General features: G+C 36.8%; 5 protein-coding genes, 4 non-coding genes and 1 pseudogene across 9 annotated transcripts; 5 read left to right on the top strand and 5 right to left on the bottom strand.

Moving 5' to 3' along the window:
- Positions 1–27,402: 27,402 nt before the first annotated feature.
- On the bottom strand, positions 27,403–27,506 carry LOC148565780 (small nucleolar RNA R71). The gene has a single exon (XR_015884294.1). It is a non-coding gene; the product is annotated as a small nucleolar RNA R71 (small nucleolar RNA).
- Positions 27,507–45,486: 17,980 nt separating this feature from the next.
- LOC107640972 (uncharacterized) lies at positions 45,487–45,969 on the top strand. The gene has a single exon (XM_016344480.1). The coding sequence runs from the start codon at positions 45,487–45,489 to the stop codon at positions 45,967–45,969; it is 483 nt and encodes a 160-aa protein (XP_016199966.1).
- Positions 45,970–60,913: 14,944 nt separating this feature from the next.
- On the top strand, positions 60,914–61,017 carry LOC148565779 (small nucleolar RNA R71). Its single transcript, XR_015883999.1, has one exon. It is a non-coding gene; the product is annotated as a small nucleolar RNA R71 (small nucleolar RNA).
- Positions 61,018–64,360: 3,343 nt separating this feature from the next.
- Positions 64,361–64,468, top strand: LOC148565778 (small nucleolar RNA R71). Its single transcript, XR_015884375.1, has one exon. It is a non-coding gene; the product is annotated as a small nucleolar RNA R71 (small nucleolar RNA).
- Positions 64,469–71,284: 6,816 nt separating this feature from the next.
- LOC148565777 (uncharacterized) lies at positions 71,285–72,344 on the bottom strand (annotated as a pseudogene).
- A 22,167-nt stretch (positions 72,345–94,511) lies between these two features.
- Positions 94,512–95,582, top strand: LOC107643942 (uncharacterized). The gene has a single exon (XM_016347701.3). The coding sequence runs from the start codon at positions 94,782–94,784 to the stop codon at positions 95,316–95,318; it is 537 nt and encodes a 178-aa protein (XP_016203187.1). The 5' UTR covers positions 94,512–94,781; the 3' UTR covers positions 95,319–95,582.
- A 5,103-nt stretch (positions 95,583–100,685) lies between these two features.
- On the bottom strand, positions 100,686–101,951 carry LOC107640970 (uncharacterized). Its single transcript, XM_016344478.1, has 4 exons — positions 101,797–101,951; positions 101,464–101,697; positions 101,087–101,429; positions 100,686–100,985 (listed from the first exon to the last, which is right to left on the bottom strand). The coding sequence occupies exons 1-4, from the start codon at positions 101,949–101,951 to the stop codon at positions 100,686–100,688; spliced, it is 1,032 nt and encodes a 343-aa protein (XP_016199964.1).
- Positions 101,952–116,812: 14,861 nt separating this feature from the next.
- LOC107643939 (putative inactive receptor kinase At2g26730) lies at positions 116,813–120,738 on the bottom strand. The gene is made up of 2 exons (XM_016347699.3): positions 119,136–120,738; positions 116,813–117,665 (listed from the first exon to the last, which is right to left on the bottom strand). The coding sequence occupies exons 1-2, from the start codon at positions 120,466–120,468 to the stop codon at positions 117,103–117,105; spliced, it is 1,896 nt and encodes a 631-aa protein (XP_016203185.1). The 5' UTR covers positions 120,469–120,738; the 3' UTR covers positions 116,813–117,102.
- Positions 120,739–121,235: 497 nt separating this feature from the next.
- LOC107643940 (cytochrome P450 82A1-like) lies at positions 121,236–123,655 on the bottom strand. Its single transcript, XM_016347700.3, has 2 exons — positions 122,564–123,655; positions 121,236–121,974 (listed from the first exon to the last, which is right to left on the bottom strand). Exons 1-2 carry the CDS (start codon positions 123,503–123,505, stop codon positions 121,345–121,347), a joined length of 1,572 nt encoding a protein of 523 aa, XP_016203186.1. The 5' UTR covers positions 123,506–123,655; the 3' UTR covers positions 121,236–121,344.
- A 16,903-nt stretch (positions 123,656–140,558) lies between these two features.
- LOC148565776 (small nucleolar RNA R71) lies at positions 140,559–140,662 on the top strand. The gene has a single exon (XR_015884431.1). It is a non-coding gene; the product is annotated as a small nucleolar RNA R71 (small nucleolar RNA).
- The last annotated feature ends 3,517 nt before the right edge of the window (positions 140,663–144,179 follow it).

The raw sequence follows: 144,179 nt of genomic DNA, 5'->3' as shown, positions 1-144,179 counted from the left end.
TTCAAAAATTCCAGTTCTGAACTGAGTGGCATAGCTCAAATAGAAACAAGTTACTTCCAAGAACTGTTCACTTCATCCAATCCTAGGTCAGCATTGGGTGATATTCAGGTGATATTCATAAGGAGGATCTTAGAAGAAGAAATTAAAAAATTACCTTCTTGATTAACCCCTTTTAGGCCCCAAGAGATGACGGTTTCTCTGCCAAATTTTATCAATATTTTAGGGAGGTAATAAAGGAAGATCTTTGTGAAGATATAAAAAATTTCTTGTTTGGAGACAGGATGTTGGGGGCATTGAATCATACCCACATCTGTTTAATCCCTAAAGTCTAAAATACAAAGACTATGAGTTAGGTACAGCCAATAAGTTAGAATACGATCTTCTAGTTCATCGCATGCAAGGAATCCTTGATAAAATCATTAGTTACAACCAAAGTGGTTTTATCAAAGGAAGACTTATAAGCGATAACATCCATATTGCATTGAACTCATGCATTTTTTGAAAAATAAGAATTTGGTGAATACGAGATGGCTGTGAAGATAGACATGAGTAAAGCGTACGACATGATAGAATGGAGTTTCATTTGCCAAATCATAGAGAAATTTGGGTTATGTGAAAAACAGATTCAATGGATTAAGGAATGTGTTACTATTGTATCATACTCTATTACTGTGGATGGTCAATCACATGATTTCTTTAAACCGTGTAGGGGATTGAGACAAGGCAATCCCCTTTTATCCTACCTCTTTCTACTTTGCGCAGAGAAATTCTCCTATCTGCTCCACAAAGGAGAACAGAGAAATGAAGTCTCAGGGCTGAAAATAAACAATAGGTGTTCGGTGATATGCCATTTATTCTTTGCAAATGAATCCATTTTGTTTTGTAAGGTGAACCCTCAGGAATGTGATAGGCTACTGCGAATATTAGAATGCTACAGTGATCAATGGTCAAGTTGTTAATCTCTCCGAATCCTCAGTGTTCTTTAGTAGGAATACCTTGGACCATATTCGTGACTCTTTGGCACAGACATTAGAAATTCCCCACATAGGAGCCCAGAATAAGTATTTGGACCTCCTAGTAGTGGTCCACAGATCAAAGAGACAGACTTTTAACTTCATTAAGGACAAAGTGGAGAGAAAACTACAAGCGTAGAAAAGATCGTTACTGTCAGCTAGTGGTAGAGAAGTACTCATAAAGGTTGTGGCTATGACAATTTCAATTTATACACTCAAATATTTTAAGCTACCTGAAGCTCTCCTAGAAGACATCCAAAAGAAAATTATGAATTTCTGGTGGAGACAGCAAGATTCAGATAGAAGAATGCAGTGGATAAGATGGGACATCATTTGTAGAGAAAGAAACAAGAAGGATTAGGATTTAAGGATCTAAAAGCGTTTAATTTAGCTATGTTGGCTAAACAAAGCTAGAGGATTCTAACAAAATCTAATTCTCTTATCAGTAAACTCTACGAAAGTAAGTACTATAGATATTCCTCTTTTCAAAGAGTTACCTCAGGTCAAAATCTCTCTTGAGCATGGAGAAGCATTTTAGAAGGAAGGAAGATCTTAGAACAGGGACTACATTGGAAGATTGGAATGGGTTATTAGGTCAGAATTTATGAAGATTCATGAATTAGCAACTTTAGTCCTATCTTAAACTACCAAATAGCTCGCATAGATCCACAACTCATTTGGGTCAATCAACTACTTAACAATAACAGACAGTGAGACGAAAACAAAATCAGAAATAGCTTCAACCCAAACATAGCAGCATAAATTTTGCGAACTCCAATTCTACAAGAGGAAGAGGATTCAGTTACCTGGAAAGGAGAAAAGCACGATTCTACTCGGTGGCCTCGGGATATAAATTGTCCTTCCAACTCTCACACCCACCGAAAAATCAACTCCTTGCACAATGCCAAGACAAAAAGTTGTGGAACATGCCTTGGGAACTCAAGTGCCTGCCAAAGGTGAAAATATTCCTTTGGAGAGCTTTTCATGATGGGCTACCAACTCGAAGCAGACTCAATAGCCGAATCCCAGGAACCGAATCCCAGGAATTTAAGATATGTGCACTAGATGCAATGAAGCTGAAGAGACAATGAATCATTGCCTAATTGATTGCCCAAAGATTCAATTAATATGGAGGAAAACGGAATTTAGGATTTACTTGAGCTCGATAGAAGAGACCATATTGTACGAAGGAAGCTAGACTAGTAGCAACGTTACTCTAGAGAATTTAGCAAGCTAGTAATCTTCAAGCTTTTGAAGAGAAGGACTCCTCCGCGGAGCTAGTATTCGTGTCGGCAATGAAACTTGCGATGGATTATAAGAAAGGTTTATCTAATTAGTAAAGGTGAGTGATTTAGTAATTTATTAAAATTTAATGTGGGTATCCCATTTTACTTTTGTCGTATTTTTCAAAAGACTCTAATGTATTCTATTCTAAATTTTTAGAAATTAATATATTTTATCTTAGTTAAAAAAAACTTTTTGTTAGTTGATTTGAGTTTATGAAAGATATATTTTTAATTATTATGCTTGTTATTTTTTTATGAATAATTTTTTTTCTTAATTTTAGGAAAAATTTTGGTATGAATAAGGAAGATCGAAGAATTCTTTCTTTGTTGTAATTGCATCTAAAGAAATTAAATAAAGTCGTAAAATAAAGCAATAAAAAGGTTGTACGGAATGAAGAGAGATTTTTTTTTATCAATGAGATTATATGACCAAATTATTTTGGTAATTAAATTTAGTTAAATTAGTCTACTAATTCAAAGATTAATGACAAAAAATATTATTTGAAGATGAATGAAAAAAACATAAAAAAATAATTAAATTTAATTATAAAAATAATTTATTCATTTAAAATTTTTTATTGAAAAGATTTAATTTAATTTATTTTCATAGTATACACATAAATAGCTATATCCTATAAGGACTTACGTTTAAATTTTGAAATTTATTTGGTATGTAACATATTATATTAAAAATAAAGTATTATTTTGGTCTCCAACGTTTGGGGTGAATCTTATTTTGGTTTTAAACGTTTTAATCGTCTTATTTTTATCCCAAAACATTTAGGCTTGGTTTGGTAAAGCTTTTTGGAGAGGTGCTTGTGCTTTTAAAAAGCACAAGCACCTCATTTTGCGTTTGGTAAATTAAAAAGCCCAAGTGCTTGTGCTTGTAGCTTTTAAAAGTTAGGGGTGCTTTTGAAAGCACCTAACAAAGAGCTTTTCAAAGTTGGCTTGTGCTTTTTAAAATTTAAAAGTCTAATATAACCTCATATGTTAACTAATTTTTAAATTTAATGCTTGCATTTATGTCTATTATAGTATTTTTAAATTTTAAAAGCTATTTTACCAAACGCAATTGTTGTTACTTGTGTTTATTGAAAGCTATTTTTAATTTAATTTACCAAATATAAATGCTACAACTTTTATAAAGCCATCTTTTAAAAGTTAGCTTTTATAAGCTACTTTTGAAAAGTAAAAGCTTTACCAAACTAAGCCTTAAAATGACATCAATATTATCTCACCGTCAAATTTCTCACTAACAATGTGCTTTTGTTAAAGTTATGTTTGCTCAACCCCTCTTCCACCTTTATTTTCTTAGTAAACTCAAACTCCATTCTCTTACTCCATTTTTTCTCCTCCTCAATTTTCTCTTGAAGAATTAATAGCATAAAAGAGTGTAAGAGAATAAAATTTGGACTTGTTGAGAGGGTGAATATAAAAAAAGAAGTTGAACAAATATAACTTTAATAAAATATTATTAATAATACATCAATTTCATTAAGTGTTAATGAAAAATTTAATGATAGGATAACATTAATGTCATTTTAAATGTTTTAAAATAAAAATAAGACAATTAAAATATTAAAGACTAAAATAGAATTCATCCCAAATTTTGAAAACTAAGAGTTTACCCTTATATTAATTATGTTTAAGATCAAAACTTAATTATTTTACAAATGTTATAAATAAATAATTTTAGACTACATTTTATTTAAATATGTAATTTGTCCAAAAATTATAAATATTGCAAAGAGGTAGGAGACAACTGTTGCATATATACTTGCATTCATCAGCCAGAGGCTCAAAAAGTCAACTCACTGAAAAGAAAGTTGTCTTGCCAACCTGTCATGACTGTGTCACTGATTCGGCACTCCTCCAGATCCGGATATGCTTTGGTATCACCAGTGCACAATTCACAATTAAAGGGACATGGTTTTTGGTATGTATAGTTTTTTGTTTTTCCCTTTTCCTGTGAGCATCGCAATAATAGCTAATTAGCTATGTGCTGATATTTTGCCAATTCTGTGGTCTCCTGCAATAAAGGAAGTAACGAGGATGAAAGAGGAATAACAACTAAACGTTTTCAGTACTTATCCGCTGAATCTAATTATGATTTGTATTTTTAAACGTTTTTATTAACCAAAAATTTAGGGTTTTTTGTTTTACTAGAAAAGATTAATTTTGGCATATTTATATAAATTTTATTACACGATAAAAATTAAAATTTTAAATTTTAAGGTTTTAGATACTAAATAGAATAATTTTTTTTGTTAAAATCCATTTTTATTTCTTTTCAATTATATATAAAGTTAAATTACAAAATTATTTGTTTAATAACTGAAAGAAATGCATCCAGTATCTTTCGAAAACATCTTTTCTGGGTGTTTCATAAAATTATTTCAACAATAAGGTATGCATAAAAACTAAAAAGGTTAGACTATAAAAATGTAATATTTTATTATAATTTATTTTTCATGCAAAGCATATGTAATGGATTGGCTCAACGAACAGGAATCTAATATGAGAAGTACGAAACAGGATAAGGACCCAACAATAGGTGGACACCGAAACAACTGATTTGGCACCCGTCAAGTAGCCGCCTCGCCAAGGAAGACTCTTTACCTTGTTAAACGGCTCCTCCTCCAGAAACGCTAACAGATAGGATAATAGGATATGATGGTAACATTGAATTGGGCTCATAATTATCAGTTAAAATATTGAATTATTAAATTAATATTTAAAATTTTAGTTAATTTCTGCTCAACATCAGACACTATTACTAATTATGATTTTGGGGTAGTTTTACTAGAGGTAGTAAAAGGACTAGTCTATCCTATTTTCTTTATTTCGTTAAAAGTTTGTTATTTTGTGAGTTAATCTATTTTGTTCTCTCTACTGAAAGGATCTCAAATTTTTATCTCATTTTACCTAATAATGGGTTAGTGGATCAAATCTACCAATTTTTATTTTTTTTATTAAATTATTAAATATTAAAATAATATATGATTTTACAAATATTTAAATAAATTTATAATTTTAAAGGCAAAAAAATTATAATTTTTAAATTTACAAACACTAAATTTTTTATAATTTTAAATATCTAATAAATATAATTATTAACTAAATTTTTTGAAATAAAATAATAAAGAGTAAAGTATCGTTTTTGTCCCTAACGTTTTGGATAAATCCTATTTGTGTCCTTAACGTTTAAATCATCCTATTTGTATCCCTAACGTTTGTAAAAGTGATTCAATATTATTCTGCCATCAATTCATCATGAACGCTTTAATTTGGGTTTTAAAAATCTCTTCTTTAAGTTAGAATACAAATGTCTGGGATAGAATCAATGATCTACTCCGAAAAATAGCTCATCAAATATTGAAACTAATTCCTACAACATCTATTATATCTATTATCTATTATATATCTCTAATTTTAAGGCCAAAATGTGTCATATGTCACTCTCTCATTGCAATTGAAATAAAATCTTTCCCTCCAAAATCAAAGAACTCTCCTCTCTTCTCTCTTTCTTTCTCTATCTCTCTCATTTTTTCACCCACTCTATCTCTCTTATATATCATTATCAATGACTAGTTACGAATTTGACAATCAAAATATACAACATAACATTCTCTTATTGTATTTAAATTAAATTAAAATTAAAATTGAAATACCAAAATTAAAATATAGCTATATTATATATTATATTTATATATCTATTATATATTACTAATTTTAAGGTCAAAATGTGCCACATGTCACTCTCTCATTGCAATTGAAATCAAATATTTTCCTTCAAAATTAAAAAACTCTCCCCTCTTCTCTCTTCCTTTCTCTATCTCTCTCATTCCTTCATTCACTCTATCTCTCTTATATATCATTATCATTATCAATGACTAATTACGAATTTGACAATCAAAATATACAATATAACATTCTCTAATTGTATTTAAATTAAATTAAAATACTAAAATTGAAATATAGCTATATTTTATATTATATTTATATATTACTAACTAATTTAATAACTAAAATGTGTCATACGACACTCTCTTATTAAAATTTAGAGAAAATATTTTCCTCTAAAATTAGTAAACATCCTTCTTATATTTTCTTATCTACCTCTCTTTTTTTCTATTTCTCTCTATCCTTCCTACTCTATATATAATTTATAATTCATATTTTATATTAGTAATTTGACAAATCAAAATTTGTCACTAGATATTTTTATTATAATTAAAATAAAAAATTTTCTTAACTTCCAAAATTAACAAACTCCTTCTCTCATTCTTCTTCTTTATCTTTCTCTCTTTTTTCTCTCATTCTCTATTTTTTTTTTCTACTTTTATGTTCTACAAAAAATAAAATTAACAACATAATATAATTTAAATAAAAAATATTATTATATATATATATTTTATTTAAATTTAAATTTTTACTGCTTATCTTTTTAATATATGTTTTTACTTTTTGCTTTTAAATATTTATTACATATAATTTTAAAAAAAAATACTAATGTTGTGATTAAAAGTTAGAATCAAGATTCAATTATTTTAAAAAAATGAGTTAATTTTATAACTATAAATATAAATTTTTTTATATTAATATCTAATTATATTTTTATATATATAGAAAAAATATTATTTTTAAATAGCAAGTATAAAAATTAATTATTTCTATTTGTGCAACAAACTTAATACCTAATCAAATATAAAAATATACACGTTAAATTCTTTTAAATTTTAATAACGAATGTTAAAATTAAGTAAAAAAAATTAAACTCTTTCATTTGAAAATAATAACTAAAAAATTTATTATTTAATTTTGTTTAAGATTCTGGTCTTTTTAGCCAATGAGGACTTTTGTCCCTTAATACCATTTTATAAAAGTAGTTTAATATTATAAATTTTTCGTGTCATAATCTATAATACCAGGACTTACGTAATTTTAAAAGACTTATATTCCCGTAATAGTATTACGGGTAAAAATACTAGTTTATATAATTTACTTTTCTAGAAACATAATTGAATCTAAACACAAATAGTGGGTATAATATTAAAATCAAACACATTCAAGTGAGACCTAATTGAGAATGAATACATCCAAATGAGAATAATTGAAAAATATAATCTGATTTGTTAATATAATTGATAATAGAATAACATTGAATCACTTTTATAAACGTTAAGGATACAAATAGGACGATTTAAACGTTAGGGACACAAATAGGACTTACCCCAAACGTTTGGGACAAAAACAATACTTTACTCAATAATAAAACTGACATTGTCCAATTATCCAAAATATATAATTAAATTAAACATTGTCCAAATCTCTAATCAATCAAACATAATTCAAATTATAACTTAAAATAGAATAGAAAAATATTTTAAATACAAGTACAAAAATAATGTTCTAAATTTAATTATCATCTTCATCCTCTTGTAGAATGGCGGGCCCGCTGGATAAGCCCACCCTACCCGCCAAAACCCGCCAAAATTTGTGGGTTAGGCAGTACAAGTTAAACAGGTTTTTTATTATAGCGGTCTCAAATTTCTAGCTCGACCTGCCTTTTTTAGCGAATTACATAGACCGATTTAGCGGGTTTTGGCCCGACCCGTTTGCCACCCCTAGTTTTAGGTGAGTGTGAAACCTAAGATGGAGGAGATATTTTTTTGAGTGGGAATATAAACACTGTGAGAAATTATCATTATTACAAAAAAGTATGTTTAAATGTAAGTACAGAAGATAAGTTTATTTGGAGTTGCTCCGAGATGAGAAGTTTCTCAGTAAAATCGTTCATCAACTCAATGGAGTCAAAAGCGTTGGACTTTGGTGAAACACGTCATACTTTTGATAATATTTGGCAGGAACAATACTTTTAGGGTGAAGATGATGGACTAGTTTCTGATTTTAGGCCAATTTAACACAATAAAAATTCTTATCTAGATTAATGTGGTAGGTACAAATGAGGTAACCCTGTGTTTTATGTGGTTTAGATGACGATATAAATCATCTATTCATCCACTGCAATTATATGTCTCACTTGTGATATAAAGTTATAGTTGTGGGTAACATTAGATGGGCTAGGCCAAAGAAGATGATGAGAACTTTTTTTAAATCTTGGTGTGAGTAAGACGGTGTGAGAGGAAAGAAGAAAAGATAGATAAATTATTGATTTGAATAGTATGGGCGACATGAAGGATTAGAAACCAAGTTATTTTAAAAAAAAATACATCATGGAAGATGCATCGGAGTTTGTTGTGTATTAGCTAAAAGAATGGTAAATACTTAATAAAAAAAGGAAACAAGTGTAGCCAACTACTGTTCAAGAGATTGCCAGTAGTCTAAAACCTGCTGCGAACATTGAAAATAAATGTTCCTAGTAAATTTGTGTTGAATATGTTACTTCAAAACAATATATGGTAGTGAGTGGCCACTTTGTGAATGTTGAAAATAATATTGTTATGCTTTTATATGAATTTTCCAATGTAGATTTTTGTATTAATACTCTGGTGGAGTGCATCGAAACTTATGTTCAATTCTTGCTGGAGGAGTATAATGTGTCTTTAGAACATTTGATTTTCAAATCCAACGACATATGCTTGGTAAGATGCATTGGGTCAAAGGACAAGGTGACAACTATTGGAGGTTAAATTTTGAAAGGAATAAGTTAAAAAATTTCCTATATATTTTTAACAATATTAAGGTTCAATATGCTTCACACAAAGAGTTTAAATTCATAAAAAATTAGAGAAAAATGGCCAATGAAAAGAATAGAAGTAGTAGAGTCTTGTAGTGCTGATCCATATCCCTAAGATTGCGTTCGTTTTTGTGGATAGAACAGGACATGACATTTAGACAGAGACACTAAAAATTGCTCTTTATGTATTGTGTTTGAATACAATGGACAAGACACTAAAATAAAGTCTAGTATTATGTTTGGATAAACATGAACAAGACTAAAATATGATGCAAAATTACTAAAATAGACATATCTTTTCAAACTTTCATACCCACCTCTAACTATCTCTGTCTCACACTCCTTGGTTGCCGCCCTAACCCTTCCCCAGGAACGGTAGAGGAATGAATCTTGTTCCATCTGCTCGATGTTGTCTGTTTCTTGCGTCGTTGCCAACTCGTCTTCTGTTTCTGCCAACTCAGTCTCTTCTTTCTCCTCTTGGCTGTTGTTTTGAACCTTCTCTTTGTAAGTTCAATCCTGCTTGATTTTTATTAGATTTGCGCAAGATGTTTCCAAGCTCTTGATTTGATGAAAAAAAGACAAGTAAATCGAATTAGAATGAAAATTATTTGATAAAGTTGGCTATATACTATTGCTAGAAGTCTGTTTTTCCCTTAACCTTGAACGAGACTACTGCTAGAGAAAATTTCTTAATTGTGGAAGCTTCGTTTCTCTTTTTTTTCTTATTTTTCATGTTGAATTATGCTTGAATAATTTCCAATATGTAGTATCATCGAGTATATCCTCTCTTTCTTTTCAACTGTGTGCTTTTTAATAAAAGAACAAGGTTATAGGAGAACTCTCTGATTTTGCATACCTTTCTTCTCATGTAATAAATATTAAATATGGCAGTTGATTTGCAGGTATCAAGACATTTTTCTATCCTTGTGAAACATTTTCAAAGATTGTCACTGTTGCAAAAGGCAGGCCCATATGTAAGTTGGTCATAATCTATTCCAGTACTGCTAGCACTAAATGTGATGAATCTACATCCATGTGCTATTTCTTTTCAAATGGTCTTTCCTGTCTCTTTTTATACGTCACTACAAAAATATTTGGTAATTACGGTTGTTTTTAGGGTTATTACGGCGATTTGAATCGCCATTATTACTTTGAATGGCGCTCAAGAAAAACCGCCATAATTTGAAGTGCCATTTGGTTATTACGGCGGTTTTCGAAAAACCGCCACAATTACCTGGTTAAAACAGCGGTTTTTGAATTGGGTTAAAATGGCGGTTCAAACCGCCGCTATTTCTAGATAAAATGGCATTTTTTGTTGGTTAAAACGGTGGTTCAAATTGCCGTTATTTCTAGGGTAAAACGGCATTTTTTGTTGGTTAAAATGGCATTTATGAACCGCCATTTTTACTTTGGCAGAGTGACATTTTTGGTTGGTTAAAATGGCATTTGAAACTGCCGGTTTTACCGGATTAAAACAGCATTTTTAGTTGGTTAAAACAGCATTTTGAACCGCCGTTTTTACCCTGATAGAGACATTTTTATTGGTTAAAACGACGTTTAAAATCGCCGTTTTTATCATATTAAAATGACATTTCATGTTATTTAAAATGGCAATTACAAGCCGCCGTTTTTACCAGATAAAAGTGATATTTTTTTATCACATTAAACGAATAAATTTTTTATTAAAATTTCAAAATAACAAAAATATTATATAACTCATAAACAAAGTAATATATTACTCATAAACAAAGTATTAAACAAAATATATAATTTTTTAGTATTGAAAATTAAAAGTAATAACTCTTTTACATAGTATCAAACATAGCATAATTTTTTAACTATAAATATCTTAACATGTAACTCTTAATACATAAAATCTCCATCATATTTCACATTACTCTATTGCTCGCTCAAAAAGACATACTTTCTAACTATTTTGGTGATAGAATCTCACTCTCTTGATCCAATTCCTACAATAAAAATATAATTTGAAAACATAATAAAAAAATAATTATTATATTCACATAATTATATTCACAGATAAAGCAAGAAATCATGAAAATTATATATATATATATATATATATATATATATATATATATATATGTATTTGGAAATTATTATAATTATGTTGGTAAGTGAATGACCCACAAATATATATAATTTTTCTTTGCTAAGTGCTTGAACTATATCTACACTGTTACTTTTTAAATTTGTATCCACCTATTTGACAAAGAAATTAAGCATGTTATGTGAGCACAATTTATATACACCTGTTTGACAAAGAATATTTATAGTCTTTGTAAATAGATCAACTCAAAATATCTAAATTTGCTTCCTAATCTTTAGCATCACAATCATTGATTTTTTTTCCTTTTTTTTTTATCACATTTGCTTATATTATTTTTGAAAAAGCTACAATTTGCTTCTATACTTTATGTGTACAAACTATGACTAAATCTAACAACAGAAACATGTCAAATTTTCAGCAGATGCTCTATACCTCTTCCTTGAGTCTATTCTCAACATGGAAACTAGACATTTGCTACATGCTGAACTAACACACTAGCCTCTGACTTGTTCTTGTTGCTACATCCTTACTTATGGAGCATACCTTACAATTTTTGATGAGCTTGTTCTGAGCCTCGATCTTTGCTCGTGACTGTCTCCTCCTCAGTATACCATGGTATTGTTTAGCATTGATATAAATGGGGTTATCTTTAGCAAGATCAAGTGGTAGTGCGATTCTGGAGGATCTTAATCCCAGCACTTGGGGCAACATCTGGGGTTGACCCTTATAAATTTTTTTAAAAAATGCAATGAGATCATAGTAAATTATTATAATAAAAAATTCAACTGCAGCAAAATATTTCAAACTCAACAATAGCAGGCATAAAAAAATAGATAGCATGAATAAACAAGATGTTCTTGAGAGAACTTACAACAGCCTACGGTCTATAAGCAACTAATGAACCACCAAAAAATGGTTCGCTATAAGGAAAAGGAGCATGTGCCTGAAATCAGAGAAAAAATAGTTATTTAGAAGCTACAACTGAAAGCAACAAATCTATAAACCAAGAGCTTCACATACCATTGAGTGAGTACTATTGACTTGTTCGCAATTGAACACAGGATTGGGATGATTCAGTAAGAGGAATGGCTTCATTTAACCCTCCACATATGCATTAGCTGACCTGAAAAAAAGATTAAGAACTTAGAAAATGAAGTGTATATGTAATGTGTAACACGTAATAGGATTTAAATCAATCCATTCAATGCTCTAAGCACATAAAAGAGTGAAGGGACCTCAAAGAAGTTCTCTTTTCTGTCTGATCTAATGAACTTACCGATGTACAAAAGATTTCATTTTCATAATTTATAAAATATATCCTTAAATACAAATTAGCTAATATTTATAAAAATTAAAAAAAATAATTAAAAGGATGAATTAATTAAGTGGTAGAACTAACTTTTCAAGTCTGTTTCTGAACTTGATCAAATACTTCTCGTTATCTTCTTCAGCAACCTTGAAGATCTTGTCAACGATCTGTTGTCTCTCATTCATATCAAGCTTCCTCACATCAACCTCTCTGCGGAACTATATTATCCAACAAACATTTTCAACTTGTGCTTTTATCAATCATTCAAAACTAATAAGAAAACTTGTGCTTTAATTAAATTTGGAGTAAACTTCAGATTAATTTTGATTAGTTACCCTCTCAAATTGTTTGAATTTTAGTTTTCTTCATGACATGGATTCTAACAAAGAGTTGAACTTGTTTCATAGCTACAACGACAATAATGAAAAGTATGCCACCAAACAAAGAGATTGGAATTGATTAATCTCATACTGCCAGAGACAAAAGGAAAATAGAGATTAGCTACCTCACATTTAGATCCCCACACCATATCAAAGGCTTGTCTGAATTTTGTGTAACAAATTCTAGAATCCTTTTGTCCCATTTTCTTCTCCTTTGAAATGAGTTTGGTTCCTCTTTCCACCCATTATTTGGAACATATGTATTCAACAACCGAAGGGTTTCGAATTCAACCAAGATTACTCTGCCATCTGGTTCATGCTTTGAAGCTGGCAGCAAAAAAAGTTTTCCATAAGCATTAAAGAAAACTTATTGGTTAGAATATAAAATATAAAATATAAATAATACAATAGTTTCGAAAATAATTGTAAAATCTCACATTCTACAAATAATTCAGCCACATAAGATCATCAAGGAGAGATTAAACCACTAATTTAGAAGCACAACAAAAGCTGATATACAAAACCACCAATTTAGACACATTAACTATCACACACACATAAAAACAAACACATAGTTCTCAAAACTCAAAATAAGCTACAATTCCTATCTCTCAAAATCCTAACAATTATACAATTAAGATGTCATGCCTAAACCTTAATTATTAATCAAATTGAACAATCAACACAAGAACAAATAGTAATTAATTATATTATTATACTGCAAAATAAAAATAAAAAAATTAAAGAAGGGACAAGAGAAAGGACGAGAGAGATCTATAGTACTTATAGAAGAACTGAGGAAGTATGGGAGAGTTGTGCTTGTTCTACTTGTGATGGCTTGGATTTTAGAGATCTTCAATAGAGAGATGTCACCAGAGAAGACGCTATGGGAGGCATTGAGGATTTTGGCGGAGAAGGCGCAGAACTAGGACGGAAAGGAGAGGAAGCTGGAGGTGATGTCACCGGAGGAGATTACTACGGGAGAAGATGTCGTCGAAGGAGATCGTCGCCGGAGGAGATCCGAGATCCGAAAGAAGATCTGAGATCGTTGCATTGGCTAGGGACAGTGACTATGGGGAAACAACTTCGATAATGGGAAAGAAGGAGTGTGTGGCTTAGACATTCGATTTCGTTGAAGACAAAGCGGCGGTGGTAGTGATGGATTAAGGAGGACGACGAGGGAGAGATAGAAATGAGATTGAGCCAGCCGTTTAACGTATATTTAGAGTGTTTCAGTTAGGGATTAATTTTTTCATTTTATATATGCGGGATAATGGCAGTTCAAAACCGCCATAGTCACTAGAACCGCCACCAAATAGAAAGTCAGTTATGACAACAACAAAAAAGTCATAATGTTTGGATATTAGGGCGGTTCTTCAAAAACGCCATAATATAAATGCCATTTTAAACCCCCTTTTTTGTAGTGTGTTTCTTTCCAACAAGTCTAGAGTGTAAGTTTGTCAAGTTTATATCAATCTTAAAGTTATATATTTGGCTTCAATTTTAATTTTGTACCTAGTATCTTTCCCTGGTTATCAATACTTTTGTGAGAAGAAATTATGATGCAATTTGAAATCTTAATTTCATTAATTGTGATGCAAATACTTCTCACTGTATGTACTTCTACAATCCAGTTAATTTGAAATACTCAAAAGATTATTAAAATTCCACCGCTTTAACTTTTGTTGTGTTCTTTCAGCTTCTGGAGATACATGTGGTGAATTGATGGCATATTCATTGGTTTTGTCTAGCTGTTGTTATACCTGCTGTGTAAGGAAGAAGCTTCGGAAGATGTTAAATATCACCGTAATGCTTGCTAACTCTCTTCTCTTATTTGTGTTTGTATTTAGATGTTGTTAGTTTCATTGAAGATGTATAAAGTGTATTTGCTAAGGCGTGAGCAATACAATGGAATTCAGAACTTAGTATTAACTTGTGTGTATTTTTCGGTCTCTATAAAATGTTTAAGTACTAACATTTAAATTTTATTTCAGGGAGGTTTCATTGATGATTTTCTATCTCATTGGTTTATCTTGATCTATCATGTACCATATTTTTTTGTGTTTTCATTGGTTTGAGCATGAAATTATGTTGTGCCATAATGTTTTTAAAGACAATTGAGTAGAGATGAAAAAATGGACTTATTTGTTTCAGATTTTTCAAAGTATTTCCTTTGAACCAAAATATGGTTGGCCATGAAAGCATTCATTTTCTTTTTAGTATCATTGTGAGTGATCTTGTTTTGTAAATAACAGTTGTGAAATTAATGTGAACAATAACAAGGAAAAACCTCTCACTCTTTCTCTAATTTATTTTCTATTTTTCTCTTTAGAAAATAGCAGATTAGATATTTCTTTTGATTGGAATGTGGGAGAGAATACATCTTTCTGTGGTTTAATCTTTCCTTGTTTGAGAATTGAGATCAATTAAATTAGTTTGATGTCATATATATCATAAAATATGAAAATACCTTGTCATAAAATTTTATGTTTTTGTTTGTTTTATTATTCAGGAAACATGCTTGGAAACTGTGATTGAAGCCGATGACTTCGACAGGATGTGCTATACACAGAGTTCATTGAGTTCAGATATAGAAAAGTTGTGTAATGTCATTGAGTTTAGATCTTGAAAAGTTGTGTAAGATCTGTGTGTTGTATATTGTTACCTAAAATATATCATATTCTATTGCCACTACTTTTTTGTAATTTTTTACTATTTATTATAAATAAATTAGAGTTATGCATAATTGAAACACAATTGAAAATGATATACATTAATTGAAATAAATTTTGGACTAACATAATAAAAAGATCCACTAAAATAAACCAAAATTTGCATCAAGTGTGCATTAATTTATGTCAAAAATTTGCATTAATATAGAATTAGATTTATGCTCTAACATAAACTAATTTCTGATCCCAAATTTTGTCTTAACATAAAATTATATTTCTGCACTAACAAATCAATCTCTGTATCAAATTTCTGCACTATAAACTCAATGCAAAATTGAAACAAAATCCTAAATTCTGTATTAACATGAACTCAAATTCTGCATTAGAAATCTGCACTAAGATAAACTCAATGCAAAATTTAAATTAAAACCACATAACTAAATATATCACATGTCACATCCTAACACACAAATTACACATAAAACATAATACTAATTTCAGTAATTTTTTTCTTGAAAAGAGATTTATTTTTATTCTAATTATGCAATATAGCTTTGACAAATCCAGCTTTCTGATTAGGTACCAGTGACCAAAGATTTTCTCCAGTTGAGAATTTGTGGAGAACTTGAGTGCAATAGAAATATTTTCGTCATCTGTGAAGTCAATCTCACTAAGCATGTTAGCAACTTTTTTTTCTTCATGAGTGTTTATCATAGCCTAAGCAAATGCATCCAAAAGCTTTCCCTGTTGATCAAACACATATTTTAGGGTCTTAGTTAGCTCCTTCATCATGTTGGTGTCCTTCGTCGCCTTAGATGAGTGTGGATTCTTTTCTTGTTTCCTCTCAGAAGATGAAGCCACATAATTACATTGTTGGGGAAGAGATTCACTAAAATCATGATTTGAGTTAAACATAAAAAATTCTTCGACATCCATTTCTTCATCCCCATCTTTTTGTACTTTTTCTTTAGCATCATTGCCACTTACAGCATTGATGCATGAGCATCTTTCCTATATTTTCTTATTTTTTTAGACATGAATTTATTAAGTTTTATTGAGATTTTAGTGTTTGAAGCCTGTTTGGATGCTACTTTGAGGCGCGTTGTAGTTTTATTTATTTCAGGAAAAATCCGGGCTAGTTTGGCAGAGTTCATGCAAAAGAAAAAGGAAAAAAATTGAAGCTGCCAAGCTGGCGCTAAACGCCACTACTGGGTGTTTGGCACTAGGCGTCTCATACCGTGTGCAAGGCCTCTGACTGGTTGGCGCTAAACGCCCCGACCTGGCATTTAGCGCCAGATGCTTCGTAATTCGTGCAACGACCATACGCTAGTGGCGCTAAAGGCCGATCCTGGCATTTGGCGCCAGGAAGACAGTAATGCCCACGATCCCTTCTGCCTCATTGGTGCTAAACGCCGAGCCTGGCGTTTAGCACCAGCACTGCATTTTTGAACTTCAAGGAATGGGCTTCGGTAGTGTTTTAGGATTTATATTTATTTTATTTTGATATCTTTTGATTATTATTTTAGGAAGATACAATCTTCTAGGGTTATAGATATTATTTTATTTTATTAGTTTATTTTATTTCAAAATCAATTAGGTTAGATAAAAAAGGAGAAGAGATTTAGTCCTTCGGGCTCCGGCTCTTCTCTCTACCTCATTTCACAATCTACACACTTTTGGAACCCTAGTTTTTCTTTGAGCTATGAGCAACTAAACCTCCAATGTTAAGGTTAGGAGCTCTTTTTATTCTATAGATTAATACTATTATCACTCTATTTTGATCAATGTACTGATTTATATTCAAGGATTACTTTCGTTCTTCATCTTATGAATTTGAGTTTATTAGAAGATATCTCTTTTTCTACATGAATTCTTGTTGATTCTTGGAAAAGTTAACTCACTTAAATAATAGCTTGAAAGTAACTCCTCCTAAATCACTAATTGCCTGGACTTAACATGATACGTGACATATAATCATCTTATATTTGGGTAATTAGGGTTTATGTGGCTAATAAACTAGAATTGAACCTAAACCTTTAATCTTAATTAAGTGACCAAGGAATTGGCGGATAACTAGGTTAGAGGAGATTAAATCACTAAGGAATTAGGGTTTAATCAATTAAAGTTTGTAATTAATTGAATCTTGCATGATTAAAGTAGTTGGTAAGAACCATTAATCCGGAAAAATAAATATCTCTGAAACCTTAATTGTTTTCTCACATATTTTTCACACAAATTTATTAATTACGTTCTTAATTCCTAAATTGCTACGCTTTTGAACCCAAAACACTATTTTCTACTTGTCTGACTAAGTGAATCACTCAATTATTGTTTCTTGGTCCATCAATCCTCATAGGATCTACCCCCACTCACCTGAGATATTACTTGGTACGACCCGGTGCACTTGTCGGTTCAGTTGTGGTATTCAAAATCCGCACCAACCATCCACTCCACTTGCTCTTTCTTTACAAAATATTTTCTCCAAATGCAAATAAAGGGGAAAGGGCTTCCCTGGAGTATACAACCTTTGTACTTGTTTCTAGGAAAATGAATTCCAATAATGTTATAGAAGAACGGAAATAGTTGTTGAACTGAATGTAAATAATTCAGTAAATTCAAACTAGTAAACTAACATTTAAATATTCAGCTAGGATCTCTTTGTTGTCCACAACTACACATTGCTTCACATCATCCCATCAAAAACTACCATAGGCTGCCATGTCAACTGCAAATTGATACTTCTCTTTTAGCCTTTTAACCTTATTCTTGCAATGACTTAGTTGAAAGCTACCACCTAGAAATTTCTCATTCATTTTTGTAGCAAGATTCTCAAAAGATCCAGGTCTAAACTGACCCGCATAAGCTCTTCTTCCTTCAATGACAAGCTCCTCCATAAAACCGACAAATGCCTCCATCTCTTCGTCAGTCTAGACATGTCTATCCATTTGTCTCTATAATCTAGGTTAACTCAATCAAAATTCAAATAAACATTGCATATACATGATGTCATGGTTGTAATAACTTATAAAATAGAATACATTTAATAAAGTGCTACATGTAGTTCACATAATTAAAGTTTTATAATTAGGTCTTAAAACAAATATCCAACCAAACAAATTGAAAGATTCTAATAAAACACACATACAACAAATAAATTAACTAATTGATTCGGCAATTTATTCACTCGTTGTACATTTCGTTTGCTAAATTGTCTCGCCAAGCAGTCCATTCATTGCTGCCCTCTACACTTTCAATCATGTCATTATCGCCATCTTCGTTACCACCATGCTCCCCTCCAATAAGCACTTGGTTAATAGATTCTTAACTAAGTTCTTTCCACTTCATAAGCTGACTAAGCTGAGGACTGATGTTTAGACTTTCAGGCAGAGGCAGGGTGAATCTCTCTATGAAGCCTGGGAGAGGTACAAGATGATGCTCAGGAAGTGTTCTCCTAGTATGTTCTCAGACTGGATTTAGTTACAAATTTTCTATGATGGAGTTACTGAGGCCGCCAAAATGTCTCTGGAGAATTCTGCAGGTGGGTCTCTTCACTTGAAAAAGACTCCTGAGAAAGCTCTTGATTTGATTGAGATAGTTGCTAACAATCAATACCTATATTTTTTTGAGAGGACCTCTGTGAAAAAAGAAGTCATGGAATTGGATGCTTTGGATGCAATTCTTGCTCAGAACAAGGCTATGTCTCAATAGATTAATGCTATTACTCAACACTTGAGTGGAATGCAAGTCTCAGCCGTCAATACTCAAGATACATCCTTTGACACAAGTGGTGGCTTCCCTCAAGGTGAGAGTTATGATTATGGACAATTTCCCCTGAACAAATTAATTACATGGGCAATTCCTCTAGACTCTCAAAAATGATTCTTTCTCTAAGACTTACAATCTGGGGTGGAAGAATCACCCTAATTTTGGTTGGAGAAATCAACCACAGAGGTAACAAAATTTTGGCAACAATTCTTAGGGCAATTTCAATAAGAACAACTTCAACAACCATTAGTTTCAACCCTCTCAACCTCAACAACCTCCCTCTCATTCTCAGAAGTCATCTGACTTGAAATCTATTATTGTAGAACTCTTCAAGAGCACTCACAGTTTTATGTAGGAGACCAGAGCTTCACTTAGAAACTTGGAGATTCAAGTAGGTCAGTAGAGCAAGCAAGCACCCGAGAGGCCTCCTAATACTCTTCTTAGTGACACAGTGCCTAATCCAAGGGAAGAGTGCAAGGCCATACATCTGAGAAGTGGTAAAGTAGCAGGTTCAGAAGCAAAGGTTAGTGAGGAGCCAGTTGACAAAGAAGCTCCGGAGGAGGTACAGAGTAAAGAGGAGCACGCCCCCTCTAGACACCCGGACAACCCTTTTCTGGTTAATCTTGAGACACATCCGGCGTTGCTTAAAGCACCTGAGTACAAGTCCAAGATGCCATATCCTCAGAGGCTTCAGAAGGTCTTTAAAGACAAGCAGTTTTCTAGATTCTTAGAGGTTTTCAGGAAGCTTTAGATCAACATTTCTTTTGCAGAGGCCCTTGAGAAAATCCCTCTTTGTGCCAAGTTCATGAAGGAGTTGTTGACTAACAAGAGGAATTGGAAAGAGAGTGAAATAGTGGTGCTAACAAAGGAATGTAATGCAATTATTTAATAGGATCTCCCTGAGAAAATGCAAGATCCAGAAAGCTTTTTGATTCCTTGCACCATTGGAGACATCACTATTTAGAGAGCCTTATGTGATCTTGGAGCTAGCATCAATCTCATTCCACTTTCTTTGATGAGAAAGCTCCAAATTGATGAGGTAAAATCCACTCATATTTCTCTTCAACTTGCTGACCGTTCAATTTAATTTCCTCTTGGAGTTGTTGAAAATTTACAAAGTAGGACCATTTATTTTTCCTACTGATTTTGTCATATTGGATATGGAAGAGGACAAAAATGCCTCTATTATTCTGGGAAGACCCTTTTTAGCCACAGAGAGATCCCTTATTGATGTTCAAAAGGGTGAATTAACTTTGAGGGTCAATGGAGAGGAAGTTGTCCTTAATGTGCTTGAGGCTTTGTAACACCCTAGTGATTCTAAGGGCTGTATGAGAATTGATCATCTTGAGCCACTAATTCAAGAGGTATTTGAAGTCGAAGAGCTTGATGATGTTTTGGAACCCCCTTAGAGGATGATTTAATTGAGATTGATGACTCACCATCTCAAAAGGGGGAACCACACGCTATTCATACAGAAGAAGGGCTTTCGAAGCTTGAGTTGAAACCCTTGCCTCCCTCTTTGAAGTATACCTTCCTAGGCAAGCATGATTCTTATCCAGTAATTATTAGCTCCTCTCTAAGGCATAAAGAGGAAGAGGTGTTACTTGAAGTAATCAAGAGGCATAAAACGGCTCTTGGATGGACCATTCGTGACTTGAAGGGGATTAGTCCGGCTAAGTGTATGTACAAGATCTTGCTTGAAGATGATGCTAAACCGGTTGTGCAACCACAGAGGTAACTAAATCCAATCATGAAAGAGGTAGTCCAACAAGAGGTAATTAAGCTTTGGAAAGCCGAAATTATTTACCCAATTTCTGATAGTCCATGGTGAGTCCTGTGTAAGTGGTTCCCAAGAAAGGAGGGATGACAGTGATCAAGAATGAGAAGAATGAGCTTATTCCCACAAGGACCATAACAGGGTGGCGTATGTGTATTGACTACAGAAGGCTCAATAATGCAACAAGAAAGCGTCACTTTTCCTTACCTTTCATTGATCAGATGCTTGAGAGGTTAGCCGATCATGCTTTTTACTATTTTCTAGATGGAAATTTTGGATATAATCAGATTGCAGTGGACTTTCAAGATCAAGAGAAGATGGCATTCATGTGCCCCTTTGGAGTATTTGCTTACCAGAGGATGTTGTTTAGACTATGTAATGCCTCAGCAACTTTTCAGAGGTGCATGCTTTTCATATTTTATGACATGGTAATTCTTTTGATTCTTGCCACTTAAGCATGTTTCCTTGGTCTTGAAACGGTGCCAAGAAACAAACCTTATTTTAAATTGAAAAAAAATGTCATTTTATGGTCACTGAAGGCATTATTCTTGGGCACCGGATTTTAAGTAAAGGAATTGAGGTTGATAAAGCTAAGGTGGAGGTAATTGAAAAGTTACCACCACCCACTAATGCAAAGGCAATTCAGTGTTTCTTGGGACATGCAGGATTTTATAGGAGATTTATAAAGAATTTTTCTAAGATTGATAAACCTTTGAGCAACCTCTTGGTTGTAGACATTCCTTTTAATTTTGATAATGATTGTTTGCATGCCTTTGAAATTCTGAAAGCAAGGCTTGTCTCGGCTCCCATTATAGCCCCTCCTAACTGGGATTTATTGTTTGAATTGATATATGATGCCAGTGATTATGCTATAGGGGCTGTCTTGAGACAGAGACAAGACAAGCTCATGCATGTCATTTACTATGCTAGCCATGTGCTAAATGACATGCAAAAGAATTACACAACTACAAAAAGAGAATTATTGGCTGTAGTTTATGCATTTGATAAGTTTAGGTCCTATTTAATTGGTTCCAAGGTTATTGTTTATACTAACTATGCTGCTCTTAAGTGCCTTCTGATCGAGTAGGATTCTAAACCAAGATTGATCAGGTGGGTGCTCCTTCTTCAGGAGTTTTATATTGAGATTAGAGACAGGAAAGGGTCAGAGAATCAAGTAGCTGACCATCTTTCCAGGATTGAGCCTGAGGAGAGAACGCAATAACCCGTTCTTGTGACTGAGACATTTTTGGATGAGTAACTCTTTATGATTCAAAGGGCAACGTGGTTTGCAGACATTGCAAACTACAAGGCTAAGAGGTTCATCCCCAAGGAGTACACTAAACAGTAGGTTAAAAAGCTTTTAAATGATACCAAGTACTTCTTGTAGGAGGGACCTTATCTTTTTAAGAGATGCTCGGATGGTATAATTCGGAGTTGTGTCTCAGATGAAGAAACACAGTAGATTCTCTGGCATTGTCATAGTTCCAAGTACGGAGGCTACTTTGGTAGTGAAAGGATGGCTACTAAAGTCCTTCAAAGAAATTTTTATTAGCCGACTCTCTTTAGAGATGCTCGGGATTTTGTAAGGAACTGTGACAAATGCCAGAGAGTGGGGAATCTCCCCCACAACCATGAGATGCCACAGCAAGAAATTTTGGAGATTGAGTTGTTTGATGTGTGGAGTATTGACTTCATGGGGCCTTTTCTACCCTAATACTCAAACACTTAGATTTTGGTGACGGTTGATTATGTATCCAAGTGGGTGGAAACAGTGACTTTACCCACCATTGGTGCCAAAGTGGTGCTGATCTTTCTTCAGAGATATATTTTCAGCCGGTTTGGTGTCCCAAGGACACTAATTAGTGATTGAGGAATCCACTTTTGCAACAAATAGTTGGACTCACTTTTACAAAGATATAGAGTCCATCATAAGGTGGCAATCTCTTATCACCCACAGATAAGTTGACAGGTTAAGGTCTCCAACAGAGAACTCAAGAGGATTCTGGAGACGACAGTTAGTTCTTCAAGGAAGGACTGGGCTAGAAAGCTTGAAGATGCTCTCTGGGCATACCAGACGGCATTCAAGACTCCTATTGGCATGTCCCCATATCAGTTGGTCTATGGTAAAGCCTGTCACTTGCCAGTTGAGTTGCAGTACAGAGTATATTAGGCAACAAAGTTCCTGAACTTTGATGCCAAGGCTGCAGGAGAAAAGAGGCTCCTTCAACTGAATGAGCTTGATAAATTTAGAAATTTTGCTTGTGAGAATGCCAAGCTCTATAAAGAGAAGATCAAGTTGTGGCATGACAAGAAAATAGTCATAAGAACATTTGAGCTAGGCGAGAAAGTCTTACTATTCAACTCAAGGCTTAAGCTCTTACCCAGGAAGCTGAAGTCCTGGTAGTCATGACCGTTTGTGGTGACTAGAGTGTCTCAGTTTGGTCATGTAGAACTTCAGGAAAAAAACTCAGATAGAAGGTTAGTTGTCAATGGCCAGAGGCTGAAGCACTCTCTTGGAGGCGAGGTGGATCGCCAGAGGTCCGCTCATCTGCTGACTTAGCAGAAGCTGCACGTCAAAGAAGCGCTTGTTGGGAGGCAACCCAGCTATCCTAATCCTTAGTTTTGCAGTTATTTTGATGTTGGTTTTGTGGTTATCTTGATTATAGTTTTATAGTTCTTTTTATTTTAGTTTAATTATCTTATTCTAATTTTCTAAGGTTTTCCACCTCTTTATATGTGTTTTAGTCATACAAAGTGTTGAAAACAGAATCAGAAGGAATCAGAAGGGAAAATAGAACACCCTGGAGAGGAATTGATTCGGGTGCTCTGGCGCTAAACGTTAGGCTGGGCATTTACCGCCGAGAAGCACGAATTTCAAGGAGAGCTTTCTGTTTTGGTGGCGCCAAACACCTCGACTTGGTGTTTGGTGCCGAATGGCTCATGAATCGAGGAAGACCATTCAGGATGTGGCGTTAAACACCAGGCTAGGTGTTTAGCATGAGTCTCAAGGGTTTGCCAATGTCTTCGCGGTGCTAAACCCTAGAAGCAGTGTTTAGCATCAAGGGTGATGCATAATTCGAGTTTGCCACTGTCTTTATGGCGCTAAATGCCAGGAGCGGCGTTTAGCGCCAAAGGTGCTGCAACGAAAAAGTGCTTTCTACCTCCCTTGGCACTAAACACGGACCTGGGCGTTTAGCGCCAGGCCATTTAGGATAATTTTTATTTATTTCGGTTTCAAAAAAAATAAAAAAAAGAGAGGGAAAAACGCTGCGGTACTAAACGCCACGGCTAGCATTTAGTGCCAGCAGCGCCTGACAGGGCACCTCGAAAGGTTTGAATTTTGAATTAAAAGAGAACGTGGGTCCCATCCACGCCCTTACCCTCCCCAATCAGTTTTCCTTTCTGATGCCAAGGCATCTTAGGCTAGTTTCACTAGCATTTTTCTGTTAGTTTTAGTTGTTTTATGCATTTTCTTGAGCTTAAAGTAACCAAGAATGGTTAAATGAATAACAAAGCAATGAACCATCCAAACAGTATGATTTTGATGCAAATTCCATGAGTTTTTAGTTATATTACTTGAATGCTATGAATGGAAGATTTCTCATGAAATTTTGCAAGACTTTGATGCAATTGTTTGGATAATTTCAGGGAAGAAGAGGCTAGGCAAGGAAGCAACAAAATCAATAAAGGAAGCTTGAATATCACATGTGGAGTTTAAGTTCCAGTTTAAGCTTAAACTGGAACTTAAACTACCAAGCCATATAATGCTGGAAATGGCGTTTAAGTTCCAGTTTAAGCCTAAACTGGAGCTTAAACGCCAGAATCATGAAGGCTAAGAAATGCTGGAACTGGCGTTTAACCTCCAGTTTAACCTTAAACTGGAAGTTAAACGCCAGAATGAGAATCTCACCAGGAAGCATTTCCACGTTTAACCTCCAGTTTAACCTTAAACTGGAGGTTAAACGCCAGAAGTAAGAAAGGCACCAGGAGCATTTCCACGTTTAAGCTCCAGTTTAACCTTAAACTGGAGCTTAAACGTGTTCGACTATTTCTCTCCTCCAGGGTTGCTTTCTCATTTCCACGTTTAAGCTTCAGTTTAACCTTAAACTGAAGCTTAAACGTGTTCGACCAAATTACTCCTCCAGGGTTGCTTTCTTCATTTCCACGTTTAAGCTTCAGTTTAACCTCAAACTGAAGCTTAAACGTGTTCGACATTTCACACTCCTGGGTTGCTTTCTTCCATTTCCACGTTTAAGTTTCAGTTTAACCTTAAACTGAAACTTAAACTTCAACTTAAACGCCATTTTTTTGAAAGGGGTTTCTGGGCCAAATATATTGAAGTTTAAGTTAGCATTTGAGCACAAACATTAACTTAAACGTATTATGGTATGAAACCCAATTGAATATCATGGTTTATGGGATTGGGCCTGAAGGATTGATGAGTCTGGAGCTTCAATTTGTTGAGTCTTGTGTCATTACTTGTTTATCACTAATTTTGCTCAATGAATGTTACAGAATTGGATCACAGCCTCATCAGGATTATGGACCATAAACCCAAAGCAAAAGGAAATCAGGGAAAGGCCTCAAAGCCCAAGAAACACAACAGAAGCTCAATTTAGAAAGTGTATAAATAGGATAGAATTTAAGTTAGTTGGGACTTTTGGGGGAGGAGGATTTTACACACGGAGAACTTTGGATCATTTTCTTTTAGTTTTGTAATTGAATTCAGAGCTATGACTCACTAAACCCCTTTCATTGGGTTAGGGAGCTCTATTGTAATTCAATGAATCAATAATAGTTTTATCTTCTTCTTCAATCTTTTCTCTTGAATTTTGTTAGAAAGCTTCTCGATCTAATTCCATTGGGTAGTTGTCTTGGGAAAGAAACTACCCATAATTGGAATCCTTCGGAACCTTGGGAAAGGAATGGAGGATTCATGCTAGAGAAGCTTTCTCACAGTGAATTGGATTGGGGTTTGGATGGATATTGTGACATGTAATCCTACCAAATTGTGGTTCATGAAACTGTGTGGTATAATCAGTGATCGAGCATCATCTCTTCTTATGAACATTTAAACCAAGGGATTGGGAATTTGTTTGTTTTTAGAGAGAATTGGTGAGCCAAGGGATTGGGATCCAATCATATAAGATTGCCAAGCAAAATTCAATGAATGCATTGATTGAGGAAGGGATAAAAGTTGTTTTGATTCGGAGATCTCAATATCTCCTAACACCCAATGAACTTCCCATTTCTGATTTACCACTTTCTCTTTACATTCTGCAATTAAATTCATGCAATCACCCCCATCCCTTTTAATTTCAGCAATTTAGCTTCTCGCTCTTTAATTCATGCAATTTTACATTCCGCAATTCTCATCTAAATCTTGATTCCGCTCAACTAGAACATACTTCTAATCCGAATTGCTCACTCAACCAATCCTTGTGGGATTCGACCTCACTCTATTGTGAGTTTTTACTTGACGATAACCGGTGCACTTGCCGGAAGGAATTTTGCCGATCGTGCAATTTCCTAAATCGTAGCATATCAAGTTTATGCACATCAAGTTTATGGCGCCGTTGCCGGGGATTGGTTTTCGATTGACAATTCTCAAATTGGAAGTTAACTAGATTGAGCATTTTTTTTGCTTTGTTAGTTCAATTCAAGTTACTTGTTGAATTTTAATTTCTGCACTCTGTTACATGCTTTCTTTCTTTATGCCTTTAAATTCAAGCAACTAACTCACTGACTCACTAACTATTTGAATTAATTCCTCAACTGCTCTAACCATACTCTTCCATTAACCAAGAGTATTTCACTTGTTTGGTGCCTGTGCTGTGTTCTTGTATGACAGGTAGGAGAGGAGAGACATCAACTCCTCCATATACCGAACCAGAGAGGACCCTTCATAGACTTAGAAGGGAAGCAAGAGGGAAGAGAGTACTGAGAGAAGAGGAATCTGAAGGAGAATCTGAGGACAATTTTGAGGAAGCTTTAGATCTCAACATGGATAGAGAAGTTCACAACCATGAGAGGGCTGATGGAAACAATGCCATTCCTGAGAGGAGGGTTCTTGGTTCATACATAAACCCAACCTCTGGGAATTGTGGTAGCAGCATTCAGAAACCACCCATTCAGGCCAACAATTTTGAACTCAAACCACAGCTAATATCACTTGTGGAGGATCATTGTTCATTTGGTGGGAGTGCTAATGAAGATCCAAACCAACATCTCACAAAATTCCTGAGAATTTGCGACACTGTGAAGTCCAATGGAGTCCAGGAAGATACCTATAAACTGCTCTTGTTCCCATTTTCACTTAGGGACAAGGCAGCTAAGTGGCTGGAATCATTCCCAAGGGGGAGCCTAACAACCTGGGATGAGGTGGAAAGCAAGTTTCTGGCACGTTTCTACCCCCCACAAAAGGTCAATAGGCTTCGATCTGAGGTTCAGACTTTTAGACAACAAGATGGTGAAACTCTCTACGAGGCATGGGAGAGGTTCAAGGATTTGACAAGGAAATGCCCACCAGACATGTTCCATGACTGGGTGCAATTGCATATTTTCTATGATGGACTTTCTTATGAATCAAGGAAGGCTGTAGACCATTCATCAGGAGGTTCATTGAACAGGAAAAAGACTGTGGAAGAAGCCATTGAAGTGATTGAGACAGTGGCTGAGAATGAGTACTACTATGCTTCAGAGAGACACAACACTAAGGGAGTCATGGAGCTGAACCATGTTGATACAATTTTAGCCCAAAACAAGGTGTTTGCCAAGCAACTAGCAGAGCTCACCAGGAAATTAGAAACAAAGCAAGTGGCTGCAATACACACACAAGATCAAGAGGAAGTAAGCACTGAAGGAGGTGATTGGGAAAAGGCCAATTATGTAGGAAATCAACAAAGGCAACCATATGATCCACATTCCAACACTTACAACCCAGGCTGGAAAAACCACCCAAACTTTGGGTGGGGAAACCAGCAAAACCAACATAACAAGTCCACATACCAAAACTCCAACCAAAGATCATACCAAGCCACACAAAACACTTACTCCCAACCATCATATCATGGCCAAAATAATCAACCTACCCAACCTAATCCGAACCAACAATTCCAAGATCAATTAAACAGGATAGAAGGAATGCTGGCAAACATGGGTCAGGACATAAGTGAGTTGAAAAGCTTTAGGGATGATGTGAGATCTACCTTAAGGAACCATGGTGAAAAACTCAAGAGGATGGAGTCTCAAGTAGGAGAGCTATCTCAACAGGCCCCCAAGTCAACTGCAGTGTTCCCTAGTGACACAGAAAAGAATCCTAAAGGGGAACAAAAGGGAGTGAGATGGGAAGAATGCAAGGCCATCACCATATTGAAGGAAGTCTCAGAAGAAGAAGGAATCAGACCCTCAGAACAGGAGCCAGAAATCTTGAAGGAAGGTGTGGAAGAAGCTAAGCAGGAAAGTAAAACTGAGCAAGCCAAGGAACTGCAAAAAGGCATGCTGGAAACATACCAACCAAAAGCACCATTTCCTCAGAGGTTAGGAGGAGGTGAAAAAGGGAAAACCTATTCAAGGTTTTTAGAGACATTTAAGTCTCTCCATATCAATATTCCCTTTCTTGAGATTCTCCAGCAGATGCCTACACATATCAAGTATTTAAAGGAATTGCTGAGCAAGAAAAGAGTTTTGAAGGGGGGACAAACTGTAATAATGAACAAAGAATGCAGTGCCCTCATCAAGAAGGACATAGTCTCTAAGAAAACAGACCCAGGAAGTTTTCATATCCCCTGCATCATAGGGGAAACAAAAATTGACAAAGGATTCTGTGATCTAGGAGCTAGCATAAATGTGATGCCTCTGACTCTTATGAAGAGGCTACAACTGAATGAGGTGAGATCCACTGATGTAATCATACAACTGGCTGACAAAACTCAGAAGCAAGCTGAAGGGGTAGTTGAGAATGTGCTGGTGAAAGTGGGAAATTATTTCCTCCCCACAGACTTTGTCATTTTGGACATGGAGGAAAGCTACATACACCCTATCATTCTGGGAAGGCCATTTCTAGCCACTGCTAGAGCGCTCATAGATGTAGAACAAGGAGAGCTAATTTTGAGAATACATGATGAACAGCTCATTTTCAATGTTTTCAAACCTGCATCTGAGCCTGAACCAGAACCTGAAAAGCCTAAGGATGATAGTAGCCATCTGTGTTTGGAGGAAAGCAATCCAGCAGCTGAAACTCTGAAACAGTCCTTGAAAGGCAAACAAGAATTGCAAGAGTTAAAGCCACAAGAATCAATAGAAACAGATCAGAAGGATCCTCCTGGCATAAGGGTCAATGAAGAAATCCTCAAGAGAAAGGGAAGAATTGTAAAGAAATTGCCAAGAGGGTGGAGAAACAAGAAAATTCCCACTGAAGGTTTCTCTCCGGGAGATAAAGTGATATCAAGTCATTATCTGCCAATCCCACCTGGCCTCAAAACCATTCCTTCCCAGCTCCCTCAAGTGTTCACAATCAGGAAAGTTCTTTCTATGGAACATTTGGAAATCATGAAGGAATCAAATGGGGACGTTTTCATAGTGAGAGGAGAGGACATCAAGCACTACAATCCACCCTAACAAGGGGCAACCGTCAAGCTAGTGACGTTAAAGAAGTGCTTGTTGGGAGGCAACCCAACCTGAGGTAATACTCCCTTGCTGTTTCTTTTATTTGTTTCAATAAAAAGGTGAAGTAGTTTCTGTGCATTGCAAAGAATTAAGTTTGGTGTTTCACACCAAACAATGAATTCGTGGATCAATAATTCAAAGGGGAATGTGTGACTCTAAGTTTGGTGTTCCACCACACAGATCAACTGAACACAACAACCTTTGAATTATATGAAAGGAACAACCATTCTAAGCAATCACAGGAATGCTTAAAATCCTTAGCAGCAACTTCATTCCAAGGAGAATTCAAGGACTCAAAGAGCAGAGGAGTAAGTAGGAGACTAAGTTTGGTGTTCACACACCAACTTAAGACTCAGACACTTGCCCATACATAGTTGAGCTAACCACTCAAGTGCTTGAGAAGCAAGCAACTTCATCACTCTTTGCAGGAAAGGAAACAAGGATCTGAGAAAGAACATGAAGCAACAACTAGGAGAAGAAGGAGAAATCAAATTGTTTCCTGGCAACAAAGAGAAAACAAGAAATTTCACAAGGTGGTGGTGTTCCTTGACCATTCTTTAAAAGGCAAACAAAAGCATGCTTGTTCTGGTTTAAACTGTAATTGTTGAATCTTTCTGGAATGTGAAGTTTTTAGTATGAGTGTCTGTTTACTGCTTTGAATAAAGTGAATGCCTAGATGTTTGGATATAACTTCACCTTCTTAAACAAATGCTTGCCATGCTTGTTCTGTTTCCAAAAATAAAAGAAAAGTTTGAACAAAAGTAGCTTGGCTCAATTAGTGACAAATCAAGTAGAATTAAGTGGTGGTATGCATGCTTGATTGTTTAGTCAGATCACTGGAAATAGAGTGTAGAATTATCATTTTTTGTGTAGAAATTGAAAACTGTCTATGGATCTTGATGAATAAATGTCTTTGGCCATGAAAAAGAAAGAAAAAGAAGAAGAAAAAGCCACTGAAAAAGGGCAACCAAAAAGCAAAAAAATTGAGAAAATAAGCTAGGCACCAATGGTTTGAACTTCTGAGACAAATGCCTGTGGTGTTTATGTATTAAGGATATGCTTGGATGAATAGGTTCTGAGGAGTGTTTCAACACTTGGTAACTTGGGTTAACTAACCCGGGATTATCAACCAAAAGTCCATTATCAAGAGCAACCTAAATACAAAACATTTAGTCACACAAAGAGGTGCTGGGCACCAATGTCTCAAGAAGAAATGTGAACTAAAATGCCTGTAGTGGATATGTGTAGTGCACTGATAAGAAAAAGAAAATGCCAAAGGCTTGTGCAACACATGACACTAAGCAAACAAGGAGCAAAGGAGCTCTAAGAAAAAGAAAAGAAAAACAAAGAAGAGAAAAGTGCCAAGGACATAAGAATAACAAGAGGCCATAGCAGTGTTTGATGGATGCAATGAAAAAGTGATAATCTTACCTGATAAGAATGAAAAAGTGATGCTGCAACTTTCTGCATAAAACCCTTCTGATGAACTTCAAATGCTTGCTAATATAGCCAATGTAATTGCTTTCTGTTTCATACTTTCTTCTCAAATAACTCAGGACTTGCTTAGGGACAAGCAAGTATTAAGTTTGGTGTTGTGATGCCAAGGCATCTTAGGCTAGTTTCACTAGCATTTTTCTGTTAGTTTTAGTTGTTTTATGCATTTTCTTGAGCTTAAAGTAACCAAGAATGGTTAAATGAATAACAAAGCAATGAACCATCAAACAGTATGATTTTGATGCAAATTCCATGAGTTTTTAGTTATATTACTTGAATGCTATGAATGGAAGATTTCTCATGAAATTTTGCAAGACTTTGATGCAATTGTTTGGATAATTTCAGGGAAGAAGAGGCTAGGCAAGGAAGCAACAAAATCAATAAAGGAAGCTTGAATATCACATGTGGAGTTTAAGTTCCAGTTTAAGCTTAAACTGGAACTTAAACTACCAAGCCATATAATGCTGGAAATGGCGTTTAAGTTCCAGTTTAAGCCTAAACTGGAGCTTAAACGCCAGAATCATGAAGGCTAAGAAATGCTGGAACTGGCGTTTAACCTCCAGTTTAACCTTAAACTGGAAGTTAAACGCCAGAATGAGAATCTCACCAGGAAGCATTTCCACGTTTAACCTCCAGTTTAACCTTAAACTGGAGGTTAAACGCCAGAAGTAAGAAAGACACCAGGAGCATTTCCACGTTTAAGCTCCAGTTTAACCTTAAACTGGAGCTTAAACGTGTTCGACTATTTCTCTCCTCCAGGGTTGCTTTCTCATTTCCACGTTTAAGCTTCAGTTTAACCTTAAACTGAAGCTTAAACGTGTTCGACCAAATTACTCCTCCAGGGTTGCTTTCTTCATTTCCACGTTTAAGCTTCAGTTTAACCTCAAACTGAAGCTTAAACGTGTTCGACATTTCACACTCCTGGGTTGCTTTCTTCCATTTCCACGTTTAAGTTTCAGTTTAACCTTAAACTGAAACTTAAACTTCAACTTAAATGCCATTTTTTTGAAAGGGGTTTCTGGGCCAAATATATTGAAGTTTAAGTTAGCATTTGAGCACAAACATTAACTTAAACGTATTATGGTATGAAACCCAATTGAATATCATGGTTTATGGGATTGGGCCTGAAGGATTGATGAGTCTGGAGCTTCAATTTGTTGAGTCTTGTGTCATTACTTGTTTATCACTAATTTTGCTCAATGAATGTTACAGAATTGGATCACAGCCTCATCAGGATTATGGACCATAAACCCAAAGCAAAAGGAAATCAGGGAAAGGCCTCAAAGCCCAAGAAACACAACAGAAGCTCAATTTAGAAAGTGTATAAATAGGATAGAATTTAAGTTAGTTGGGACTTTTGGGGGAGGAGGATTTTACACACGGAGAACTTTGGATCATTTTCTTTTAGTTTTGTAATTGAATTCAGAGCTATGACTCACTAAACCCCTTTCATTGGGTTAGGGAGCTCTATTGTAATTCAATGAATCAATAATAGTTTTATCTTCTTCTTCAATCTTTTCTCTTGAATTTTGTTAGAAAGCTTCTCGATCTAATTCCATTGGGTAGTTGTCTTGGGAAAGAAACTACCCATAATTGGAATCCTTCGGAACCTTGGGAAAGGAATGGAGGATTCATGCTAGAGAAGCTTTCTCACAGTGAATTGGATTGGGGTTTGGATGGATATTGTGACATGTAATCCTACCAAATTGTGGTTCATGAAACTGTGTGGTATAATCAGTGATCGAGCATCATCTCTTCTTATGAACATTTAAACCAAGGGATTGGGAATTTGTTTGTTTTTAGAGAGAATTGGTGAGCCAAGGGATTGGGATCCAATCATATAAGATTGCCAAGCAAAATTCAATGAATGCATTGATTGAGGAAGGGATAAAAGTTGTTTTGATTCGGAGATCTCAATATCTCCTAACACCCAATGAACTTCCCATTTCTGATTTACCACTTTCTCTTTACATTCTGCAATTAAATTCATGCAATCACCCCCATCCCTTTTAATTTCAGCAATTTAGCTTCTCGCTCTTTAATTCATGCAATTTTACATTCCGCAATTCTCATCTAAATCTTGATTCCGCTCAACTAGAACATACTTCTAATCCGAATTGCTCACTCAACCAATCCTTGTGGGATTCGACCTCACTCTATTGTGAGTTTTTACTTGACGATAACCGGTGCACTTGCCGGAAGGAATTTTGCCGATCGTGCAATTTCCTAAATCGTAGCATATCAAGTTTATGCACATCACTTTCCCCCACTCCCCTTTTTCTTCTCCCTTTTAACTGTTCCACATATTCAAACCCCTCAATTACTCCTTGTTCAATTCCCATTAACCCACCTACTACCAACCCCTTCCCCATTCATTCCATTTCAATATTTTCACCCCCTTCCCTTAATAACCGAATCCAACCCCCCCTCAATCTATATATACTACTTTTCACCCCTCCCCTTTCATCCATCAACCAAAATTCACTACCCCCTCTTCTCTTTCTATTACCCTTCATTCTCACGTTCCTTATCAGTCCCTTTCACAAACACCCCTCCCTACATTTTCTTTATTTTCTAATCCCATTTTTTGCATTATCCTCCATTATTAATTTCTATTTTTCATTTTCTTTTTCACCTACTTTCACCATATATTTTCCTCTTCCCTATATTTTTCTTTTTCTTTGCTCGGGGATGAGTAACTTTCTAAGTTTGGTATGACTGCTACGCCTTCTTTAATTTCACTTATTATCATCTACGACACCCAAGACCAGAAAGTCTTCCTTTAGGAAGAGAAAGGAAAAGGCCCAAGTGACCAGTCCCTATGACTCACACCGGTTTAACTCCAAGGTCCATGAGAAACACTTCCATGAGATCACTGAGCGAAAGAGGGTGATTCTAGAGGTTCGATTTGATATTAAACCGGACGAGTACTCGAAGATACAGGCTGAGATTCAGAGGAGGGACTGGGACACATTGTACAACCCGGTCACTGGGGTGGGCCAACTCATGGTCCAAGAATTTTACGCGAATGCTTGGGTGACATACAAGCATGTGAAGGGCGTAAACCCCAGCCCCAAGAACTGAAGGACGATGGTGAGAGGGAGGATTCTTGAGTTTGGTCCGCAGAGGGTGCGAGAGATACTCTGCTTGCCACAGACTAGAGCATACCCTCATTCTTACACTGAGAGGGTCAACAAAGACAAGAGGCCGGAGCAGAGTTTAGCGGATATATGCCTACTGGGAGCCCAGTGGAAGCTTAATTCAGAGAGGCAGCCTAGCCAGATGGGCCGGCACGACCTGAAGCCAGTTGCTAGGGGACGGTTGGAGTTCATTCAACGCTCTATCATCCCGACGAGCAACCGTTCTGAAGTGACCTTGGACCGAGCAGTGATGATTCATTGTATTATGCTCGGTAATGAGGTGGAGGTGGAGCGGGTGATTCCACAAGAGATTTACAGTGCAGCTTCGAACGCCTCCACCAATGTCAGGCTAGTGTTCCCATATATGATATATCACCTCTGTGAGACTGCTAGGGTGCAGATTGACCATGACACCCTCATTCCCATTGAGAGGTCCATGTCCAGGAAGCCCATGGAGTATGCTCAGGAGTTATATATTCTGAGAACTTGGGTTTTATATATTCTAAATTGTCTTATTTATTTTGATGTGGTGGTATATATCTGTGGTTCTGAATGTATGAACTGAATAATGCATATTTGAGTTTGGAGTTAAGGTTGTTAATTATTGAGGTACAAGAATTTAGAGAAATATTCTGAATTCTTTGAATTTTAAACAAGATATTGATCCTTGAGGCAAAAGAAATAACAAGAAAAGAAAAAGAAAGAAAATAATAAGCAAGGCCCAAGGCTTTGAGCATCAATGGCTAGGAAGGTTAAGTATGATCAAAAGCTCAAAAGAGTTATTTTCCTAGACATATGCTTGTGTTGTGAAGTTGTCAAGTAAATCTTGAGACTGGGCACTTAGAGTCAAAGCCAAGTGCGAATAAAGAGTATGCCAAAGGGTCTGAGCACCACTGACTGGAAAAAATTAAAAGAAAAAAATTAGAGCTCAAAGAGTTTCCCAGTTAAATGCTTGTGGTGTTTCTGTGTCAAGTAAAGTTTGAGATAAAACATTTAGAATCACGGCTAGGCTCAAGGTGCAAAGCACCAAAAAAAAGATCAAAGAAAAATGTTGTGCTCAAGGATTGATCAGAGGTTAAAAGAGAAGAGAATTCATAATATTATCCGGGTTCTAGTTCCAAAAGACATTAACATTCCTAAGCTTCAAAGGGTAGTGAGATACCGAAACTATTCATGGTCACAATGTCATTAATCCCACTCAGAACAAAGACATGAGCTTAATTGGAAAACTCAATTCTTAGGCTAATCCACTTCTCAATTTTACATTGCTTTTAGTTGCTTGAGGACAAACAATAATTCAAGTTTAGTGTTGTGATACGTGAGCATCTTTCCTGTATTTTCTTATTTTTTTTAGACATGAATTTATTAAGTTTTATTGAGATTTTAATGTTTGAAACCTGTTTGGATGCTACTTTGAGGTGCATTGTGGTTTTATTTATTTCAAGAAAAATCCGGACAAGTTTGGCAGAGTTCGTGCAGAAGAAAAAAAGAGAAAAATTGAAGCTGCCAAGCTGGCGCTAAACGCCAGACGTCTCGTACTGCGTGCAAGGCCTCTGACTGGTTGGCGTTAAACGCCCTAACCTGGCATTTAGTGCCAAATGTTTCGTAATTTGTGCAACGCCATAAGCGATCAGTGTTTAACGCCAGGAAGATAATAACGCCCACGAGCCCTTCTGCTTCATCGGTACTAAACGACGAGCTTGGCATTTAGCGCCAGCACCACATTTTTGAACTTCAAGGAAAGAGCTTCGGTAGTGTTTTAAAATTTATATTTATTTTTTTTGATATCTTTTGATTATTATTATGAGAAGATACAATCTTCTAGGGTTTTAGATATTATTTTATTTTATTAGTTTATTTTATTTCAAAATTTATTAGGTTAGATATAAAAAGGGAAAAGATTTAGTCCTTTGGGCTCCAGCTCTTCTCTCTACCTCATTCCACACTCTACACACTTCTGGGACCCTAGTTTTTCTCTGAGCCATGAGCAACTAAACCTCTATTGTTAAAGTTAGGAGCTTTATTTATTCTATGGATTAATACTATTGTCACTATATTTTAATCAATGTAATGATTTATATTCAAGGATTACTTTCGTTCTTCATCTTATGAATTTGAGTTTATTGGAAGAAAGCTCTTTTTCTACATGAATTCTTGTTGATTCTTGGAAAAGTTAACTCACTTGAATAACATCTTGAAAGTAACTCCCCGTAAATCACTAATTGCCTGGACTTAACGTGATACGTGACATATAATCATCTTATATTTGGGTAATTAGGGTTTATGTGGCTAATAAACTAGAATTGGACTTAAACCTTTAATTTTAATTAAGTGACCAAGGAATTGGCGGTTGATTAGGTTAGAGGAGATTAAATTACTATGGAATTAGGGTTTAATCGATTAAAGTTTGCCATGAATTAAATCTTGCATGATCAAAGTAGTTGGTAGGAATTATTAATCCGGAAAAATAAATATCTATGAAACCTTAACTGTTTTCTCACATACTGTTCACACCAAATCCACTAATTACGTTCTTAATTCCTGAATTGTTGTTTGATGCTTTTGAACCCAAAACACTATTTTTTGGTTGTCTGACTAAGTGAATCACTCAATTATTGTTGCTTGGTCTATCAATTCTCGTGGAATCAATCCTCACTCATTTAAGGTATTACTTGGTACGACCCGATGCACTTGCCGATTTAGTTGTGGTATTCGAAATTTGCACCAAGCATCCACTCCACTTGCTCTTTCTTTACAAAATATTTTCTCCAAATACGGATAAAGGAAAAAGGGCTTTCCTGGAGTATACAACCTTTGTCCTTGTTTATAGGGAAAGGAATTACAATAATATTATAGAAGGACGGAAATAGATGTTGAACATAATATAAATAATTCAGTAAATTCAAACTAGTAAACCATCCTTCAAATATGTAGCTAGGATCTCTTTGTTGTCCACAACTACACATTGCTTCACTTTATCCCATCCAAAACTACTACAGGCTTCCATGTCAGCTGCAAATTGATACTTCTCTTTAAGCCTTTTACCTTATTCTTGCAATGAATTATTTGAATGCTACCACTTAAAAATTTTTCATTCATTTTTGTATCAAGATTCTCAAAAGATCCAGGTCTAAAATGACCCGCATAAGCTCTTCTTCCTTCAATGACAAGCTCCTCCATAAAACCGACAAATGCCTTTATCTTTTCGTCAGTCCAAACATGTCTGTCTATTTGTTCGTATAATCTAGATTAACTTAATTAAAATTCAAATAAACATCGCATATACATGATATCATCATTGTAATAACTTATAAAATAGAATACATTTAATAAAGTGCTACATGTAGTTCACATAATTAAAGTTTTATAACTAGGTCTTACAACAAATGTCCAACCAAACAAATTGAAAGATTCTAATAAAGCACACATACAAAAAATAAATTAACTAATTGATTTGGCAATTCATCCACTCGTTGTACATTTCGTTTTCTAAATTGTCTCGGCGAACGGTCTATTCATTGCTGCCCTCTACACTTTCAATCATGTCATCATCGCCTTCTTTATTACCACCATGCTCCCCTTCAATAAGCAATTGCTCCTCCTCAAGTAGTGTGTCCTCTTTAGGGTCGGATTCCATATTAAGTTGAACAAAATTTTGCAGTAGACAACAAGCAATAATTATTCTATTTTGTATCTTAATTTTATAGAAACAAGGACTCCTCAAAATTTTCCATCTCTTTTATGGTAAACCAAAACAGCGCTCAATAATGTTCTTTGTCAAAGAATGCTTCTTGTTAAAATATTCTCGAAAATTTCTAGGAGCATTTCTACCATGAGCCCATTCTTGTACGTGGTATCGAATATACCTATATGGTGCTAGAAATCCCTTGCAATTAATATAACCCACATCCACTAAATAATAATTCCCTATAAATCGAAAGAGATATATTATGAGGACTAAGGAATTTGTATGAAATGAAAATATTGAGATGTTCTTGTTACCTAAAAATTAAAAATTATATACCAATTGGTATCTTGAGGTTATTACGACGTGAAATGGCATCTCTAAGGATTTTTGAACCCGAAGCGGATCCTTTCCATCCACTAAGTTCGTACACAAAATTCATATCTTGATTGCATACGCCTAGAACATTAGTTGATATATTACCCTTTCTTATTCGGTATCTTGATTTATCTTTTTCAGGGACAGTCACATCTATATATGCTCCATCTAATCCTCCTAGAAAACCCTAAATCAAAGAAATTGAAGTGTCAAGACTAATTCTATACAAAATTATAGATTATACAAAATGACTACCTCAATTATTCATTACATTTACCTTGAATCATTTTCATCTGGGATCTATGCAGTCATCTGGAACAGGAACAACTTTTGCAAATAATAAACTTTGGATACGTATGATTGAAGATAACACCTTGTTGAAATACCTACTAATTGTTTCTCTTGACCTATAAAATCTAACTTAAAACGTGCGATTCTTTTTATGATGAGCTAGTATTATTAAAAACGTAATCACTTGCTCATGTATACTTACACGACATTCATCTCTTAATCCACCTGGACCTTTTAGTAAGTCACACAATCTTCCTATTGCATCTACGCTCATTCTTAATTCCCAAATACAATTTCTATCGCCCCTTCCTATTATGCGGTTAATACATTTCGTCTTAAGGGATTAGTATTAATTTCTCTATTTCTAATCAACAAATGTCCTCTTCTCCTATTTCTCAAATACAAAAATGCAAACATCAAAACTAATATCGTAATTACTTCAAGCTTAGTCTGAATCATAAAATAAGAAAAAAATCATCTAAATTGCTCAGAAGAGTCCAATGGTTCCATTCTTTTCTAATCAACAAATAAAAAATAACTTATATAATTAACACATACTAAAAATTATCAACAACAATAAGAACAACAACCATAAAAGCAACAACATAACTCACTAATTATTTTAACTTTTAGTTCAAACTAATAACAAGAGACAAATTCAATATAATTTTTTCATTCATTCTTTCATATGAACAAAATACATTAACATATTAAAATTTTAAAAAAAATTTATTCATTCATTCACGCTGTCATTGTAAACATTTAAGATTCTGTCCAAAAAAAGATTATAGCTCTTCTTATATAATTTTCAGATTGAAAATCATAAAAAATTAAAAACAAAAAAAATAAAGATAAAGCAGAACAAAATTCTTTTAAATAGAAAAATAAAAACAAAAATAAGAAACAATATGGGGGCAGAGTAATACCTAGTTATGTGACTGATAAAGAAAAGAGCGGGCTTTCGAAAATTATAACAAGAACAAGTAGTAACTGACGGTTGAAATATTGTTATTAGACTAACTACACAAAAAAACGAATAAAAAAAAGAAGAAAATACAAAATTAGAAAAGGGAAGAAAATAAAAAAAACCAAGAAAAGAATCAGAAAAAAAGAAGATACAGAATCTAAAAGAGAAAAGAAGATATAGAATTAGAAAAAAAAGAAGAAGAAAAAAGTCAAAAATAAAAATAAAAAAGAAGATACTACTGCGAAATAAGTGAAAGAAGAGGAAGAACAGAATGAAATAGAAGACGATAACAAAAAGAGCAAGAAGAAGATGAATAATAGAAAGAGAAAGCAAGAAGAAGAGAGTATCTGAAAGCGACGGTGCAGAAAAGCTTAGATTAAGATTTTTCATAAAATATTAAAAAGGGGTAATAGTGAAATAATAAAAAATATCTATAGATAAAAAAATTTCATTAAAAATTTTGTATCTATTTTTTTAATTTTGTGTCTATCAGTATTTTTCGTTTAGAAGTAGACACAAATAAAAAAAGTGTCTCAGAAATATTGTATGTTTAGTGTCCATATCTTTTTTATCCAAATATATTTTATATATGTATTGTTTATGTTTTTATGTCTTGTCTACAAAAACAAACACAGCCTAATATACCATAAACAGATTATATTTTTATTGTATAAAAGTTGTCTTCACATTGGCCTTCCATGAATTACGCAGAGTCATTAGATTAGAGTATTGCTGCGGTGGATACATTATGAGAAGCCACATGATCATCAAAATAGAATAGGTGTCTGGTGCACGAAATTACAATCACACTTTTGCAATTCTGCACAACTAACCAGCAAGTGCACTGGGTCGTCCAAGTAATACCTTACGTGAGTAAGGATCGATCCCACGGAGATTGTCAGCTTGAAGCAAGCTATGGTTATCTTGTAATTCTTAGTCAGGATATCAGTAATGATTCTTAGTTTTAATTGTAAAAAGTAAAAGACCATGAAATAAATACTTGTTATGCAGTAATGGAGAACAGGTTGAGGTTTTGGAGATGCTCTGTCTTCTGAATCTCTGCTTTCCTACTGTCTTCTTCTTCATGCACGCAAGGTTCCTTCCATGGCAAGCTGTATGTTGGTGGATCACCGTTGTCAATGGCTACCATCCGTCCTCTCAGTGAAAATGGTCCAAATGCGCTGTCACCGCACGGCTAATCATCTGTCGGTTCTCACTCATGTTGGAATAGGATCCATTGATCCTTTTGCGTCTGTCACTACGCCCAGCACTCGTGAGTTTGAAGCTCGTCACAATCATCCCTTCCCAGATCCTACTCAAAATACCACAGACAAAGTTTAGACTTTCCGGACCTCAGGAATGGCCGCCAATAATTCTAGCCTATACCACGAAGGTTCTAATCTTAGATTAGAAACCCAAGAGATATGCACTAAAGCTATTGCAGATAGAACGGAGGTGGTTGTCAGACACGCGTTCATAGGTGAGAATAATGATGAGTGTCACGGATCATCACATTCATCAGGTTGAAGTGCGAGTGAATATCTTAGAATAGAAACAAGCGTGATAGAATGGAAAATAGTAGTAATTGCATTAATTCATCGAGACACAGCAGAGCTCCTCACCCCCAACCATGGAGTTTAGAGACTCATGCCGTAGAGAATATAATCTGAGACGTGTAAAGTGTCATGAGGTACAAAATGAATCACTAAAAGTGGTTTTTATAATAAACTAGTGACCTAGGGTTACAGAAAATGAGTAAGCTAGGATAGTTAGTGTAGAAATCCACTTTTGGGGCTCGCTTGGTGTGTGTTTGGGCTGAGCATTGAAGCTTTCATATGTAGAGACTTTTCTTGGAGTTAAACGCCAGCTTTTGTGCCAGTTTGGGTGTTTAACTCCAGCTTTTATGCCAGTTCTGGCGTTTTGACGCCAGAATTTTTATGCTGACTTGGAACGCCAGTTTGGGCCATCAAACTTCAGGCAAAGTATGGACTAGTATATATTGCTGGAAAGCCCAGGATGTCTACTTTCCAACGCAATTAAAAGCGTACCAATTGGGCTTCTGTAGCTCCAGAAAATCCACTTCGAGTGCAGGGAGTTCAGAATCCAACAGCATCTGCAGTCCTTTTTCAGCCTCTGAATCAGATTTTGCTCGGGTCCCTCAATTTCAGCCAGAAAATACCTGAAATCACAGAAAAACACACAAACTCATAGTAAAGTCCAGAAATGTGATTTTTATTTAAAAACTAATAAAAATATAATAAAAAGTAACTAAAATATACTAAAAACATACTAAAAATAATGCCAAAAAGCGTATAAATTATCCGCTCATCAGTGTCCAAGCATGGCAAGGCTATATAGAGGTATAGTCTTATATAGTCTAATGGTGATAATATGATGTAATAAAAGATAGAGACATTTTAATAGGAGTTATTGTACTCTAGTATTTAGTGGGAGAACTTTTTTTATTATCTTTGGTGTTAGCATGGTTTTGAAAATCAAACCGGACCGACCGATTCAACCGGATTAACCAAAAACCGGTCACCTAGTCGGTCTGGGTAAGGCTATAAATCGTTTGACAAAAAATCGGTAAAAAAACCGGTTGAACCGGCAGTTAACTGTTGAACCGGCAGAACCGTCCGATTTTTTAGCGTATTTTTTATTTGAAAGTAACACCTCCCAACGGCGACGTTTTGTCTCTAAAAAAAAAAGAAAAAAAAGGCTAAACGAAGACACGAAGTACTGAACCCTAAATCGAGCAGCTACCTTCTTCTTCAGTCTTCAGTTCTTCACAAACTCATCTCTCCTCTCTTCTCTGAGAAGTGAGAACTATAGAAGCCAGTCAAGCCACCAATCAAGTAGCCACTGCAGCCCACCGCCACCGCATCCGCAGCCCCCACCGCGTCAGCCCCAACTGCGTCAGCCCCAACTGCGTCAGCCCCCACCGCGTCAGCCCCCACAACGTCAGCCCCAACTGCGTCAGCCCCCCCGAGTCAGCCCCAACTGCGTCAGCCCCCACCGCGTCAGCCCCCACCGCATCTTTGTCATCGCCGAGCTCGCCTTCTCTTTGTTCACTGGTGTCGATTCCTCTGTTGTCGCCGTTGCTCGCCTTCCTCTTTGCCGCCGGTAAGCCTCGCCTCCTCTGTTCACAGTTTCGCCTTCCTCCTCTGCTTGTTGGTTTATTGTTTGCTGGAACGAATTTATTTGTTATTTTTGATTTTCTGTTCATGATTTTCTGATTTATTTGTTTGCTGGATTCATGATTTTCATTTATTTTGATTTTTTGAGGTTATTTTGATTTATTTGTTATTTGTTGTTTCTGATTTATTTGTTATTTATTCATGATTTTTTTGCTGATGCTATTGTTTGCTGAGGACCTGAAGTTATTGTTTGCTTGTTGAAGTTGAGGAAGAGAAGGGATCAGTGTTTGAGATGCCTTTGTATTAAAATATAGCTGTGGTGGTTTTGTTGTCAACTGAGATTGGAGCATCCATAAAGATCCTTTGCAGCCATGAAGTACATGCTTGGAACAATGATGGCATGCACTAAAACATTTGTGGTTATGGAACTTGTGGTGAGTGGTTTTGTTAAATTTTGATGGATGATAGTTGATGGTGTTTTGTTAAATTTTTTGAAATAATTTTATTGATGATTGATTATGTTTTTTTAAAATATTTGAAATTATATATTTAATTTTTAATAATTTTATTTTATATTTAATTAAACCGGTTGAATTCCGGTTAAATTCCGGCCGAATTATTAAACCAGTGAACCGGTTACTCCACCGGTTTATTGACCGGTTCGGTTCTCGCAACCTTGGGTGTTAGATCTTGTAACTGGTGTGATATTTTAGTTTCTGCTATGTTTTTTAGATTTGTAACGATGTCCTATTCTTGATCATTATTTTTGATGATTTTACTAAAAGAGATTATGATCGATAATTAGACATTATTTATATCCTTTTTTCTGATTATGGATCCAGTCTGTAACTCAATAGTTAAAAAAAATTACTCTTTTTTTTAAATAAATATTTTTTTATTTTAATTTTATACTAAAATAACTATTTTTATCTTTTAATAATTTATTAATTAATTTATACTTATTATATATTATATACTATAAATATTTATTAAAAAAAATATATATTGTAGATAATAAAAATATTTTTGTTTTTTTAAGTTATAAATATTTAATAAAACTTTTATTTATATTAATAATTTTGCACAATTAAAAATACAGTTAATTTAAGAATGAGTGAAATAAAATTAATTAAAATTACACGTAAATTAAATAAATATAAAACTATTTAATTGAAAGTTTTGACTATATATTTACTAATTAACATATATATTAATAAGGAACAAAACAGCATAGTCTCATGGAAAAGCAAAGATACCTTAATTTGGGGGACTTTGGTTTAACTGTTTAAGTCATGTCCCCTTCAATTTTGGAATTTTCTAAAATGTTGGAGCACTGGTGGACTTGTCGAGCCTTCAATTCCTTTTCATGTTTCAGCTGGGTGTTGGTGCATCGTGGATCCATGCGGATCATTTAAGCAGTTTATGAATTTGCGTCAAACTAGTCGTTTTTTAAAGAGTTTGACCACCGTTGACGGTCTAAATAAGGCAAGTCCAATTCTATTTTGAAACCAAACTAGATAGATTATCGATTTATTGGTCTAAATAACGCTAATGAACTATGTTACGGACCATTATAGGTCCAGCCCAACTAGTCGCTGGGTCGGAGCACCACTCCTGACCCAATCCCAGACTACTCCTCAAGGGAAATTCAACGGGTCGGTTCCTAAAATCCGACCCGGTCGACGTCTAACTTCACCACCTGCATAGCCCGGCACACCATGCCTAGCAAATCGGTCGGGTCGGCTTCCTCAGGCAACACCCAAAGCCTCGACCCGGAGTCCAGAATGACCTGCTCCCCCCACGTGGACAGGGACAGCTCAGAGGCGTCCTGGCCAGTGGGCTAGGTCATCGTTGGGCCCGTCCAACACAGTATATAAGGGGAGAGGACAACACTCCCCCGAGGTACACATCACCTTTTTTAATCTGGCTATCATTTCGTACGGACACTGACTTGATCGTCGGAGTGTCCTTGCAGGTGGCCACCCCTACTCTCTCGTCCATCACACCACCAACTCTACCAGACTCCAGTCAGGGGACCAAGAACCCGCTCTGCGCCACTTCAGGGTTTCGCCCCCTCATCCCTTCACCATTACCCGACCCGTCGAGCACCCGAGACCATCAGGTGAGGAACATTGTCGCTGTCTATGGGGACCCTAGAACAGACATGGAGCGACTCCCCACTTCAGAAGAACTCCGTGATGGAGGCGGGGTTCGCCTGAGCAGGGCAAGTTTGACAGCCCGTGCCGGCGAACAGCCACGATTCTCCGTTCAGCCAAACCAACAAATCTACACCAAGACCCCGAAAGACATCCCTTCGGAGGAACGGGGGCCGACAGTGCCAAGATCATGCAAGAACTTAGACACAGAGTACAAAACCTTGATCGAGAGCTGGCCGCGAGGAGCCGATCCCACGGAGATATCAGCCACTCTCACGGCGACGCCAGCCGATCGCGCACCCGCACCCGCACCTGCTCCCCCTCTCGAAGACACGAGAGCCAAGAAAGAAGCCTAGCGCTATGCGACGAGGCATATACACAGGAGACTTCACAACCTACCCAAGGCAGGTCCGAAAGTCACGGGGAGTCCCAGAGAGGGAAAGCCAAGAAGCAATGTGATCCCATCATCATGGGAGCCACCCCGTTCCACCCCTCAATCCTCAAGGTCCGGCTTCCGAAGAACTTCGACAAGCCAACGGACATGAGGTAGGACAGGACCAAGGATCCCCAGGAGCACCTTACAGCCTTTGAAGTAAGAATGAACTTGGAAGGAGTAGGCGACGCGGTCAGATGCCGAGCATTCCCTGTAACGCTGGTAGGACCAGCGATCCGATGGTTCAACACCCTCCCACAAGAATCCATCACAGCTTTTATGGACATTTCCCAAATCTTCCTGGCTCAGTTCACGACACGCATAGCCAAGGCAAAGCACCTAATCAACTTGCTAGGGGTTACCCAAAAACCCGGGGAGCCGACTAGGAAATTCTTAGACAGATTCAACGATGAGTTCCTGGAGATTGACAGCCTTACGGACTCAGTCACTAGTCTGTGCCTAACGAACGGCCTGCTAAACGAGGACTTTAGGAAGCACCTCACTACCAAGCCTGTCTGGTCCATGCAAGAAATTCAAAGCGTGGCCAAGGAATACATCATTGATGAGGAAGTAAGTCAGGTTGTAGCAGCCAACAAACGGCAGCTCTCAAAACCCCCCAGCTCGGCATGCCCCCAGGTCGACAGGTAAAAAGAAGCTCCCAGGGACGGCACCCTAGGCAAGCAGTCCAAGCAACCCCCACGGGTAGGAAGGTTCACGAACTACACGCCACTTACGGCACCTATAGCAGAGATTTACCAACAAATTGCAGACAAGGGAATTCTATCCAGACCTAGACCAATGAAAGAAAGAACGGGAGGCAACAAAAGTCTTTACTGTGATTATCACAAGGGATTTGGTCACAAAATCCAAGACTGCTTCGACCTCAAAGATGCCTTAGAGCAGGCCATCAGAGAAGGAAAGCTGAGTGAATTCTTGATGCGTGACAGAAGTTAACCAATTTAGAGATTTCAATTAAGAGACAGCGTTGCACATATAGCTCTTAACCAGCTAAGATCTGCCTCACCAATTTAAAAAGGGTTGTCACAAAGTTTAGAAATAAAATACTGGGAGTATGAGTCCCAGGTCGTCTCCCAACGAGTTGCAGGCAAGAGTGCTATTTTATTAATCAGAAAATTTCCAGAAAGTTGAGTTTGATAATAAGCAATTAAAATAATTGTGAATTAAGGCAATAAAAATAAACTAAGAATAATTATTGATACTCTGAATAAAATGGCCTTGACTGGGGGAATAACTAAGTGGAACTTCTATCCTTGTTGGGATCTTCTCAAGTGTGGTGTAAAAAGGTTGTTGTTCTCACTCAATTTTCCCTTACTAAATAAGGAAAAGTATGGTGATTGAACTAACTCTTACCCTCAGGTCCTAGCCCTCTCCCTTAGGGAGGTCTAGTGTTAGTAAGTATGAAGTTAGCTAACAACGTCCAGTTTAACCAAGTACTTGAGTATTCCAACTCAAGTATCACCTCTTAATCAACCCCCATGTCAAGTAGAAATTATACTCCATTGACATGAAATTAATAATCATAAAAATATGAGAAGACATAATTAATTAAAATAAAAATAACTTCATATATTAATAAATTCAAAATGTATGTAACATACTTAATTGAATAGAGTCAATGAGTAACTAATTAAAAATAAGGGAATAAGGAAACAAACTAAAGTAATGTCTTCAACGGAGGTAATGACTTCCAGCATCCAAAAATCCAAGCAAAAACATAAAACTATCAATGTAATGCAACTCTAAAAACTCAGATCTGAAACTAAGTGTAATCCTAATCTGATGAATCTGAATGTCTGTGGATGCGTGTTGAGTCTCTGCATGTTCTATAGGTTTAGTCTGTGTTTCTGGGCCGAAAACTGGGTCAAAAAGCGGCCCGAAATCGCCCCCAACGTATTCTGTTATTTTGCAGATCGCGCAGGTCACGCGTACGCGTTGTCCACGCGTTCGCATCAGTCAGCGATTTTCCTTGTCACGCGTTCGCGTGGTTCACGCGTTCGCGTCGCTCGTGCGGACTCCAATCCACGCATTTGCGTCAGGCACGCGTCTGCATCGCTGCAAATTCTTCACTTCGCGCGTTCGCATGGGCCATGCGCTCGCGTCATTACTCGCTGGTCATCTCGTTAGTTTCTTGTATTCCTTCCATTTTTGCAAGCCTCCTCTCCAATTTCCAAGCCATTCATGCCCTATGAAGCATGAAACACTTAACACACAAATCACGGCATCGAATGGGATAAAGGAGAATTAAAATACATAATTAAAAGTCTCTAGAAAGAAAGTTTTCATCCATGGAGTGATTTTGGGAAGGAATTGTAAATACATGCTTATCATATGAATAAGTGGGTAAAGATTTGATAAAACCACACAATTAAACACAATATAAATCATGAAATAATAGTTTATCAACCTCCCCACACTTAAACATCAGCATGTCCTCATGCTTAGTTGAAGGAGATAAAGTAAATGAATAGGGAAATGTAAAACTCATGAAATGCAATGCAATATATATATATATATATATATATATATATATATATATATATATATATATATATATATATATATATATATATATATATATATATATATGTAAATGCAACTATATGCTTCTTGTCTACTTGGTTAAAAGTAAATAAGCTCTTCAAGACAATTACAAATTAGATTTCACTAACTCAATTCATATAGTAAATACAGGTAACATTGTAAGAAGACAGCTCATGAAAGCAGAGAACATAGAATTAAGCACTGAACCCTTACTAGTAGTGTATGTGCACTCTAATCACTCAGGTGTATAGGGTAATCACTCTACTCTTCTCTAGTCATGCTTTCTAAAATTTTTTCTTCACCTAACCAATCAACAATATTTAACATACCAATGCAAACATCATGAGGTCTTTTCAAGGTTGTAATGGGGCTAAGGTAAGGGTAAGGGTATATGTATATGGCTAAGTGAGCTTTATAAATTGAATCTTTAATTAACCTAAGCTTTCACCTAACATACATATACTCCATATAATTCTAATTCATGCCTAGCTACCCATAGTCTCCACTTTCACATTACATACTCATGTATCGATTTTTTTCTTTAATTTGTATCACATATGCATTGATCTTTATTAAACTTAACTTAGCATTGGGGTGATTTTGTTCCCTTATTTATTTACTTATTTATTGAGAAATTTTTTTTTAATTGGAAAAATAAACATAACTTATCAATGCACATGGACTTTTAATTTTTCTAGTCTCACATGAGTAGGTACCCAAATTCCCATTATTTTATCGTGACACATCCCCTTATTAACCCTTGTTCCCACAATTTTTCCATACTCAATGAACACACCATTCCTATCTTAAGCTAACCAAAGATTCAATTGGGATATTTAATTGTTTTTCTGCTTAAGGCTAGTAATGCGGTAAAATATAGAACAAATGGGATAAAAAGGCTCAAAGTGGCTGACAAATGTAATTTAAAGGGTAGGCATGTTTGGGATAAGTGAGCTAAACAAATAATGGCCTCAATCATACGCATGCATATAATATATTAAACATTGGACATATAGGATGAAACAAAATAAGATTACAATCATAGAGAAGTAAACACACAAGAATAAAATATTTATGGTTAAATAATGTAACCATGTAATTAAGCTCAAATCTCACAGGTTGTGTGTTCTTAGATTTTTTAAACTATGTTCCAAATACAACTTCAAACAAGTTTACACAAAGGTTTTGATATTAGTGAAATTTTTCAGAAAATAGGGTCTTAGAAAAAAAACTTATTATTTTCAATCAAGTAGAATATGCATGCAACTAATTATTACTATGCAATCTATTCTATTATAAACAAAAGAAAAATTAACTAAATATCATATTTTACTGGTGTTTAAGGAAAAGAAGTTACCTCCAGAAGTCAGGTACTGACCGACCTCCCCACACTTAGGCTTTGTACCGTCCGCGGTGCCATCTGTCAGGAACAGAGGGGGGGGCTGGTAGCAACATCTCCACCATCGGGATCGTCATGGCTCCCTGTGCTGGTAAATGACGTGGACTCCGAGGTGTCTGGGTCTTTGTAGTTTCCCAAAAGTAGCTCCTTGAGGTATGTGAATCGGTGCTTGTTACGGTGCTCTCTTAGCTTTGCTTTGTGTTCCTGCCGATCCAACCTTTCAAGTATCTGATGGAGCAGTTGGTTTGTTGTAGGTGCTTGTGGTGTTGAAGGAGGAATGTCCTCAGCCAGTTCTGTAGGCTGACTTGTAGTGGCTGCTGATGGTCTGATATATTTCCCGTTAGGGACATACTGATCATCCCGTGGAAGGAAGGCTTTGGTGTCCCCAGCTCTGTAGGAGACTCCGGCTGCTGAGACGAGATCTGAAACCAAGGCGGGAAAAGGTAGGTTTCCCGCAATTTGTACGTGTCCCATGGCATTCCGGATGTGTCTTAGTAAGTTTAGGTGCTGGTCTGTAAGGATACACCAGAGTAAAACAGCCATGTCTGCAGTGAAGGAGGACTCGTGAGTGCTCGGAAATACATAATGGGACATGATCTGTGCCCATACTCGAGCCTCTAAGGTGAGTGCTGAAGCTGATATTCCCTTAGGTCAGGAACGATGGTATCCGTAGATCCATCTGCTGCCAGGTTGTGCTATAACTCTGAGAACGGCGTCCCAGTCAAATTGGTATGTCTGGCACTTGAGTGAGGCTTCTTGGAATGCGTCCAATCCTTCTGGAGCAGGGGAAGATCTAAAGTTTGTTGAATGGCCTCTTCAGTTATGGGGACTTGCTTCTGACGGACATAGACAGACTGCATGGTTGGCATGTGAAAGTTGGAGTAGAATTCTACTACCCATGAGAGATTAACCTGCCGTGGCTGTCTCCGTAGGAATTCCTATTGTCTTCGTTCAATTCTCGGCTCAACAAATTCAGCAATGTGGGTTGGGAGGATAAGAAGGTATTCATTGTTGTAATTCCTCTCTGCCAGGATGGGGAACATCTGCTCATAGTAGCGATTAGGAAACCGCGCAGTGTCCTTTGCTGGGAAGGCTTTTTCTTTTTCATCGACCTTGATGATCCTCTTACTTCTTTTTGTTGAGGGCTTTACTGCTGTTGAAGATGGCTCTACCACTAATGTTCTTTTTGTTCCTCTCTTTGCTGGTGGTTTGGAAATAGCTTTCTCTTTTCCTTTCTTGGTGGCCATCCTGAAAAAGGAAATAGGTAAGTACATGTAAAGTTAAGCGTTCGAGCAAGGGAGCGAATATTATGAGTGGTAATCAATGCATGGTAAAAAGGGATGTCGTTACATGTGAAAAGTTCATCAAAGGTAATAGAACAAATGCATGTGATGACAATTGAATGCAAGATGTTTATTGGCATGCCGGCAAAGGCATGAGTAGCATAGATCAAGCATTCAATGTCCAAGTTAGATTACCACATCATTCAAACTAACAATCTGTTTGTATGGACAATTATATTTTAAGCAATAAAATATAAAAGGGGTTTTGTGAAAAGCAGGTATTAAAGTAGTGGAATAGAATAAATTAAAATAATGTTCAATGCCATACGGGCTTTTTCACAAACACTTGGCATGCATGATAAAAATGTTATTGAAAGTAGGAAATTTGAACATGCAAGCAACCCTTATGAAAAGTAATATATAATTGTCAAACAAATCCATGATAATCCACAAGCAAAATATGGAAAATAAAGACTGGAATAAATTTTCAACACCAATAAAAAAAAGATAAAAAGAAATAAAAATAAGGGAAAATATAGATAAGGAAGGTGAAAAGAAAAATTCAAAACATAAATAAAATTGATAAGGGAAAGTAAAAAGTAAAGAAAGAAAGAAAAGAACCTTGATGATGGGTGTGAAGAATAATGAAGGAGAAAGTAAAAAGTGAGAAGGAGTAGAGAAAGAAGAAGGGGAAAGAAAGAAATAACAAAGCAAAAGAAAAATTAGGATTTGGGGAAGAAAAGATAAGATAGTTTGGCTGATCTGAATATTCTGTGTGCTGCATGCGACGCAGACGCGTGGGTCACGCAGTCGCGTGACTTTCTGTTTCGTTCACATATAGCCAAATTTTAAGGTGCGCGATCGCGTAGTTGACAAAATCGCGTGAATGGTGATGTTTTGAAAACGACGCGGCCGCATGGGCACGCGGTCGCGTGATGTAGCTGGTGCTTCTAGCATCAGTCCAGTCCAGCTCCATCACAACATGCTGCCATACACCTATTTACATCGAATTTTTAGGGTCACGCGTTCGCGTGAGTGACACGGACGTGTGGGAATGTTTGTGCCTAAAGCACGCCTTCAGCCACGCTTTCGCGTGACTCTCTGTTTAGCTTTCTTTTCTTCATAACGCACTGGTGACGCAGACGCGTCAGCGACGCTGCCGCGTCGTGTGCGTGTTTTTTTATTTTTTATTTTTTATAAAAACTAATATGCAAAATGCACATGCAAACTGTATGCAGCTAAATGCAGGGATGATGAGAAGAGTCATTAACATCATAAAAATAAAACTAAGACTGAAACGGAACGATCATACCGAGGTGGGTTGTCTCCCACCTAGCACTTTGCTTTTATGTCCTTAAGTTGGACGCTCTTTAGGCTCATTCTGCTTCTCTTGGTGGATCTTCCAAGAGGAAGATCTCTAGTTCCTTTTGATTCTTCATCTTCTCACCATGGTAAAGCTTTAGGCGATGTCCATTAACCTTAAGAAATTTGGAGTTAATAGGATGACGCAGGTGGAAAACTCCATATGGCTCTACCTTCTCTACTCTGTATGGACCTTCCCATCTTGATCTCAATTTACCTGGGATGAGCCTCAATCTGGAGTTATATAGTAGAACTAACTCCCCTGGTCTGAATTCTTTTCTTTTAATGTGCTTGTCATGGGCAGCCTTCATTTTCTCCTTGTAACGCCTGGAGTTGTCATATGCTTCTTGGCGGAGGGTCTCTAGTTCTGCTAGCTGCAGCTTTCTTTCAGCACCAGCTTTCGTAAGATTCATGTTGCACTCCTTCATGGCCGATAAAGCCTTGTGTTCCACCTCCACGGGGAGGTGGCAAGCCTTTCCATATACCAAGCGGAAGGGGCTCATCCCAATAGGTGTCTTGTACACTGTTCTATACGCCCAGAGTGCATCTTGTAGCCTGGAACTCCAGTCCTTCCTGTGAGTTTTTACTATCTTCTCTAGAATACGTTTAACCTTTCTGTTAGAGACTTCTACTTGCCCATTGGTCTGGGGATGATAAGCTGTTGCTACTTTGTGAATTATCCCATGCTTTTTCAGTAATCATGTTAGTCTCCTATTACAAAAATGGGTGCCTTGATCGCTCACGATCGCTCGTGGTGATCCAAAGCGACAGATAATATTGTTTCTAACAAAGGAAACAACAGTGTTAGCATCATCAGTACGGGTAGAAATTGCTTCCACCCACTTAGAAACATAATCTACGGCTAGCAGTATATAAAAATAACCATTAGAATTTGGAAATGGACCCATGAAGTCAATGCCCCAAACATCAAAAATTTCACAGAAAAGCATAAGCTGTTGAGGCATCTCATCCCTCCTGGATATATTACCAAACCTTTAGCATGGGGAACAAGATTTACAAAATTTAGCAGCATCTTTAAAAAGAGTAGGCCACCAGAATCCACAGTCTAGAATTTTTCTAGCTGTTCTTTGAAGGCCAAAATGTCCTCCACTCTCAGATGAGTGGCAAGCCTCTAAATAGACTGGAATTCTGATTGAGAAACACACCGTCTAAATACCTGGTCAGCGCCACACCTCCATAAATATGGATCATCCCATATATAATATTTGGACTCGCTTTTCAGCTTGTCTCTCTGGTGCTTAGTAAAATATGGAGGAAAAGTGTGGCTAACTAGATAATTAGCTACGGGTGCATACCAAGGAACTACTTTAGATACTGCTTGTAAGTTATCAAATGGGAAATTATCATTTATAGGAGTGGAGTCACCCTTAATGTGCTCAAGGCGACTCGAGTGGCCTGCCACTAAATTCTGGTTACCACTCTTGTCCTTAATTTCTAAATCAAATTCTTATAACAGCAGTATCCAACGTATTAGCCTTGGTTTGGACTCCTTTTTCGCTAATAAATATTTTAGAGCTGCATGATCTGAGTACACTACTACCTTAGTACCAAGTAAGTAGGCTCGGAATTTATCCAGAGCAAAAACAATAGCAAGAAGCTCTTTTTCAGTAGTAGTATAATTAGACTGAGCAGCATCTAGAGTCTTAGATGCATAAGCGATTACAAAAGGGTCCTTACCTTCGCGCTGAGCCAGCGCCGCTCCTACTGCATGGTTGGAAGCATCACACATAATTTCAAACGGCTGGCTCCAGTCTGGTCCTCTCACAATTGGAGCTTGAGTTAGGGCGGTTTTCAGCTTATCAAATGCTTACATACAGCTTTCACTGAACTCGAACTCAATTTGCTTCTGCAGCAATCTGGATAAAGGTAATGCTACCTTACTGAAGTCCTTAATGAATCTCCTGTAAAAACATGCGTGGCCAAGGAACGAACGGACTTCCCTCACAGAGGAGGGGTAAGGTAAACTAGAAATAACATCCACCTTTGCTGGATCTACAGAAATGCCAGTATTAGATACAACATGTCCTAGTACAATTCCTTGTTTGACCATAAAGTGACATTTTTCAAAATTTAATACAAGGTTTGTATTAACACATCTGTCTAACACTTTAGATAAACTAACCAAGAAAAGGCTAAATGAATCACCATATATGCTAAAATCATCCATAAAAACTTCCATATAGTTCTCAATAAGATCAGAGAAAAGACTCATCATGCATCTTTGGAAAGTAGCAGGTGCATTGCATAAGCCAAAGGGCATTCTCTTATAAGCATAAGTCCCAAAAGAACATGTAAAAGTAGTCTTTTCCTGATCTTCAGGAGCTATATGAATTTGAAAGTAGCCTATATAACCATCTAAGAAACAATAATGAGATTTACCTGACAGGCGATCAAGCATTTGATCAATGAATGGCAAGGGGTAATGATCCTTGCGAGTGGCTTGGTTGAGACACCTATTGGTGCACGAAATTGTGGTCTTCAACAATGGCACCAATGGCTTAGTGCTCTCAAATGAGAGTCACACTTTGTCACAATTCCGCACAACTAACCAGCAAGTGCACTGGGTCGTCCAACTAATAAACCTTACGTGAGTAAGGGTCGATCCCACGGAGATTGTCGGCCTGAAGCAAGCTATGGTCACCTTGTAAATCTCAGTCAGGCGGATTCAAATGGTTATAGAGATTTAATCATAAAAAGATAAATAAAACATAAAATAAAGATAGAGGTACTTATGTAATTCATTGGTGAGAATTTCAGATAAGCGTATAGAGATGCTTTCGTTCCTCCTGAACCTCTGCTTTCCTGCTGTCTTCATCCAATCATTCCTACTCCCTTCCATGGCAAGCTGTATGTTGGGCATCACCGTTGTCAATGGCTACTTCCCTTCCTCTCTGTGAAAATGGTCCAATGCGCTGTCACTGCATGGCTAATCATCTGTCGGTTCTCGATCATACTGAAATAGGATTTACTATCCTTTTGCGTCTGTCACTACGCCCAGCACTCGCGAGTTTGAAGCTCGTCACAACCATCCCTTCCCAGATCCTACTCGGAATACCACAGACAAGGTTTAGACTTTTTGGATCTCAGGAATGTCCATCCATGGGTTCTAACTTATACCATGAAGACTCTAATATCTCGGACTCGGTCCCCTGTATTAGATATCTAAGAGATACTCATTCTAGCTTGTTTGCATGTAGAACGGAAGTGTTTGTCAGGCACACGTTCATAAGTGAGAATGATGATGAGCATCACATAATCATCACATTCATCATGTTCTTGTGTGCGAATGGATATCTTAGAATAGGAATAAGCTTGAATTGAATAGAAAAATAATAGTACTTTGCATTAATCTGTGAGGAACAGCAGAGCTCCACACCTTAATCTATGGTGTGTAGAAACTCTACCGTTGAAAATACATAAGTGATAAGGTCCAAGCATGGTCGAATGGCCAGCCCCATAAACATGATCAAAGGATCAAAAGATAATCCAAGGATGTAAATACAATAGTAAAAAGTCCTATTTATACTAAACTAGTTACTAGGGTTTACAGAATGAGTAATTGATGCAGAAATCCACTTCCGGGGCCCACTTGGTGTGTGCTTGGGCTGAGCATTGAGCTTTACATGTGTAGAGGCTTCTCTTGGAGTTGAATGCCAGTTTGTAACCTGTTTCTGGCGTTTAACTCCACTTTGCAACCTGTTTCTGGCGTTTAACTCCAGAATGCAGCATGGAACTGGAGTTGAATGCCAGTTTGCATCATCTAAACTCGGAAAAAGTATGGACTATTATATATTTCTAGAAAGCCCTGGATGTCTACTTTCCAACGCAATTAAGAGCGCGCCATTTAGAGTTCTGTAGCTCTAGAAAATTCACTTTGAGTGCTGGGAGGTCAGAATCCAATAGCATCTGCAGTCCTTCTTCAACCTCTGAATCTGATTTTTGCTCAAGTCCCTCAATTTCAGTCAGAAAATACCTGAAACCATAGAAAAACACACAAACTCATAGTAAAGTCCAGAAATGTGAATTTTAATTAAAAACTAATTAAAATATACTAAAAACTAATTAAATTATACTGAAAACTGTGTAAAAATAATGCCAAAAAGCGTATAAATTATCCGCTCATCACAACACCAAACTTAAATTGTTGCTTGTCCCCAAGCAACTGAAAATCAAATAGGATAAAAAGAAGAGAATATACTATAAATTTCAAAATATCAATGAAACTTAGCTCCAATCAGATGAGCGGGACTTGTAGCTTTTTGCCTCTTGAATAGTTTTGGCATCTCACTTTATCCATTGAAGTTCAGAATGATTGGCATCTATAGAAACTTAGAATTCAGATAGTGTTATTGATTCTCCTAGTTCAGTATGTTGATTCTTGAACACAGCTACTTTATGAGTCTTGACCGTGGCCCTAAGCACTTTGTTTTCCAGTATTACCACCGGATACATAAATGCCACAGACACAAAACTGGGTGAACCTTTTCAGATTGTGACTCAGCTTTGCTAAAGTCCCCAATTAGAGGTGTCTAGGGTTCTTAAGCACACTCTGTTTTTGCTTTGGACCTCGACTTTAACCGCTCAGTCTCAAGTTTTCACTTGACACCTTCACGCCACAAGCACATGGTTAGGGACAGCTTGGTTTAGCCACTTAGGCCAGGATTTTATTCCTTTATGTCCTCCTATCCACTGATGCTCAAAGCCTTGGATCCTTTTTATTACCCTTGCCTTTTGGTTTTAAGGGCTATTGGCTTTTTCTGCTTGCTTTTCCTTTTTCTTTCTTTTATATTTTTTGCCATTTTTTTTCGCTATTATTTTTTTCTGCAAGCTTTTGTATTCACTGCTTTTTCTTGCTTCAAGAATCATTTTTATGATTTTTCAGATTATCAAATAACATGTCTCTTTTTTCCTTATTCTTCAAGAGCCAACATATTTAACATTCATAAACATCAACTTCAAAAGACATATGCACTGTTCAAGCATTCATTCAGAAAACAAAAAGTATTGTCACCACATCAAAATAATTAAACTAGTTTCAAGGATGAATTCGAAACCATGTACTTCTTGTTCTTTTGTAATTAAAACATTTTTAATTCAAGAGAGGTGATGGATTCATATTCATAACTTTAAGGCATAGACACTTAGACACTAATGATCATGTAGTAAAGGCACAAACATAAATAACATATAAGGCTCAAAAACCGAAAAACAGAAAATAAATAGACAAGGAGATTAAGGAATGAGTCCACCTTAGTGAGGATGGTGTCTTCCTCTCCTTGAAGAACCAATGGTGCTCTTGAGCTTCTCTATGTCTCTTCCTTGTCTTTCTTGCTCCTCCCTCATAGCTCTTTGATCTTCTCTAATTTCATGGAGGATGATGGAGTGCTCTTGGTGCTCCACCCTTAGTTGTCCCATGTTGGAACTTAATTCTCCTAGGGAAGTGTTGATTTGCTCCCAATAATTCTGTGGAGGAAAGTGCATCCCCTGAGGCATCTCAGGGATTTCATGGTGAGGAATTTTCTCATGCTCATGTTGAGGTCCATGATCTCTTATTTGCTCTATCCTTTTCTTAGTGATGGGCTTGTCCTCTTCAATGAGGATGTCTCCCTCTATGTCAATTCCAGCCGAATTGCAGAGGTGGCAAATGAGGTGAGGAAAGGCTAACCTTGCCCAAGTGGAGGACTTGTCAGCCACCTTGTAGAGTTCTTGAGGTATAATCTCATGAACTTCCACCTCTTCTCCAATCATGATACTATGGATCATGATGGCCCGGTCTATAGTAACTTCAGACCGGTTACTAGTAGGAATGATTGAGCGTTGAATGAACTCTAGCCATCCCCTAGCCACTGGTTTGAGGTCATGCATTCTTAATTGAACCGGCTTGCCTCTTGAGTCAATTTTTTATTGAGCTCCTTCCTCACATATGTCTATGAGGACTTGGTCCAACCTTTGATCAAAGTTGACCCTTCTTGTGTAGGGGCGTGCGTTCTCTTCCATCATTGGCAAGTTAAACACCAGCCTTACATTTTTCGGACTGAAATCTAAGTATTTTCCCCGAACCATGGTGAGCCAATGCTTTGGATTCGGGTTCACACTTTGATCATGGTTCCTAGTGATATGCATTTGCATAGAACTCTTGAACCATTAGGATCCCGACTTGTTGAATGGGGTTGGTGAGAACTTCCCAACCTCTCCTTTGGATCTTAAGTTGGATCTCCGGATACTCATTCTTTTTGAGCTTGAAAGGAACCTCAGGGATCACTTTCTTCTTGGCCACAACTTCATAGAAGTGGTCTTGATGGACCTTTGAGATGAATCTCTCCATCTCCCATGACTCAGAAGTGGAAGCAATTGCCTTCTCTTTCCTCTTTCTAGAGGTTTCTCTGGTCTTAGGTGCCATAAATGGTTATGGAAAAACAAAAAACTATACTTTTACCACACCAAACTTAAAATGTTTGTTCGTCCCCGAGCAAAAGAAGAAAGAAAGTAGTAGAAGAAGAAGAAAATGGAGGAGATGGGGGAAGAAGTTGTATTCGGCCAAGGAGAAGAAGAGAGGGTTGTGTTGTGTGAAAATGAAGAAGGAGTGAGGGGTTTATATAGGAGTGAGGGGGTGTGTAGGGTTCGGCCATTAGGATTGGGTTTGGGAGGGAAATAAGTTTAAATTTTGAAGGTAGGTAGGGTTTATGGGGAAGAGAGGGTGGATGTGAGTGGTGAAGAGGTGATGGGAAAGAGTGATTAAGGTGATTGGTGAGGGGTATTTGGGGAAGAGTGTTATGAAAAAGTGTGAAGAGAGAAGAAAATGTGGGGGTTCTGTGGGGTCCATAGATCCTGAGGGGATCCTGTGGGATCCACAGATCAAGTGGGGTCAAGGACTTAACATCCCTGCTCCAATTAGGCGTGTAAAACGCCCTTGCTGTGCAATCCTGGCGTTTAACGCCAGACTGCTGCCTGTTTCTGGCGTTAAACGCCCAAATGTAGCTTGTTTCTGGCGTTTAATGCCAGGTAGATGCTTGTTTCTGGCGTTAAACGCCAGCTTGGTGCTTGTTTCTGGCGTTAAACGCCAGACAGATGCTTGTTTCTGGCGTTTAAATGCCAGACTGCTCTCCTCCAGAGTGTGCTGTTTTTAATGCTCTTTTTCATTTTGTTTTTGATTTTTCAGTAATTTTTGTGACTCCACGTGATCATCAACCTAATAAAACATGAAATAACAAAGAGAAAATAAAATAGATATGATAACATTGGGTTGCCTCCCAACAAGCGCTTCTTTAATGTCAATATCTTGACAGTGAGCTCCCATGGAGCCTCACAGATAATCAGAGCAAGGTTGGAACCTCCCAACACCAAACTTAGAGTTTGGTTGTGGCCTCCCAACACCAAACGTAGAGTTTGACTGTGGGGGCTTTGATTGACTCTGCAGTGAGAGAAGCTTTTCATGCTTCCTCTCCATGGTTACAGAAGGAGATTCTTGAGTTTTAAACACAAGGTTGTCCTCATTCATTTGAAGGATCAATTCTCCTCTGTCCACATCAATCACAGCTCTTGCTGTGGCTAGGAAGGGTCTTCCAAGGATGATGGATTCATCCTCATCCTTCCCAGTGTCTAGGATTATGAAATCAGCAAGGATGTAAAGGCCTTCAACTTTTACTAACACGTCCTCTACTAGTCCATAAGCCTGTTTTCTTGAGTTGTCTGTCATCTCTAATGAGATTCTAGCAACTTGCACCTCAAAGATCCCAAGTTTCTCTATTACAGTGAATGGCATTAAGTTTATTCCTGACCCCAGGTCACACAGAGGTTTCTCAAAGTTCATGGTGCCTATGTTACAGGGAATTAGGAATTTACCAGGATCCTGTTTCTTTTGAGGTAATTTCTGCCTATCCAATGCATTCAGTTCATTGGTGAGCAAGGGAGGTCCATCTTTCCAAGTCTCATTACCAAATAATTTGGCATTCAGCTTCATGATTGCACCAATGTACTTGGCAACTTGCTCTTCAGTAATGTCTTCATTCTCTTCAGAAGAAGAGTACTCATCAGAGCTCATGAAGGGCAGAAGAAGGTTTAATGGAATCTCTATGGTCTCTTGGTGAGCCTTAGATTTCTTTAGGTCCTCATTGAGGAACTCCTTGTTGGTCACTGGACGTCCCAGGAGGTCTTCCTCACTGGGATTCACGTCCTCTCCCTCCCTTGTAGGTTCGGCCATGATGGTTAAATCTATGGCCTTGCACTCTCTCTTTGGATTCTCCTCTGTATTACTTGGGAGAGTACTAGGAGGGATTTCAGTGACTCTTTTACTCAGCTGGCCCACTTGTGCCTCCAAATTTCTAATGGAGGACCTTGTTTCATTCATGAAACTCAAAGTGGCCTTAGATAGATCAAAGACTATATTTGCCAAGCTAGATGGATTCTGCTCAGAATTCTCTGTCTGTTGCTGAGTGGATAATGGAAAAGGTTTACTATTGTTAAACCTGTTTCTTCCACCATTATTAAAGCCTTGTTGAGGCTTTTGTTGATCTTTCCATGAGAAATTTGGATGATTTCTCCATGAGGGGTTATAGGTGTTTCCATAAGGTTCACCCATGTAATTCACCTCTGCTATTGCAGGGTTCTCAGGATCATAAGCTTCTTCTTCAGAAGATGCCTCTTCAGTATTATTGGATGCAGCTTGCATTCCATTCAGACTCTGAGAAATCATATTGACTTGCTGAGTCAATATTTTGTTTGAGCCAATATGGCATTCAGAGCATCAATTTCAAGAACTCCCTTCCTCTGAGGCGTCCCATTACTTACAGGATTCCTCTCAGAAGTGTACATAAACTGGTTGTTAGCAACCATGTCAATGAGTTCTTGAGCTTCTGCAGGCGTTTTCTTTAGGTGAATGGATCCGCCTGCAGAGTGGTCCAGTGACATCTTTGATAGCTCAGACAGACCATTATAGAATATATCCAGGATGGTCCATTCTGAAAGTATGTCAGATGGACACTTTTTGGTTAGTTGCTTATATCTCTCCCAAGCTTCATAGAGGGATTCACCTTCTTTCTGTCTGAAGGTTTGAATATCCACTCTAAGCTTACTAAGCTTTTGAGTTGGAAAGAACTTGGCTAAGAAAGCCGTGACCAGCTTATCCCAAGAGTTCAAGCTATCTTTAGGTTGAGAGTCCAACCATATTCTAGCTCTGTCTCTCACAGCAAACGGGAAAAGCATGAGCCTGTAGACCTCGGGATCAACCCCATTGGTCTTAACAGTATCACATATCTGCAAGAATTCAGTTAAGAACTGAAAATGATCTTCAGATGGAAGTCCATAAAACTTGCAATTCTGTTGCATCAGAGAAACTAATTGAGGTTTCAGCTCAAAATTGTTTGCTCCAATGGCAGGGATTGATATGCCTCTTCCATGTAAATTGGAATTTGGTGCAGTAAAGTCACCAAGTATCTTCCTTGCATTGTTGTTATTTTCGGCCATGTCTCCTTCTTTTTCAAAAATTTCTGTCAGATTTTCTCCAGAGAGTTGAGCTTTAGCTTCCCTTAGCTTCCTCTTCAGAGTCCTTTGAGGTTCAGGATCAGCTTCAACAAGAATGTTCTTATCCTTGTTCCTGCTCATATGAAAAAGAAGAGAACACAAAAGAAAATATGGATTCCTCTATGTCACAGTATAGAGATTCCTTATGCAAGTATAAGAAGAGAAGAATGTAAGAAGGAGAAGAGGAAAAATTCGAACACAGAGAGGGGGATGGGGTTCGAATTTTTGGGTGGAGGAGAAGTGTTAGTAGATGAATAAATAAATAGAAGGAGGTGAGGAAGAGAAGAATTCGAAAAAATAAAATAAAATAAAAATATTTTAAAATTAAAGTTAAAATTCGAAAATTAAAATTGAAATCAAATTAAATTGAAATTAAAACAATTAGTTAATTAAAAAGGAAATTTGAAAAAGAGGAAGGTGATTTTCAAAAATTAGAGAGAGAATTAGTTAGGTAGTTTTGAAAAAGATATGATTGAAATAGTAAACTTTCAAAATCAAACAAAAAGTCAAGTAGTTAATTGAAAAAGATTTGAAAATCAAATTTTGAAAAGATAAGAAGTTAGAAAAGATTTTGAAATTGATTTTGAAAAAGATGTGATTGAAAATTATTTTGAAAAAGATTTGAAAAAGAAGATATGATTGCAATTTATGAAAAAAGGATATGATTGAAAAGATATGATTGAAGAAGAAATTAAAAAGATTTGATTTTGAAAAAGATTTTGAAATTAGCAATCAAAAAGATATGATTGAAAATTAAAAAGGTATGATTTTGAAAATTAAAGTTGATTACTTGACTAACAAGAAACAAAAAGATATGATTTTAAAATTTAAAGATTGAACCTTTCTTAATAGGCAAGTAACAACTTGAAATTTTTGAATCTAAAAATTAAATGTTAGTGAGATTTTCGAAAATATGAAGTAAGAATAGGAAAAAGATTTTGAAAATCAAATTTTTTAAAAAAAATTCAAAAATATATAAAAATAAATGAAAAAGATTTGATTTTTGAAAAAGATTTGAAAAGATAGAATTTTGAAATTGAAATTTATGAGTAAAACAAGGAAAGATATATTTTTTATTTTTGAATTTTTAATGATGAGAGAGAAAAACACTAAATTGAAACAAAACATAAGAATTATGAATCAAAACAACTAATGCATGCAAGAACACCTTGAATGTCAAGATGAACACCAAGAACACTTTGAATGTCAAGATGAACACCAAGAACTTATTTTTGAAAATTTTTAAGAAAAGAAAAACATGCAAGACACCAAACTTAGAAATTTTCAAACTTTAGACACTAACAAATTGAAAGTGCATATGAAAAACAAGAAAAGACACAAAACAAGAAAATATGAAGATCAAACAAGAAGACTTACCAAGAACAACTAGAAGATCATGAAGAATGCAATGCATGAATTTTCGAAAAATGCAAGAAAGAGATAAACATGCAATTGACACCAAACTTATGACTTGACACTAGATTCAAGTAAGAAACATAAATTTTTTTTTTTGGTTTTTTCGAAAATTATTTTGGGAAAAATGAAAAAGAAGAAAAAAAATTTTTTCTATAATTTTTTTCAAAAATAAGAATAATAAAAACAAAAAGATTAAAATTAAAATAAATTTACCTAATCTGAGCAACAAGATGAACCGTCAGTTGTCCAAACTCGAACAATCCCCGGCAACGGTGCCAAAAACTTGGTGCACGAAATCGTGGTCTTCAACAATGGCACCAATGGCTTGGTGCTCTCAAATGCGAGTCACACTTTGTCACAATTCTGCACAACTAACCAGCAAGTGCACTGGGTCGTCCAACTAATAAACCTTACGTGAGTAAGGGTCGATCCCACGGAGATTGTCGGCCTGAAGCAAGCTATGGTCACCTTGTAAATCTCAGTCAGGCGGATTCAAATGGTTATAGAGATTTAATCATAAAAAGATAAATAAAACATAAAATAAAGATAGAGGTACTTATGTAATTCATTGGTGAGAATTTCAGATAAGCGTATAGAGATGCTTTCGTTCCTCCTGAACCTCTGCTTTCCTGCTGTCTTCATCCAATCATACGAGAGCTTGTAAAGTGGCAGTTAAGCCATTCAGACTAGAGTTCAGCTGAGCATGCATGTCTTGTTGTCCTTGTGCGAGAGAACGGATCATCTCGTCATTTGATGAGGAACTAGAATAAGCAGTCTGAGAAACTTGTTGTTGGGTTTGCTGGGGTCCTTGTGATTATCTTAGGTGAGGTGCTCTGTAAGGTTGGTTCTGATTCTGCTGTCTGTTATTGTTATTATTATTCCACCTCTGGTTTCTATTATTGTCTCTGCCTCCTCTGTTAAAGTTATCCCTCCAGCCATGGTTAGAATTATCTCTCCAGCCTTGGTTGGAGTTGTCTTGCCATCCATGGTTATTGTTGCTACCTTGGTTGTAGTTGCCACCTTGTTGATTGTATCCTTGATTCGGGTGGTCATAGAAGTTGTGAGTGGCTGCCACAGTGTTGTCTTCCTGGAGCTGTGGGCATTCATCAGTATAATGACTATAATCAGCACAGATCTCGCATATTCTTTGTGGAACCAACTGTTGGCTCTGTTGTGGTGAAGGCTGAGCTTGTTGTGCTTGTTGTTGATTCAACTGCATCTGCTTCAGTAGGTTGGTCATTTCACATATACTCTGGGTGAGAGCAGTAGTCTCTTTGCTAGTGGAAATCTCTGCAATAGCTTTGGGGTTGCACCTCTGTCTGTGATTCCTTGTGGACTCAGCTAAGTCGCTAATCAGTTGCCATGCTTCATCTGCGGTTTTGTACTCTTTCAGAGAACCATTACTGGTACCTTCCAGTGTAGTTTTATCCTGGGGGTTCATGCCTTGGGTGAAGTAGCTGATCAATACTAGTTTACCAATCATGTGATGGGGACATGCGTCCAGGAGATTGTTAAAGCGCTCCCAATATTCAAAGAGAGTCTCTGATTCACCTTGAACAATGCAAGAGATCTCTTTTCTCAGTCTATCTATGACTTCAGCTGGGAAGTATTTTTCCAAAAATTCTCTTCTGAGTGTATCCCAGTTGGTAACAGTTGCTTTAGGTTGGGAGTAGTACCACTCCCTCACTTTTCCCTCAAGAGAAAATGGGAAAGCGGTTAACAGAATAGAAGTTTCATCTGCACCATGACGCCTAATAGTAGAACAGGATGTCTGGAAATCCCTAAGGTGCTTGATAGGCTCTTGAGCAGGTAAGCCATAAAACTTGGGCATCAAGTTGATCAGTGCAGTTTTTAGTTCAAAATCTGCAGCTGCAGTTGGGTGATGCACTTGATATGGCTGCAGTGTAAAATCTGGGACTCCTGCCTCCTGGAGAGTAATCCTCCTAGGTGCTGCCATATTTTCTGCACGTAAATCAACTAGATCAGTAGTAAATGAGCTTGTCTCGCTCTCAGATGGCGGTTCAGATTCGCCCTCAGATGAGACTGGTGAATTGATAATAACCACTTCACCACCCTCGGAGGCTAACCGACGTCGAGTTCGTCTAATATGTGAAAGAGTTCTTTCAATTTCAGGATCAAATTGGACTAAACTCGGATCAGGCAATGAACGCGTGATTCAATGAGAAAGACATGTAACTCATGGTAACATAAATAAAAATAAAATATGCAAATAAAAAAATAAAATATATATACTAATTAATAATTTAGCACACTATTGCAACTCCCCGGCAACGACGCCAAAAATTGATGGGTGGCAGAAGTTAACCAATTTATAGATTTCAATTAAGAGACAGCATTGCACGTATAGCTCTTAACCAGCTAAGATCTGCCTCACCAATTTAAAAAGGGTTGTCACAAAGTTTAGAAATAAAATACTGGGAGTATGAGTCCCAGGTCGTCTCCCAACGAGTTGCAGGCACGAGTGCTATTTTATTAATCAAAAAATTCCCAGAAAGTTGAGTTTGATAATGAGCAATTAAAATAATTGTGAATTAAGGCAATAAAAATAAACTAAGAATAATTATTGATACTCTGAATAAAAAGGCCTTGACTGGGGGAATAACTAAGTGGAACTTCTATCCTTGTTGGGATCTTCTCAAGTGTGGTGTAAAAAGGTTGTTGTTCTCACTCGATTTTCCCTTACTAAATAAGGAAAGGTATAGTGATTGAACTGACTCTTACCCTCAGGTCCTAGCCCTCTCCCTTAGGGAGGTCTAGTGTTAGTAAGTATGAAGTTAGCTAACAACGTCCAGTTTAACCAAGCACTTGAGTATTCCAACTCAAGTATCACCTCTTAATCAACCCCCATGTCAAGTAGAAATTCTACTCCATTGACATGAAATTAATAATCATAAAAATATGAGAAGACATAATTAATTAAAATAAAAATAACTTCATATATTAATAAATTCAAAATGTAACATACTTAATTGAATAGAGTCAATGAGTAACTAATTAAAAATAAGGGAATAAGGAAACAAACTAAAGTAATGTCTTCAACGGAGGTAATGACTTTTAGCATCCAAAAATCCAAGCAAAAACATAAAACTATCAATGTAATGCAACTCTAAAAACTCATATATAAAACTAAGTGTAATTCTAATGTGATGAATCTGAATGTTTGTGGATGCGTGTTAAGTATCTGTATGTTCTCTAGGTTTAGTCTGTGTTTCTGGGCCGAAAACTGGGTCAAAAAGCGGCCTGAAATTGCCCCCAGCGTATTCTATTATTTTGCAGATCGCGCAGGTCACGCGTACGCGTCGTCCACGCGTTCGCGTCAGTCAGCGATTTTTCTTGTCACGCGTTCACATGGTTCACACGTTCGCGTCGCTCGTGCGGACTCCAATCGACGCGTTTGCGTCAGGCACGCGTCTGCATCGCTGCGAATTCTTCACTTCGTGCGTTTGCGTGGGCCATGCACTCGCGTCATTGCTCGCTGGTCATCTCCTTAGTTTCTTGTGTTCCTTCTATTTTTGCAAACCTCCTCTCCAATTTCCAAGCCATTCATGCCCTATGAAGCCTGAAACACTTAACACACAAATCACGGCATCGAATGGGATAAAGAAAAATTAAAATACATAATTAAAAGTCTCTATAAAGCAAGTTTTCAACCATGGAGTGATTTTGGGAAGGAATTGTAAATACATGCTTATCATATGAATAAGTGGGTAAAAATTTGATAAAACCACACAATTAAACACAATATAAATCATAAAATAATGGTAGCCGAACTGTCAAGCCAAGACAAGAACCCATTGGGGATGACAATAACCCCCAACCTTTGTGGTCAACGTCATGGTCGGGCGCGACAGCCCTCCTAATTCCAAATCGGCAGCGAAAAAGGATACTCAGGTACTCTCTATCTCGACAGAAGGTCCCGTCGCCAGCAAAAAAGCTCCCACAATATCCTTTGGCCCAGAAGATAAATGGTTTCACGACCTCCCCGAGAACCCCCCCATGGTGGTTACTGCGATGGTCGGGACAGGATTAGTCAGACAAATCCTCGTCGATATGGGAGCTGATTCTAACATCTTATTCAGAAACGTGTTCGACGCCATGGGGCTCAAGGAGCCTGACTTCAAGAATCACCAACACGGAATCATGGGATTAGGCGATAACTACATAAAATCCAACAGGACGATCTCCCTCCCAATCTGCTTGGGAACCGGTGACGCCAAAAAATCGGTTATGGCAAACTTTGTAGTCCTTAGAGACTCTACATCCTACAATATTATCCTGGGCAGAAAGACCATCAATGAATTCTCAGCTATAATATGCACCACGTTCCTGACAATAAAGTTTATAACGGACAAGGGAACAGCTGGCTCCATAAGGGGAGACCTAGAAACGGAAGTCGCCTGCGACAGCGCCAGTCTCTCCTTAAGGAAAGAATCTAAGAGGGCAGCTGGCGTGTTGTTGGCAGACCTGGACGTCAGAATGGAGGACAAGCTGAGACCAGAACCAGAGGGGAACATGAAAAAGTTTAAGATAGGGAAGTCGGCAGATCAGTTTACCTTTGTAAATTGGAACCTGCCCCATGAACTCAAGGGCCCCCTCATGGAGGTTGTAAGGGCAAACGGCGATCTCTTCACGTGGACACCATCAGACATGCCGGGGCTGGACCCCGAGGTCATGTCCCACCGACTAGCCGTGAAACCTGATGCCAAACCAGTAGCCTAGCGGCAAAGAAAGATGTCTCAAGAAAGGGCCGACGAAGTCGCCAGACAAACAGCAGGGTTACTAGAAGCAGGATTCCTCAAAGAACTCGAGTATTCAACATGGCTGTCCAATGTTGTCCTAGTCAAGAAAGCCAGCGGAAGGTGAAGAATGTGCATTGATTACTCTGATCTGAACAAAGCATGCCCAAAAGACTCTTTCCCCCTCCCCAACATAGACACCTTAGTCGACTCGGCGGCAGGATATCGTTTTCTCAGGTTCATGGATGCCTACTCGGGCTATAACCAGATCCCGATGCACCGACCTGACGAGGACAAAATGGCAATCATAACGCCAGGGGGTACTTATTGCTACAAAGTAATGCCCTTTGGGCTGAAGAACACAGGGGCCACCTACCAAAGACTAATGAGCAAGGTCTTCCATGACCGCATCTGCAAGTCAATAGAAGTATACGTTGACGACATTCTGGTGAAAACAGCAAAACCAAACAGGCTAATAGACGACCTCCAGGCTGTTTTCAAAGCACTAAAAAAATTCAAAATGAGGCTCAACCCACTCAAATGCGCATTCGCCATGGAAGCAGGGAAATTCTTAGGATTCATGATAACACAAAGAAGGGTAGAGGCCAACCCAGACAAATGCGAAGCCGTCCTCAAAATGACGAGTCCTGGGTGTGTCAAAGACGTGCAATGACTCACCGGGAAACTTACGGCTCTATCTCGGTTCCTCGGGGCCTCGGCAGAAAGGGCCATCCCGTTCTTCAACCTAATGAAGAAAGGAATCACCTTCGAGTGGACTCCGGCGTGCAAAGAAGCGCTCAACCACTTCAAAAAGATACTCTCATAACCGCCCGTACTCAGCATGCCTAGAAAAGGGGAGCCCCTGTACTTATACCTAGCTGTAACCACACAAGCAATGGCGGCAGTCCTTCTCCGAGAAGAAGACAAGACTTAACGCCCAATATACTTCATCAGCAAAGTACTTCAAGGGGCGGAGTTGAAGTACACCAAGTTGGAAAAGTTGGCCTACACCCTACTAACCTCATCCAGAAGGCTAAAGCAGTACTTCCAAGGACACGTGATCATCCTGAGAACTGACCAAGCCATTCGGCAGGTCCTCCAGAAACCCGACCTCGCGGGAAGAATGATGGCATAGGCGATATAGTTGTCCCAATATGATTTGCAATACGAACCTAAGCAGGCAATCAAAGCCCAAGCCATGACCGAATTCCTGGTAGAAGTCACAGGGGAGGCTCCTGACGTACCGAACACACGGTGGAAGCTCCATGTTGACGGAGCATCCAACCAAACGTTCGGAGGGGCTGGGATCATTCTCAAAAACTCGGTAGGAGTAGCCTATGAACAATCAATCATATTCGACTTCCCAGTCTCCAATAACCAGGCAGAGTGTGAGGCCCTGATAGGAGGGTTGATATTAGCCAAAGAGGTCGGAGCATCAAGGGTGGAAGTCAGTAGCGACTCCCAGACCATCACCTCTCAGATAAGCGGCAGCTACCAAGCCAGGGACGCACTACTGGAAAAATACCTAGAAAAGGTAAAGGAGCTATGCAAAAACTTTGAGGAAGTCACAATTCAGCATGTCCCTAGAGAAAGAAACGCCCGAGCCGACCTCTTTTCCAAACTAGCAAGGTCGGAGCATCAAGGGTGGAAGTCAGTAGCGACTCCCAGATCGTCACCTCTCATAATGGCAACTACCAAGCCAGGGACGCACTACTACAAAAATTCCTAGAAAAGGTAAAGGAGCTATGCAAAATCTTTGAGGAAGTCACAATTCAGCACGTCCGTAGAAAAAAAAACACCCGAGCCGACCTCCTTTCTAAACTAGCAAAAACCAAACCCGGGACAGAAAACAGATCCTTAATCCAAGGGCTAGCAACTGAACCTGCAATCATCATGTGCGCAGCCCAGATGCCGAACCCCTCCTCTTGGATAGATCCTATCCTCCAATACCTAGAGCATGGTGAAACCCCCAAGAATGAGAAAGAAGCACAGACCACCAGAAGGGAAGCCTCCAAATATGTGATCATACAAGGACAGTTGTACAAGCGAGGACTCCACCAACCCCTACTCAAATGCCTACGCCCCGACCAGACGGACTACGTCCTAAGAGAAGTCCACGAGGGGGTGTTGTGGTCACCACATCGGGGGAAGATCGCTGGCGAGAAAGATCATCCGAGCAGGATATTACTGGCCCACAATGATGTCGGACACCCAGGAGTTCGTCAGAAAATGCAAAAAATGCCAGGAAAATGCCAACTTCTACAAAGCACCACCTGAAGAACTCAACCTGATGATGGCCCCCTGACCTTTCGCCCAATGGGAAGTCGACCTCTTGGGGCCGTTCCCACCTGGGCCTGGGCAAGTGAAATACTTGATAGTAGCCATAGACTACTACACCAAATAGGTAGAAGCAGAATCACTGGCTAGCATATCTTCAGCAAATTGCCAAAAATTCATGTGGAGGCAAGTGGTCACCAGGTTTGGAATCCCTGAAATCGTCATATCAGACAACGGGACACAATTCACCGACAAGAAGTTCAAAGGATTCCTAGCAGAACTGGGAATCAAGCAAATATTCTCCTCGGTCGAACACCCCCAAACCAATGGCCAGGTGGAGGCAGCCAACAAAGTTATCCTAAAAGGGTTAAAGAAGCGACTTGAGGGAAAAAAGGGCTCATAGGCAGACGAGCTAGCTTCATTCCTATGGTTTTACAGGACCACCCCCCCCCAATCATCCACTGGTGAAACCCCCTTCCGACTCACATACGGGGTCAACGCAGTCATCCCAGTCGAAGTCGGGGAACCGAGTCCAAGGTTACTCCTCGGAGGAGGAAATGAAGCGATCGAAAAAGATCTGGTTGATGAAACAAGGTAAATGGCGCACCTAACAGAAATAGCAATAAAGAAAAGGATAGCCTTAAGGTTCAATGGCAAGGTGCTAAAAAGAATCTTGGGAGAAGGTGACTTGGTCTTACGACGCAACGTCATAGGGCTGCCAACCCCAGGAGAAGGCAAGTTGGCAACAAACTGAGAAGGCCCTTACACGGTAAGAGAGGTCCTCGGCAAAGGAGGCTATAAGTTGGAGAAGTTACATGGAAGCGAGGTACCGAGAACATGGAACATGGCAAACCTAAAGAGGTTCTACTCATAAGAAAAAGCAACCACACGATCTGACGACCTCGCTCCCTCCCACTAATTCCCTTTGCATCCCTTTTTACTATCTTTCACTTAATTATGCATTGCATCACTTTTTTGTTTAAAAGTTCTATAATGAGTATATAATAAATGACTTTTTGCAAGATTCACATCAAAACGACGAAACGGCAAAAAATATACGGTCGACCTAACGAAAACCCAGGACTGATCACCCCGGGAACCAAAGGGACCCAAAGCAAGAACGGCTCCGCGACAAGCAACAAAAACGGTAAATACCATAAAACGGTAAACCAAAAGGCCTAGACGTCCCGAGTAAGCGAAAAATAAATAATAAAAGCAAGGCCACGACAGCCCGAGAAAGCAAACAATAAACAGAAAATGGCCTAATATAGATAAAGTGCCAAAATATCTGTTACAACTAAAAGGCGCCTTAAACAGGCCCAGAGGTAAAAAAAATTACAAAAAGATAAGACAAGAAGCATAAAATCTCAAGACTTGAAGATATCAACAATCTTCCCATCCTCAACAGTCTTGAGAGCTCCAATTTGGGAAAGATCGAGATCGGGAGCCAGCACGGCCACCTGAAGCTTGATCCCCTCCTCAGTCAGCTTCACGGCCTCCCGGGCCCCCTTTGCAAGCTCCTTGTTTTTCTTCTTCAAAGCAACCATCTCCTGACGAGCAGCCTCTGCCGAGCCCTCCGCCAACTTCAGCTTTTCCTCAAATTCTTTAGCCTTCTTCTTAGCAGCAGCAGTCTCACCACGAGCGGTATTCAAATCTTTCATCAAGGCGATGTCCCGATTCACCAGCCTATTGATCTCCTTGGCATCCTCCTCAGCCTTCTTCTCCTGCTCTAATAATTTTGTCTTCAGAGACTCCTCCCGAGATCTTGAGTCCGTCAGATCTTTTTGGGAGTCCCGAAGCTTCACCTCCATAGCATGATAATTGCGCAAGACAGGCTCCACCTTCTTGGCAATAGCTGCAGCTCGAAGAAGATTGCGGTAGATCCACCTCGCCTGCCCAAAAAGGTCGGCATCACGGAAAAACTCTTCGGTGCCTGGGAGCAACTGGGATTCGATGAAGCCCCCAGTATCAAAATTCTTCTCCATAACCGAGAGCGCCTTCTCGGAATCCCGTTTTCTCTCCTTAGGGTTGCTAACGACCTGCAAGTCGTCATCACCAAACCCCAAATCCTCCTCCTCAAAAGGAGCTTTCGCCTCCACACTCAGATTCCCCGAGGTGTTCTCAGGGGGGCCTCAACCTTCTCCGACTGACTTTGGTCGGCACCGTCACCCCGACCGCTGCCCTCCCCGGCATCCCCCTGGTCCTGACTCGCTGAAGGAGTCGCCGAGGAGTCCTCACCACCCTCACCTCCCCTTGGATGAGATTCATCAATTCAGCCAAAGTTTTTCTCCCACCAACCATGGAAACTGTAAGCAAAAAAGAAGGAAAAAGCAAAGGCGTGAGTGATAGAAGAGCAAAACACAAAATGCAAAAAGTAAAAAACTCACCAACATACGACCGGCCGGCCTCACGGTCCCCTATAACCATACGAGGGTTAAGATTTTTCTCGCCAAAAATTGCCAACAAGATATTGGTAATATTACGGTCTTCCGGACATAACCAATCATAGGATATTTTTATCAAATAATCGGTTCCTGCCCCGAAACTCCAGTATGTCCGGATCTGCCTCTCCCTCTCGGCAGTAAGCCAGAAAGGTTGATGACCTTCAATTGGCCTAACCTTGAAAAAAGTAGACTTGAAGTCGTGGAAGAAATCCTTAAAAAGGCCAAAAATCCTACGAACTTGTTGGGCCCTGAAGGACATATACCCCTTCTTCGCCTTCCCCTGGCGAGAAGGATTCGTAAGAAGAAAAAGGTAGAGGAAGACATTTATAGAGGTCGGAAGCTCAAGATATTCACGAACCATCTCAAAGCACCGGATCGCAGCCCAGCTGTTCGGGTGCAGTTGTGATGGAGCTATGTCACAGCGGTTCAGCAAACCCATGACAAAGGGGGAGAAGTGTAGGTAAACCCCCAAGGTCGTGAACATGGGTTCAAAAACCCACAACCAGTTAACAACCCGAGGAGCTGCCAAGTTCTTCTAGCAAACGCGCTCCCGATTAGCAGGGACATAAACTTGGTAAAACGCCACCTTGAGACACCCCACACAAGAGCCCCGCCTGGCGCAAGTCCTGGAGGCCCTCCTTCGTGACCTTGGAAGGGGTATCCTTCACATCAGAAGAAACCCAAGCATAGTGATCAACGAAGTCGGCTAGTGGGCGCTGAGCCTAGTTCGGAAGAACGAGGCACTCGGCCATACCTACAGCGGGGGCACCACTTAGTCAAAACGGGAGGTCGGGAACCCTTAAAACAGTAAAAACAAAAATCACCCCCAGATACCCCTACACTAGCCCAGAACTCAAGCAAGATTCAAAGAAAACCCAGTGGCGCCCCCTCTAAAAGAAGAAGCGGCAAAAAACCCAAGCATGCATAAAGGAAAATGCACAAATACCAAAAGGAAAGAGCAAAACAAAAACCATAAAAACCAACGTACCAGAAAAGATGAAGAAGTAGGTCGAAAGGTTGAAGCAGCAACAAAAGCAAGATGAAGAAGAGCGAGCAAGTAGTAGAAAAGAAAGGAAAAGCAGCAGCGATTCCAGAAAGTAGAAGTAGGAGAAAAGAAGAGTGAAGAAATGAGGAGGTTATAAAAATAAAAAGGGGGGCAAGGAATGTAACCGTCGAGAAGGAACGCCAAAAGACAGGGCATATTTGACATTTCACACGAATTTCAAATCATGAAACGATGGGGCATTTAATGCCCCGCACAGAAGCCAAGGAGGCGGCATCAGGGACGAGATAACCACGCGTGAGAAACACGAAACACCGTCAACGAACTCCCGAGAAGAAGGACATATCCCGTCTCGACGAGTAGGACAAACGCGCCTAGCCACGAGCTCCAAACCTCAAAGCCAGTGTGTTGGGAGCACTGTTACGGACCATTATAGGTCCAGCCCAACTAGTCGTCGGGTCGGAGCACCACCCCTGACCCAGGCCTAGACTATCCCTCAAGGGAAATCCAATAGGCCGGTTCCTAAAACCGACCCGGTCAACGTCTAACTTCACCACCTGCACAACCCGGCACACCACGCTTAGCAAACCGGTCGGGTCGGCTTCCTCGGGCAACACCCGAATCCCCGACCCAGAGTCCATATCGACCTGCTCCCCCCACGTGGACAGGGACAGCTCATAGGTGTCCTGGCCAGTGGGCTAGGTCATCGTTGGGCCCGCCCAGCACAGTATATAAGGAGAGAGGACAGCACTCCCCTGAGGTACACATCATCTTTCCTAATCTGGCTATCATTTCGTACGGATACTGACTTGATCGTCGGAGTGTCTTTGCAGGTGACCACCCCCCTCTCTCGTCCGTCACACCACCAACTCCACCAGACTCCAGTCAGGGAACCAAGAACCTGCTCTGCGCCACTTCAGGGTTTCGCCCCCTCATCCCTTCACCATTACCCGACCCGTCGAGCACCCGAGACCATCAGGTGAGGAACAAACTATAATTCAAATGATATAGTTTTTTTGGTGAATGAATTATAGTTTAAATAGTATAGTCTTTCCATATTTATTTATGAAGTCGCGAGTTTAATTTTTCCTATTTTTGATAAAAAAAATGATATAGTCTTTTTTTATCTAAAAAAATATAAAAGAAAAGATAATAAATAAAAAAATTAAATAATACCAAAATAAAAAAGAATAATATTATATAATTAACAAAATTTATTATTTTCGACTAATATTTAATTAACAAATATATTTTTATACCTAATATCTAACAAATATGATGTTCGCTAAAGTAAAAGAAATACTAACTCAATTTTTTATTAATATACTGACTAATGTACTTAATAAAATTACTTAAAAATAAAAATTTTAATTTCCATTAATTAACATACTAACTAATATATAATTTTTAAATACACTGAGATTTAATTTGGTAAATTTTTTTAAAAAAGTATTTGTGCTTTTCAAAAGTATAAACATCTCGTTTTGTGTTTAGTAAATTAAATAATTTATGTGCTTATACTTGCAGTTTTTAAAAGTTAAGATGCTTTTAAAAGAACTTAAGAAAGAAATTTTTAAAGTTGGCTTGTACTTATCAAAATTAAAATATTTGATATAATTTCATACATTAATTAATATTTAAATTTAATTCTTACATTAATATTTATTATAGTTATTTTAAATTTTAAAAACTATTTTATCAAATATATTTGTTGTGGCTTGTGCTTATTAAAAATTATTTTTAATTTAATTTACCAAACATAGATGTTATTACTTTTAAAAAATTATCTTTTAAAAATTAACTTTTATAAGTCACTTTTGAAAAATAAAAATTTTACCAAACTAAATTTAAAATAAACATATTGATTTTACTTTTCAAAAGTATATTATAAAAACCTACATAATATTAATAAAAAATAAAAACTAAATGCTTACATAATTAATATGACTAACATATTGAATATGATTTTCACGACGATTAATATTCTTTTTCTTTGTCGAATTAGAAATTTCATATCTCTCTCCCTCCTATTTTTACCATATGATATTAATTTTTTTGGTTGCATTTGTTTATAAAAATAGGACATTAAGACTAGATATAAAGACACAAAATTATTTTTGGCATGTGAGATATAGACAGAGACATTATATCCTAAGATACTGAATTAGTATATTTTGTATCCTTATTACATAGAAAAACACAAAAACACTGATGAGTTATTTTTATTTTTTGTTATTAATATCAAATTTTTATAATTATAATTTTTATTGTTTTATTTTTTATCATAAATTTTGTGTGAAAAAATTAAAAATAAATTAGATTTTTATTGTTTGTTCTATTTTATATTCAATTTATCACTAAATAAAATACAAAACACTAATTTTTACACTACAAGAAAAAAGCGGAGAACCATCGGAATTACCGTCAGATATAGCGACGTCTGTTACCGGCGAATTTTTAGCGTCGAATTTAGCGTTGAGTTTTGCGTCGGATACAAGGAAATCTGGATTTCCCAAAATGTTTTATCGTCGGATTTTACATTCTGACGCTAAATCTGGCGGTGATGACTGGCACGAAATATTGATTCGTGGGTGCCAACTTTACTGGCGATTTTATCGTCGAATTTTACCGACGGTAAATCGCTTTAGTGAAACGCTGCGTTTAATCCGATGGTAACATTGGTTTAAAATTCAAATGCAAACCCTTCCTCCCTCACTTGTTCGAGTTCACTCTCTCTCCTCTCTCTTTCCTCTGCGAAGCGAGCTCTCTCTCCTCTGGTGTTATCTTGTCGCCGTCACCTGCCGCAGCCGCTGGTGCCGCCGCCGCTGGTTATTCTCGCCGCTGGAGCTATCAGCCACCGCTAGGAAGGTTGGGAATGCTGCCGCTGTTCTTGGTAGCCACTCCTGTCGGAGTTTTCGTCACTACTGGTACCACCACGCCTCCAGCATCCTGCGGCCACTAAGGTAATTTTGGCATAGTTTTTTAATTCCATTAAGATTTTTATGTGAGTTTATGATTTTTTATTAAATAGTTTATGAAATTATTGATTAAATTAGTGTAATGAAGTTTGTAATTAGGATTTGGTATAGTTTCTTGACTATTTTTCAGATTTTTTGTGACTTTAGGGTCTTATTAGGTATTTTACCAAATTATTGATTAAATTATGGTAATAGAATTAGTAGTTAGGATTTGATTTGTGGTTTTTAGTTTATTTTTTTAGGTTCTTTTTTTAGTGTATGATTTTGTTTAGGAATTTTATTATCAAATAATTGATTAAAATAGGGTAATAAAATTTGGGATTAGGATTTCTTATGTTAATTTAACATAAATAGAAATAATAATTAAGTTATTAATGTAGGTTAAGTAGGGTGAGATTAATAAGAGTGTTCGACATTGTTAGTGGATGACTTTGTGTAGCTTTTTGAGTTAATTAGTTTCATCTTGTGAGTTTAATAAGTTTTCTTTTTTATTAGGATGATGGTATTTCTTTGAGATTAATTAGATTTCGCTTCTTCCGTATTCTGGGCATCTGTATTTCATGTAAGTTTTCTATCTCTAACTGTAATCAATTGTTTAAATTTTATATTGGACTTACTTTTCCTAAGATAGCGTTTTAGGATGGAAGTGGGAGAAGGTCGGATAGAGGCGCTGATAAATCACTATTTTATGGTTTATCTTGTGCTCAATTGAGTGGGTTTTATCAATCTTTCATACACTTATTTATACAAAATGCATGGTTTTACAAAATGCATGGTTTTACAAAATGCTTCTTTGACCTTATATTTGCTAATATTAATCCTCTCTTATTACCATTAGATGCCTTGATATGTGTGTTAAGTGATTTCAAAGTTTACAGGGCAGGAATGGCTCAGAGGATGGAAAGAAAGCATACAAAAGTGGAAGGAATACAAGAAGTTGAAGAAATTACTAAGTTGTCCAGCCTGACCCTCTCGCACTAAAACTGTCATAACTTGAGCTAGAGAGGTCCAAATGAGATGGTTCCAGTTGCGTTGGAAAGCTGACGTCCGGGGCTTCGCAACGATATATAATTTGCCATAGCTTCCCCGACTCCAGGCGACACGAACGCGTGGACGACGCTTCCGCGTGACTTTTCCGCGACCTGTACGTACCAGAATACGCTGGGGGCGATTTCTGGGCTATTTTTGACCCAGTTTTCAGCCCAGAAAATACAGATTAGAGGCTATAAAGTGGGGGAATGCATTCATTCATTGACATGTCTTCTAGTATTCACTTTTCATAATTTAGATGTAGTTTTTAGAGAGAGAGGTTCTCTCCTCTCTCTTAGGTTTTAGGATTAGGATTCCTCTTAAAGGATTTAGGATTTCAACTTCTGCTCAGGTTCAACGTTCCTTTTATTTATTTTCCCAATTTACTTTATGAAATTTTCCATGTTAGATTTGAATTTATGTTTCAACGTAATTTGATGTGTTTCAGATTTATGATTACTTTATTCTATTTATGATGTCTTCAATTTAATTTAGAATTTTCCCTTTTGGCTTTGGTTAAATAATTGGTGACGCTTGAGTTATCAAACTCGAGGTGTTGACTGAAAATTGGAATTCTTCAAAAATTAATTCGAGTTCCAATAACTCTAGCCTTTTCCAAGGAAAGACTAGGACTTGAGGATTCAATTTAATTCATCCACTTAACTTACCTTCATAGTTAGAGGTTAACAAAGTGGGAAAAAAATCCAATTCTCATCACAATTAATAAGGATAACTAGGATAGGACTTCCAGTTCTTATACCTTGCCAAGAGTTTTATTATTTATTTAAATTAATTCCTTACAATTTACTTTCTTGCCATTTACTATTCTTGCTTTTTATCTTATACATTAAAAATCCAAAAATATATCTTTTTCCATAACCAATAATAAATCATACCTCCCTGCAATTCCTTGAGAAAACGACCCAAGGTTTAAATACTTCGGTTATCAATTTCAAAGGGGTTTGTTACTTGTGACAACCAAAACGTTTGTACGAAAGGATTTTCTATTGGTTTAGAAGCTATACTTTCAACGTGATCATATGTTTATATTTCTTTACCGATAGAAAAACCGATCATCAAAATGGCGCCGTTGCCAGAGAATTGCAAGCGTGTGCCTTATTATTGGTTATTGTAAATATTTACTTTTTGCTTGTTTATTTGTTTTTATTTTTGTTTTTATTTTTCTTTTTTGTAAATTAAGAGGTTATTGCTCTTTATTTTAATTGATTTTTTTTCGAAAATCACAAAAAAAAATTATATCTTTTTCAAAATCTTATCTTATCTTATTTCAAAAATCAAATTTCAAAATTCAAATTTCAAAATTTAAAATTCAAAATTTAATTTTCAATTTCAAAATTTAAATTTCAATAATCTTTTAATTTAAATTTGTTTTTATTTTTTGTTTTTAATTTTTATTTGCTATTATGAGTTCTCACCCCCCATCGCTTTGAGTTTGGTCCCAATGCTGTTGCAAGGAATGAAAATTATAATAGGAACATGCATCAAGGTCAAAACAATCAGAGATGGAAGGAGCCACGAGGATTTGATCAACCCTTTCGGCTACATCACCTTCCAAGATACCATGGACAACGACCATCCTACAATGCATGCCAAGACAATAGATATGGTGGACCCCCTTGTAGTTACCAGCAAGCTCCATCATATGCCAATGAACCACATCCTCAAAATAGCTTTGGACCACCATACTCACAAGCCCCTTTCCACCATTCACTTCCATATGACCCTAACCCGTATCCACCATACCAACCACTTTATGAGCCAAATGAACCATACATAGAACCACCCCCATTCCAACACAATTACTCCCAAGAACCACCACCTCCCTATGCACCATGTCCTTATCCATCACCCCAAGAAACAAGGGAGCAACTCAAGAAAACATTTGAAAAATTTCATGCCACACTTCACCAATTGAATCAAGCGATAAATAGACTACCTTCCCGACGTTCGGACACTCAAGGAACCCCATGGCTTCATGTTGGCAATCTAATGAAGAACGCAGCATGAAGGAGATACTAGAAATCCCACTGAGCAGTACGGAGCATGATTTTATACTGGAACAAGTGGAGGAAGCTGTAATTATCGAAAAAAAAGAATTGGTTGAAGATCTAGGAGACGCTGAACCTCCATGGGAAAATCAAGTTATAGAGCCTCCTTCAAAGACGTTTGAAATTGATGTTGAGGAGAGTGTACAACCTCCAAGGCATATCATGGTTGAAGACTTTGAAGAGGTTGATCAAGAGATGGATTCAATCATTGATGAATTCTTATCTGCAATTGAATCATCTCCCATTGGACTTGACATGGAGATTAAAAAAGAAGAAGCACAACCTCCCATGCCCTTGGTGAGCAATGAAGAGAAGATTGAATTGGAAGAAAGCTACCAAGAGGAAGAGGTTGAAACTGAAGAAGCTTGCAAGGAGGTTGAAGTTGTCAAGAAAGAACACAAGGGAGTAGAGCTTGATATCACTTTGCCAAAGCTGCTGGAGACCTCTCCACCTAAGTCACCGTCATCTTTCACAACATTCAAGTGGGTAAAATTCATATCTCTTAGCTTTCTCATTCCACTTGAATATGGTTTACTTGAGACAGATGGTCAGCTTAGAGCTCTTTGTGGCTTTAAAAGTAAGAGAGAGATGGTTAGTGGTTGGTGACACAATCCTAGGTTCATTGTGGTAGGAAGCTCACGGCTGAAGTATCATGGTTGGAAGAATATTAAATTGTATGGGTCTAGGAAGCTGTTTGGACGCTTTAGTGAGAATTCAGATTGCTTGCTACCCGAATGGAATCGTGATGATCAACAAAAAGACGGGTGCAAAAGCAAGATTTGGGACCCCGGAATTCATTCTGGCAACCAACACTCTTGGGGCCTTCTCACTTGCTTTAACTTACTTGAAGGCTTTCTGCGCCTAGTTTGGGATCTCGGAGGCTACTGGAATTCCAAACATCGGTGGAGATTTTTGGATGAATACAAGCACAAGCCACCATAACAAGGAGCTCACCAAGTGTCCAACTTAAGGACTTTAACTAAAAGTGCTAGGTGGGAGACAACCCACCATGGTATAATCGTTCCTTTTTTTATTTTTAATCTTATTTTATTTTATTTTTACTAGTGTTCATTCATGATTTCTACATAATCATCTGCATTCTGCATTTTGCATTCTTCATACTACATCAAAAAAAAAAAAAAACACGCACGCGACGCGGCAGCGTCGCTGACGCGTCCGCGTCACCAGTGCGTTGCGAAGAACAGAAGGTAAACAGAAAGTCATGCGAAAGCGTGGCTGGAGGCGCGCTTTAGGAACAAACATGCACACGCGTCCGCGTGACCCACGCGGTCGCGTCATTTGGAAAAATAGCTTCCCTCACGTCCGCGTCACCCACGCGAACGCGTGCTCCAACAAATCGACGTAAAAGGGGTGCATGGCCGAAAGTTGTGCTGGAGTAGGGCTGGACTGGTGCTAGACGCACAAGCCTTACCACGCGAATGCGTGCCCCACGCGTCTGCATCATCCTCCAATCTTGGCCTTTCACGCGATCGCGTCTACCATGCGAACGCGTCACCTCGAAAATTGGCAACAATGAGTTTTGAACAGAGAGTTGTGCGGGCGCGAGGCTGCCCTCGCGCCAGTAGCACAGAACGAGTCACGCGTCCGCGTGACCGACGCGTCCGCGTCGATTCCTATAAGTGCAATTCGCGCGAACGCATACCCCGCGCATCCGCGTCGCCAGCGTCGCACAACCTGTCCAGATTAGTGCCAATTATCTTATCTTTTCTTCTCTAATCCTAATTTCTTCTATCTTTTCTTCTTTCTTTCCTACTTTCTTTTTCTTCATCATCCTTCTTCACTTCCATTCTATTTTATTTAATTTATTTGCCTACTTTCACTCATTGCATTTTAATTTTGTGCATATTTTTCTTTCTTTTTCTAAATTTATTTTTCCATTGGTGTTAAATGTTCTTATTCAGCTGTTATATCTTTTCTGGTATTATTTGGTGCTTAGTGACTTGTTTTACACTGTTGGATGATATTTATCTGTCAACGCCAATCTTTTATGATATCTGTGTTCCTTTTTGTATTGACATGCATTTATATTTATATTGTCCTTCATTATCTGCTGTCTCTTCTCCTTTGTTGCAACGTTTGCACTATTGATATGCCACGTACTTCTATTGTTTTCTCACTTACATGTTGTAGCTACCATGTAATTGAGACCCTTATTATCTGGCATTAACACCCATATTTTATTTATTTTCTTATCTTTATTTCTGGGTTACTATTCTTCCCTTTTTCTTTCAGGATGGCCACCCGGAAGGGAACCGGAAGACATTTACATGGGGAGACAGACAAGTCCATCTGCAAAATCTTCAGAAAAAAACATCAGTTGAAGCCACCTATCCACTTGTACATCTTAGCATGCACCGAGGACGGTGCAATCTTTAAGTGTGGGGAGGTCGATATCGATCTCCATGGGTTAGTTACTCTTCTATCTCAACACCAATGATTTATTTTCCTTGTTAGTTATTGCATTTACATGTTTGATTGCATATTTGTTTGATTTTGTGCATATTTTACCACTTGGTTGAAGAAATATTTTCTTTTTCAAGAAACTTTTTAGAGCATTTCACTAATTTGAATAAAATTTAATGTTAAACTTGTTTGAAGAAATATTATATTTAGAACATGGTTTAGAGCTCGAACACACAAAACCAGTGAGATTTTGAGCCTATTTAATTGGTTGCATCTTACCAACCAATATTTTATTTTTGGTGTGTATTTTTCTCTCTAAAATTGTGATCTTTGTCTTGCTTAATTCTATATTTCCATTATTTGATGTATGCATACACTTATATGATTGAGGCCTTTGTTTCACTGAGCTTACATACCCATATGGCCTTAACCGTTCATTATCCCTTGCAAACCAATTTGAGTCTATTTTACCCCTTTTGTTCTTTACTTTAGCACACCATTAACTCTAAGCGGAAAACAATAATGTCCTTAATTTGAATCCTTGGTTAGCTTAGACTAGTGAGAATGCTTATGAATTAAGTGTGGGAAAAAGTGGGTTTGGAAACATCTGGTTTGAGAATTGAGTATGTTAGAATTTTCTGAAAATGTGAAGGAATGTTGAGAATATGTTCATGCATTCAATACCTTAATCATATGCATTGAGAAAAATAAGAAAAAAATATATAAAAATTAAAAAATTAAAAAAAAGAAAAAAGAGAAAAAGAAAAGAAAAAGAGCAAATAATAAAAGGGGACAAAATGCCCCAAAGTAAGTGGTGAAAGCAATGCATATGTATTGTACTTGAAATTAGAATGCATGAATATGTGGAAAACATGGTTAATGGATGGTTAGATATTGTATTATGATTACATGGATTGTCCTAAGTTAGGTGGAAAGTTTAAATTAATTGAGGATTCAGATTTTAGTCCACTTGGCCAAATACAATCCTACCTTGACCCTGACCCCATTACAACCCTTAAAAGACCTCTTGATATGTGTATTTTGTGCATTAAATTTATGTTGATTGTTAGATGAAGAGCAAGCCTTAGAAAGCAACATTAGTAGAGAATTGAGAGATCGAACCTTAAACACCTGAGCGATTAGAGTGCATACACTTCCAGTGAAGGTTCGATGCTCGATTCCTTGTTCCCGGCTTTCACGAGCTATTTTCTTTTGCAAGTTTACTTGTACTTTATTTTGTAATTTGGATTAGTGAAATCCAGTTCATATTTGTTCTTAAAGGATTTGTTTACTTTTAACCAAGTAAGTAGAGATATTTTTGCATTTAGTTGCATTCATATAGATAGGATTGCATTTCATGCATTTTACCATTCCTCTTCACTCCTTTATAGCTTCTTTTGAGCTTAGCATGAGGACATGCTAATGTTTAAGTGTGGGGAGGTTGATAAACCACTATTTTATGGTTTATCTTGTGCTCAATTGAGTGGGTTTTATCAATCTTTCATACACTTATTCATACAAAATGCATGGTTTTACATCTTCCTTCCTGATTTTGTGCTATGATTGAAAACATGCTTCTTTGGCCTTATATTTGCTAATATTAATCCTCTCTTATTACCATTAGATGCCTTGATATGTGTGTTAAGTGATTTTAGAGTTTACATGGCAGGAATATCTCAGAGGATGGAAAGAAAGCATACAAAAGTAGAAGGAATACAAGGAGTTGAAGAAATTACTAAGTTGTCCAGCCTGACCCTCTCGCACTAAAACTGTCATAACTTGAGCTACAGAGATCCAAATGAAATGGTTCTAGTTGCGTTGGAAAGTAAACGTCCGGAGCTTCACAACGATATATAATTTTCCATAGCTGCCCCGACGCCAGGCGACACGAACGCGTGGATCACACGGACGCGTGGATCACGCGGACGCGTGACCTGGCAGAAATGCAATCCACGCAAACGCGTAGACGACACTTCCGCGTCACTTTCCCGCAACCTATACGTACCAGAATACGCTGGGGGCAATTTTTGGGCTGTTTTTGACCCAGTTCTCGGCCCAAAAAACACAGATTAGAGGCTATAAAGTGGGAGAATGCATCCATTCATTGACATGTTTTCCATTATTCACTTTTCATAATTTAGATGTAGTTTTTAGAGAGAGAGGTTCTCTCCTCTCTCTTAGGTTTTAGGATTAGGATTTCTCTTAAAGAATTTAGGATTTCAACTTCTTCTCAGGTTCAACGTTCCTTTTATTTATTTTCCCAATTTACTTTATGAACTTTTCCATGTTAGATTTGAATTTATTTTTAAACGTAATTTGATGTGTTTCAGATTTATGATTACTTTATTCTATTTATGATGTCTTCAATTTAATTTAGAATTTTCCCTTTTGGCTTTGGTTAAATAATTGGTGACGCTTGAGTTATCAAACTCGAGGTGTTGACTGAAAATTAGAATTCTTCAAGAATTAATTCAAGTTCCAATAACTCTAGCCTTTTCCAAGGAAAGACTAGGACTTGAGGATTCAATTTAATTCATCCGCTTAACTTACCTTCATAGTTAGAGGTTAACAAAGTGGGAGAAAAATCCAATTCTCATCACAATTGATAAGGATAACTAGGATAGGACTTCCAGTTCTTATACCTTGCCAAGAATTTTATTATTTATTTAAATTAATTCCTTACAATTTACTTTCTTGCCATTTACTATTCTTGCTTTTTATCTTATACATTAAAAACCCAAAAATATATCTTTTTCCATAACCAATAATAAATCATACCTCCCTGCAATTCCTTGAGCAGATGACCTAAGGTTTAAATACTTCGGTTATCAATTTCAAAGGCGTTTGTTACTTGTGACAACCAAAACATTTGTACGAAAGGATTTTCTGTTGGTTTAGAAGCTATACTTACAACGCAATCATATTTTTATATTTCTTTACTAATAGAAAAACTGATCGTTAGGCGCCTTCTCGAAACTCTTGTTTGTTGGAAAATTGTGGAGTTATAAGGGGTTGTATACTAGAACGGTTAGGATTTGATATGTTATTGAATTTGTGTTTGTTCTAATATATGCTTGCAGCAGTTTCCACTATAAAAGTTGTTATATTTATTTGATGGCTGTTTCTGAATTAAGGGGAAGTTCTGCCAAAATTTTGTGTGATTTATTTTAAAACTTGTTTGGTTTGCAGAAGATTCTAATTATAGGGTATGCTCTGCCGAATTTTGTAAAAAGTTTAATAATTTTGTCTTGTTCATCGAATTCTAGGGTATGTGCTTCAATATGATTCCAAGTCATCCTCTATGAATGTATGATAGGGATAACGGTGGACAAGGGGATTAAAACCTAAATTCTTTGAGCGGATTGACGCGTTTGTTGGGCATGCATTCAGCATGGAACCGTTTAGGTCTAAAGGGGTATCTAGGTGTACGTGGGTATTGGATGTGGACAGAACACGAAGAAGTTGACGAACAGAGAATTAACAAGTCTGCATCCAATTTGAATAGGTTCGGCTATCGGTCAATGAGGGTTTAGGTGGAAAGAGATCTAAACATGGAAGACATGACTTGGGAAGGTAACCAAGTAAGATACAACAAGATGGTGTTTGATGCAGTAGGTGTTACAGAATTGGAAGAGGCTGAAGTAGAGCCTAACCCGAGGCAAGAATATTTTATCATCTGTTGGGATCTGCTAGAAGATCATTGTTTGAGGGTTGCGTTCATTCGAAGTTGTCTGCATGTGTTAGAATTATGACTATTAAATCGGAGTCAAATTATACGCAAGAGCCTTTTGATAAGTGGGCCATCCTTTGCAATGAACTGGTACCTGTCAGAATCGCCAGTATCCCCAGAAATCACTATGAAGCGAAGAAGCTAGTTTCAAAATTGGGTCTAAATTCGTTAAAAATTGGTTGTTATTTGAATGGGTATATGCTGTATTACAAGAGGGATGCAGACCTAATCGAATGTAGATTCTATAAATCATCGAGGTTCCAAGTAGAGAGTACATATTGGTAAACATTGGTTAAAGAGAATTTCAATTAAACGTATGCACTACTTGCCCTTAATCCTTAGATTAAAACGATTATATGAATCTATGAGTTTGGCCCCTCACTTGACCTGAAATAGTAATAATAAAAGGGATGATGGAATCATGACGCACCCATCACACGGAAAAGCCTGAAAGCATTTCAATCGGATGCATCCTACATTTGCGAGCGAGACGAGAAATCTTAGACTAGCTTTGTGCTCTGATGGATTTACACCGAATTCCAATTTCGGTAACATGTACTCTTGTTAGCCTATAGTCGTGACACCGTATAACATGAGTGCCGAAATGTGCATGAAGGAACCATACATGTTCCTAACTTGCATCATACTTGGTCACAGCAATCCGAAGGCCAAAATAAATGTCTTCTTGCATCCTTTGGTGGATGAGAAGGAGTTGTAGATTGATGGTGTAGAAACATATGATATTTCGATGAAAACAAACTTCCAATTGCGGTCTGCGTTGATGTGGACCATTAATGATTTTCCTGCAATACGGCATGTTATCAGGTTGATCCATGACGCAAGGGCCAAATGTCAGTTTAAAATTCTCTAAAAAAGAATTGCTTCGTCAATAGTATAGTCCCAAACCAACAAGTGACCCTAATCAAAGTTTAAATGATGATTGTCACAATTCAAATCAATAAAAATCGGGAGTTTTAAATCCCGAGTCATTCTTCTACGGAATTGCAATGAGGTGTGTGTATCATTGGTTATGAGAAATCGGGGGTGAGATAGCAATTGACATAAATTTAAATAGCAAGAAAGTAAATGACAATTAACTAATAAAGTAAAGGAAATTCAAATGCTAAAAAGGGTCTTGGCAAGGGTTGAAAGTCAAGGTTTCCTATACTAGTCATTGACCACAAACATTGCAATTATAAAGAGTTAATCCCACTTAATCCACAAATCCTAACCAACTCACTAATTAGCTTAGCGAAAGACTAATGTTAGTAGAAACAAAATCAACTAACAACCCTAAATCACTAATCAATATTGGACATTAATGACTCAATGTCACCTAAGTCCTCAATTTCAAGCCAAGAGTGTAAAATCTACTCTATAATTGAAAGAGGCATTTTATCAAACACTTGAAATGCATAAAAGGAAAAGCATGGTAAATTGCATGAACAATAAAATCTACGACTACCAATTGTAAGAAAATAATAATAACTCATTTAATCAACAATAACATGAAAACATCAAAATTGCATTAATAGAAAACCAAGAATTCACAAGAGTTCATGAGACTAAAATAGTATAAAACAAGAAACTAACAATAAAAGTTAAGTGAATTAAGAGCATAGAACAAGGGAATATAAAGAAAACTAAATTAAAACAAGATTAAAACCTAAATCTAAGGAGAATTTAACCTAAGAAATCCTAAGTTCTAGAGAAAAGAGAGAGCTTCTCTCTCTAGAAATCTACCCTAAACATAAACTAAACTATCCTAATTGCTCTCCCCTTGATCCTCCTTGAGTTTGGCTTAAAATACTTCAGAAATGAGTTGGATTGGACCAAAATTGGCCTGAAATCGTGACACATGTGTTCACTTAAGTAAAATCACATGCCTTCAGTCATGCGTACGCATGAGGTATGCCGACGCGCAAAATTGCGAATTTCCAAAACATACGTACGCATGAGGCATGTGTATGCATAACCTTGAGGTGCTCCAAACTTCATTTCCTCATGAATTCTCCACTTTTGCATGCTTTTTTCTCACTTTTTCAATCCACCCTTGCCTTGTAAACTGAAATCACTCAACAAATACACCAAGGCATCGGATGGAATCAAAGTGAATTATATTTAGCAATTTAAGTCCTAAAAAGCATGTTTTTAATCTTAAGCACAATTTAGGAGGAATTCACAAAATCATGCTATTTCAGTGAATAAACGCAGGATAAGTTGATAAAATCCACTCATTTCAATACAAAATAAACCATAAAATTGTGGTTTATCAGTCCACTCTCATGGTTTGATTGCTATCAAAGATTCCTTGACCTTGATCATCATTTTCAGTACAACAGGGACTCGTTCAAAAAGAATACAACTAAACACGAAGAGGCACCCGTAAAGTTGAATGGTAGATAAGTTTGGAATCGCGTCACTAGAATCCCAACGATCATTGAAAATGGGGCAGGTTTGAGATCTCCGGGATATGGCAGGGAGCATAACTGGATCAAACAAATTAAAGTATACTTTAGGAGTTGCCTTATTGGAGAGACAACTTGGTTCGACATTGCCTTGATGTGATTCACATTGAGAAAAACATGTTCGATAATATCATGCACACAATAATGGACGATGAGCAAATAAGGGATAAAGGCATGGTTAGACTTGATGGACATTTGCAGGCGGCCAGTCTGGACTTAAGAAAACTTGATAACGGGCGGTGGGCTAAACCAAAGGCGGTGTATACTCTAATAAAGGTCTAGAGGCAAAATGTTTGTAGGTGGATTAGGGGATTAAGGTTTCCTAATGGTTGTACCTCTAACTTGAGCAGGTGTACAAACGCATCATAGGATAGGCTGGCTAGGTTGAAGAGCCACGATTTTCACGTTTTCATGGAGTCTTTGCTTCCGGTCGCATTCAGAGAACTTCCCTCCAACATTTGGAAACCCCTCATAGAAATAAGTGAGTTCTTTAGGGATTTATGTGCAACCAAACTTAGCATTAATGATCTCACAGTCATGGGCAAAAAAATTCCCATCATACTTTGTAAGCTACACAAGATATTCCCTCCATTCGTTTTTGACATTATGGAATACTTAGCAGTCCACCTACCGTTCGAAGAACTACTATGTGGGCCAGTTCAATTTTGGTGGATGATTGGCTCATTCAAACGCACCTTGAAGATCAGGGTTCGAATTGAGGACAGCAACTGTGAAGCATTCTTAGCTAAGGAAACATCTGCATTTTACTCATTCTATTTTCAGCCTCATATTGAGTCACATAGAACAAGGGTTATAAGGAACGATGAGAGGGGAGAATCATCGTCGGGTGGAACATACCCAATCTTTGCTTCGGAAGGAGCTGCAATGGGTACGGGCAGTGACTATTGGTTAGAGCAAAAGAAAATCGATGTCGTGCATCTGCATGTGCTTCTTAACTGTGACCAGATTTCATCGTACCTCATGTGAGTTTATTAAGTCCTTGTAAATATTGCAATCAGTAACATTCTAACTTTTTAATCTAATCAAAACTTCTTTATCCTGTTCTATCATATAGGTTATTCCAAGAGGCAAATCATGATACCTCATTGAACAACTTTCCACGTTGGTTCAAAAAATACGTCAGCGTGTAGCTAATTGACACATCAAATTTGGAACTAGTTGCACTTAGTTGGGACCCAATGAATAAAGGCACTAGCTACACGATGTATACTGTTAATGGATATCAGTTCCATACTTTACAGTAGCCGATTGGAAAGAAAATAGATAACACTGAAGTTTGGGTTTGTGGGGATTCAGGCAAGGGTCATTGTGACTATTTCGCTATATTGCACAACATAATTGAATTAGAGTATTTCTGTCACACTACGTACAAGGTGTTGTGTGTTTAAATGTGAATGGTATGATCCAAGTTCACGACAAGGAATACAAAAGCACAACGACCATGATATCACTGAAGTTAATGTAATCAGGAAACATAGGCACTACAATCCTTTTATTCTACCTCAAAATGCACGACAGATGTACTTTTTGCCTTATTCGGGTTCATGAAAATCTAGTTGGGTAGTTGTGGTTAAGACTAAGCTAAGAGGCCGCATCGAGTCTGATGATAGGACAGAGGGTTAGGAACCTTATCAAATTGATGACCCAACTCCTTCAAAAATAGTGGTTGATACTGGTGAGCCGATTACCCTTTGCTCGGCATCCACGGATGATGATATCATTGACCTTGGATTACATCACGACGCACTGTACTACTACAACAAGACGACGATCTTCAAGAAGAATACAAGGTCGACGTGGACGAAGAAGAGGAAGATGAGTTTGATGATCAGGAAACTACCTCGAAGATGATGATGGTTAACCAGAGGAAGAATATAATGAATCTGAATAGGGTTAATGTAAATATGGTTCTATGATATGTATATTTTTTACCAAACTTTAAGAAGAATAAAATATTCTAAAAACTAGATCGGACTGGCCGATTCGACCAGGTTAACCGGAAACTGGTCCTTTGACCGGTCTTGGTGAGGCTCAAAACCGTCTTGCAAAAAAATTGGTTAAAAAATTGGCCGAACCGATGGTTAACCGATGAATCGACAGAACCGACTCAATTTTTTAAACTGCCGGTTCGCTACTCCACCCCTCAAAACGGCCCAATTTGATCAAAAAAGAAAAAACTTAGCAAAACACCTTATATTTTCCTTTGTCCCTTCATTCTCTCTCACAAGTCACAACCCAAACTGAGAAACCTAACCCTGTTAGAGCAATACAGCCACCATCGCCCACCATTATCGTCGGCGACGGTGGCAAGCAGTGGTTGCCATCCTCGCTCTCAAATGTCTCTTCTTCTCCTCACATCGCCAGAAGGTCGTCATCAAGCTTGAACCTATCCTACCTCATCATCATCAGCCAAAAATTTTTGCTACTCGACTGTCTTGTCCTTGCTGTCACAAAGGTCTACTCGGATCTCTTCTCCTCGCCATGGCAAACGTCTACTCGGCCCTGTTCTCGCCATTGTGAACTTTGCATCACTATATTCAAGCTCTCTCTCCGAGCTCACTCTTTCTTACTGCAAACGTCTCCGCTCTTCTCCTTGTTGTCACCTCTGTGTCACTGCTCAACCATCACCTCCTGGCAAATGCCTCTGCTGCTCGATCGTCTTCTTTTCTCCCATAAGCACTCAGTCCTTGTTTTTTCTTGAGTTATTTTTTTTCATTGTGACTTTTGAGTTCAGAGTTAATTTTTCTAATTCTTATTAACTGTTTTTCTAAGTTAATTTGTGTGAAATTATTTTGTTGATTGTTGATGGTATCTTGTTAATTTTGTTGATTGTTGATTTATATAATAGATTGTAACTTCTAAATTTGTGTTCTAATTGTGTGATTGTTAATGTTATATTCTTATGATGTATGTGTTGTTAGTTTGTTGCTGATGTGATTTGAAATTGTGATTTTAGAACTATTCTTTTATCAATTAAAAGTCTGTTGATACATAACTACATATAGATTCAGATTCATAGTCTGAAGAAACAATATTTCTCTAATTTGCAATGTCAATAATCAAGTTATTAACCTTTCATACTATGAATATATATTGGAATTTATTTGTGAAAGTTTAATATAAATTATTGGCAAATTATTACCTAAAATTGTAAAATATTTAAAATTTTGAAATTTTATATTGAAATTTTAATTATTCTATTTTATTTTAATAAAATCAATTCAACTACGGTTCAATATTGGTTAGGCCATTGAATCATTGAACCAGTCAGTCGAACGGTTCACTGACTAGTCCGGTTCTTGCAACTTTGGATTAACGTAATGTAATTAACATTGTTTTAAATATATCAATTACCATCATTTTGTAATTTTACGCTGTATGCTTGATATTTCACTTCATGTTTAAAGCACTATTTCAATTATGTTTGTCATCAGGTTATGGTAAAAATTGACTGAAAATGACCTTTTTTTAAAAAAAAACTTCCATCGGGATTACTGTCAGAATTTACCGACGGTATTTTTTTTTTAAATCTCCACAAAACTTTCCATCGACATTTCCGTCAGATTAATCCGACGGTAAAATCACTACAAGAAAAGTTCTAAATACCGTCAGATTTATTGTCAGATTTAGCGTAGGACATTAGTGGCGGATTTGATTTTCTGACAATAAATTCGCCGATAATAATTGGAGGAAAAATAAGAAAACATAGAACCGAGATTACTGTCGGATTTATCCACCGGTAATCCTTAATTAGTGCAATGTTGGGTTTTGGTCACTTTTAAAGTGTTACGTTAGATTTTTTCGTCAGTAAATCTGATAGTAATCTTGCCCTAAATTTGAACCGGGAACCCTCTCTCCCCTCATTTTCGAACTATTCTCTCTCTCTCTCTCTCTCTCTCTCTCTCTCTCTCTCTCTCTCTCTCTCTCTCTCTCTCCCCCCACAAACCACCTTCGGCAGCCACTCCACCAGCGTCGGCCACCACCAACAACATTCAAAGGCTGCTTGGACTCCTTGCGTCGTGTTGGTCGCTCTATTGCCGCCATTTTTGTTGCTCACACCACTGTTGCTGCTGCCACTGCTACACCACTGTCGCTGCTGCTCCCTGTTTCGCCAAAGCTGCCTCCTTCCTCCCTCCATGTATGTTGTCCTCTTCCTTCTTCCTATTATTTTTTTTTTCAGATTTAGTTTATGTATTAGTTTAGATTTATGGTTTTTTAATTCTGTTTTGATTTAGAAATTTTTTTAATTCTGTTTGATGACTCTGTGTTTGAAATTTTATTTATAGTTCTGGTTTTAAATTTTGTTTTGATGATTTTATGTTTATTATTATGATTTCTGTTTATTGTTTTGATATCATGAAGAATGAAAGTGATTTTTTCTGTATTATTAAGGGTTTATTACTTGAGTTTGCATTAAAACGTTGCTGGTGTATTGAATATTTGAAAAGTACAAGTCAGTTTGGGAGTTTTGAGAATTCTGACTAGGGTTGAAGTTGGTGTGGTTGGTTTCTTTATGTAATTGAATTTTCAATTTAAAAATGATGAGGATCATACCAGGAAGAGTTAGAAATGTCCTTTAACTGTTTGCTAAAATGCGTCAATTGAGCTGAGTACTTAGAAACTTAGAATGCTTTCTTTAAAAAAACACAAAGAAAAAGCCCTATTATTTTGTTTACTTAGAGAGGATGCCTCCTTTGGTATTGATAGTTGGTGAATTTTATGCAGCACCAATAAGCATATTAAAGTTTATTTATATTGCTTAAAAGACCTATTTATATTTTTTTTTCTTGAAGTGAGCAATTCATTTGCTTTTTTTTTTTTTTTTGTAGATTTTATGTAGCTTGAGTTTGATCAGTTAATATTTTGATGGACGATGATAATAGATACGGATAAAATGTATGCTCATTTGTCAAGGGATCATGCCCAACGCCATCATGATAAGGTAATGCTCTTCTTTTCTCACCATTGTCATTGTGAGCTTGATTACTGAGCAGGGTTTTATTTCTCTGAATCTTTTATGATCTACCAAAAAAAATATTTCATGAATCTGGTTACTTATATTTAACTGGTTTGTGTTATCTTAATATAATGTGTTTGTATAATAAGTTAAGATGTTATTGTGTTATCTTAATATATAATGCATTTGTATAAAATTATCATTTATAATGATTTTGTGTTGTATAGGATGAATTTGTGTGAATTGATGCTGAAGGAATACTTGGTTATGTTATTTCTTGTTGTTTGATGCTTTTGCACGTCAAGCGTTCGGTTATACGCATTTATGTCTATTATGTGTTTAAATAAATTGCAAGTTGTAGCTATCATGCGATTTAGGATGTTTGATTTTGTATAAAATTATTATTTGAAATGATTGTTATTTGAAATTGGATCTAATGGATTGGATTGTTTAACAAAAAATTTAAAATTCAAGTTTACCTCCGCCGGTAGTTAATATTTAATTATTAATAAATAGCATGTTATTGTCGGATTTATCGGGGAATAAATCCGACAGAAAAAATTACCAGCAAATTTTTTTCGACGATAATTAGCAGCAGACGAAAAAATCCAACAACAAATAGTTACCGACAAGATTTATACCGTCGAATTTTTTCCATCACTAATTCTGACAGTATCTAGCGAATTTTTGTAGTGAATAGCGCGGATATTTATAACATGGCGCCAACATTAATGTCGGATTAACCCGAAGGTAACTTCTAACAAATTGGGTTATATATTTTGTCGCTAAATTCGATAAAACTTTGCGTCGGCCTCTGAATATCTACTGGTAAATATTTTTTAGCGAGATTTATACCGTCGCATTTATTCTGCTGTTGAATCCGACAGTACTCGACGACTTTCTTATAGGGTTATACTATTATTCTTTATATTGTCATAAAAATAAAAATCAAATGCACTCTTTGACCTTTAAAGTTTAGTTTTTCACTTTTTCTCTATTAATTCTAAGTGAAACAGTAAAATAAGGTGAAAGAGATGAGAATGATAATAACTTTTAGAGTTTAGCTAACATACCGTAAAAATATATGATATATTTATTGTTAGTGAAAAATTTTAAATTTTTTTATTTAATAAATATAAAATAAATACATTAAAAATTTAAATTTTTTTATATTTTAATAAAAAAATTTTTAATTTATAATCTTAATTTATATCCTTAAAATATATAATAGATAAACCTAACTTTTATAGTCTCCTAAACGTTGTCCCACCCATAACACCAATATTTGTGCTAATCCCACATTTAACTCCAATTTATTAATTAATTTATGTAGATACTCTATCAACTCTAGAAAGAAAATCTTTATGTGCAACGGCTCTTAGTTACTCTTACCAACCACAGTCAAATTACATAAATGCCCTCACCAGAAAAGAAAAGATAAATTAATCAATCTCAATTAACGCCACAAAGGAACAAAAATCACAGTTGTCTAAGTGGGTGCTGACTAAGTCAATGAGTGCTTCATGATTGAGTTAGCGCTTAGCGGCGCTTCACAAGTCACAACACCCTTCTTAGTTAGCATGCTATATATTATTGAGTCTAGACTCTAGCATACCATATGCACTTTCCTCCTTAAACTTCACTTTGCTACTTCGCCACCTCAAAAAGAAAATAACCCAAACAATAAACACAGCCACCATAGTATTTTAAGTTTTGAATTGAAATTGAAGTGTTCAGTGATATGTCCCCCGAAGCTAATTTCACCGGAACGGGTGAAGAGAGGTCAAACTCTCTATTATCCAACGCGCGCTGCAGCTTCTGCTTTCCCTGCTGCTTCGGTTCCCGTCGTTCCGCCAGCGTCGGCATCGCGTGGTGGGAGCGCGTGAGAACAAGGTCATGGTCTGAGTCCCAGACCCAGGCGGTGACCGGAAGCGTCGGTGACCGGTGGTGGGCGCGTGGATTCATGAAAGTGCGCGAGTGGTCAGAGATCGTCGCGGGGCCACGCTGGAAGACCTTCATTCGGCGGTTTAACCGTAGCCGTAGTGGGGGAGGAAACGGTGGTCGTTACGGGCAAGTGGGGAAATACCAATACGACCCCTTGAGTTACGCGCTGAACTTCGACGAGGGCCCGGGACAAAACGGAGATTCCGATGACCATAATTATGAAGGGTTTCGGAATTTCTCGTGCCGTTACGCAGCTGCTCCTGTTTCTTCTGCCGCTCCTCCGTTCAAGTCCGTTACTGCTGATGTGAGTGAAGACGTCGTCGTTTTTGGATGAAAAGAGAAAGCGCCGTTTAGGCTAAATTGCGCCTAGTGGGGGTCTGCGCTTATTGCGCGAGATTAACGTCAGCATCAGCGTGGCGTGGCGTGGCGGAGCCTCCCTCTTTTTGGTCTTATTACTAATATAGTAATTTATTTATTTTATATTATCCTTTTTCTTTTTGACAGATGTATTATCCTACTTCCTACTGTATATAATGTTCCTCATTAATATCTGTTAGTAGAGTATTAATAGCAGATTAATATCATGTTTTTTTCTCAATTGATAACGTGTGTTCGAGATAATTTAGTACCAGGGTGTTGCGCAGATTATGGAAACTAGTAGCTCCTGTAAAAACTGTGATTATGACGTAAAAAGATTGTAAGTAATAAAAGGATATTTTTAAGTTTAGTTTAAGAGATAATATCAATAATTCAATGTCATGCCCTTGTTTTTTCTCAATGGTTGGTGACGTGTATTAAAAAAGGAAAAAGAAAAACTATGGGCGGGCAAGAAGAATTGTCGGTAATAATAAAAGAATATATCGGGTTTAGGATATGTGATTTGTTGGGTCCAAATGCTTCGTAATGGTAAAAGATACAAAGTATTCAGTATTCACATATTTGTTTTGAACATTATTTGTTTATTTAGGAGCTGCAGAATGGATAATATAGACTTAGTTTTGATAGCTTGCTTTCTTTGGTGGGCTAAACATCAGAAGTTGTGTACTTGTAAGGTAAGAATTCATTTTTTTACGAGATTAATTGCTAGTCAGAATTATTGGGGATCCGTCTATTGTCAAAAACTCAAAATTAAATATCTCTCTACTCTTGTTCTTTGTCAATTCATGACAAGTATAATAATTGTTGGGTAATGTAGCAAGTTATACATGTGTTTTGGACTTTTGTTGGTTGCTTCAGGGAACTGGATAAAGATTTTCTTAGGAGCGTGTTGGAACAGCTTATGTTATTTGCTTTAAGTGCGGTTTTGATGTTTGATAGGTAGGGAAATGTTCCTATCTTCTAATTTTCCAAACGACAAAAGGAAATAATGGTGTCAATATCCATTTTAGTCTCCAAAATCAATTAAATAAATAAATTTTTAATTTTTTTAAAATAGCTGACTAAGACGTTTATTTTTAGATATGTGATTTCCTTTAATTCTTTGGTAAATTTTTTTTTCACAAGTATTAGTCTAATACTTATATAAATTGATAAATATTATTATAATAGTTATTTCATGTCAATATCTTTTAATTGTATTGAGTGTCTTAAATTGGTTTATAAAAATTTAACTATAAAAATTTGTGACCACTAATTAAGTAACATGAATCAGTTACCGATACAATATTTGCCAAAATTAAAATATATCCATACTAAATTAGTTAGGAGTAAAATTAAATCAAACTAAGTTTAAATTTGAGTCTACATTATTAACAATAAAGTCTTTTTTTTTTTTTTTGAAAACAAAAGAGTTCAACATAATAAAGTGGAGCAATCAAAACCAGACAACAAATCAAACAAATAATTAAAAAAGTTAACACAACAACAGAAGAAAAATTTTCATATCATCTCTGGCATAGCCATCAACAACCTAAGGAATTCACACGTCTCCATTCATTGCAACTAAGCAAGGTCATGTTGATGATTTCTTTTACTTCTCTGCTCTTGTTCTGAAATATCCTCCTATTTCTTTCCAACCAAATGTTCCAAATGATTGCACAGAAGTCCATCAACCACTGCTTTCGATCCTCTTTTCGACGCGGCTCTTCTGTCCAGCTAAGAAAATGTTACTTCATCAAACCCGGAAAAGACCACTGGCGGTCAAAACCAGATATCCACGCACTCCACACCTGCCAAGCAAAATCACAGCCAAGAAACAAGTGGTGGACCTGTTCACCATCCTTGTTGCATAAGACACAATCAATATCGTCCTGACTAATAATCCCGAGCCGACTCAGTCTTTTCTTTGTATTCACCCTGTCTATCAAGACAAACCAAGCAAACAGCTCCACTCTTGGCGGAACTAAACCTTTCGAAACGGTCTTAGTGAAGCTGTAACTGGTTACATCCTCTGGAAGCATCTCCTCCTGCAACACCTGCACGAATGAGTTAGTAGAAAAAATACCTAGTCTATCATATTTCCAAACAACTCTGTCCTCTCTATTATTTACTAGCCTCACAGGTATCAAAGCCTCATGTAACTGACTCAGAAGATCCAGCTCCCACTGAAAGTGCTCTCGCCTCCATTGGAAATTCCAAATCCACTCTAACCCATCCCAAAACCCACAATCCTCTATAACCGATCTACATTAGTTTGAAATAGAGAAAAGCTTGGGAACCGATCTTTCAAAGCTCCACTATGTAACCAAACATCCTCCCAGAACCGAGTCCGTCTCCCGTCACCAATCTCCATGGACAAGCCTGTAATCATCTTATCCCTTATATGTTGCTCCTTGAATTGTATTTGGCAGATATCCTTCCAAGGACCTCCTCTGGTGGGTAGCACTTGAGTGGACAGTAGCTCATACGGATTCAAATTATTACAGGAACAGACCACCTTCTTCTACAACGGACACTCTTCCTTTGCAAACCGCCACCACCACCTAAACAATAGTGCAGTGTTACGAACCAAAGCATCTCCAACCCCCAACCCACCTACCTTCTTCAGAGCCTGTACCGATTCCCATCTCAATAGAGCCATACCACTCCTATCATCCTCCTTGCTCCAAAGGAATCTTCTCTGCAAAGAGATTAATTTCTCAGCAATAGCTGACGGAGAAAAAATGTCGGTAAAAATTTTCACAAAAAATATCGCGTTGCAAGTATAGTTCTAAACCGACCATTCAACCTCAATCAACATTTAGATTGTTGTCACTAAAGCAAACCCAATAAAATTAACTGAAGTATTTAAACATCAGGTCATCTCTCAAGGAATTGCAGGGAAGTGTAGTTTATTATTGGCTATGGAACAGTATATTTATGGGTTTTGTAATAAGAAACAAGAAAGTAAAATGACAAGAAAATAAACTAATAACTAAGAAAGCTCTTAGCAAGGAAAGAGAATTAGAAGTCCTATCCTCATTATCATCGTCAATTGTGATGGTAAATGTAAATTGCTTTTACTTAGTTATCCTCTAACAAATGAAGGAAAGTCAAGCGAGCAAAATCGACTTAAGTTCACAAGTCCTAATCAAAGACTAGATTTAATGATGCTCAAGCCAACTAACAACTTTCAATCACCAATCAACAAAAGAATTTTGATAATTCAAGAGTCTCTAATTAATTAATCAAAGTCAAGAACATAAAAATCTAAATTAAAATCCACCCAAGCATTTTATCAAACACTTGGAAGGCATAGAATAAAAACATAGAAAATTGACAAGACATAGGAAATTCTTAGACTAACCAAAGCAAAGAAATAACAATAGCAAAGCAATTGAACAATAAGGAACATGAAACATAAATTGTATTAATGAAAATTGAGAGTAACACATGAACTCATAAACTAAATTAGCAAAATAAAGGAATCAATAAGAGAAGTATATAATTAAAGTGTTAAAACAAATAAAAGTAAGAGAAAACTAAATTAAAATAAGACTGAAACTTAAACCTAAGGAGAAATTAGAAGAAGAAACCCTAAACCTAGAGAGAGGAGAGAGCCTCTCTCTCTAGAATTCTACATCTAAAACCTAAAAATGTGTATGAATGAAAAGTGAATGATCCATCTTATTTGTCCCACTCTGCAGCCTCTAATCTTCATTTTCGGGCTTGAAACTGGGCCAAAAACAGCCCAAAAATTGCCCCCAGCATTTTCTCGTAACTGAGGCACGTGACACCCGTCACGCGTACGAGTCAGCTACGCGTACGCGTCGCTGAACAAATTCCTGGTCACGTGTACGCGTCATCCACGCGTACGCGTCGCTTGCCTACTGCACTGGTCACGTGTACGCGCCATCCACGTGTGCGCGTCAAGGCCAGCTGCTCAAAACTTCAATTTATTGTGTTCCTTCCACTTTTGCATGCTTCCTTTTCATCCTCTAAGCCATTCCTGCCCTAGAAAACCTGAAATCACTTAACGCACATATCACAGCATCGATGGTAATAAAAGAGGATTAAAAATTAGCAATTTTAAGGCCTAAGAAGCATGTTTTCAATCATAGCACAAATTCGGAAGGATTTATAAAGCCATGTAATTTATATGAATAAGTGTAAGAATAGTTGATAAAATCCACTCAATTTAATACAAAATAAACCGTAAAATAGTGGTTTATGAACAGCCTTCGGCATCTTGTATAAACTCAAATAATACACTGGCAAGCTATTTAAAACTGATTTGATAAGCACCAACTTTCCGGCTTTGTTTAGCACCTTAGCTTTTCCAAAGGCTAAGTTTGTCCTCCACCTTGTCAATTATAGGCTTCCAGGTCTTTACCAACCTCAGATTCACTCCTAAGAGAATTCCAAGGTATTTAACGGGAAGGGTTCCTTCCTTACAACCCAATAAGCTACACATACGTTGCACTTACTGCTCCTCGCAATTGATTGGAATCAGACTGGACTTATCAAAATTAATACTTAGACTTGACATCAACTCAAAGCATCGCAGAAGCCGCTTGTAATTCTTCATAGTCTCCTTTTCTGGTGGGCAGAACAAAATAGTGTCGTTAACGAATTGAAGATGTGACAACTCTATACTGTCTCTCCCAACCACCAATGGTGATATTCTCCTGTTCCTAACTGCCTCTCCAACCATTCTATGCAGAACATCCACAACTAGCACAAATAAGAACAGAGAAAGCGAGTCCCCTTGTCTCAATCCCCTTTCTATTTTGAACGACTTAGTTGGTGAACCATTTATCAAAACCAACATAGACGCCGTGGTCACACACTCCATAACCCATGCCCTCCATCTACGCCCAAAACCCATCTTCTGCAATACCATATCCACAAAACTCCACTTGACTCTATCATATACTTTTTGGAAATCTAGCTTGATAATAGCTGCATCCTTTTTCCTCAGCTTAAGCTAGTGTACAGTTTCACATGCAATGAGAGTCCCATCATGAATTTTTCTCTCCTTTACAAAAGCACTCTGAGTCTCCCCTACTAATCCTGGCATAACTAACATCATCCTCCTAACTAGCACCTTCGAAATAACCTTATACACATTCCCCACCATACTAATAGGTCTCAGGTCTTTAATCCCCTTTGCACCAACGAATTTAGGGGCCAACGCCACCCAGGTTATATTGGCATCTACGGGCAGCCTGGACGTCTGAAAGAAGTCCAACACAGCTACCGTGAATTCAGACCCAATCTCATCCCAACACCTCTTTATGAAATTCATGTTGTACCCATCACAGCCTGGCGCTTTGGAAGACTCTCAATCCCACACTGCCTCTCTAATCTCCTCAGCCGATGGCATCGCCATCAAGGTCCCAGCGTCTTCCTCAGTTATCATCTCCACCAGACCATCTCTCAACCCCACCATAGGTGAAACTTCCTGATGATACAAATCTCTGTAAAACTCTCTAATAGCTATTTTTATTCTAGCTTGATTCCTCACCACTCTGCCATTAACTACCAGAGCATCAACCTTATTATTCCTCCTTCTTGCTGAAGTTATATTGTGAAAATATCTTGTATTTTTGTCCATGTCCTTCGCTTGTCGAGACCGGGACATCTGTTTCCAGTGAACTTCTTTCCTCACATACTACTTCTCACAGCAAGTAACTAATGCCTTTCTTCTAGCCTCCATCGTTCCATCATACACTCCATCCCTACCATATCATCAATCTTCTTGATCTCCTCTTCAAGCTTCAAAATCTTCTTGTCTATATCACCAAAGTTGGCCTTATGCCATCTCCCCAATGGAACCGTCAATGCCTTCAATTTATCTGTGAACTGCATCTCCCCTAAACCTCTCCATTTCTCCTTAACTATTCTAATAAAACCTTCATGTGTAAACCACGAGTCTAGACTACGGAACAGTCTAGGACCTCCCCTCAGAGTTTTCTCTTCCACTATTAAAGGACAATGATCTGACAAATCCCTTAGGCCACCTCTTAACTGAGTCTCTGGAAACTTTTCCAGCCATTTCAAACTAACCAGGGCTCTATCAATACGACTGCATGAACGACCTCGAAACCATGTAAACTTACGAATCGGTGAGCGGTAAGTCCACTATGTGCATATCTTGTATCCAATTCTTGAAATCTTCAGCAGACAGAGGTAGACTAGTAGTACCTTTCTGTTCCTCCACATGTACTATCTCGTTAAAGTCTCCCATGAAACAACAAGGAACCTGACATAACCCAGCAACGTAACTCAACTCCTCCCACATATGACTCTTCTCATCTCTACTATGCGCACCATAGACCAGGACAATAGCACAGCTGAAATTATTCTTCAACAAGACTCCTTCAACATATAGCCACATGTCCCCCTTATAGTAATTATTCATTTTAAAAATCACTTCATCTCAAATTATTAACAGTCCACCAGATGCACCTTCAGAGCCTACATATTCCCACCCTACACCATCATTTCTCCAAATTCTTGCAATGTCAAATCTCATCACTACCTGTCTTTTAGTCTCAATCAAACCTAACATGTTCAAACTATGTTTATTTTTTAAGTCCTTCGCCATTCTCATCTTTCCATCACCCGGTAACCCCCTAACATTCCAAGAACTAAAAATTATTTAAAATTTTTTGACACACTTATTTTTTATTTTTGGGTCTGCACCATCTCATCTTCACCTTCTGTTTTTCCATCTTCCTTTTCTGTGCTTATTCTTCATTCTGGGCTTATTCTTCATTCTGTGCTTGGAGAATTGCCATGATGTCATCTTCTTCATTACACAACATAGCACCTGACTCCATTGCCAGCTCCCAAGTTTTCTTATTTTCCAGCATCTGCCCTTCTAACTTAGAGCATTGAGTGTCACTATCCTCCACATCGTTGTCAAGTTCTCCCTGCCTGGAATCAGCCCTTCCAAAGCCTTCCTCATCATGCCCGAGAGCCAACTTCCCACCATATTGGTAAAGTAAATTACCTCCAACAAATCTTAGTTCAAGATTGTTAGCATCTGCGTCACCAACCCCTGTTTCCGCAACAAACTCCTGAGAGCGACCCTCAACCGCGTTCACTACTCCCTCCTCTACCCCTGCAGCCGCTTCAACCTCCCCATCATGAGCATCCCCCTACTCACCAGTTCCTACCACCATCTGAACTGCCCTGCCATTAGGCTATAGCATGACCTCGGCGGATGGAGCCCCTGTTATGCCCTGAAAGCCAGGGCCCCCATCATCGACCATGACAGCGACAGCATCTTCAACAGGTCGGGTACGGTCAACCCCATCGCATATCAAATGGCTCTCCCATATTGCTTCCCGCCGGCTTCCTCTTTGGCCATCTCTGGCGGATATGTCTCCATCTTCTTCAACGATAGGCACGCCATCAACAGGGTGAGCGTCACCTCTTCGCACACTAGTGACCCGCTGCAAGTTCACCATCTGACCCGGGGAGCCCAACTCAGTTCCACTATTAGCGTGCCCAGTAGCTGATGCATTTGGGCCCAACCCGCTAGAGTTCTTTTCCCTCTCCTTCTCTTTATTCCTGGCCCAAGCCTTAGTGAGACCCTTTTTTTTTGTTTTTTCTTAGCTGACCCCCTTTTCAGCCCGTTAACCATAGAACTAAACGTGCATGTAATAGTTCTATCAGATTCTGCATCGTAGCTCATACCATTCCCACCCCCAAGATCATCGCTCCCTTTATTGACTCCATTAACTACATGATCAGTTACGATATTCCCACGATTATGATTGATATTGTGATTAATCCATTCATTCAAATTAACCTTAGGAATTACTAATCTGCCCTTCTCATCGTCCTCACCCCGTTTCACCACCATTAACAGACCTTCATCATGATCATCCTCCCTGCCTGGGCTCGTACTTGCGATATCCTGATTCCAGATCTCACAGTTAGTAAACTCCTTATCAACCAAAATTTTCCTACACCACAAGCCACACACCTCATGCCCAGCCTCTTTCACTAAAACATCAAAGCCACCAGAACCAATAGTGATATGGATCCACTCCTGAATAACGTCCATTATGCACGTATTAATCTGCACACGACTTACAGTGAACGAGCTGCACAATTCTATTTCTTCTGCATACCCAACTACTTCTCCCCACTAGTATTGTCCTTCTATCGTATTGAAGGTGTCGACTAACCATGCATGTAATGGAACCCCAAAACATTCGAGCCATACCCTTCTAGTTTCACTACACTCTGACTCCTCCCACCTCCAAACCCGGTGGAAGAATTGTAAGAGACAGTTCAATTTAGAAGTGTAAGTTTCGTCAGCATGCAGAACACTATCAAATTTCAGAAGAGCTTTGTACGCTCCTATTTCCCGAATTTGGGTGATGGAAGGCACGTTCTTCGCAATCATATCCCTCAAAGCGGTGAAATCCATAGGCTTCGTCGTAGTCCCTACTAAACTTCTCTGTAACCATTCCAGATTTTCTTCTGCCACTGCTACTTCCACCTTCCTTGTCTCTCCATTCCCATGTGGGGTTTCTATGATTTCCTTCGTCTGTACTTCATGTCCCGTTGACGAAGGACCCTCGCTGCCTACTTCCCAATGTGGCTGCCTAACAGTTTGGTGAAGTTTGTCTTCTCCTTTCCGTCCCTTATCTATGTTCATGGTTTCACCATTCTTCTGTACTTAGCTTCGCCCACAAAAATAATCTTACCCCTCAGTCTAAGCCGATTCATTTCTGCTATAGCCTTCAAGGCCCCCCTTTCGTTATGTACCGTATGAAGGCAAAAATGTAGATCTCACCATTTTTTTATTTTCGGGAAAGATATATATCATTGATGTGCCCAGTCCATTTGAACAACTGGAATAAATCTCTCTTCGATATGTCTTCAGGGAGATTATCCACAAAAATAGAGAAAGATTCACGTTCTAGCAGCTGATACTCTTCTCTGTTCCAAACCCTAGGATCCTTGCCGTATTCCTTAGACCTCTCTCTCTCTCTCTCTCTCTCTCGAATTGGTTTGAGCTCGATCGTGACATATTCAAATAATATGAACATAATTTATATAAATTATAACTTATATTTATTGTCTTTATATATTAATTATATTTCATATCATCTATCAAAATTATTATAAAAAGATAATTATAAATAATTATATAAAAATATTATTAGAGACACATTAATTATTTCTCTCTTCTATGATGAAAAAAGTTAGATATTAATATTATAAATTAAAGGTATAAATAACTGATACATTAATATAAATAATTATAATAAGTAATATATAATTGTATTACGTGTGTGCTACTGAATTGAATATACCCATATTAGTCGGTAAGTATAAGATACTTAAAAGATGGATGAACTAAATATATTGTTGAGTTAGAATTGATTTTGTTAAGTTAATGTGATAACAAATATTTATTATTGGGTTAAAAATCCAAAGTGTAATTAATGTATGTATTAGTGTTGCAAGCCCAATATGCTCATCTCAGCTAGCTCATGTTGCTTCAGCCAAATCAAAATATGAGCCCATTACATTTGAAGAACAAGCTTCAACCCACATGTAATGGTGAGCAAACATTAGTTTCATGAAGTTAAGAGAAAGGGTTCAACAATTCATAGTTGATCAAAGAAAAAAAATCAAATGGGATAGTTTCCAACGTTAGAAAAGAAGTAAGAGACAACAAGGACACAAGGACATTACAAGATCAAACTGCAGAAGGTCACTAGCTGAGATTGGAAGAGCAAAACAAAAATGCAGTGCATTGAGCAACAGCTGTATTGGCACAAAATGGAAAAAGCTTTGCATGCCAAGGAAGACAGCACCTCCAAGGACAGCAGAGGATTAAACTTTCAAAGGTTGGTAGGGCAACAACAAAATACAAGAACAACAGAGGTAGTGGAGAAAAATGAAAAAGTATTGCATGTCAAAGAAGACAAATGCAACGGGAAAAAGGTACCAGAAATTGGAAGAGACAATGAAAAAATTTTGAAGAGAAAACTGCATCCTATACTGTAAGGCTCACAACAACATTGAAGCAAGGAAAAAAGAGTGCCATTGGAGCATCATTACTCACACTTAACCAAGAATCATTTTTTTCAACTTTAAGCTTCATTCAAAATTTTAGTATTATGGCTATCTAATGTTATCTTTCTATAATTGAGAAAAAGACTTATGATTCTGAGTAGAAAAATATGAAAAAGCCATGCCAAAAGAGACAAGAGAAATGCATGAAAAAGCCAAGACAGTTTCTGTGTAATTTGGTTTTGCTGAACTAAGGTTTAGTTCTCCTTGCCAAGTTGGGATAGCACTTCGTGGCTGACTGAACCAGTGAGTTCTCCTTTCTTAAGTTGGGACAGCACTTGGTAGTAGCTAGGTTTGGGTATAAGCTTAGAATTTGATACTATATGAATTAGGTTTATAATTCATTGGTATTGGTGTATGTAATCTAGTTGATTATAGTGGAAATTCCACTATGGTTGTGGTGAAGACTAGATATAGGTTTCATGGCACTAGAAAATTGAATTAGAATACGTGCTGGTCTCATTCTCTTCTTCCCTTCTCTGTTTATTTCTGGTTTTAGAGACAAAACAAAAAAAATATCATGCATAATCAGCTTCCGTAAAAAACAGAGCTAAAGAAGTTCACCTCTGGATTCAACTTGATTCAACCCCCCCTTTCTCAAGTTCTAGCAGTTCCATCAGTTAAGGTCTCACGGAATCAAGTTTCACAAATTAGAGTAAAGATCCATGGCCAACAATATGGGTGCTAACATCATGGCGTACACACTCATTGAAGGGCAGTCCAACAATAGACTTTCCTACTTCAACAACAGCAACTACTCATACTGGAAAGAGAGAATGAGAATCTTCGTGCAGTCAATCGGCTACAACTTCTGGAAGATTATTGTCAACGGATCTGAAATTCCAACAAAGCAAAATGGCTGATAGATATGTGGTGGCAAAGGAAGACAATGAGTGGACAGAGGAAGAAAAGAAGAAGGTTGAACTCAATGCCAAGGCAATTAACCTAATGCACTGTGCTATAATTTTGAAGAATACAGAAAAGCTTGCTTTAAGGTGCAAAACTGCTAAGAAAATCTAGGACAAGCTCAAACTCACCCATGAAGGAACCAAACCAGTGAGAGAGATAAGAATAGACATGCTGATGAAGGAGTACGAGATGTTCACCATGAAGGAGAATGAGAGCATCGATTAGATGTTCGAAAGGTTTTCAATAATCATCAACAACCTGGATGCCATGGGGAAGAGCTATTCCGAAGAAATATTAGTAAGAAAGATCTTGGAGAATCTTACGAAGAAGTGGAAAGTAAAAAGTATAGTCATCTCTGAAAGAAATTAACTGTTAAAAATCACTTATGATGAGCTAAAAGGCAAGCTGCTAGCCTATGAAACTACTCACATGTCTCAAGACAGAGATGATAAAAAAAGTGTAGCATTAAAATAAAAAATGATAGCCAAACAAGAGGAATCTGATGACAGTATTTCAGATGAAAAAATGGTACTCTTTGCAAGAAAAATGAGAAGATTAATGAGATTCAAAAGCAAAAGCAAAGGAACTACTTCATTAAAAGGTTTTAAGAAGGATCAATTCAAGTATACTTGTCACCACTGTAAAGAACCAGGTCACTTCAAGTCCGATTGTCCTCAATTGAAGGCAAAAAATTAAAAAAAGACAAAAAGAAGGTGCTGATGGCAACATGGGAAGACTTGAAAAATGACATTGATTCTGAAGAAGAAGAAGACTCTGATCAAGAGGCTCAAATGTGCTTGATGGCTGATCACACGGACATGGATGAGGTAGATCTCTCTGACTTATCCATTGATGAATTGCACTATACTGTCAAAGATTTCACTATGAACTCAAAGAAACTTCTTAACAAATATGTTAAGTGCAAGAAAGATAATAAGGCATTGAGAGCTGAAAATAAATTTTTATTAGAAAAGGTAAAGGCAACCGAAACTTGTGATGAAAAATATTTGAAAGAAGAAATTATGCTTTAAGAGCTAAATTAAACAAATTCAAACTCAAGCATCCGGTTTTAGCCTTTACTGATTTAATTGCTGAAAAAGAAAGGTTGAATGAGAAAACTAACAATCTTAACGAAGAATTAGCAAAATTTTTTCAAGGTTCACAAAATCTTGACAAATTACTTGCTTGTCAAAGATCTAGTTTTAGAAAATTTGGATTTGGATTCAAAGAGGAAAGCAAATTTATTTTCAAACAGACATTTAAAAAATCTAAAGTTTTCTCTTCTATGATTGTTAAGCCAAAAATTTCAAGCAAGCTTTAAAATTCAGCAAATGGAAAACATTGCTATAAATGCAATTGAATGGTCATATTCCTCAACGGTGCTTCATTTTTCTAAAATCTTTTGGTGATGATAACAAATTGTATAAAGTTGTTTATGATTATAATGCTCTTGAACAACCAAAAAAATTTCACATAAGAGGATCTAAATGAATTTGGATACCTAAGGTTAGTTAAAGAACATGCAGGTTTGCCATACATTTAAGAGGAAATCGGATATGTGGTATCTTGATAATGGATATTCAAGGCATATGACCGGAAATGCTACCTTCTTCATCAAACTCAACAAATATAATGGAGGGTTTGTCACTTTCGGAGATAATGGTAAAGGTAAAATAATTGCCAGTGGTAAGGTTGGCAAAGATTTTTCTACTTGCATAGATAGTATTTTTTTAGTAGATGGGTTAAAGCACAAGTTATTGAACATAAGTCAATTGTGTGATATTGGATATGCGGTAACCTTTAGGAAATTAGATTGTAGAGTCATAAATGAAAAAACAGGGACTGTTTTGTTTATTGTAAAAAGATGTGACAATATTTATTGTCTCGCTTTAGATGATCTTAAGGTTCAAAATGTAACTTATTTTTCTTCAATGGAATTTGAAAAATGGATGTGATATAAGAGACTAGGACATGCTAACATGATCCAAATCTCTAAGCTTGTTAAAAGAGGCTTAGTAAGATGTCTTCCTGACATTAAGTTTGATAAAGATATTACTTGTGATGCTTGTTAAATGGGTAAACAAACAAAAATTTCTTTCAAACCCAAGGAAGATGTCTCTACTAAGAAACCATTGAAATTGTTGCATCTTGACCTGTTTGGACCAACTAGAATTCAAAGTCTTGGAGGAAAAAGCTATGGAATGATTATTGTGGATGAATACACTATATTTGGTTGGGTATTCTTTCTAGCTCATAAACATGAAGCATTTTCTGTAAATACAGCTTGTTATGTTTTAAATCGAACACTCATAAGAAGTTTTTGAAGAAAACACCATATAAATTTTGGAAAGGACATCCTCCTAATCTCAATTATTTTTGTATTTGGCTGCAAATGTTTTATACTGAACATAAAAGAAAATTTGAAAAAATTTGATCCTAAAACACATTGAAGTATTTTTCTTGATTATTCCACAAATAGCAAGGCAGATAGAATCTATAACAAGAATTCTAAGACTGTTGAGGAGACTATGCATGTCACATTTTGTGAATCTAACATTATTCTTAGTGTTTGTATTGATGATAGTCTAGGTTTTGAAGTTGAAGTGATCAAGAACGCTGAGATAGAGCAATCAAATTCAAGTTTTCAAGACACTGCACCTGCCAGTACTGAGAATGTCAATTCTGCAGGAGACAATTTAGAATTATCTCCTATCACAGCAGAAAATTCTGAAGCAGAGGCAGTTGTTGATGATAATGAACCAGAATCATCAACTCAAACTAAAAGGCCAAGAGAATAGAAATTTCTAAAAAATTATCTTGAGGAATTCATAATTGGTGACCCGTCCAAAAGAATGACAACAAGATCATCTTTTAAAAGAGTCAAATCAAACAATATAGCTCTCATATCAAAGATCGAACCTCAAAATATACAAGAAGCATTGCTAATCCAGCTTGGGTATTGACAATGGAGGAGGAATTACAACAGTTTGAAAAGAATCAGGTCTGGACCCTTGTATCAGATTCAAATGGAAAGAAAGTCACTTGTACTAAATGGATTTTTAGAAATAAATTGGGTGAAAATAGAACCATTGTTCGAAACAAAGCAAGATTAGTTGCTCAAGGCTATGATCAAGAGGAGGGTATTGATTTTGATGAATCATTTGCACCTGTACCTCGAATAAAAGCCATCAGATTGCTCTTAGCCTATGCGGCTCACTGTGGCTTCAAGTTATTCCAAATGGATGTAAAGTGTGTATTCCTCAATGGAATAATAGATAGAGAGGTCTATATGGCTCAACCTCTTGGATTTGAAAACAAAACTTTTTTAAATTATGTTTTCAAATTAGCAACTCCAAGAAGTATTGATCAAAGCTCCAAAAAAAATCTCAATCAAAGTAATGAAAATTTCTAACTCAATTCAAGAAAAGAAATTCTAAGAACAGTGATTAAAAACATGAAAATCTTAATAAAAATGATAGATCACTACCTTTGTTTAAAAAAATAACAACTAAAAATAATTAAAGATACTCATGCATCATTGGTGCACCACTGGCTAAGATGTCTTTGGAAAAATTATTTTCTGTTGAATTTTGAAGTTGATGTGTATTTTCATTCATGTTAAATTCCTCACCAACTTAGTGTGGCTGCTAAGTTAGATCTTCAATTGTATAATTTGATCCTTAGTCCTTGTCGAAAAGAGTGATATCATCTTAACCCACACAGAACAAAATAAAGTGGATCAGATCATCATATAAGAAAACTATAAGTAATTAAAAATAAACGATATAAGTAACTCTAATAGGCATGATATGATTATGTTCAGATCACTACTTTTTCTTCTGGACTCCCCCCAATTTTCTATCTTCTATGAGGGTATCATCTACAAAATTAAAAGAACAAAAAAAAAAAAGCAACTACACAAGACATTATTCTCTTTCCTAATCTGCTACATACACTTTGGAGAAAGCAGCATATCAAACTTAAACAGGTGAGATATTCATCCTTAAGGCAATTTATAGAGAAATTATATCAAATGAAAAATTTATCAATACTTTTAAGAGATAAAAGTAAAATTAATAATATATTATATCCAATTTTAAAATGATGGGTTCTAGTTTATCCATAATTTGTTGTCTAGGTGCTTGTATTTTTAAAAACTATATCACTGGACATTAAATTTTTCAAAATTAATGTGCAAGTTAGATGAATCGAATGATCAAAGTCTCTAAGTCGTTCATTCAAAACTACTACAAACCATTAAAATATCATGATAAGACACAAAACACTCATCAAGCATTTGAATTAATATAGTGGATGTGATTGGCTATCAGATAGTATGTATAATAATATTAAATTTACAATAATATCAAACATGTTATATTTTTATACTATTTTTTAACATGCAGTATTTATAATACTTTAACTAAATTTACAATAATAATATCAACCACTTGTTTAATGATTAAAGGATTCCATACATAACAATAAAAAAAGGACAAGATTATAGTTGAAACTTGAAAGGTACCCAATTTAATTACCCAACAGGCATCATGGATACATAATCACCCAACAATCACCCAAAATAAACTAGCAACAACATCAATGCTAAAGGTAAAACATAAAAACCAAAAACACAACAAAACAGAGACAGCAATCCCAACATAAAAGAGACCAACTACAACAGCATCCCTGCCAAAAAACATCACTATCAAGATATTCCACTCTCAAATGCGTATAACCTTCCAAAAGCAACATAGAGTCAAAATAAAACCGCCAATCTCAGTATAAAGATGACACCAATAACAACCAAACATAATCATTCCTAATAACATATATCATCTTGTCCCATCTTCTTTACTCTTCCATCCCCCATATTTTTTACTTAAAAGCTCCTCTATTTGTATTTAAGTAGATTGGTTCTAAAAAGTAAAAACACTACCACTAAGAGAAAGAGAGGTAGCAAGGAACATAAGGGACACCAAGAAGCATCCCAATAGCTAAATGAAAACATCAACAGCGCTGGGTATAAGGCAAAACAAACTCACATGTCCCTACAAAATGACCATATATATATATATATATATATAGAACTTACCATCATTTATTTTCAATCCAGCCAGTCATCGATATGCACATGAGCTAGAAATTGTTAAACCAAGTTATGCTCATAGTTTCACTCATTTTTGCAATGTGTGTCTACCTATTAGGGGTGTTCAAAACCAATCCGGACCGAACTAAACCGATCAACCGAATCGAAAAATCGAAAACCGAACAAACCGACAACCAAAAAAACCGAAAAAAATATATTTTGCTGTTTTTAGTTCGGTTCGATTTGGTTTTCGGTTTTGATAATAAAAACTCCAACCGAACCGAACCGAACCGGTCAGGTAAAAAACCAAAAAAAACCAAACCCCCCTCCCCCAAAATGAACGAAACCTAAACCTAACCCAGTAACCCCATTCGGCAATTCCCCCAAGCCCCACTCCCAAACGAACCCTAGCCCCTCTCTCCCTACTCCCTAGGTCTCACAGCCTCGCTCTCTGCAACTCCCATCGCTGGTGAGAGACCTCCTCCCACCACCTCGCAGCCACCGCCACCTTCCTCCCAGCGCAGCCCTTCCACTGCTCCCACCCAGGACCTCCTCGCGGACAGAGCAGCCCAGCACTGCAGCACACAGCCAGCGCCCAGCGCCCAGCAAGTCGGCACCACCCTTGCAAGTCGCACCCACCACCACCCTCAGTCCCTTGCAGCTCGCAAATCGCACCCAGCAGGCCAGGACCACCCAACGGACACAGAGCATCGTATCAAGTCAGATATGGAGCCCGAGCCACCGAGTCAGGTATGTAACTTTACTAAAATTGCTGTTTTGTTTGTTTTGTTGAATTACTGAATCTGCTTCTAGTTTGTGTTGTTCTGTTGAATTGATGAAAGTTTTGAGTCTTGTTTTGTTTTGCTATTTTGTTGAATTACTTAATTACTTTTGAGTTTTGAAGCGATTTACTATGATTTATCAAGTGTTGGAGGTTCTGGATCTTGATAATGTTAGATTGAATGTAACATATAAATGGAGAAGTCTTGGAACTTGTGCGGTTAAGGTTATATTTCAATTGTGTCATCTGATTTGATTTGTAGAATATGTAACAGATTTCTATCTACCATGGTCTAGGTATAAAGGTGGACCAGCATTACCGAGGAAGTTGATCTCGCAGGGTGCTACACAGAAGCAATATAGTGTTGAGGTTTACCCACTCATTTTGAAGTTGACTGATGCCAAAGATAACAGTGTGTCAACTGTAAAATTAAGCAAAAAGGTACCAATTGATTTCATATGGGGTTGTCTTGTTGGTTTTGTGGTTATGCTGCACTGAGTAGTAAGTACAGATGAGTATCGAATCCGTTAAAGTATGACACCTATTCAATTTTAAAACTGCTTCAACTGCTTCTGGTTTGTTTTGTGCTATTGAATTACTGAAACTGCCTCTGTTGTGTTTTGTTCTGCTGTTTTGTTGAGTGTTGAATTACTGAATTACTTTTGAAGTGATTTAGTATGATTTAGTATGTTTTGGAGCTTCTGGATCTTTATAGGGTTAGATTGAAATCAGTATGGTAAGCTAAATTTGAATAATGAGAACAGGATCTTGCTGATTGTTGTTCATTGCTCAATGTATTTGTTGTTTGATTGCTGATTGTTGTTCACTGTTCATTGCTGATTTTTTTGAATTAAAAGTAATTTTATTTTCTATTGTTCATTGTTCATTGGTTTACAGTATTTAAATGTTTCCATTTATTTCAGTGTTTCCATCTCGTCAAAAGTTATGGTGGATAAGAAATAAGAAATTATGGATAGATTGAAAATGCTGGACTTCATAAAAATTGGAACTCTTAACTCAACCTTTTCCATTTATTGTTAGAGTTTTTCTAATAATATATCTATTTTTTCAACCTGGTGATGCGCAAGCTTTCCATGAATCAGGTCATGTTGTTGCAGGCTGGTTCTTAAAACATTTTACTCAAGTGTGTGTGTATTTTACACAGGGCTAAAAAGTCAATGTAGATGTTAAAATTTACATATGTATATGAGAGATTTGATTCTCTATTTGTGCATGCCCTTAATGTGATCTTTGATTTACACCAGCAATGTCAACTTTGATTTATGTAGTTTATTATTAATTCTAACAATATTGCAGCTTCAGATGCTTAGGGATCTTAAGGAGGAAGGTCCTGACACAGTTCACAGAGTGAAGAAATAACTAATAAGCACCTTGATTTCATTTTCATGACTTATGTATGTTGAGTATTTTCTTTTACAACAGCACTAGGTATTGAAGTTAAAGTAGAAGCCCGGTATATTTGTTCTACAATTGTAAACTGATAGTTTATCTGTTCTGTGTACTAGCATCGTTAGTTTTCGAACAATCCCCTAATCCAGTCTTATTTTCTCATTTGGGGTCCTATCCTACAAAACATTTTCTCATTGAAGCAATGAAATTGGACCAACGCTGCAACGCATAGTTATCTAATCTAAGGAAACTGGTAATTTTTTTCTTTTGAATGGATTGAAAAACCGAACAAATCGAACCAAACCGAACCGCCGTTTAATTAAACAATTAGATCGGATGATTTTTCTCTAAAAAACCGAACCAAACTGCATCGCGAACACCCCTACCACCTATTAATGTAACAGAAATCCTTTAAAGTTGCATGCCAAAATTTCAAAGAAGCGAGACTTTTAACCGAATTCACCAATCTGTTCCTTTCAAAGTTGAGTTTCCAACTCTTGATAGCTTTATTTGCTGCCCATTAGACCAAGATCAACATAACTAATTATCTGGTAAAGAAAAATATTATCACTTATTATTGTTCTCCAATTTTGGCTTCACAACTTTTGGCATCATAGATTTAGAATATAATAAAATTCTTACGGTATGATTGTAATTGATTTAATATCTTAGTCTCAAGTCCAATAAATTTTTGATATTACAATTAAAATGTTAAAAAAGAAAAAAAACACATGTACAGACATAAGAGGTTCATTTATAAATAAGATTTGTGATCTCATCACAAACTATGTCTTAGCTTAAAACTTCAATTAGAAGACTCTGTACATCCTCTAGTTGTGAGCTATGCATGAATTAGAAGATTTATGTGCACATAGATCTAGATAATTTTTTTCTCCATTTCAACCACATCCCAAACTCATCCTAAAGATAACCATAAGATTAATAGTAGCAAATATAGAATGAAATTATGCCAAAGGGTTGTCTCCATAAATGAAGCTTGAATTTCTTTGGATTACCTTCTTTCCATTTCTTGCTCTTCTCTTTCCTTTTTTTTGAAACTCTTGTTTTTTCTCCTTTAAGTTATTCTGTAAATCAGTTTCAGTAGTTTGAATATAATTAACATGTCATAAAGCTATTCAAAATAAAATGCTGAGTGAATGTTAGGATACAACTAAAGCAATAAATCAACACAAATAATAAATGCAAAATCAGCAACATTATCAACAAATGAGTTATATCTGAAACATGTCAGAGAAACGCTAGAGAAAGATGTTTAATTATACCTGCTTTTCTCTTTTGGCTTTGTTCTCTCATTCTACAACATGTTGAACAACTTTTATTTTAGATATATACTCATTGATTAAAATCTCCCTATCCTCGTATCTCACATATTTATATCTTAGATCATCCCTTAAATAAGAGATTTTCTGTTCTCATTAAAAATGTAATCTTTGTCCGCACTGCAACAAAAAAAAACACAATAATAATAATAATAATAATTCTCTCCTCTTCCTTAAAAAAAAAAGAAATGCAAAAGCATTTACCAACAAAATCAAAGAAGATGCAAAGGAACAAGGTTTAGAGAGAGAAAAAAATAGGGATAAAACCTAGATTTCTATTTTCTAATCATCAAAATGGGTTAAAATTTGGTTTTCAATTGAGTTTTAGCTCAATCTGCTTCCTTGGATATTGAATGTCGTTAAACTTGCGATTCCAATGATTGGATCTTTACTTAGCGATTCAACATAAGCAAACAACACTCTTTATGGGAGTGGAGGGTGGCAGGCGTGGGGATGAACCAATTGAGTTGAAGAAATCATAGAAATAAAAAAAAAAAAGCAATGAAAAGTGTGAGTTATAGTGGGCCACAAGTAATGCATCCATTTTTTTTTACCAAAGATGAAAGATGAGAGAATTAGAAAAAGAAAAGTTCTATGTGATTTCTATTATTGCAAATTTCACCAATTCTGATTTTTCAAAAAACACAAAATTTACAAATTAATTTGAAAGTTTCTGACCAAATATGCGAATCTATGTCTATGAAAATAGATGTTTGGTATGATGTCTAAAAGATATTGCTTAATTGTTAAAATAGGTTAAATAATTAATTTTAAATTTAAAAGTATAAAAATTAAAAAAATTTAAATATTTAAAAATTATTATAAAAAATAATTTAGACAAAAATATAAAAAAAAATACCATAAAATTCACCATGAAAATATTGAGAAGTGAGAATAGTTAAAGACTTACTAAACTATAACCTATATAGTTGGTAGAAATCATCATTAAATCATATTTTGTAGCTTGCACATATATGCACATTTGATAGAAAGATCTGATTTTAGAACAATTTTATTTTTAAGAAAACTCATAATTCTATTAAAATGCCATAGCGCTTCCAAATTTACTAGTATAGAAAGATAAAGTGGTACGTTCTAAAAAGTATTTTTATATAATTTTTTAAGATGTGTATGTAATACCTTTCATAATTTCTAATTTTAATATAAATTATTATTTTATTAAAAAAAATTTCAATAAATATTATTTTTATCTTCAATATTTATATTTTATTTTAATTTTATTTTTAATGTTTGGTTTTAATTTTATTCCAAACATTTCGATAAATTTTAATTACAATTCTTGATTAAAATACATATGACATGACAATTTTACGTTAACGTGTATACTAATCATCAGTCAAAGATGGTCACATATTACTAATATGTCAGTATCTAATTACTATATTATTATCTTCGTTAATAATATTAATGGAAAAAGATATAATTAAAATATATTTAAAATGTTAAAAATAAAATTAAAATAAATCAAATATTAAAAATATTTTTAAAATTTAAAAAAATTATATATTTTATCTATCCATTAAATTAATTACATTAGATATATATTAAAATCAGTTATTAGAATTAATCACTGGAATAAAAAATACATTAAAATATAAAATATATATTAAAAATAATTAATATATATTAAAAATATTTAATAATTAAAAAAATTTAATCAAAAATAATAAAAATTTATTTTATTTAATATTAATTATTATAATAATTAATAAATATTAAATACGATAAATTCTGATAGTTTTTCTTTGTCTCCATACATATATATACTGATTTTGGTGGATATTAAATTTGTGTACAAATCCAGCCACAATCACTGAAATAGATTATTTGACATTAGTGCTTTTCGTTTTCCCACGGAAATCAGCTCTTACTTTTGATTTCTCATCGGAATAAGACGCTGATTAAATTGGGAATGGATCCTCTCAAATTTTTGTATAAATTCCATTACAAAAACTTGGTACTTATCAATATGTGCTTGGACTTCACGAAACTAACAAAATAGATGCTTCCTGACTTTCCTTATTTCTTTCTCAAAATAGAACCCTATAGTTACCACGTAGAGTCTAAAATTCTTAATTGCTCCACATGAATCAAAGCTTGTCAGTCAGAAGGACACTGATTTTTCTTCATCCTCCTTCAGGGATCTTATAACCATTGCAACTTGATTCATACTTGGCCTATCATTTGGAGAAGCACTGGTGCAATTCAACGCTACCTGCAACAAGCTCATCATCCTCTCTTCAGATGCACCTTCTCTGATTAGTGACTTGTCAAAAACTTCAACTGTCCATTCCTCTCTCACCACCGAGTTCACCCATTTCGCCAAATCACCAAACCCATCACTATTCTTAACCACTTTCCCGGTTAGCATCTCAAGGAGTATCACACCGAAGGCGTAGATATCACCTTTGACACCGTTTCTGATGATATTTTGCGAGTGGTGGTAGTAGTGTTGGTTATTATTTTCGGTCACAAATAGGCCGTATTCGCTTATGAATGGATCAATGTTCTTGTCAAATAAGATGTTGCTTGATTTCAAGTTGCCGTGTGATGGTACTTCACTCTCTCTGAGATTCTCATGCATGTGTGCTAGTGCCGCGGCTACGTCGGCCGCCACTTTTAGTCTGCTCCGCCAACCAAAAGAGTGGTGCCCGCCACTTTGGGATCCTTGTGTTCATAATTCAAGTTTGAAGACAAATAATAATTTTAAGCACTAGTAAGTAAAGTATACCATGTGAGAAAATTATCACAAGAACTAAAATTAACAAGCAATCAGAAATTAAAATTGCTCTGGGTGTATGCTTAGTTACCACTTACCATACTTCATACTCAGTCTTGGCTTCAAAATTATATTAATAATTAATTAATTATGCTAATTTGTGGAGCCTCACCAGCTCTTGCTGTGTGTATGCTTAATTACGTATCCAAATTTTTTCTTTAAAGATGATATTATTTGTTAGGATTTGAGAAGGAAAAAAATTAAAAAAATCAAACCATAAATTTAACTTCAGCTTGGTATGGTTTGATATGGTTTAGTTTTCATTTGTTTCATAAAAAAATGGGGAGGGTTAGGTAAACAATGACTATCTTGAACAACATGAATAACTACTAATCAAATAAAAATACACTACACCTCCAAATTATCCACTTAAATCTTAGTATTAAAATAACCATCCGTACACCAAGTGAAATGAACATCTGATATATCTATTTGTTCACATTATTTAATATTTTCATTGTCTACCTATATTTTTTCTAAAAAAATTTATAAATATAGAAATTGAATTGTAACTTCATTCAAATTTTATTATTTATTGATATTTTTATAAAAATATATAAACATAGAATCTGAGACAATAATGTCAAAACGGAATAAAGTAAGCGAATAAAAATTATTTGAACACAAAGTCATATAGTTGTAAGCAACTAAGCATATACATATACATATATATTCTATAAGTATAATTATGAATTATTAATATAGAGTAAAGTATTATTTTGATCTCTAATATTTAGACTATATTTTAATTTAGTCTTTAATATTTCAAATTTTTTATTTTTTGTCAAAAAATTTCAAACGTCCTATTTAATTCTAAAAAGTTTTAAACTGATTCAATGTTGTCACACTATTAAATTTGACACGAATAATTAACATATTGAAGAGGCAATAATATTCAATTTTGGTATGTAAATGAAATCGTCCCTCCAACGATCACCAATACAAATGATTTTTCTTAGATTTTGAAGCGCTGATAATTTATTGCTAGTTTTAAAGTTTTATACAAAAAAAGAATGAAAAAAGAAAAGGTTACAAAAAAATTTTGGTTATGTTTTTTAATATATTGAAATAAGAAAATATGGCTTAACTAAAAATTTTGTCATCAATATTTAAAAGAATTAGGTTAATAGCTAAAAATAATGACAAAAAACAATAAATTTTAACGGCTCCTTAGTATTTCTTTATATATTTTCGGTTCGATTTTACAAATTAAAACCAAAAAGCAAACAAGAATAATATTAAAATTAAACCGATTTATTTCGGTTTTGTTTTTTACTTTAGTTTTAATTCGGTTTGGATAGAATTTTGAAGCCTCTAAATCATTCAGAAAGTATGAAGTCATGATTTTCATCACTTACCAAAAAGCAACATGAAGAGACTTCCATTGTGCATGTATTCATAGACAAGGAGCTTCTCTTGATGAGAGCAATAATATGCAAGAGGCGGAAGCACTCTTGGATGCTTCACTTTTGCTATGATCTCCATCCTTGTCTGAAAATGTTGCTTTGAAATCCCACAATCCTTGACTCTTCTCACTGCCAAAACCATCCCATTCTCCATCATCACCTTGTACAGGCTTCCATTCTTCCCTCTCCTAACCAACTCCGCCGGAGCACCAAGCAAGTCCTCGAATCGCAGCGCCTTATACTCTGCGCTCGAAAGAACCACAAGACCGGAAGCTGAAGCCATGCCGCTTTCCAAAGATGAAAATGAACTCTCTGATCTCATTCCAATTATTATTCCACTCTTTGATCCACTTGAATTGTAATAAGCTTCACTATTAGGCTTGTCTTTCTCTGTCTTTTGCATTTCATCCAATGCTCTGTCTTTTGTCTTGAATTTTCGAACCAATTTCAGGACAATGTAAGCCAACACCATGAAACAAAGAACTATGTATCCTAAATAAAGCTTAAAACCATCGTGCGATGAATCCGGAGGTGGCCGAGGAAGAGGAAGAGGAAGAGGAGCTGCAGGTGCAGGTGCAGGTGGACATGCATTAGCAAGTGGTTTTCCACACAAACCAGGATTACCATAAAAGCTATCTTGAAAGAATTTTCCTCTAACATCAGGAATAGGACCATATAACTTGTTGTTTGAGACATTAAACAACTGAAGTTTTGAGAAGTCGAAATGAGGAATTCTTCCGGTGAAGTTATTGTTGTCTGCAAGAAAAGATACCAGCTGCGAAAGACGAGACATTTCAGGTATCTCTCCGGAGAAGTTGTTATCGGAAACATGAAGCCTCATCAAGCTGGTTATTTTCCCAATAGAGATCGGAAGCTTTCCGGAGAATCGGTTACCATTTAGATAGAGATGAGTTAGGGACTTCAAGTTCCCTATGTCCTCCGAAACAGAATCATGTAGGGTATTGTTTTTTAGGCTAAGGAGCATAAGAGACTTCGCAGTGGAAAGAGAAGTAGCATCTAGAACACCTTTCAGATTTAAATGTTCAAGAACTATGCTCATCACGGTTTTGTTGTCCGAATGACAAATCACACCGTGCCAATGATCAGTGCATGGATCTGATGTGAGGTTCCAACCCCAATTCTTGGAATCTCGTTCCGCATTATTTGGTGCAAGCTTTTCCATGAACTTCACCAAAGCTTGCTTCACCACTTGTTCCTCTGAATTAACACTTAGGAACAACGAGATGATGAAAATGGAGGGTACCCACATGAGTTTCAGACCCATTCTTTCTTCTTTTTTTTTTTTTCAAAAATGATCTGAAATTAGAAGAAATGAAAACATGTATGATCCATGAAGGCAATAATAATGTTCACTTAAAAAAACTAGGACATGTTAGATTAAGTTGCCAAATGGAAATAATTAAGAAGAGCTATAAATGTTGTGTGTAATATTATTATGAATGAGAAGCCCAGTAAATGAGCCAAAGGGCAGAAAGTAACGAGCGAATTTGGCTGCCGGCATGTTGAAATGGTCACAGTTTCACAGTGAGTGTGTGTTTCAAACTTATCAATGTGTCGTGTTATTATTTATTAGCACGTCGTCTTTCTCCCAATTTGGCTTTTTCTACCTCTTCGTTAATACTTAGGTGTGAAAGGGATTCTTTACCCTTAAATTTTTAATTTACCAATATGAAAAGGATGGCATTGTTATCATTTTTTTATCTGACTGAATCACCGGTATCTGAACTTTATCATCCCACATCATATAACCCGATCTGATGTGACTGAAATTTCATGTTAATTTTCCAAATTCGAACCCGACTTAAGAGACCAGAACTCTTGCAGGAGAGTCCTGTAATATACTAAGTTTGTGCATTATTAGCATTTTTATAACAATATTCCCCACTCCAAGACCTCCTAGTTTTCTTGATTTTTGAATTAACTTCCAATTAATTCTTGGTACACCCTTCCCACCCTCTTAGAATGGTTTACTAGACATGATCACCTGGTCTCATAATTAACTACTATTACGTGAAGGTAGCAACACACCTATGACCAAAGTTATATACTTTTACTATAGTTTAGGAGATAAATAAGACATAATAGTTTAGAAAGCAAAAATACACCAAGCATTATGTCATATGTGCCTAATCTAATATTATTACATGGTCTCATAACAATTGGGAATCAAACACGGTTTAACAAGAATCTCAAGCGGAGTAGTTTTGACATGGGTGATTCCAAGGGTTCCATCTATGTCAACAAGTTCAGGGGAAGGATTCAAGATCTCAAAGGAATGCAAAAAGCTAGCCAGAATAAAATGAACCATTTGAAAGCCAAAAGATATTGCTGGACACGCCCTTCTACCACTTCCAAATGGTAACAACTCAAAATGATGACCCTTAACATCCACATCTTTATGAGTTGTCAGGAACCTTTCTGGCTTGAACTCTAATGGATCTGACCAAATAGAAGAGTCGGTGTGGATTTTCCAAATATTTGTAATTAATCGAGTTCCTTTTTTAATTTGGTATCCACCTAAATTGCAATTTTCTGTGAATTCACGGTGCACTCCAAGTGGAGAAGGTGGATACAATCTTAGTGTCTCCTTAATAATGGCTTGAAGGTATTGCAATTTGCTTAGATCAGACTCAAGTATGCGTCTCTCTTTCCCAATTTGGGTATTGAGTTCTTCTTTTGCTTTTTTTAATGTGTGGGGATTTCTCAATAGCATACACATTGCCCATGTAAGGGTAACAGTCGTTGTATCGGTTGCGCCAGTAATCATAGTCTGCCAAATAAATTGAATGGGTAAAGATAATTTTCTCAAAAAAGTAATTAAACAAGAAATAATTTTAAGAGTCAATATTTAACAGTCATCATTCAAAAGTCTTAGAAACAATAACATCTAAAATTCAATTATAACAAATATTTAAAATTTAAACTCTATACAAATTTATTTTTAGTGAATTTATAATAAATTTACTTAGCAACTTATTATAATATTAAATAAAATCAACTGCTATAATATTAGTGCTCTAATATTACTCTTTACATAATCAATGATATAAATGAAATTCACCCAGTATTAGAAGGCTAATAATTTTGAGTCAACAACCAAAATATCAAAATGTACAAGTGTATATCAACTATTTATTAGTCTAAAATCAATTAGATATCTAGCTATATATGTGTGTGTGTTTTTTCCCCTTAGATTTTAAACAAAAAAATATTCATATTTTAACAAAATAAAAAAAACGTGTTTTTCTTCTTTAAAAAATAACATAAAACTGACATTAAAAAATAAAAATAAAAATAAAAATAAAAATAAAATAAAAAAGAGCTCATACATCATTGTGGTAAAAATAAAACACACGTACCAATGTTGTGGCTTTGATTATGGTATGAGCATCAAATCCATCAACACCTGAGGCATCATCAAAAACCGAAATCATGACATCCAAAAAATCTTTCTCATCTAACAAACTCCTCTTTTGGCGATGTTCTCTTACAAAATCATCCAAAACCTCATCCAATTCCTTAGCAGTTTTCTTCATTGCTTTCTCATAGCCCCCAAAATCCAACCACCTTAACAAAGGAACAACATCTCCCACTGTAAACACCCCCAACAAATTCATGAACTCCCTTATCGTTTCCAAACACCTGTTATTATTTTCCAAACCACCAAATCCAAAGCATCTCTTCCCAACAAGCATCCTAAAAACCATGTTGAAGATCAATTCAGCAAACCACTGCTTCATCTCCACCAACACATACTCTTCGTCATTATTTCTTTTTCTGTATACATCTTTCACTGAAGCTTGAACTTCAGAGACACGAATATGGCTTAGTTGCTCGATTCGGCGATTCGAGAGGAGCTCTAACGTCACAATCTTGCGGATTTGGCGCCAGTATGGACCGTACGGCGCGAAACCAAACATGGCTCCGTTGTATGAAAGGTTTTCATTGGCGACAAGCTTTGTGGGGCGAGTGGAAACCGCCATGTCGTTGGTGGTGAAGCATTCTTTCGCCATTTCCCAGTTGCTGAGTACTATGGTCTTTTTGGAGCCACTCTTGATGGTGAAAAGGGGTCCGTACTTGTCGGCCATGGAAGCTAGAGTTATGTGGAGCTGCTTTGAACCGCGTAACAATGGAAGGTGACCGATGATTGGCCATGCTCCGGACACTGTTGGGGGTTCTCTACTATGATGACCGAATTTGATGATGAAACGAAACAGAAAGAAACAGAGTAAGATGGCTATTGCAGATGCAATTCCAGATGCTACAGTGGCATTTTGGTAATTTAGGGTTGAAGAATCCATTTTGCTTCTTTTTTCTTTTCTTTTTCTTAAGGTTAGGTGTCTGACGTCTGAATTAGAGTTGCTGAGGAATCAATATTGGATTTGAAGTACAGATATTTTGGGAGTTGGGATCATTATTTTTTTTTTTTAACACATTAAGGGTGGAACAACACGAAGTCTAGTAGTAAAAGACAATTTAAAGTACACACCGACATCGAACACTCAAAAAGTAAAGCATCTTCTAGTTATTTTCGGTATTGTCATTAACAACCAAAAGATTCACCACCAAACTACTCATTTAATAGTATAAAAGACCTATTTATAATTTTCACCACACCTTAGGTTTGATTATTGAAGATTCTATCATTTCTCTCTAGCCAAATTGTCCAAAGGATAGCAAAGAATTCCACGAACTATCTCTGTTTCTCATTCTTTCTCTCTGAAGCATTCGTCCAACTCTCAAAGTGTTGCTTTAGTGTACCTGGCATAGTCCATGTCCTTCCAAAAGCGAAAAGCCAAGCACACCACACCTGCCATGTGAGCTCACAGCCAATAAAAAGATGAAAAGCAGACTCAACCGACTTACAGCATAAAACACACATATTATCATGTTGGTCAATGACACCTAATCTGCATAGTCGTTCCTTAGTATTCACCCTCTCAACCAATATAAACCAAGAAACTAACTCGACCCTTGACGGGACGAAACCCCTCTAAATAGCACTAGTGAAACTATAGCTTGTTATTTCCTCCGGGAGAACTGCTTCCTACAATACTTGCACAAAAGAGTTAGTAGAAAAAATACCAGTTTTATCAAATTTTTAGACCACCATGTCTTCGCTCTCAGTTGTTAGCCTTACAGAATGCAAGACTCCATGGAGTTGGTGTAAAAGTTTCAACTCCTATTGGAATAACTCTCTCTTCCACTAGAAGCTCCATATCCATTCTAACCCATCTCAAAACCCGCAGTCCCCTATAACAGATCCTTTAAGGTTTGAAACCGAGAAGAGTCTTGGAAACTTATCTTTCAACATACCACTAGGTAACCAGGCATCTTCCCAGAACCGGATTGTTCTGCCATTCCCTACATCCATAGACAAGCTGAACGTCGGGATTTTTGCCAGTAAAGAATTTTATAAAAATAGTCGCGTTGTAGATATAGTCTCTAAACCAACAGAAATCCGTTCGTACAAACGTTTTGGTTGTCACAAGTAACAAACCCCTAAATAAATTGATAACCGAAGTATTCAAACCTCGGGTCATCTTCTCAAGGAACTGCAGGGAAGTATGTTCTTATTATTGGCTATGGAGATTGTAAATTGGGGTTTTGAGAATGAGGAGTGAATAGTCTAATTAGCAAATAAAGTAAATGAAGAACAAGCAATTTAAATGACAAGTAAAATAAATAAATAACTGTAAATAAACTTTTGGCAAGGTATGAAAAATTAGAGGTCCTATCATAGTTATCCTTATCAATGATGATGAAAATTGAATCCTAATTCCACTTTGTTAATCTTTACTAAAGCAAAGGAAGGTCAAGGGATTAATTGGTTTGATCTTCGAATCCTATTTATTTCCTAAGAAAAGATTGGGATTATTGAAGTTCAATTCAATTAACAAAGATAACAATTATCAATCATGTTTGAGTTTGATAACTCCTGAGTTACTGATTTCTTAACTAAGACCAAAAAGGAGAAAAGTAAATCTACTGGAATAAAAATGTCTTCAGATGGGAATAACAATAATGTAAATAAAAAAAGTAATATTAAACTGAAATACCTCAAATAACATTAATTCAAAAGAGTAATCTGTAACATGGAAGAATTCATAAATTAAATTGCAAAAGTAAATAAAAGGGAATATTGAACCTGATAAAGAGATAATCCTGAAAGCGAATAAAATCCTAAATCTAAATCCTAATCCTAAGGAGAGGAGAGAGAGGAGAGAATCTCCCTTTTAAAACTAAATCTAAATCATGAAAACTAACTAAAGTGGAGACTCTCCTTGAATGGATGCGTTCCTCCACTTCATAACCTCTGGTCTATGCCTTCTGGACTTGGATTTGGGCCAAAAAGAGCTTCAGAATTCGCTATGAGCATTTTCTGCAATTTTTGGTGCGTGGCCTCTGTCACGCGTCCGCATGGGTCACGCGGTCGCGTCATTTGGAGTTTTCCTTGTCACGCAGTCGCGTCATTCATGCGACCGCGTCATATGTGTTTCGCTCGAGGCGCGCAGTCGTGTCAGTCATGCGGCCGCGTCAATGCCTTTTCGCGCTGGCATGCGGTCGCGTCGCCCATGCGATCGCGTGGCTGCCAGTTTCTTCAAAAACCTCTGTTTTGTGCTTTCCTTCCATTTTTGTATGTTTCCTTTCCATCCTTTAAGTCATTCCTGCCTTAGAAGATCTGAAACTACTCAACACACGAATCACGGCATCGAATGGAAATAAAGGGAAATCAAAATAATTATTTTTAAGCATAGGAAACATGTTTTTCACATACATCACATAATAAGGAAGCGAAAGTAAAACCATGCAATTAATATGAATAAGTGGGTGAAGGATTGAATAAATCACTCAGATTAAGTACAAAATATATCATAAAATATGGGTTTATCAACCTCCCCACACTTAAACAATAGCATGTCCTCATGCTAAGTCCAAGAGTAATGTTAGGTTAAAGTGGTGGAATGACATGCAATGCAATCTAATCTAAATGCAACTACCTAGATGCATCATGTAATTCTAAATTTTTATTCACTTGAATATAAAGCTTGCATGTAGTTGAATTAATTCACATTCTCAAGGAGTCATATATATATAGCCAAACCTTAGATAGTTGATAAAATACCTTTACAATTGAAATGGGAGAGAAAAATATTTTATAAACTTGCTAGACAATTAATAATTCAAGCATAGACATATGTTAATGAGCTATTGAACCCTCACTGGATTTTGTGTTTACTTTCTAGTCACTCAGTGTTTATTGGGTTAATCACTCTATTCTTCTTTTTATTCTTACTTTCTATAACTTTGTTCTTCATCTAACCAATCAACAATTATAGAATAGAGACATACCAAAAATCATGAGGTCTTTAGTTAAGGTTGTAATGGGGCCAAGGTAAAGGTAAGGGTATATGTATAAGGCTAAGTGAGCTAATAAATGAATCCTTAATTAGTCTAAAATCTCACCTAACATACATACTTTGTAAAGCAACGCTTCTTTACCTATGTTCCCACTTTTTTTTCTTCCACTTTTGATGTTACATGCTCATGTTTCAATGTTTATTATTTTTATCCCATGTGCATTGCTTGATTTCACATTTGGGGAATTCTTTTGTGTCCCCTTTATTCAACTACTGAAAAATAACACTTTTTTTTGTTTTTTTTAATGCACATGGTAATTCAATTATGTGATTTTACATGAGCATGCTTCCCAAATTTTTTTATTTGAACAATTTTATTCTTTTCAACTTTTCTACCTTTTGTTTTTTTTTTTTTTCATCCATGTTCCCAATAGGTTTCCCATACTTAAACAATTACACACTTTCTATCTTAACCAAGACCAAAAAGGAGAAAAGTAAATCTACTGGAATAAAAATATCTTCAGATGGGAATAACAATAATGTAAATAAAAGAAAGCAATATTAAACTGAAATACCTTAAATAACATTAATTCAAAAGAGTAATCTGTAACATGGAAGAATTCATAAATTAAATTACAAAAGTAAATAAAAGGGAATATTGAACCTGATAAAGAGATAATCCTGAAAGCGAATAAAATCCTAAATCTAAATCCTAATCCTAAGGAGAGGAGAGAGAGAAGAGAATCTCCCTTTTAAAACTAAATCTAAATCATGAAAACTAACTAAAGTGGAGACTCTCCTTGAATGGATGCGTTCCCCCACTTCATAACCTCTGGTCTATGCCTTCTGGACTTGGATTTGGGCCAAAAAGGGCTTCAGAATTCGCTATGAGCGTTTTCTGCAATTTCTGGTGCGTGGCCTCTGTCACGCGTCCGCGTGGGTCACGCGGTCGCGTCATTTGGAGTTTTCCTTGTCACGCGGTCGCGTCATTCATTCGACCGCGTCAATGCCTTTTTGCGCTGGCATGCGGTCGCGTCGCCCATGCGATTGCGTCGCCCATGCGATCGCGTGGCTGCCAGTTTCTTCAAAAACTCTGTTTTGTGCTTTTCTTCCATTTTTGTATGTTTCCTTTCCATCCTTTAAGTCATTCCTGCCTTAGAAGATCTGAAACTACTCAACACATGAATCACGGCATCGAATGGAAATAAAGGGAAATCAAAATAATTATTTTTAAGCATAGGAAACATGTTTTTCACATACATCACATAATAAGGAAGGGAATGTAAAACCATACAATTAATATGAATAAGTGGGTGAATGATTGAATAAATCACTCAGATTAAGTACAAAATATATCATAAAATATGGGTTTATCATAAGCCTCTGATCATTTTCTCTCTGATTTATGGCTCCCTAATTTGAAGCTGACAAATATCCTTCCAAGGACCCCCTCTTGTGGGGACAGGCTGGCCACACAGCATTTCAGAAGGATTCATGCTATGACAAGAGCATACAACTCTCTTCCACAAGGGGCAATCTTCCTTCAAAAACCTCCACCACCACTTAAACAGAAGAGCTGTATTCCTGATCACTGCATCTCCCACTCCCAATCCACTCGCCTTTCTAGGAGCCATCACTACCTCCCATAGTTCCATCTCACTAATGGCATCCCAACCTTCCCATCCTCATTACTCCACAAGAACCGTCTTTGTAGTGAGATCAACTTCTCCGCTATAGCCTTCGGCATCTTGTACAAGTTGAGATAGTATATAGGCAGGCTATTGAGAATAGCTTTAATGAGAACTAGCTTACCCGCTTTATTGAAGGTCTTGGCCTTCCACAAACTCAACTTTCCTTCCACCTTATCAATCACTGGTTTCCACGTCTTAACTAATCTCAGATTAGCTCCTAGAGAGATGCCTAGGTATCGGACTAGTTGAGAGGCTTCCTTGCATCCCAACAAATGGCACATATGCCGCGTCCAACGCTATTCACAATTAACTGGGATGAAACTGGATTTCTCAAAATTAATACGCAACCCAGACATCATCTCAAAGCAGCGCACTAGACGCTTGTAATTCCTGATAGTCTCTTCCTTTAGAGGACAGAAAAGTATAGTATCATCCGCAAACTGTAAGTGCGACAGCTCAATGTTATCCCATCCAACCAACAGTGGAGAGATGCGCCCATTCCTCACCGCCTCCCCAATCATTCTATGAAGGACATGAACAACTAGCACAAACAGAAAGGGCGACAAAGGATCTCCTTGTCGTAGGCCCCTTTCCATTTTGAAAGGTTTAGATGGGGACCCATTTATAAGCACCGACATAGACGCAGAGCATACACACTCCTTAATCCACCCCCGCCATCTTTGGCCAAAACTCATCTTCTGCAAAACTATATCCACAAAACTCCATTTTTCCTATCATAAGCTTTTTGAAAATCCAATTTAATTATCACTGAGCTCCTTTTTTCTTGACTTAACCCACTGCACAGTTTCACAGGCTATCAAAGCTCCATCATGAATTTTTCTGCCTTGCACAAAAGCACTCCGAGTCTTGCCTACTAAGCCTGGCATTACATGCTGCATCCTCCGAACCAACACCTTAAATATGACCTTATACACACAACCCACCATACTAATTGGCCGAAGATCTTTTATTTCAGTAGCTCCAACAAACTTCGATGTCAATGCCACCCAAGTAACATTCGAATCCCTAGGTAGCCTAGCGGACCAGAAGAACCCCAACACTGCTTCAATGAATTCCTTCCAAACTTCGTCCCAATACTTCTTAATGAAGTTCATATTATACCCGTCACACCCTGGTGCTTTTGTTGACTCACAATCCCACACTACATTCTTTATTTCTTCAGCAGTTGGCATCAACTCCAGTCCTGTTGCCTCTTCCTCGGTTATCTGCCTCACCAGCCCATCCCGAGAGTTGGAATCATTATAAGAGAGATTATTTTTAATATGAAGATGAAGATGGTGTTTTGATTGAATATTAATATTTGAAGTGTATTACAGTATTGTGGAAGAGTAAAAAAGGTGTCTAATATGTTTCTTCGTGTTGTCAAAATGATGACACGTGTCTAACACGCACCTTATGTGTTGCCAAACATGTCTAATACGTACCTTGTGTATTGCCAACATGTGTCTAACACGCATTATACGTGTTGACTTTCTACCTGCAAAATCCACCCACATGTAATTATACCAAATAATTCTATTTTTAACAAAAAGACCAATATTTTTTCATATAGAGAAAATTAGTCTCATTATGAAAGCTAAATGAAAAAAATTTTAAATTGTGGTTTTGTGTCACGTTGTTACTAAATTTTATTTATTTATTTAAATAAATTTAACTTTTAACATTGTATCTTTACGCTAATTAACCAACTAATTATTACTTAAAAGTTTTTTTCTGAATCAAGAGCAACTAAACCTCCTCTATTAAGGTTAGGAACTCTGTTTATTTTGATGGATTAATATTATTGTCATTCTACTTTTAATTAATGCACTGATTTAAATTCAAGGATTTCTTTCGTCTTCACCCTAGGAATTAGAGTATATTGAAAGATAACTCTCTTTCTACTTGAATTCTTATTGAATCTTGAAAAAGTTAACTCACTTGAATAACTGCTTGAACGTAATTTCTCATAATTCTCTAATTACCCTGACTTAACGTGATACGTGATATATAATCATCTTATTTTTGGGTACTTAGGGTTTATGTGGCTAATAAACTAGAATTGGACTTAGCCCTTTAATCTAATTTAAGTCACCAAGGAATTGGCGGTTGATTAGATTAGAGGAGATTAAATTACTAAATTATTAGGGTTTAATCAATTAGAGTTTGTCATAAATTGAATCTTGCATGATTAAAGTATTTGGTAAGAATTGTTAATTTGAAAAAGTAAATATCTCCAAAATCTTAACTATTCTTCTATATAATTCTTACAACCCGTTTACTGTTTGCTTCCTTAAATTCTCTAATTTCTGTTTGATGATAATTGGAACTCAAAACATTCCTTTTTGCTTGCTGACTAGCTTAATCACTCAACTATTGTTACTTAATCCATTAATCCTCGTGGGATCGATCCTCATTCACCTGAGGTATTACTTGGTACGACCCAGTGTACTTGCCGGTTAGTTTGTGGTTTTCAAAATCCGCACCAACTCCACTTTTTTCTTTTTATTTATGCTAGAATATGTTTATGTTCCTCAGCCTCGAATTAGAATAACACTTCTGAGATAATTTTCTTATTAATCATCCAACCCCAGAATTGATTTTCATAAAATTTGGATCAGAACCTTCCTTCATCATATTTAGTGATAGCACGTTTCTTTCTCTTTCTTTTTTTGGATGATGATGTTGCATGTTTAGGGCCTATTATGTAAAAAATGATAGTACTTACAACACCAAACTTTAAAAATTTATTTTTTTTTCAAGCAAAAAGGTGAGAGCAAGTGATAAAAAAGGGCTACGGGTGTGTGAAGGATAGTAAAGAGTACTAGTGAGTGATGAGTGAATGGAAGTGACTTGTATTTATCATGAGGTGGGCTGGTGAATTGTGGTGGAGATTGATAGTGAGGATCGTGTAGTGTGCATGTAAGAAGGCTAAGGACAAAATATGTAAGGAGGTGAAGTAATGGTGACCAATGCATGTGATAAAGATATGTATGCATGTGAAAGATTGTGCATGAGCATGCATTGGACAAGAAGAGAGGTGCTTTGATGAGTGTGTGCTTCATGAGTGACCTATGCATGCTAAAGTGACTTGTGCATGTGTGTGAATAATAGTGAAAGCATATGAACCTGTGAAAACATGGTGATCATAAACTGCAGAGAAAAGTGTATGTAAATGATGATTATAAATTGTATATGATAATGCATGCATGCATGAGCAAATAAAACAACAAAATAAAAGAAATAAAGAAAAAACTAGTGTTCATACATCGAGGGGGTGTGACATGCAACACCAAATTTAGTGTGGCACGCTAGACTAAGTAAAAATGGCCCTCAAAGATGAATAACGAGGGCATGGCACGCCTATGATGATGCATGGCACGCTAGCCAAGTGCCCAATTCCTCTTGCATGTTACACTTATAAAGGAAACATAAAAATGCTAAATAAAAAAGAAAATTAAAAGTTGCTAATTTCTCCAACTTTATAATTGGTCATATCAGCAAACCATGGTGTCATGTATATAGCAAAGAGTTGTTCATCAGAAAGCCTTCCTTAACAGGTAGAAGGGGTATTTGAATGTCTTCACATTCAATCCTTTATAAGTGAAACTTAATTTTCTGAGCGCTTCCTATCCCAAATCTCAATATCAAACATTCGGAGGAGGAACATCCACCGTATCAATCTTGGCTTGGTATCCTATTTGGACGAAAAAAAATTTAAGAACAGAATGATCAATGTAGACAATAACTTTTGAACTAATTAGATAAAACCTAAATTTATTAAAAGCAAATACTACAACTAGAAGCTCATTTTCAGTTGTTGTGTAATTCTTTTGCACATCATTCAAGACATGACTTGCATAGTAAATACATGAAACAACTTGTGCTTCCTTTGTCCCAAAACAACACCTATGACAAAGTCACTTGCATCACACATTAGTTCAAAAGATATAGACCAATTAGGTGGAGCAATAATTGGTGCAGAGACAAGTTTGGTTCTGAGAGTTTCAAAGGCATGCAAGCATTCTTTGTCAAAATCAAAAGATACATCAGTAAATAGGAAATTGCTCAATGATTTTGCAATTTTGAAAAATCTTTTATGAATTTTCTATAAAAGTCAGCATGTCCTAAGAAACTTCTGATTGCTTTTACATTTATTGGAGGTAGTAATTTTTCAATCACTTCTACCTTAGTTTTAGCAACTTCTATGCCTTTGTTAGAGATTAAGTGACCAAGAACAATGCCTTATGTTACCATAAAATGACACTTTTTCTAATTTAAAACAAGGAACTAAGGCTAGATGGTGTAAAAAAGTGTAAAAAAAGTTACCAAATACAAAAAAAATCATCCATGAATACTTCAATAAATTTTTCAATTATATCAAAGAAAATAGAAGGCATACACCCTTAAAAAATAGCAGGGGGCATTGTACAAACCAAAAGGCACTCGGCAATAGGCAAAAACACCAAAGAAACAAGTGAATGCAGTATTTTCTTGATCTACTGGATCAACATCAATTTGATTATATCCAAAATATCCATCTAAGAAGCAGTAAAAAGCATGCCCAGCCAATCTCTCTAGTATTTGGTCAATGAATGGCAAAGGGAAGTGATCATTTCTTGTGGTAGTGTTGAGCTTCCTATAATTAATGCACATCCTCCATCCAGCGACGGTTCTTGTTGGGGTGAGCTCATTCTTCTTATTAGCAACTACTGTGACCCTTCATTTCTTGGGTACAACTTGCATCGGACTCACCCAAAGAATATTAAAAATAGGGTTTATAATTGTTGGTGGGTCCCCAACCTCAAGTGGGACCCACACATATTAAAACAAAAAAAAAAGGAAATAAAGGAAAACAAAATGGAGAGAGAGAGACAGGAAGCACGAAGGCTTCGTTCATTTTTTTGAATGAAAAGAAAAGAAACAGCAAGGGTTTTCGGCGTTGGAGAAGAAGAATTTGGGGGAAAAGGGCAAGCCAACCTTGATCACGTTGACTTAGTAAACTTGCTCCATTTCTTATGAAATTTTAGTATGTTATTCCTGGTGTAGAGATGAACATTAGGATATAACTTATTTGTTGTATTGCCTTCTCTTTTGCCTGATTTGAGATACCCACTTTATGGAGGGTTTATGTTGATTCCATCAGTTTTGATGATGTATTTTGTTGATTGTTGAGATGCCCTAGTGTCACTAGGAAGACTGTTTGTGTACCCATTATTCTGATAGTGGAAGATTTTCTGGACTAGGTCCCATGGGTTTTTTGTCCCTCTTTTGGGGGTTTTCCCACGTTAAAATTCTGGTGTCTGATTATTTAATTTCTGCCATTATAATTGTTGCTTGGAGTATCTTTGGTATTGCCTATTTAATCGCACAGGTTGTGGGAAAATTATTTCTGGTGCTTCCGTTGTTAGACAGGTTCTTATTTTGAACCTTGGTTGAGATTTTCCCAACAAAGTGGTATCTAGAGCTTTGGTTGTTTATCTCTGTGCTGATTAAATGGAGGAAAATACTCATGGACCGAATATGATCAAATTGAATTCCCAAAATTATTCAATTTGGAAGACCCTCATGGAAGATATGCTGTATAGTAAGGACTTGTATGATCCTGTGGAGGGAGATAAATCCAAAGGTACTAAATCCGATGCTGAATGGAAGAAGCTGAATCGGAAGGCAGTTGCTTTGATTAGGCAATGGCTTGATCTTAGTGTGTATCCACATGTTGACACCGAAACGAATGCTGAAAAGATGTGGAAGAAATTGAAAGAGTTATATGAGAGAAAGAATGTGCAAAACAAAGCATTCTTGATTAGGAAGCTTGTCAATATGAAGTATGTTGAAGGTAAATCAATGCCGGAGCATTTGAGCATTTTTCAGGAGACAGTGAACCAACTGACAAATAATGAAATCACTTTGAATGATGAGTTGCAAGCCTTGTTGTTGTTGAGCTCTTTGCCTGATAGTTGGGAAGTTCTGGTTGTAACACTGACTAACTCAGCTCCAAAAGGAAAGTTGACGTTAGCAATGGTTAAAGAGAGCATGTTGAATGAAGAAGCCAGAAGAAGAGAGCGAGGTTTGACTAATGCCTCCTCCCAGTTAGAAGCACTTGTTTTAGAGTCACGGGGGAGAAGTCAAAGTAGAAAACCTCACAGTTCTGACAGGTCAGAGAGTTGAAGCAAGTCAAGAGGAAAGTACAAGCCAAGAAAAGAGTTTATTTGTCACCATTGTGGCAAGCCGGGGCATATCAAGAGGTATTGTAGATTCTTGAAAAGAGAACAATCAAAGGGAAGAAACGAAGACAAAGGTAAAGATAGTGATAAAGAAACTGCTGCTATTGTTTATGAAGATGTTCTTATCACATATGATGAAAATTATGTGAATCTTGTCTGTGATGATTCCACTTGGATTATGGACTCTGGTGCCTCATGTCATGTCACTCCGAGGCGTGAAATTTTCACTTCCTATACTGCTGGAAATTTTGGCAAGATCAAATTAGGAGATAAAGGAGTGTGTGATATCATTGGTATGGGTGATATGTGGCTTGAAACTAATATGGGATGCAAGTTGCAGTTGAAGAATGTTAGGCATGCGCCAGATATGCGGTTCAATCTCATTTCAATGAAGGCATTGGATCAAGAGGGGTATTGCACTTCCTTTGGTATTGGAAAATGTAAGATTACCAAAGGGGCTCTCATTGTTGCTAGAGAAGACAATAGTCTCTCTACTCTCTACCGGTTGCAAGCAAAGTTGTGCAAAGAAGATGTGAATGTAGCTGATGATTCATCTTCTGATTTGTGGCATATACGTCTTGGTCACTTGAGCGAGAAAGGACTAAGCATCTTGGCCAAGAAGCACTCACTTCCAGTAAAAGGTACAACTTTAAATACTTGCACTCATTGTTTTGTTGGAAAGCATGCTAGAGTATCATTTCATAATTCTGGACCTCATAGGAGATCACATGTTCTAGATTTAGTTCACACTGATGTTTGCACTATGGATGCTAAGACACTAGGTGGTGCATCATATTTTGTTACTTTTATTGATGATTATTCTCGAAAAGTGTGGGCTTTTGTTTTGAAATCTAAAGACCAGGTGCTCGGAATCTTCAAACACTTTCATACAAGTGTTGAAAGAGAAACAGGAAGGAAATTGAAATGTGTTCGAGCAGATAATGGTGGTGAATACAGGGGTCCGTTTGAAGATTATTGTAAAGAACATGGAATCAAGCTTGAGAAGACGGTTCCTAAGACTCCTCAACATAATGGAGTTGCTGAGAGAATGAATCGCACTATCAATGATAGAGTCAGGTGTATGCTCTCTCATGCAAAGTTGCCTAAATCCTTTTGGGGTGAAGCGATGAGGACTGCAGTAGATTTGATCAACCTTTCTCCTTCAGTTCCACTTAATGGTGATGTTCCAGAGAAAGTTTGGAGAGGGAAAGATGTCTCCTATAGTCACTTGAGAGTGTTTGGCTGTAGGGCTTTTGTTCACATTCCAAGAGATGAAAGGTCTAAACTTGATGGAAAGTCAAAGCAGTGTATCTTCATGGGTTATGGTCACGAAGACTTTGGTTACAAATTATGGGATCCGGTGAGCAAGAAGATAATTAGAAGCCGAGATGTGATTTTTCTTGAAGACCAAACTATTGAAGATCTCGAGAAGAAAGATAAGCCAACAGTAACTGTTAGACGTTCTGTTGATGATGAACCTGGTCCTTCCACTAGACCTCCTGTTGATGGGGGAGATATACAAGTTGATAATGATGGTGATGATTTGCATGATGAACCTACACCTCAACCTGAGGTGCCAGATGTTGAAGTTCCACCTGAACCACCAGTTGAGCCTGAATTGAGAAGATCTACTAGAGAGCGTCATCCTTCTCAGAAATACTCTCCTCATGAGTATGTGACGAACACTGAGACTGGGGAGCCAGAGAGCTACCAGGAAGCTATGTCTGATGAGCATAAGGAAGATTGGTTGAAGGCCATGCAAGAAGAAATGAAATCCTTGCATGAGAATCATACTTTTGAATTGGTGAAGTTGCCGAAGGGTAAAAGAGCATTCAAGAATAATGGGTGTTCAAGTTGAAAGCGGATGAAAATGTCTCACGGCCAAGGTACAAAGCTCGATTGGTTGTGAAAGGCTTTGAGCAAAAGAAAGGTATTGATTTTGAGGAGATTTTCTTTCCAGTTGTGAAGATGTCCTCTATTCGAGTTGTGCTTGGATTGGCGGCTAGCTTGAATTTAGAGGTTGAGCAGCTTGATGTGAAGACTGCATTCCTTCACAGTGACATAGATAAAGAAATCTATATGGAGCAACCAGAGGGTTTCGAGGTTAAAGGAAAGGAGCATCTTGTATGCAAGTTGAAGAAGAGCTTATATGGGTTGAAGTAAGCGCCAAGGCAGTGGTACACGAAGTTTGATTCCTTCATGGAAGGTCATGGGTATAGTAAGACTTCTTCTGATCATTGTGTCTATGTTAAGAAATTCTCTGATGGTGATTTTATAATTCTCTTGCTTTATGTTGATGACATGTTGATTGTTGGTCATGACACTAAGAAGATTGAAAGTCTTAAGAAAGACTTGAACAGATCCTTTGCTATGAAGGATTTGGGTCCTGCAAAGAAAATTCTTGGCATGAGTATCACTCGTGACAGGAAGAATGGGAAACTGTGGTTGTCACAGCAGAAGTATATTGAGAAGGTTTTAGAGAGGTTTAGCATGAGTAATTCCAAACCTGTTAGTACTCCACTTGCTAGTCATTTCAAGCTGAGTTCGTAGCAATGTCCTACAAGTGAGAAAGAGAAAGCGGAAATGAAGAAGATTCCATATGCATCTGCAGTTGGCAATTTGATGTATGCTATGGTTTGCACCAGGCTGGATATTGCTCATGTCGTTAGAGTTGTTAGTCGGTTTCTCTCTAATCATGGCAAGGAACACTGGCAAGCAGTGAAGTGGATTCTCAGATACCTTAATGGTACTTCCAGAGTTTGTTTATGCTTTGGGAGTGGCCAACCTGTGTTGGATGGTTACACAGATGCGGATATGGCTGGGGATCTTGATTCAAGGAAGTCTACTTCTGGTTATATGATGACTTTTGCAGGGGGAGCTGTGTCATGGCAATCTCGACTTCAGAAATGTGTTGCTTTGTCTACTACAGAGGCAGAATACATTGCTGTTGTTGAAGCTTCTAAGGAACTCTTGTGGATGAAGAAATTTCTACAAGAGTTAGGCATCAATCAAGAGAAGTTTGTGTTGTTTTGTGACAGTCAGAGTGCTATCCATCTCAGCAAGAATCTGACATTTCATTCCAGATCGAAGCACATAGAGGTGAGGTATCATTGGATACGTCAAGCGCTTGAGATGAAGTCATATGCACTTGAGAAGATCCATACTGATGATAATGGTTCAGATATGATGACTAAGAGTTTACCTGCAGTGAAGTTTGATTCCTGCAAAGAGAAGGCGGGCTTGGTGGAGCAACCTATCCCCACTTGAGTTGGTGAGGGGGAGATTTGTTGGTGGGTCCCCAACCTCAAGTGGGACCCACACATATTAAAACAAAAAAAAGGAAATAACGGAAAACAAAATGGAGAGAGAGAGACAGGAAGCACGAAGGCTTCGTTCATTTTTTTGAATGAAAAGAAAAGAAACAGCAAGGGTTTTTGGCGTTGGAGAAGAAGAACTTGGGGGAAAAGGGCAAACCAACATTGATCACATTGACTTGGTAAACTTGCTCCATTTCTTATGAAATTTTAGTATGTTATTCCTGGTTTAGAGATGAACATTAGGATATAACTTATTTGTTGTATTGCCTTCTCTTTTACCTGATTTGAGATACCCACTTTGTGGAGGGTTTATGTTGATTCCATCAGTTTTGATGATGTATTTTGTTGATTGTTGAGATGCCCTAGTGTCACTAGGAAGACTGTTTGTGTACCCATTATTCTGATAGTGGAAGATTTTCTGGACTAGGTCCCATGGATTTTTTGTCCCTCTTTTGGGGGTTTTCCCACGTTAAAATTCTGGTGTCTGATTATTTAATTTCTGCCATTATAATTGTTGCTTGGAGTATCTTTGGTATTGCCTATTTAATCGCACAGGTTGTGGGAAAATTATTTCTGGTGCTTCCGCTGTTAGACAAGTTCTTGTTTTGAACCTTGGTTGAGATTTTCCCAACAATAATCTCTACATCCCAAAGCTTCATGACCTTCTTTTGGACCACTTCCTTCATTACCGGATTGAATCTCCTCTGTGCTTGCACTATAGGTTTAAAGTCTTCTTTAAGCAAGATTTTTTTCATAAACATGGTGAGACTTATCCCTTTAAGATCCCTGATGGTCCACCCTAGGGTGGTTTTATGGTTTCTCAGCACCTTTGGCAATTCTTCATCTTTTATTTTGCTCAAGGAAGCACTTATTATTCTAGGATATGTTTTTTTTGTCCCAAAGAAGGCATACTTTAGAGTTGGTGGCAAGGATTTTAGTTCCAATTTGGGTGGTTCGGTATCTTTTTCCTTCTCAAATAGTAGAACATGCATTACCTTATCCTCTTTTATCACTTCTTCTTCCTCCATGCAGAGGAGTGAAGATACCTCCAAAGCAGTATCAAGGGGCTATTCTTCAAGAACCTCTTGCACTAGGGGATCAATTATGTTTACCTTCATACAATCCTCAGTGTTATTTGGGTATTGTATGGCTTTGATTACATTAAAGACCATTTACTCATCATGCACTCTCAAAGTTAGCTCTCCTTTTTAAACATCAATAAGTGTCCTTTCAGTAGCAAAAAATGGTCTTTCCAAAATTATAGAAGCATTGACATCTTTTTCCATATCAAGAATCATAAAGTTTGCAAGAAATATGAACTTTTCTATCTTGACCAATAAATTCTCTACTACTCCATGTGAAAATTTGAGTGATCTGTCGGCCAATTGTAGGGAGATTCTTATGGGCTTTACCTCCTCAATTTGCATATTCTTCATCAAAGATAAAGGCATTAAGTTGATGCTTGCTTTCAAGTCACAGAGAGCTTTCTCAATGGTGATATTTCTAATTATGCAAGGAATTTGAAAACTCCCAAGATCTTTCAATTTTTGTGGCAACTTCTTTTGAATGATAGCATTGCATTCTTTAGTGAAGTTCAATGGCACTGCATTCTTTAGTGAGGATCACTGTTTCATCTTCCTTCCAAGTTCTCTTATTGGACATTAGCTCATTCATAAACTTGGCATAGAGTAGCATTTGTTCCAAGGCTTCAGTGAAACGGATGTTGATTTGTAGCTTCTGAAACACTTTCAAGAACTTAGAAAATTATTTGTCCTTAGTCTCCTTTTATAGCCTTTGAGAGAATGAAATTTTAGGTGCTTATGCCTTTGGTTTTGTCCTTTTTTTTTTTTTTTGAGCTTGGGATGAAGGTACAAAGGCTTTATCTTCTTGCTTTTTGTCTTCTTCAGGGGCATCTTCACTTTGCTCCTTTCCGCTTGTGGTTTCTTTACTTACCACTTTTTTATTTCTCAGATTTATGGCTTTGTACTCTTCTCTTGGATTTGAAATGGTGTCACTTGAGAAAGTATTTGTGGATTTCTCAGCTAGTTGCTTAGCAAGTTGGCCCATTTGTACTTCTAAATTTCTGATGGAGGACTTTTGGTTCTTGAAATTGGCTCTAGTTTCTTGTATGAAGCTTGAGATTTATTTAATAAAATTGGATGTGGCTTGAGAAAGTTTCTCCATTACAATCTCAAGAGGGGAGGGCTTTTGAGGATTTTGGGATTGTACAGGAGGTGTTTGTTGGTAAGATGTGTTGAAGTTGTTTTTCCTTACTCTTTGGTTTTTCCATCCAAAGTTAGGATAATTCCTCCATCCAGGGTTGTATGTTTTGGAGAATGGATCATGGTGTGATGGTCTAGATAAATTGTCCATTGTTCAACAGAGGGTTGATCATCTTAAGCATTAGACACCCGTTACTTTGATGGGCTCTTCCACATATGTCACATATAATGTCTTATATTCTTACTACTGAAACTTGCATGTTTCCCACTTGTTTAGCGAGTGCATTGATTTGCTAAGCCAGAACCTTGTTCTAAACGAGTAAAATGTCCAGTGTATTAAACTCCATCACTCCTTTCTATATTGTTCTTTCGAATGAATACACGTACTGGTTATTAGCCACTATTTCAATTAGCTTCAATGCTCTTTAGTTGTCTTCCTATATAAGGGCTTCCTGCTGATGAGTCTAGTAACGTCCTAGAGGCATGAATGACTCCGTCATAGAAAGTTTGGAGCTACATCTAGTCAGGGAACATGCATGTCATTAGGACACTTTTTCAACATCTCCTTGTATCTCTCCCAAACTTTATAAAGGGACTCTCCATTCTTTTAAGTGAAAGTTTAAATGCCATGTCTCAACTTTGTCAGCTTCTGTGGTAGAAAAAAATTGGTTAAGAACTTGTTAACCAAATCTTTCCACGTTAAAATACTTTTCAGTGGTTGAGTTTGGAGCCACTGCTTGGCTCTGTCTTTCACAGAGAATGAAAATAGCTTTATCTTGATGGCTTCAAAAGAAACTCCATTGCTCTTGCCAGTGTCACATATCAATAGGAAGCCAGATATGTGCAAGTTAGGGTCTTCTTGAGGACTACTTTCGAATTGGTTTTGTTGCACTAATTGAATGAGTGCGGGCTTCAATTCAAAGTTGTTTGCCTCCACATTAGACCTTACAATGCTACTGCTGTAACTATCAGAAGTGGGTATAATGTACTCACCCAAAGTTCTTCTAGAATTGTTTGCTTCTGCTGTCATGCCTTCCACTTCTTTCACAATCCTCTGGTTTCTATTTTCTTTCTCAACCGCCAGAGAGTTAGCTCTATTTCAGGATCAAACTAAAGAGACTCCTTATCCTTATTGCTCTGTATATAACACACACAAAATAAGAAAAATTGGAATTTTCAACGTCAGAGTGAAGGAAATTCCAAGTGAGGTAAAAACAAAAAAGGTCTAATTTAGAGGATTAATCAACTGGTTTGTTGTCAGTCTCTATTAATCTCTAGCAACAGCACCAAAACTTGATGGAGATTTTCCAAAATTCGGCAAGTGCATCAAATCGTATCAACTAATACCACGGTGAGTAGATATCATTCTCACGAAGATTAATAGATTGGGCAAGCAATAGTTAATTGACTACTCTAAGTAGACAGATCAAAAACTTTGGTTGATAGGATCCAGTATCAAAATAGAGAATTAAAAGAGAGCAGTTATGAATAATTATAAAAAAACAATATGAATACAAATGTTAAGACTTTGGAGATGTTTAGACTTCAGGAAAGATGCTTTTTACCATCTACCTTGATCATGCAAAGATGTATCCATGGCAAACCGTAATTAATCAAACCTCAATTCTTTGGTTATTCAATTTCTCTTAACCTAAAAAATTGTCAATTTCTTGATCAATTAATTATGATAAGAGGTTAAGCACAGTTTCTGATTCAAAGCCACATAATTCTTAAGGATTAACCCAAGTTAATTTTATGTCACTTATCAAAACTAGCTTTAAAAACTTAAAGAATTATGATAAGAAGTTTCAAGCTCAATTCCAGTAACTAACTTTTCCAAGGTGATAACAAAATTCAATCAGACTAGAATTATTTTCCAACACATTGATGAAGTTTAAGCCCTGGCGAAAGACAAAGGTGGTAAGCAAAGTGAGCTACACCCACTGGTCCTCCTTCAAACCATTGTGATGAAGAATGAAAAATTGCTTCTTGAGAAAAACATCAATGCATTAATCAAAAGTAGAAAAGAAATAATATTAGACTATCAGAATCAACAGAGCTCCTAACCTTAACAGACGAGATTAGTGACTCATAGTGCAGAACAAAACAAGGATTCAAAATAATGCAGATAAGCTAAGGTGTCCGTCGAGAAACTCTTTGGACTTATTTATACTCTAACTTAAAACTAGTTTCAAATTCAAAACAAAATCAAAATAAAATCTTTTCTAATTAATCTTAGCTAAAGATGATCTTCTCTTTATTCTTGACATTCAAAGCTTGGTGTGCTTCTTCATTGAAATCATGGACTTGCAACTTGATCTTGGACTTTAGTGAATTGGTGTGATACTTGGTGGAAGTGGAGTGGCATGCCAAGGCTCTTTTTGGATAACTAGAAGTTGGCCGAAAATAAGGTCTTATGGGCATGTGCCTGGAGTGTTGTTATGTGGCACGTTAACCTCCTTGGTGACCCCTTGGAGTGCTCCTTGTGCATGGCATCTAAAGGGCGTGTATGGGAGTGACATGCCTTCGAAGGGGCCTCCTTGGAAGCTCTCTGGTTTTTGGCCTAGCGTGAGCACGCCAGTGGTTAGGCGTGGCACACCATTGCATGGAGAAGTTGGCGTGCATGATGCATGTGAGGTGGTTGGCACGCCTTCGAAGGGAGAATCCTTGGCATGTGTGGGCATGTGAGGTGGTTGACACACCTTCGAAGGGAGGCTATGTGAGGAAGGGCTGGCGTGTATGGGCGTGTGAGGTACTTGGCATGCCTTTAAAGGGAGGCTAGGCGAGGAAGGGCCGGCGTGTATGGGCGTATGAGGGCGTGGCACACCTTCGAGCTTGTATGCTTCCTAGGAGTGCTTCCTTGCTTGGCGTGCATGGGCATGGGAAGAAGGGGCACGCCATGCCTCTGCTTGCCTCCCTTCCTCTCAGTTCTTCCTTTCTTCTGATTTTGCTTCTTCTTGGTTCTTTTAATAATCTTCAATAATCTTCCACAAAACACAGAATGCAAAGCACTCAAAGTATATTGACTAACACACATAGATTTAGAGAGAAATCACAAACTTCATTAAGATAATTAACTAAGAAAACTACTAAAAGATGCTCATGCATCAAGACACAACACATCTTGGTGAGAGAGTGTGAAATTTAGGTGGTGAAGCGAAGATGATTGCTTTTGGAGATTTTATTTTGACCTTAGAGTTCTTTCCTCTTTTTAAAATGTATTGTTGTATAACTTTAATTTCCTCTTAGAGGCTTTTATGGAGAGATAAGTTTATATTTTGTATTCTATCTAATAATGTATGATTCTAGCCGGCCTTTTATTCGCGGGTCATGACTAGTGACTATTATGTATATATCTTAATATATATCTACATATCGAATCCTTGGATAATTCCGCTTTTGTATACGACGCTTATTACTTTAACACGTCTGTATGTGTTTACGATTTTCGATGTTTATTTAAATTTTCTTCATGGGATCCTAGTTATAATATTATCCTTCTATAATTACATATATAACTCTAAGCCTAAGTGTAGTAATATCTCGCCACCATTGAGTTACGACTTAAGCGTAAAGCTCTGTGTAGTAGCGTATTACAAAACTCTGATGCTAATTGTAGGTTTTATGAGCCTTGAGAAAAGGGAGATTGAATCAAAATACTTTTCAAATATGAAATGTATTACTGAGCAAGCAGGAGATTTTTTTTTCCTTTTTGTCTCTTGCAACCGCAGAAGCTTAAAAATAAAAGAAAAAAGAAAGTGACACCAGCATGTGTCCCCCAAAGTGCAATGAGCTCTACGTCCAGTCTCCACTACAATTATGGTGGAATTTCATTATATTAATAGTTAAGATTACAAACACCAATTCCAAAACCGAGACAAAGACAAACAAACCAAATCGATTCTACACCAAGACAAACATAGCTACAATTCCGAGTTTCACAACAAATGCTAAGACAAACAAAGCCACAATTATGGGTTTCACAAACAAATGCCAACCCAAACGAAGCTACAATTTCGAGCTTCACAAACAAAGACAAAATGTCCAGACCAAATCAAAACAAAAGACAAATACTGAAACTAAGGCCGAGACCATTATGACTTTTCTTCTTAACTCATGTCTTTTCACTCATATGCTTTTTCTCGAAATAATCTCTC

Source organism: Arachis ipaensis, chromosome B5 (genome assembly GCF_059453495.1).
Source record: "Arachis ipaensis isolate K30076 ecotype BB chromosome B5, ASM5945349v1, whole genome shotgun sequence".
Lineage (NCBI taxonomy): Eukaryota > Viridiplantae > Streptophyta > Magnoliopsida > Fabales > Fabaceae > Arachis > Arachis ipaensis.
Note: the sequence above shows the minus strand (reverse complement) of the source record. Positions and strands in the feature narration are given on the sequence as shown.

What these genes read in the sequence shown, in the direction of transcription:
- LOC107640972 (XM_016344480.1), top strand. Translation starts at nt 45,487, where the DNA reads ATGAACTTGGAAGGAGTAGGCGACGCGGTCAGATGCCGAGCATTCCCT.
- LOC107643942 (XM_016347701.3), top strand. Translation starts at nt 94,782, where the DNA reads ATGTCCCCCGAAGCTAATTTCACCGGAACGGGTGAAGAGAGGTCAAAC.
- LOC107640970 (XM_016344478.1), bottom strand. Translation starts at nt 101,951, where the DNA reads ATGGCGAAGGACTTAAAAAATAAACATAGTTTGAACATGTTAGGTTTG. An exon ending in GACTTACCGCTCACCGATTC is followed by an intron (nt 101,430 to 101,463) that starts GTAAGTTTACAT and finishes TCGTTCATGCAG; the next exon opens with TCGTATTGATAGAGCCCTGG. An exon ending in TCAAGAAGATTGATGATATG is followed by an intron (nt 100,986 to 101,086) that starts GTAGGGATGGAG and finishes CACTGGAAACAG; the next exon opens with ATGTCCCGGTCTCGACAAGC.
- LOC107643939 (XM_016347699.3), bottom strand. Translation starts at nt 120,468, where the DNA reads ATGGGTCTGAAACTCATGTGGGTACCCTCCATTTTCATCATCTCGTTG. An exon ending in TCTCTTCATGTTGCTTTTTG is followed by an intron (nt 117,666 to 119,135) that starts GTAAGTGATGAA and finishes TATGAACACAAG; the next exon opens with GATCCCAAAGTGGCGGGCAC.
- LOC107643940 (XM_016347700.3), bottom strand. Translation starts at nt 123,505, where the DNA reads ATGGATTCTTCAACCCTAAATTACCAAAATGCCACTGTAGCATCTGGA. An exon ending in TAATCAAAGCCACAACATTG is followed by an intron (nt 121,975 to 122,563) that starts GTACGTGTGTTT and finishes TTTATTTGGCAG; the next exon opens with ACTATGATTACTGGCGCAAC.